The sequence below is a fragment of the Ahaetulla prasina genome, chromosome 3 (genome assembly GCF_028640845.1).
Source record: "Ahaetulla prasina isolate Xishuangbanna chromosome 3, ASM2864084v1, whole genome shotgun sequence".
Taxonomy (NCBI): domain Eukaryota; kingdom Metazoa; phylum Chordata; class Lepidosauria; order Squamata; family Colubridae; genus Ahaetulla; species Ahaetulla prasina.
Genome location: NC_080541.1, coordinates 167,912,421 through 168,056,599, shown reverse-complemented (window position 1 = coordinate 168,056,599; position 144,179 = coordinate 167,912,421). Strand labels below are relative to the sequence as shown.

Below are 144,179 nucleotides of genomic sequence, written 5' to 3'. Positions count from 1 at the left end.
AGAAATTCCCTGGCATTTTTGGACCTGGTCTGGTCTAGGGCTGTCACATTTCCCCAATTGAAACTATAATCTGTCTAGATCAGTGGTTCTCAACCTTTATAGTGCTGTGACCCCTTTAATATAATTCCCCACGATGTGGCGACCCTAACCGTAAAATTATTTTCATTTTGAATTTATCGCGCCCGAAGCTGTATTGGCTAGCGATCTGAACTGCTTGAGATTGCCTTGAGGATGGAGGCATTAAAGTGGAGACTCCTCCCCTATTAAGTTTATCGCGCCTGAAGCCAGATTAGGCTAGCGATTGGGAGTGATTGCAGCTGGCTTGAGAGGGAGACATCAGAGCAAAGATTTCTCTCTTTTTTAATTCATCGCGCCTGAAGCCGAATTCGGCTAGCGATTTGAAGAGCCTGCAGCTGCCTTGTCAACCATTGGAGCGTGATTCTTCGACTCGCAAGTATACTTCCCATATTTCCGATGGTCTTAGGCGACCCCTGGCAAATCGTCATTCGACCCCCAATGGGGTCCAGACCTACAGGTTGAGAACTGCTGGTCTAGATGTTGTGAAATTAAAGAATGTTCTCATAGTTTAAAGAAGTTTCTCATAGTTTTGCTAGGTTGGTTCAAGACTCTGCAGTTCTTCCCAGTCTTTCCTCTAGCATTTGATGGCAAAGGATTTATAAAAGGGAAAGTAACCCAGCACTCCTCAATCTCCCAGTTGTTTATTTGTTAGGTTTATATTCCCTCTTTCCTCCAGGAGCTCAAAACATTACATGGGATACAGTGCACTGATGACATGACCTTGTTTGATAATAAAATGTCTCCAAGAAAACCACCCGGTTCAGAGAGCACCAAGGCCGCACAATTCAACCTTGAGTGACAAATATTCTCCTCTATTGACATTACACGTATACATAATCTCCATTTTATATTTACAATACCAAAATTGTTAAGTTGATATGGCTGGAAGAAAGGGCTGGTGGGAGAATTCCGAGAGTTGAAGTGGATGCACCTTCATGGTGCCAAGGATGAGGAACAATGATCTGCTGACTTCCCGATGATTAAGATAATGACTTCCTTCACCTCAGCTTCCATTCTGGTGATACATAAGCACTCCCATGCAGTTTTATTGGCAAGAGTACAGCAATGGTTTGTCATTGTCTTCTTCCAGGATATTTTTTTTTCAGTTTCCCAATCTTAGAGTACACTTCTGAGAATTCCTAGTCAGACAGTGTTTCTGAGATCAGCCCATATTATTTTCAATAGGCAGGGTAACAATGGAAAGTTGGATGAAGCTTTGTCTGGTACATGAATAGGACTGGGGTTTTCCGTTTACTCTGGGGTTTTTGTTTTGTTTTAAATATTTTTGTTTTTAAAAAAGATTAACCCTATTCTTAAGATTAATATTACAGGTTTTCTTCCTTTCCTTGCCTCAGAATAATAGAAAAGTTTAGGCAATGCTCAGAAGACATTCTGGAGCCACAAAATGAAACCTGGGCAGGACTTTTGAGCTAGGGATCTCAATAGCCCACCTTTGAACTAAATGATAATTCCGGTACAAGGATTATTACAAAGCACGGTCAATATACTGAATGGAAGTGGTGTGTAAAAGATAATATGGAAGCTAAACTACAGCATGCAAGTCACATGGCTTAACATTAATATAGCATACAATTCATTTTCCCTATTTACTCAATCCAGTTGTCTATTCCCAAAGAGCCATGTTTATTTTTAATAAGGTGCCATTCATTCTGCTTTATCCTATTTACCTAGAATCATTGAGCACTTTCAACACAGCACAGACCAGATGTTGTAACCACCTTCCTGTCTCCGGGAGTGGTCCCTCCTTGTTAAAAATGAAACAATTTCCTGGTGTCTTGATAGACATCTCTTTGACTTGTATCCTTAGGACACTAGTTTGCAGGACATAATGCTAGATTCAGAGATAGTGATCATTCAGAGCAGTTCCCCTTTTAACTTTTTTTTTTTAAAGCCTCTGTTCACACAGTAATTGTTACTTTAAGGCAGGGGCGGGCCAGATGGATCTCGTGCTGGCTCTGGCCCCGCCCAGTTTAGCAAAGAGGAAAAAAAATCCCGAGATGTCATGTGACGTTGCTGTGATGCTGCGAGTTTGATACCCTTGCTTTAAGGCAAAGCTGTTCAGTTGCAAATGGAAGACACTGGCAGCCACACTTGGCCTTTCAACACCTCTCCCCCAAGAAGAGGGTTAGGCCAGGGCAAACACTAACGCACTTTATTTTGTTTCATTATGTTTAAATTTAAGTATAATTTAGTCATATTCTTATGATTACCCTTGAATCATGTATTTAACAGTTAACTGCTTCTGTTGTGCTAGATATTACAGCTGGACATTAGTTCTTTGGTGTCTGTACCCACGTTTCTTAGGGTGATTGTCTGAAAACAAACCTGTCTTTGGAAAAATGAATGAAACTTCCTAAGAAGAGCAAATTGATATTGTCAGCATTTACAGTTCATCCATCTTTCCAATGTTGCCATATCAGCTAAGAGATAATTCACTGCAAAGCCACTTGCAGCAAATGAAGGCAGGGGAATTTCCCCACTGCTATCTGAATTAAACTTATGGGGCTTCCATATTCAACCTCAAGCTTCTCTCTTTTTTTTGATCTCCAGTTGACCCAATATGTCTCCAATATATGTGAGACTGTAAAATGACTTCCATCAATATCAATGGAGGCTATTTGAAAGCCTAATGGCCCTATAGAGTGCAATGCATTGTTACTATACATACCGGCGTACGTTTCAATATGTGTGAACAGGATGTGGCCTCAGATGTCACAGGTCTACAGTGAGATAGGTTGCCATTTATGCTCTATATAAGTCTTGTTGCTTGCCTGCCATCAATTTAATACAAAAGAGCTTATTTCCCACACATAATTTACCTAAAAATATATAAAAATAACAATATAAAGTATGACTATTTGCCCTACCACACAGAACATAAAATAATAGGATTGGAAAGGTCCTTGGAAGTCTTCTACTGCAACGTCATCCTTGAGCAGGAGATGCTATACCAGTGATGGCTAAACCCCCCCCCCCGTGCCCTGCACCCCAGTGCCCACCCACCTCCTGCACATGCGCATGCCCCCTCACCCCGTTTTGGGCTTAGCAGGCCTCCCTGAAGCCGGACTTCTGGTAGGCCCGTTTTTCGCCTTCCCAAGGCTCTGGAGGCTTTCCTGGAGCCTCCAAGAGGGCGAAAATGGACTCCCCCAGCCCTCCAGAGGCCGGAAATGGCCTGTTTCTGGACTTCTGGTAGGCCCATTTTTTGCCCTCCAAGAACCTCTGCACAAGCCCTGTACCTACCTGGCATCCAAAATGGGCCGTCCTGGGAGGAGAAGGGTGGCATGGGCATGCATGCGTATCCCCCGCATGCGCAGCAGGACCCAAAAATTAGCTGGCTGGTGGGAGGTGCATGAACATGCGCGGTGGAGCTGACCTAGTGTGGAGCTGACAGAAATGGCTCCGTGTGCCACCTGTGGCACATGTGCCATAGGTTCGCCATCACGGTTCTATACCATTCTGGACAAATGGCTGTCCAATCTCTTCTTGGAAACCCCCAGTGATGGAATATGCACAATTTCTAGAGGCAAGTTGTTCCACTGATTAATTGTTCTCACTGACAGGAAATTTCTCCTTAGTTCTAGATTGTATCCCTTTAATAATCTTCCATCCTGCCATCCATCTTGCCCTGCCCTCATGTACTTTGGAGAATAGGTCCTTCTCTTTGTTAGACTAGATGTATCTAGTTCCTTTAACCATTCGTTGTACAGTTTAGCTACCAGACCCCTTATCTTCATTGCTCTTCGCTGCAGTCTTTCTAGGGTTTCAGTGCTTTTTTTATATCGTGAAGACCAGAAAATGGATGCAGTATTTTAAGTGTGATCTCACTAGTGTAATATAAAACAGCACCATCATTTCACACAATATTGATACTATTCCCTCCATTGATATGGTCTAGAATTGCATTGGCTTTTTTGGCAGCTGCAGCACACTGCTGGCTCATACTTCAGTAGTTGTACTACTGTTGAGCCAGTTACCACCTATTCTATAGCTGTGCATTTGCTTATCTTGCTTAAATATAGCATCTTACTTTACTTGCTACTCAATTGCATTTTCTTGAATAGAGTCCAGTGTTCAAGTTAAAATCCGAATCTTGAGTTTATCTTCCTGAATGTTAGCTATTCCCACTAGCTTGGTTGATTAATGGAATACTATTAATAAAATAAAAAAAGATTATTAAATAGCATTATTAGTAATAGTATTACTACAATAAAAGTTAATAAGAGTATTAATAAAATATAAAAATAATATTAATAGATTAAGCATGCTATATTGCCCTTACTATAGAATAATGTATAAAGTCTCCAAATAGTTTCCAGATTATGTTCCTAATTATATTAAAATTGTTATGGAAAGGAAGAATTGCCAGTGTTTGCCATTATCTTAATACTAGGCTGTATTAAATATCTCTACACTTCTGTAATCAGTTGCCAGCATTTTTCCTCTTATGATAATAACCGTACATGAATCTAGCAACATTGCCCTAATCTCACTGTTGACTATTAGCAGCTGACCATCTACCATACTATCATTACTAAGATCTAATAACAGGGGAGCTAACAGAAGGTGAATTTTTAGCCTTTTGTTTTCAATACCAGAACTAGACACAAGAACAGTTTTTTCCTGAAGGCCATCACTCTGCTAAACAAATAATTCCCTCAACACTGTCAGACTATTTACTGAATCTGCACTACTATTAATCGTCTCATAGTTCCCATCACCAATCTCTTTCCACTTAGGACTGTATGACTATAACTTGTTGCTGGCAATCCTTATGATTTATATTGATATATTGATCATCAGTGTTGTAAATGTTGTACCTTGATGAACGTATCTTTTCTTTTATGTACACTGAGAGCATATGCACCAAGACAAATTCCTTGTGTGTCCAATCACACTTGGCCAATAAAAATTCTATTCTATTCTATTCTATTCTATTCTATTCTATTCTATTCTATTCTATTCTATTCTATTCAACAAGCCCATGCTGATTTAGCACTACACTAACTGTTGCATCTTCTCTCAAAAAACATAGCTGTAGAAATTGTCGTTTGAGGAAGCCACATACAGGGACAAATTCTACGCTAGTTCCTAACCCTCCTGATAGGAGTAATTGCTAAACCAGTTCAAGACCATAGTACGGAAGGTGTCAAACGAAGGGACAGTTAGTTTAAAGGATGAAAAGTTCTGTTCAATTGGAATGGTTTACTCTTTTGCAGGCTCCAGTTTGGTTCTTAGATCAATACAACAAATCTTAGTCATGGCTCTTGGTCTGACCTTTTTGGGAATTTTTTTCTCAACAGAGGCTATATCTATCATCAGGCAAAATGTCTCCCATAAAGGACAGTATGATGGTCTATAAAGTGGTGCCATAGATCACTACTATGGAGTGAGTGCATCACTTTATATAGCAACTATTGAAGAACAGCAGAATAAACAACCACAACAATTTGCAGCAACTGCAGAATGAAACTATGAAGCATGAGACACTGACAGTCCTTGCTTAACAATGGTAATTGGACCAATAATTCTCCACTGACTTTGCTTATCAGAAGCAGGTGGTGAAGGTCGCAAATGGTGATCATGTGACTGCAGGATGCTGTGACCATTGTAATTGTGAGCTAGTTGCCTATGGCGTGATCATGATCATGTGGTAATGGCAAGACTGTGAGAACCAATCATAAGGCCCATTCAGTGCGGTCATAATTTCAAATGGACTTGAATAAGTAGTGGTGAAAGGAGAACTCCCTGTAATTGTTGAAAGGAGAATAGGAATATTATCAAATACATTAGACAAGTAACGTAATTTTTCAGTAATAACTTTTGGTGGGTGTGCCTTTCTTCTTTCCTACAAGCTTAAGACTCCTAAAGGAATTTTAAATCTTATCTATGCATCCGCAGTGAAGGCCATCCTTGCCTTTCTCATACTTAAGTCTAATTGATTTGCTCCTGCAAAGTACAAATTTTAAATGTATTTATGAAGCTGGTATCCTTCTTCCCATTGTTTATATACTGATAGAGCAAACTTCTGATGGTTCAATTCACTTGTACATTATTGAGAAACATTATTTCCAACTAGGTGAAAACTACTACCATGTTTTCCCCAAAATAAGACCCTGTCTTATATTTTTTTGAACCCTAAAATAAGCGCTTGACCTTATTGCCATGTGCTCAAAAGCCCGATTGGGCTTATTATCAGGGGAAACAGGGTAGTATCAAGTTTCCTTCCTCTCTCCTTACCTTTTATGTTTGCAAGCCAAACAGTCAAAGCTGTTACCTTCAATTTAAACAAATAATAATAATACGGTAGTAACAACAACAACAACAATGATTTTAACTGTGTTTATCCAAAGAGGAAAACAAATCAAGATCCATAGTTGGATAATAAGAAGGCAAAACAATTCAAAATAATGTGAAAGCTGTAGTGTTTCCAGAACTCATCACCAGGGAAGATGGGAAGAAAAATCCAAACGTTAGGCTAGATGTTTCAGTCAGGAAGTTGCAATTCAAAGCCATTGTCACAATAGAGATTGTAGACTGTAAGCAACAGCAATAGGAGTTACAAGTGTCAAGTGATATCTGTACAGAGGAACACAGAAACCAGTCCCTTTTCACATCTTTTGACTCTTGGAAGATGGCTCATTAGTTACCACTCTATTTGCTACTGTGAGGCTCCTATTCTGGCCGCTCTTCATAGTGCTATTTTTTGATCCATGAGAATTCAGCAGGCTGCATGTCACAAGGAGCTGCAGCTAGTTCAGAAAGTTCATGTGCAAAAGACGGGGGGAAGTGTCTCAATATTGCATTTTGAACAGAAAGCAATATAAAAACATCCGAATATAAGCAAGCTTGATAGTATTAAAAATGCAGGAGACTGAGAATTAGCAAACCTAAAAGCCTTTAACCGACATCTCAAGGAATGAGTAAAGCAGATTTCAGTGAATACATGGTCTGGTCTGAATCTTGCCACAGAGTAGACTGAGATAATCATGTAAATGAGGAGATTAATTCTTTACGCAGTATGAAAAGGCATTGCATACAACTTGGATGAATAGCCAAAAAAACTATGTTTAAGCCTGCAGTTATTTTAAACCCTAAGGGAAGATTAGGTTTTTTTTTAAGCTGACTAGTGTTGTGTTTCTGGTTAAGCTAGTCTAGGTTCATGGCAATATCTTTTTGAATTTCTCCCCAGCTTTGTCTTAAGATCATAGGAAGAGGCTGCTGGATTTGACAGCTAGTCAAACAAACCTGCCAATAATCCTGGGAAACCTACAAGCAGAAGAGGTTAACAGCTGCCTCCCTCTCCTACTAATAGTATTTAGGGCTACATATTCTATCAATGTGAAGTTTCCATATACCCAGCATTACTTGCGGCTACTGATAAACCTTATCCTCCATGAATTTGGTTAATCCTCTTATGAAGACATCTAAGCAAACAGCCTTCTCCACATCTTCTGGTGGGAGAGTCTATGGATTAGTTATGCACCAACTGTGGGGAATAGGTGTTTTCTTTTGTTTGTGTGTTGTAATCCTTCTGCCAATCAGATTCACTGGATGGTCTAGAGATCTATCAGCATGCCACAACTGGGGGTTTGCCAGATATATTGGATTTCAGCTCAGATAAGTCCTAACTGGAGACATTATGCAAAGACCTAGTTCTCTGGAGAAGGCTCTGATGTAGCAAAAGCTAGAAGAAAAGAGAGGAGGGTGATCAGGAAGATAGATGGACTCAGTTACAGTGGCAATGAGTACACTGATGGAAGATGTCAAGGACTAGGTTAGGGACAGATCATCAAGGAGAAAATATGTTTACGTGGGCACTAAAAGTCAACATCTACTTGGTGGAACCTAGTCAAACCAATCAAATCCAAATTAGTTCAAGCAATGGCACTAGTGCAATGGGCAATCTAATAAAATTGGAGGGTGCTATGATAGGCTATTTCAGGACTTTAGTTTAGGAGGGGGGGTCTTCTGAACTTTCACTGCTTCCAAATGTTTTCTCCTATTTCTTTTAATGCCTTCCCTGAATTTGCCTACAGAAGGCCAAAGGAAGGTTGATGTAATATTATACGGGTAGTCCTCAATTTACGATCACAATTGAGTTCAAAATTTATGTTGCTAAGTGAGATCTTTGTTAAGTGAGTTTGGCCCCATTTTCTTGCCACAGTTGTTAAGTGAATCACTGCAGTGGTTAAGTTAGTGACACGGTTGTTAAGTGAATCTGACTTCCCCATTAACTTTGTCAAAATATTGCAAAAAGTGATCACATGACCCCAGGACACTAACTCTCGTAAGTATGAGTCAGTTGCCAAGTGTCTGAATTTTGATCACCTGTCTATGAGGATGCTGTAATGGTTAAGTCGAGGACTACCTATACAAAAGGGTAAAAATATTTTCCCTGTCAACTCTACACATATTACATATTTGTATAAGTCTTGCTTAAAATCTCCACATGCAAAGCCTTATCTTACTACTTTGGACCAAACCATGATCATTATTATTTACCATTTTCTAGTTCTATGCAATATATTGAAAAGTATCCCCAATCTATCTTTGTTAAGGGCATTATGATATTGGCAAATTGATTTTTCATCCATGAATACAGCATCTTTTCTGCCTGTCTTCTACCATTTCTTTAGCGATTTCTAACACTCGTCCTATTTACCATGTTGTAGCATCTAAATGTTTAAGTAATTAAAGGCAAGCAGCAGTAGCTGAGCATTTTTGTTCCATTCCATTTGTTCTCATTCTTTACCTATCTTTTGTTCATTTGGGTAAGAACCACTCAACAGTGATGCTAGAAATGAAGTTCTTCCCTAGATTTAACAAAATGGACCTCTGTGTAGAATAGATCAAAGCAGAGTGCAATCTATCTTTTAAGTAATAACTTTTAAATGCAAAAAATTAGGGTAGCCTTGTCCAATATGGGATCCCTATGTGATAGGCTTTTATTTCTATAATTAAGAAATAAATAATTATTCTATAATTATTTCTTAATTTCCCATTAAGCCAAACACCATACCATATTGTAGGGGTGTCAAACTCGTGGTCTGTGGGCCAGATGTGCCACATGCTGGCCACGCCAACCCTCATTTTAGCGAAGGGGGGAAAAGTCACAATACGTCACGTGACGGCGCGAGTTTAACACCCATGATATACAGGTAATCTTCGACCTTTGATCCCAAAATTTCTGTTGCTAAAGAAAACAGTTGTTAAATAAGTTTGCCCGATTTTATATCCTTTTTTTATTCACGCAAATAACCTGGGCGTCTCCTAGTCCTTTCTGACCTCGCGGTTCAGTTCTGGGTGGTGTTTTGAGCTGGTCGGAGGCTGTTTTCTCCTCCAGCACTTTCTCTGGGCCAACGGGCTCCGGATTATTGCCGACTCTTTTCTTGGCCATCGGGCCTTGGATTACTTTTTTCAATTTCCCTGCCGCTTCCCTCGGGAACCTGATGGCGTCGCTGGAACTCTGGGATCCCAGCTAAGTCTTGCGCCTCCCCCGGGTCATTTTTGGCTGTGGAATCAAATTGGTATTGATCATGATATGTTTCGTTTGGTTCAGTTTGGTCGGTTATTCGTTTCCTTAACTGGTCTATGTGGCGCCTCCACACTCTGTTGTCGGGTAGCTCTACCACGTATGATTTTGGGCCAGTTACTTTAATTATTTGTCCTGTGAGCCAACTAGGGCCGTCCCCATAGTTTCGAGCCCACACCGGGTCGCCTATGCTCATTTCCCTGGTCTTTTCTAGTTTTCCCTTGTAACCCTCTGGTGTGTAATGGGGATTCAAACGGTCCAGTGGGCACCGGAGTTTCCGTCCCATTAGCAATTCGGCTGGGCTTTTCCCGGTGGCCGTGCTTGGGGTTCTGTGCTGGATGGCTAGGAAAAAGTCTATTTTTGTTTGCCAGTCACCTGGCTTTAGCCTGGACAATGCCTCCTTAAGCGCTCGGACGGAACGCTCTGCAAGGCCATTCGGCGCAGGGTGAAAAGGCGCAGAGAGGCATGTCGGATGCCTTCCTCTGCCAGGTATTCTTCAAACTGGGCTGCCGTGAATTGGGGCCCATTGTCGGACACCAGAGTGTCCGGCAATCCGTGAGTTGCGAATAGGTGGCGCAGGGTTGCGATTACTGCCGGCCGTGGCGGATTTCATGAGTATGACCTCCAACCATTTAGAAAATGCATCACAACTACTAGGAATGTTTGGCGTGAAAGGGCCAGCAAAATCAATGTGGATTCTTGACCAGGGCCCTTGGGGCTTTTCCCATTCTCTGACTGGGGCCGTTGGGGTAGAGGTCTGGATTCTTGGCAAGCCTGACATTTCCCTACCCTCTCAGCAATCTCTGCGTCCATGAGTGGCCACCATACATAGCTTCTGGCTAACCCCTTCATCCTTACGATCCCTGGGTGACCCTCGTGGAGGAGGTCCAATACCTTTCCCCTTAACTTTTCAGGAATTATTACACGATCACCCCATAACAGGCACCCCCCTTGAGCTGAGAGCTCATCTCGTTTTTTGACAAATTCTTTGAACCTTTCGCCCGGCGCAGCGGGCCACCCTCTCTGTACCCAACCGAGTACAGACCTTAACACAATGTCGGTATGATGCCGAGCCACTTCCTTAGATGTGACTGGGCCAGAGTCCAATGAGTCAATAAGTAGGATGGGTGTCCCTGGGTGGGGTCTTGATCGCCCCAGGTAGTGGGCATCCGCCAGCGTCTGCATGCCCACTTCTTTTCCTGGTCGATGTTGCAGCTTGTACGAATAAGCGGCTAAGAATATAGTCCATCGGGTCAATCGGCGAAAGTGCCACAGGCGTTGGGCGATCGCCAGCCAGTATTCCTAGTAGCGGTCTGTGGTCAGTCACGATTTCAAATTCCGCCCAAATACATATCGTGGAATTTCTTGACCCCTGACACAATGGCTAGTGCTTCTTTGTCTAACTGGCTGTAGTTCCTCTCTGGGAGGACATCGCTTCTAGAGTAGAACGCTATAGGGGCTTCTGTGCCGCTTTGGAAGTCTATGGCTGAGTACAGCCCCACCCCATAAGGGGAGGCATCGCAAACCAACACTAGGGGTAATGAGTCGATATTGGATGAGCAGGCTATCACTTGAGAGCAGGTTCTTTACTGCTTCAAAAGCCCTATTTTCTGACTTTCCCAAGACCAAACAGTATTTTTCCTAAGAGCCTATGCAGCGGTTCCAACGGTTGCTTTGTTCTTTAAAAGACCGCTAAAATTAACCAATCCTAGGAATGCCTGCAGCTCTGCTTTGTTTTTGGGCGCTGGAGCCTTCCTAATTGCCTTAACCTTGCTCTCAGTAGGGTGAATTCCTTTCTTGTCTATCCGTAGCCCAAGAAATCGTGATTCGACCCCTATCTGGCATTTGTTTGTCTTGACTTTTAACCCGCTGTCCGAAAATGCTCAAGACCTTTCTTAACCGCCTCCCCAATTCCTCCATGTTTTCCCTGAAATTAGGACATCATCAAGTAGGAACTACCCTGGGAGCCCTGCAGTAGTCGCTCCATCAGGTTTTGGAACAGCCCTGGTGCCACACTGACCCCAAATTGCAATCGGGTGCACTTGAAGGCCCCCTGTGCGTCACAATCGCTTGGGCCGCCAGCTGGGGCGTCTACTGGCAGTTGTTGGTAGGCTTGGGCCAAGTCTAACTTTGCAAAGACTTGCCTTGCCCCAAAGAGTGCAATAAGTGTTGCACCACGGAACCGGGTAAGCGCTTTTCTGTAAGGCTTTGTTAAGCGCCGCTTGTAGTCAGCGCAAATTCTAATTGACCCGTCCGGTTTTATGGGGTGACGATTGCCTCCCACTTGCGTGATCGACTGGCACCAAAATCCCTGATTAATGAGCTTATCCAGCTCCTTATCAATTTTGGTTTTAGGGCAAAAGGGACTCTCGCCTTAAGCCTAATGGGGCTACCTGGGGTCTAAGTTGAAGGAAATAGGGGTCCCTTGTACTTGCCCAGGCAGTCCTTGAAGACATCTTCGAACTCGTTAAAGAGAATGTCTTTCAGGTTACAGTCACTTCTGTAGATGCCAGTCACTCCCATGCCCAGGGCACGAAACCAGTCTAGTCCCAACAGACTGGGCAGAGTTCCTTCGACGATCGTGATGGGCAGGGTCTTTTATGTGGACCATACTCGACTCGGACGGAGGTGGTCCTCGAACAGGGATGCGATTCCCTGGTAGTCGTGCACTCGTAGCCGCTTGTGCTTGCAGGTGGCGCGATGACGGCAGCGACTCGCCAGAGTGTCCCAGGACATGATGGTGATCGCTGATCCCGTGTCTACTTCAAGCCTGCACCGTACTCCTCTATCTTGGGCTTTGTGAAGATCTTCTTCCACTTTGGTTGAGGCGCGCCTATAATGACAGTCGTTTGGTTAGACTTCGCCTTTCTTGTTTGAACCAATCGCGGGCCGCCTTTCCGGTTCCGCCTGATTGGCCGATTTGAATTTTCGGCGGAAGGTTGGGCCGCCTGCAAACCTGAGCTAGGTGCCCTTTCTTCCCACACCGCCGCATGTTGCGTCTTTAAACCTGCAGCGTTGGCGCTGGTGTTGCCCTCCGCAGCTTCCGCACTCGCCACGGTCCTCAATGTCGCGTTTCTCGGTCCGGCAGACCCTTCCTCATCCTCGCCTCACCGCCGGATTCGACTGAATCTCCTCCTGGTGTACTGGCGTTGGCTTTGCGCCGCCTTGGATTGAAGAGGCTTTGCAGGGTCTCTGCTGCTTTAGTAGACATTTCGTGTGCTCTGGCTTCGCCCAGAGCGTTGGCTAGTGTCAGGTTGCTCTTGGCTAGCAGCCGCCGCCAGACGGATGTCTTGACCTCGGATGAGTTGCTCGAGTAGCACCTCGCCCAGGTCTCGGTATCCGCAGTCCTTGGACGCCTTCTTAGCGGCCATGTAGTCACCGATGGACTCGCCCTCCATCTGTCTACGTTCTCCGAATTCAAACCGCTGCACGTATTTGGACGGCGTCGGCGCGAAATGGTTCTTCAGCAAAGTCTGCAGAGTCGGCCACGATACCGATTGTATCGGCGTTGGGTCTGGCAGGGCTTCCGCAATCTCGATGACCTCCGGCCCACAATGGCTTAAGAAGTAAGCCCGTTTGCGGTTATCAGGGATCCCCTGTAGTTCGTTGGCTTCTAGAAAGCTTTCGAAACGGGTCATATACGTTCCCCATTTCTCCTTGACCGGGTTGTACGGTGCGGGTGGCGTGTTTGCCATTTCCGCGTTTCTGCCCTGAGTTTGCTGGGTTCGGAACTATCGCGCTTCAGCTCGGGTCTGGTTCTCCTTAGCCTCGAAATCCCATCCTCGTCGCCAATGTTATGTTCGGGAAGTAATGAGGCTGGAGACCAGGGTAGTGACAACAGCTCTTTAATATAGGGTGAACCCAGCAACAGGCTGGGGGAAAAACCTCTCCTTTTATACAGTTCTGCTGGAGGTTTCGACCAATCAGCAACGTGCTGATTTCCCGCTCAAATATTTAAAGGTACAACACTAATACATAACAAATTTGGTTAATCCTCTTATGAAGACATCTAAGCAAACAGCCTTCTCCACATCTTCTGGTGGGAGAGTCTATGGATTAGTTATGCACCAACTGTGGGGAATAGGTGTTTTCTTTTGTTTGTGTGTTGTAATCCTTCTGCCAATCAGATTCACTGGATGGTCTAGAGATCTATCAGCATGCCACAACTGGGGGTTTGCCAGATATATTGGATTTCAGCTCAGATAAGTCCTAACTGGAGACATTATGCAAAGACCTAGTTCTGGAAGCTGGCTGCTGTGAAACTGAGGTCTTACCACCTTTGTTAAGCTCACATATGCTAATGCTGATCAGAGAGCTGAGCCTAATGCACCTCAGTAGACAATATTTTAAAAAGCTAGCATCTTGTCTTCTCCCCCAAAACATACATCATGTAAAAAATGCGTCAGGCTAAAAATGCACATGCCTGTCTGTCATCTACCGGGGTTTCCATTGTTTTTGCCTAAGGATTTTACTCGGATCGTTTACAATGTCTGCAACTCCTGTTCTCTGGGAGACTTCCACACCTCAGCGGCAGAGGGAAATACTGAGTGCCGATTGCATTTAAATGAAGTCTTGCAAAGGAGTTGTTCCAGACTGTGTCTGGAGAGACTGAAATCTTTACCCGATTTCCTTAATGCCTGCAAATGCTCTACCGCATTACCAGGGGCTGCTCTTTATTTAAGCAACCTGGCTCTTTCTCTGGCAAAGACATGCAGGCAAGCTGGTGGGGGGTGGGTTGGTAGAGATGTGTGATTTATCGTTTGGGGGAACTGCTCCCAAGAGGACTAGACGAATGGTAGAAGCAATTCAGGATAAAATATCCAGAAACTAGGAGTATCCACCCTGTGTACAGTCTGAGTTCTCTCCTATTAAAATATATGGAAGGAAAGCCATTTCTTATTCACCATTAAGAGGTGAGGATCCCTTTGTAAAGCTGATATAGAAAACACTTTTAAAAGCCACTTTCTAAATAAGAATCTTGCACATTTCCTTAATGCCTGCAAATGCTCTACCGCATTACCAGGGGCTGCTCTTTATTTAAGCAACCTGGCTCTTTCTCTGGCAAAGACATGCAGGCAAGCTGGTGGGGGGTGGGTTGGTAGAGATGTGTGATTTATCGTTTGGGGGAACTGCTCCCAAGAGGACTAGACGAATGGTAGAAGCAATTCAGGATAAAATATCCAGAAACTAGGAGTATCCACCCTGTGTACAGTCTGAGTTCTCTCCTATTAAAATATATGGAAGGAAAGCCATTTCTTATTCACCATTAAGAGGTGAGGATCCCTTTGTAAAGCTGATATAGAAAACAGCCTTCTCCACATCTTCTGGTGGGAGAGTCTATGGATTAGTTATGCACCAACTGTGGGGAATAGGTGTTTTCTTTTGTTTGTGTGTTGTAATCCTTCTGCCAATCAGATTCACTGGATGGTCTAGAGATCTATCAGCATGCCACAACTGGGGGTTTGCCAGATATATTGGATTTCAGCTCAGATAAGTCCTAACTGGAGACATTATGCAAAGACCTAGTTCTCTGGAGAAGGCTCTGATGTAGCAAAAGCTAGAAGAAAAGAGAGGAGGTGATCAGGAAGATAGATGGACTCAGTTACAGTGGCAATGAGTACACTGATGGAAGATGTCAAGGACTAGGTTAGGGACAGATCATCAAGGAGAAAATATGTTTACGTGGGCACCAAAGTCAACATCTACTTGGTGGAACCTAGTCAACCAACTTTGATGGAAAAAGGATGAACAAGGTATACAGCACTTAAAATAGTCTGCCGTGTGACTCTTTTCAAAACTAGCTTCTGATCAAGAGTTTTCAGCAAATCATTGCTGGCTGAGAGTTGATACAGACCAGGAATTAAGCAAGCAGAAGCCTGTGAACCATGAAGACTCCTAAACCGTATGGACCACTCCCTGTATATGTCTCATTGAACATACTTGTCTCGTGCATGTGGTTGCTTTTTTAGTTGCTATATTCAGAGATTAGTCAACCGGCTTGTCAAGTTGATGTCCTGAGAACATTATTATAAAAGATCTGTGGCTCATGGGTTGTGTTATAAGCAACTTGTTTAATTAGCACTTCAAGGCAGAGCACGGAACCCTGGAAGAGTACCCATTTTTAAAAAATGATGGAAAAAAATAATCAAGGGCCAACCAACCTGCAGGCCAGACCAAATGCCAAATTATCTGTGACTCTGAAGATATCATTGTGAAATGTCCCTCCCTTTCAAACCCCAATAGCAGTTATTAATGCAGGTGCATAATGAAAATTAGAGCTTCAGTAAATGAGATGAGTGGTTACAGCACCCTGCTAGAAACCAGGAGACTATGAGTTGTAGTCAGTGGTGGGATTCAGCCAGTTCGCACCACTTCGGGAGAACCGGTTGTTAACTTTCTGAGCAGTTTGGGGAACTGGTTGTTGGAAGAAATCATTAAGGCAGAGAACCGGTTGTTAAATTATTTGAATCCCACCACTGGTTGTAGTTCCACGTTAGGCATCAAACCAGCTGGGTAATCTTGGGCCAGTCATTCTGTTTCAGTCCTAGGAAGGAGGCAATGGCAAGCCTTTTCTGAACTCTTGGCATGAAAACTGCAGAAAGAGAATGAGTTCTTTCCTAAGTCACACTTCATTCTAATTCTTGTTGCAATTGAAAGCTGTGCTTTATCTATTTAAAAAGTTTGTGCTGCCATTTTTTTTTCTTATACAATTTGTCAAAAGTCAGAGTTTGTTGTTGTTGTTGTAATACTGTGAGTAGCTATGCAAGTTACAGGCAAACTCACATCTTGCATTAAACATAATATGGCAGCTCCCTGACTTTCATGTTGCATGAACTTAGCCAATTAAATTTTAAATCATGGTTTATGGCTTTGTGTAATGTGAGAGCACACCAGTTGACCAGATAATGCTTTATGGTGGATTTTTATCTGAATTGTATGGTTATTTTCAAACTGTTTATTCTTGATAAGTTTCTGGCAGAAATTCTCTATGAAAGACTTCTCTAAAATACGGTAAATAAGGTTGTCTCACATCTATCTCATCACATAAAAACTGAACACAAATAATGCTAATTTGGAAAATTGAACTGTAAATCCCTCATCTCCTCCCCCATCTCAATCATATGCAGAGTCAGAAATGAATCCTTTGAATGCACTGATGTAGAAGAGCAGGTAGAGCTAGGGAGGTGGAGTTGAGCATGTCATCAGCTTAGAATTGTTACGCTCCCACAAATAGTCTAAGTCCAACCCTTCTTTAATTCTATTGACTCTTATCTGGGGTGCCAATTTAGTACTGAACTTTAGTTGACCAGATTCTTGTGTATAAACTTGAGCAATACATATTTTGATCTGCAACGTAATGTATTTTCTGATCCTTTGTGCCTGACAACTGTAGGTCTGCAAAAATCCAAATGCACACCAGGTGGTACCCTTTTCTTCCATTTAGCGATCATTGGATTTATGAGTTATAGAGCCCAGATCCTGTATCTGGAGTGTGGGCTTCTTGGCTAGTCAATGTGCATTCTTAATTGTGAGAAGAAAGCTGGGAATACAGATCTGCATCCCAGTTGACTCACAATTGCAAACCAAGTGGTAAAACTGGCTTTGTAAGACTTATCTGGAAAAACCCTAGCAATTTTTCAACCTCACAGGGCATAATTACTAATGCAGATATCTGTCGAGGATCTTGACGCCACTTAACATTGTAAGTGCAGGCCCAACAGCTCAGCCTGTTTTAGGTTGAGATTTATTTATTTTTTGGATGCTGGTATCCCTAAAGGGAGTGAGAGTGCAGATATACAGATAATTTAAGATGTGTCTGTATTTGAATGCTTCTCACTTCTTTTGCTCAGGATAAGTAGTAGCAAATGCACTGACATGCAGCTATTTGCCAAATGGAATGCTTTAGGCGTATATTCCAGGGTCGTATTGCAATTGTGGCAGAGTACTTTAGCACCAAACTTAAATAAATAGGGCTTGTACCAGTAAATGGAATTGCATTCTCATTTTCTGGCTGGTAAAGGTAAAGACATGTCTTCTACAGCAGGGGTCACCAATCTTTCGGACCTCAGGGACCACTAAATTCATAATTTTAAATTCCGAGGCCACTAATATGAATTTTTTAAAAAGATAAATAGTATTTAGTGTAATATAAAAAATGCAAATAATTTTTCTGCCGACCACCAAAATGTTCTCGCGGACCACCAGTGGTCCACGGACCATAGGTTGGTGACCACTGTTCTGCAGGATTTTCCTTTCCTTTCCTCAATTTATACTCCACCACTTCTTAATGACATTTTTCCATAACTATTGACCTTCGTTCTTAAGATAGTCATTTTTCTTTCCTTTTCTAAAATGTAGTTGATCCAACTTTGGGATTTCCTCAAATATGTAAAAGTCTTTCTGTTTCTTGGCAAGTGCCTGGGTGCCACCATCTGATTTCTGGATTATATGGATGTGAGATGATTTTATGAGAAGACAGCTGGTTCTTCCAAGCAAGGCAACCTCCATGCCTTATTTATAGATCTGCACTCCTTTCCCTGTTTAAACAAGAAAGATGTCTTTTGATGAGTGAAATCAAAACTCCTCCTTCTTGAAGGAAGCATTTCAAGGGTGGCTCCACATTTATGTCCATAGAGCACCTCTGAAGGAACAAGTTCTGCTTTCCAGCCCACATTCCCCCCTTGATGTGCTTACAGGATGATCATTTGTGTGGATTAAATAGCCTTCTGGTACTTGAGCAGGACATACATTCTGGGAGGACTTTCACGGTCAGAATTTGTTAACCATCACAGACTCATGCTGAAGCACCTGTGGGTGGAAATCCACACACTGGAAGAACTACTAGATTGACAAAAACTGGAGGAGGACAGCTGAAATTTTAACAGTGCTGCTGCCTAGTCCAGACCTTTCCTGATTTACTAGTTTTGGAATCCCTGCTCCCTGCCAATTCCCATTTTTGCTTCCTTTTTGAAGGAATGTGCAAACAATGAGAAACGAAATGGCTCTTACATTTATTTATTTATTTCATTAGCAACTGACTCTGGACTTTACAGCTAACAAAATCTTGATGTGTGTTATGTTCTGCATTATTTGTCTAAGAGATCAGTAAGGAGGAAAACAAGCCTCAGCAAAGCTACCCACTCCAGCTACTGGTAGTTTCCTGTTTACTACAGCAGCTGCAGGGACAATTTTATGAACCTGGGTGGGGGTGGGAACCCAGTTACTTAATGGTAAGCACAAGGCAGCCCCTAATATTTTTTCTCTTTGCTATGCCTCTCTAGCTCTGTTCTAAATTCCCTTTTGCTGCAGCCTGGGTGAAAGATCCTATAAATGTTTTCCTTCTCTTTAGAAAATAAAAGGTCCTTGAAGTTTTTGGCAGTGTGCAGCAAATGCTATGGCCTCTTTTGCCCTTTTTAAAAAATCAAGTAGTTAGCGAGGAGGGAACTAGCAATCTGCTTGCAGCTCCTACATATGCATAATTAATACAGTTTTGTTATTCATAAAGAGGAAAACTGGGAGGTTTCTTTTAAAAATAACAAACTCTTGGCTTACAAGAGAGTGCAGAGCTATTGTGATCTTAGTATCTTGAGAGAGGGGCAATATGTCATGACAACTTAAGTCACCTATTTTATAAAAGCCAAACCAGAGATTATATTCGCAGGAACAAGCATGGTTAGGCTCCACCAGATGTCTTCTAGCTCTTGTTTTTTTTTTCTCCTCATACTTGTATTTTTCAATGAATTGTTGAACCAGTTGCCTTTTTTTCCCCTTGCCACACATAAATTTGCCTCTAAATGCAATGGACCCTGTTACGTTATGTTCAAAATTGTCTAGTCATGTCATCTCTGAAGATCGGCAGAACAGGCAAAAAAACACCCCTCTTTTTTTTAATCACTCATTATTTTTGTTGCCTCGTTTTGGGATCCTTGGCTTTTGAGCCCGATTTATCCAAAGGTATACTTCCTCGGCTAAGCTTTCCCAATAGGAATAGCCATACTTTCTGGCAGAATTAACCCTTCGCTCTAGTCAGGCGGGCAAGTTAGCTCGGAGGGACGCACACAGGTATATGTGCGGGGGGCCCCCGCGTTTTTCCCGCTTCACGGGAGAAAACGGTGGGTGGGTGGGCTGAAGAGACGAAAGTCTGCTTCAAACTTGAATGCGGGCGCTGCGCTTTTCTGGAGAGGGGAGCCGCAAATCTGGCGACTGCGGCTGCTATTCCTGCCGCAGCACACGCAGGGTTACAGAGACGTGTGTAGAGAAACGTCTCAGCAATTCTTGTGTGGAGCAGGGAAAAGGGAGGGGAAGGCGAGGGGGGGGGAAGCAGGGGCATTTTGAAACTGCTGGCTGCCGTCTGCTGATTGGCCGAGGCGAGCGTCTCAGCGTTCCAGCCATGCAGCTCTCCTCCCTCCACTCTGTCCATCCCGGAAGGAATTTCCTTTGCTGCTTGATCTATTGTTGTTGTCAGTGGTCTTTGCTGCGTGTTTTGGTCAGATCAAGTAACCATAGTATCAAAACTATTCCGGCGCCTGCAGAATTTTATACGAAGCGTCTCGAAACCTTGTCCCTCTTCCCCGCACGCTCCTTAATGATGATTTCATACCATGCTTGGGTGGAGAAAAGTGGGGGTGGGGTGGGGTGGAAAGAATACTTCCACCCCCTCCTCCCCAATGCAGAGATGGCTTTAATTAAAGGGCTCCGTGAATATAGTTTGCTTCCTCTTTTGTAAAGTCGTCCCCCCCCCACCGCCATCTCCGCCTCGGTGCTTACAAGCAAAGCCCCTTTCGGCGTAAACCTTTTATTTTTCACTTTCACGGGTGTCAATAATACTAACGAGATTGTGGGGGGTCGTTGGCTATACTTCTCTACACCTCCCTCCCACCCCATATTGCAAGAGGAAACTAGCGCGGAACGCGTCGCCCCCAACCCGCCCGGCCTCTCCGCCTCCCTTGATCTGCTGCAAACGTTGAGTTATACACGGTCGCCTCCGTGGGGGAAGAAACATTCATTCATCTAGAGAGGTTCAGTACGCGCGCGCATCCACACGCACACGCGCTCCCGCTTGAGGAGCCGCTCCGCTACTTGCTATTTGTACCTTCTAGTGGAGCTAAATATTAAGGCTAGGTGAGGTGCTGAGAAACCTTAAGAGAAAAAGACTTCCTGCAGATTTGAGGCCGAGATTCTGATCTTTATATATATATATATATTGGGGGGTGGGGACGGTGCTACTGTGAAGAGGTGTGTGGCTTTGTGCCTGCTCTCTCTCTCTCTCTATATATATATATATCCCCTTACATCTTAACTTGCAGACCAGGCGAGAGCGCGCCACACAAACAGACACGTAGACACACACCATCTCACATCCAAATGAACGGAGCAGGAAGGACCGTCGGCATGCCATGACCCTCTCTGTGGCCACCGATTTTCTTCACCGCAGCGCCTGGGAAGAGGACTGGCTCGACGGTGGAAAAACCCTGGCATTTTCTGCTTTGTAACAGCGGCTCTCTTCTTCTCCCTGGGGGTTTGCGATGGCTAATTCCTCCTGAGGCTGACATTTGGCACTTGGGAGGGAGGGAAGAGGATGCAAAGCTGGGGATGAAAGGCGGGGTGGCAGCGGCGGCGGAGGGTATTTCTGAGAATACAGGAATACAGTATTCTCTCTGAACTGGACTCGCCGTAAAAAAAACAAAAAACCCCAACCAAAAAACCTCGGAGCAACACTGCCCCCTAGAGACCCACCCGCCGCCCTGCACCCATGACCCGCAGGTTCGCCCCCCAAAGAAAATGCCTTTCATTTCATAATTTGCGGGGAGCAGGAAAGGCTCGTTATTGAGCTCCGTGTTGTGGAGGGGGAAGGAGGGAGGTCAAGAGCACAAACTAATCCTTGCCGAGATGTCCCCGGGAGCCCCCTTTTCAAGCCCATGTGGAGCCGCGACTAATTTGACTTTCTGAGCAGTCGTCGTCCTTCCCTCAACTGGTTTACAGAGCCCAGGAGATTTGGGGACGGGAAGGCGAGGTGGGGGGAGGGCTAGACGCCTCCAGTGAAGCAGGTCTGTATTCTCTCTAGGAAGCTTTCTTTGTCTTGCAGAAATGGTGCGGATCCTAACAAGGGATCCTAGCTTACTTCAGTCATTTCATGCAAGATAGGCCAGAGGTTGATGATGATAATGATAGCAGATAACAAAAGACTTTGGGAATAGTAAAGGCAAGGCATCCCCGTTTCTGGGAGACCTTGGGCAATGCCAGGGAGGAAGCACTGCTGTTGCATCAAGGTTGATCACTCCAAAGGTTGTTGGCCAGCTGTGTGCTTGCACCCTGAATATCAAAGGGGCCTAGTAGTGAGGAATTCAGCCTTGTTTCATCAGAGAGCCAGAATTGGCGCACTCCCCTGAAGTCGGCATCTGATTTCCCTGCAAAGGAGCCCTGTTTCATCGGTGTGGGATGTGTGAGGAACTACTTGAGGCCTTTGGTAATAATAATCATTAGCGTTGTTCTGGAGCTGCCAGAGTGGCCCCTGCTGGCCTAAAGAATTGCAGACCATACAATTAACCGCACTGCTCCCTTCAGCGCTTTCCAGAATACGTCAAACTCTTTTAAATTCTGAAACTGTTTTTATTTTGCTTCTTCAACCCTATTGGCTCCGTGAGAAATGTATCATAAGACTTTAGAATAAGAGAGCCCCGGGACTTCATTTAATTTAGGATTAAATTAGGATTTATAGATTAGGATTAAGAGCTGAGGTGGCACAGTGGTTAGAGTGCAGTACCGCAGGCTACTTCTGCTGACTGCTAGCTGCAGTTCAGCAGTTCAAATCTCACCAGGCTCAAGGTTGACTCAGCCTTCCATCTTTCTGAGGTGGGTAAAATGAGGACCCAGATTGTTGGGGGCAATATGCTGACTCTGTAAAACCGCTTAGAGAGGCGCTTAGAAAAGCACTATGAAGTGGTGCTAAGTGCTATGTCTAAGTGCTATTTCATTCTTAGCAGAATCCAGATTGTTTCCCAGTTATGTCCATGATTGTCCTCCCAACTTGCATATGTAGCTAGCTGTGACTCTCCTGATGAATTCTGAGCCCTTCCTGACTCTCCTAGTTGACTTCAGGACCTGATGTCTTCATACATTGTATTAGTGTTATCTAACTGACCCTCTAGATATGTTGGATTATGACTCATCTTGAGCCAGGATTTCCAAACTTCCAGTTGAATGGAGATGAACGATGCCTTGTATTTTCCATTTTTGTCTCTACTGTTGGAGCTGTTGGCTTCGAAACCTCTTCAAAATCTGGAGTGCCCATGAGTGATTGTTCTTGTTTTTTTCCTTTTACGATGCTCAGCAGGTATCCGTGAGGCTGCACTTTCTTTTTATCCCCACAACAATACCCCTGTGAAATACAGGGAGTTCTCCACTTACAATGGTTCACTTAACGACCATTCAAATTTACAACGGCACTGAAAAAGTGACTTATGGCCATTTTTCACATTTATGACCGTTGTAGCATCAGTATGGTCACGTGATTTACATTCAGATGCTTAACAACTGACTCACATTTATGACGGTTGCAGTATCCCAGGATCATGTGGCAAAGTGAATGGAGAAATCAGATTCACTTAACAGACAAGTTACTAATTTAACAACCGTAGTGATTCACTTAACAATTGTGGCAAGTAAAGTCATACAATGGGGCACAACATACTTAACAATTTCTCACTTAACAAAATAAATTTTGGGCTCAACTATAGTTTTAAGTTGAGGACTACCTGTAGACTGGACTGAAAGAGAGTGATGCCTCAAAATGTTCCAGTGAGCTGGCTTCCAATCCCAATGCCCAGATAGCTAAATCTGTAAAACATGCTAGATTATCCAGTTCTTTCTTTTATGGCATGGTTCCATCTTAAGAAAGTATTAAGTATAGCCGGACATTTCCCACCAACAGAATTTGTTTATTCTTCTTCTTTTTGTGCCATCATTGGACGTTGGCGATCATGTTGGCAATCCTATAATCGCCAATGTCGGATGATGGCTATGGAAGAAGAAGAAGGAGGAAGAAGGAGGAGGAGGAAGAGGAAGAGGAAGAAGAAGTAGTGTTTATTGGGGTTTTTTACTTTGGTAAGCTGTCCAGAATCCCTGAGAATGAGTATTTATTTAAATAAATGAACAAACAAACATATGACTTGTGATGAGATTGTAGAATTGTCAGGGATGAACCTATTGCCATTAAATTCCTGTAGGATGCTTTGTATTCCTAGATTGGAATACAAACACTTTTCAAAACCTTTAAATCTTTTAATTTTCTTATTGGAAGAGAAACTCTTCCACAGACCACATTATCTCTTCGAACTGAAACTTCAGGATAGCCAATTTTTTGTGCCTTCCAATAAGTTTTGACTTCTGGCAACCTCTTGGCTGAATCTTGCAGTTCCCTTGGCAATATTTTTAGAAGCAATTTGGTGTTCCTTTTTCATAGGGCTGAGAAAAAGTGATTGGCCCAAAGTCACCAAGCTGGCTTTGTGCCTAAGGCAGGAATAGAATCCAATGTCTCCTAGTTTCTGGCACCTTTAGCCACTACATAAATAAGACGGTGATCTTATAATTAATCCTTGACTTATAACCATTCATTTAGTGACCATTTGAAGTTACAACTGCACTGGAAAAAATGACTTAAGACTTTTTCACACAACCGTTGCAGCATCCCTATAGTCACATGATCAAAATTCAGATGCCAGGCAACTGGCATGTAGTATTTATGGCAATAGCAGTATCCCTGTGTTATCACCTTTTGCAACCTTCTGACAAGCAAAGTCAATGGGGAAGCCAGATTCACTTAACAACCATGTTACTAACTGTGGTGATTTACTTAACAACGGTGGCAAGAAAAATGGGGCAAAACCAGGGGTGAAATGCTTCCAGTTTGGACCAGATCGCGCGATCCGGTAGCAATGGGGGCAGGTAGTTCGGAGAGCCGGTAGCAAAAATCCCTGCCCCCCCTCCACTGCCCAGCCTCGCTGTTCCTCTTCTCTGTCCCTGAAGCTCTCAGTGGTGATATAGCTGCAAACGGCCTTAAATGACTAAATGACTGCCACAGCACTTCAAAGGGCTGCACTACAGCTGATCAGTGCTATAGGCAGCTAGTAGACCAGTGCCTGCCAAAAAAAGGCACTTTGTAGACCAGTAAAAGGCAATTGGTAGACCAGGGCCTCTTTTTAAAGAAGGTAGACCGGGGCCTCTCAAGTTTTGTATACTTTATTATTTTTATTATTTATTATTATTGGCCATACCCATTCAGTCACCTGACCACCAAACCACACCCGCCAATTAAGCCACGCCCACAGAACCAGTAGGGAAAATTTTTAGATTTCACTCCTGGGCAAAACTTAACAACTTCCTTCCTTAGCAACAGAAATTTTGGGTTCAATTGTGGTCATCAGTCGAGGACTACCTGTTCAGAATGAGTACTTGTTATTTTCATTTGTACCTACAGTGCTATAAATATATATATAATCTGTAGTAAAATGAGCCAGTTTTTGAGACAATGTAAAGTGTATTCTTATGTTTGTGTACATTTTCATTGGTTTTCCTGTTCTCTGTAGAAAAAAAAGATCTGATTTGACTCATGACAATTCATAGCCATTTTATAGAAGTTATTTAACAGAAATGAAAAAAGAAAAAAAGAAAGTTATGTTTACACAGCAGGGACAACAGATCCAGAATTTAAAGTTGGATAATTGCTATAAAAGTGCAAAAGATGGTGGAAGTTTTTGAGCTCTTTAGAATCTCCGTATAACTGATATTAAAAAAAGAAGAGTAGAAGAACCAAGAAACTCCAAATGATAAGCCAGATGGGGGTCCTTCCATTTGCAATATGAGGGTTTCTTAACACTGACTTCTGAGTCCCAAGAAGTTCTTGCATAGAGCCCCATAGCTATTTCCTATCTGTTTTGGTAGCCTTATGGCATAGGAAGTAGAAGAATTCATTTATGAAGTACTACAAAGCCAGACTTGCAAAGAAGCGGAGGGGACCTTCTAAGGACCTTCACTGTTATAGATTGTCTTTGATCATTTGGGGGAAGACAAGGGAGCAGAGTCTGTAGGGAATCTTATAATCTGGATTGGGCTATGTGCCTATTATCAACCTTAAATTTTCTCTCCCCTTTTAAATGTTCAGTTATTTCGTTATTCAGTTATAGATATGCATTTCCTAAGGTTTTTTTGTATCTCCTGGACTATTAAGTTTACACATAGATGAGAGTGATGTGGCCCAATGGATGGTGATGATGATATCCATTCAGACACGTCCGACTCTTGGTGGTCCTATGGGCCAGATCTCGCCATATCTTCCGATCTTGCACTTACTACTATCGAAATATACTTTCATCTAATGATAGTTCCAAATTGGAAGAGGGTTGGGTTATTTTTTTTATTATCATAGTCTGTTGTCCTGGCTTGAGAGCTTTGAAGGAATTAAGAAAAAAGTAATTTGAAATAGGACAATTGTAGCTGGGAGTGGAAGGGAGGAAGAAAGATGGTTTGGTAGCAAAGTCACAAAGGTTTAATACTGTGGTTAGGATTTCCATTTCTCTGCCAGAAACTCAAGCTCTCCCACTGGCTATGCTGGCTAATGCAAAAGAATCCACAAGGTTTTGTTGTATTAAGCTAATGGGCCAGCTAGTGCCTCTTTCCCATTTCATAATGAGGCTTTTCCAGTAGAGATGGATGCAAGGCAGCTTTTATTATCCACTTTGCAGATGGAAGTACAGAATTCCAGGTTATAAAATCCTCTCTATAGTAGAGCAGCGCTGGAGTTTGTCTGTCCATCCTTCTGTAAATTAGACTTCTTGCATCCTAGGATCAATTGCGATGCTTCAGTTCCTCTTCATCTGTAAAAGAAAGTTAAAGTTTATGTCCAGCTTCCAAGAACCTTCACAAACCCGGCTTGCAACCTCTCTTATAAATGTACGAAATGATGTTATGCTAATAATGTAGCATGGAATTCAAGATTGTTGGGGGCAATATGCTGACATTGTAAATGGCTCAGAGAGCGCTGCAAAGCACTATGGGTTGGTATGTAATACATCTAAGTGCTGTTGCTATTGCTTCTTCTGTTGAGTGTGTAGGTTTGAAATAATATCCCTAAAATGTGTTCTTGGCAATAAGTACATACATGTTAACAGCCCTCTATAAGATAAATGTATTTGTATCAGTAAAGAATTTGTAGCTCAAGTTATGTGCATGTATATATGTTGATGAGGGGAAGGGATCATGTTTTTTTCAGTTTATTTAAATATGAACTAGCCAGATAAACTTAAGTGCCACAAATAATCAAATGCTCACTAATAAGAACTTGGGGAAAGAGTGCTTATTAGAACAAAAACAACTCCAGAGACAACTTGGTTGTTTTCATTATATTAATACAACATGGGATCTACAACAGAATGTTGCATTTCTACCTTGTTGTTAAGAAAACAACATGGATGTGCCATTTTCATCCTCTGTGTGTGTGTGTCTCTCTCTCTGTAAAGATAGCAGGCAGGCAGGCATTATTTTGCATTATTGCATTAAGCATATGCTTCATCTTTTTTTTAAAAAGTTGGTAAAACTTATAATTAGAAGTCTAAAATGTATAACTCTTCGCCAGTCATGATGCTTGTTAATGTGGACAGAACATGGCAGAATCCCTGTGCACACAAAAGGCTGTGTTCCAAATGCCAAGGAAAAATATTTGCTGTTCTCAGTCTTGTTAATAGCAGGAAAGCAATGATTAAATGGTGTTTGGAACTGCCAATCTATAGTTTGTACATTATTGTACAGAAACAGTCTGCCTTTCGCCAAACTTTAGTCAATCACTTTAGTATGCATGAGATTTACAGTTCCATATATACTGACTTCTAAAGAGCAAAGTGCTAAAATCAATTGTGTCATGATGAGTTCCATGTTGTTAATGGGTTTCTTCCAGTGTTCCTCTAAGTTGCTGAATGAATACACAACAACAAGCTGTATTCTCTTCTAAATCTATTACCATATGCCTGTCTTTTTACAGTTCTTTGGGCCATGATGCTCATAGAGTGGATAATTAGCTAAGTGAATTAATTGACATTCATACGTGCAATTAACAAATGGTTACAAGCAACCTGTTCTCTTTGGGATGACTAAAATTTCTCAGGGACTAGTGTAAAACTACTGTAAAATCATTAAGAGTAAATAATGAGGGTTGATTGCCTTGTATGATTACAGAGGTTGTTTTCTTTCCTCAGCCATAAAAGAATATATACTGTAAACAAGCCCGCAGAAGCTTGTGGGGGGGGGGTGTTGAAGAAAAACAACACTATAAAATTTTCTGGAAAAGGCCGTCTCTGGAGAGATGTGCTGGATATGTATTCAAGATAGAATCTGAGCCAGATGGATGGCGTGCCATAAACACTCTGATGTAGTTGCCTCAAGTGCTTCATCTTCAGTGGCAAAGCCAGTGTTTACTTAACAGGTTTTGGGTTCAGTATTGATTACACAACAATGAAAAGTGTGTAGCTATTCCTCTTTCTTTGGGCCATATAGCCATGCTGAAATTCTAATTGGATAGGTGCTCTGGTTGTTGATGAACTTTTACATTTGATTCTTAAAATGACATGCTACAGTAAAAGAATTGGTAGCTGTAAAAAAACAAAAACCTCCCAAGGAGATAATATTTCTCTTTAGTGTAATACAATCAAATTAAAATAATCTAATAATTATATTAAGGAAAAATGGGAGAATCCAGAGGTAACTAATTTTTCAGGAAATGAACATGTATTTTTAATACTTGAAAGAGATGTTTGGAAATTACAGGTAGTCCTCAACTTACAACAGTTCGCTTAGTGACCATTTGATGTTAGAATGGCACTGGAAAAAGTGACTTATGACCGTTTTTCACATTTATGACCGTTGCAGCATCCCAATGGTCATGTGATTTACATTTGGTGCTTGACAGCTGATTCGCCTTTATGGCGTTTGCAGTGTCCTCAGGTCATGTGATCCACTTTTGTGACCTTCTGTCAGGCAAAGTCAATGGGGGAACCAGATTCACTTAACAATTGTGTTACTAATTTAACAACTGCAGTGATTCACTTAACAAACGTGGCAAGAAAAGTTGCAAAAAGGGGCAAAACTTACTTAAGAGATGTCTCACTTAGCAACAGAAAATTTGGGCTCAGGTGTCGTATGTTGAGGACTGTCTGCATATGGCAGTAAATGAAGCACTTTTCCTCCTTCATATGCTATAGCTGTTCTTGGGTGTCAGCACAACCGCTAATTTGTTTCACTTTACTAGTGTTGTCTGGGGATTCATAGGCATTGCAGACAACCAGCCATCCCCTTCAAAGCAGCTGTGCGAGTCCTCCAAAGAGCATGGCTACTTTAATGCTTCAAAGAGGAGGGAAGATTGACTTATGCTGCCATAACGTGTGAGGAAAGTCTTTTGCACGCTTTTCAGAAATCCTTTTGGATCCCACCACTGACCTCTGAAGGGACCTTTTAAGTTTACTTATTGTATAATCTATTTCTTGTATTTTTATATTACCAGAATCCAAGCACTCCTTGAAATTTAGGACCTTTAAAATATAAGACAACACCAGGGGTTAAATGGTACCGGTTCGGGGCGGTTCTCCCGAACCAGTAGTGAAAATGCTACTGGTTCGCCCGAACCGGTAGTAAAAAAAATGCAATTTCAGAGGATACCTTGAAAGAGCACAGCAATCCAGGGCTGGAAGGGACCTGGAAGTCATCTAGCAGTCCTGCTCCAGCAAGACATTGTTAAAGTGAGTTTCTGTCTTTTGACCCACCCAGTCACATTACTACATAGTCATGCCCACCCAGTCACATGACCCACCAAGCCATGCCCACAGAACCGGTAAGAAATTTTTTTAGATTTCACCACTGGACAACACTGATAAAAACAAATACGAACAAACAGAGCTAATTTCCACTATTTTTCCATCATCAGATAGATCAATCAACAGAGGGACACCTCACTTTAAGGCCATTTGGAATAACTCCATCTTGGCTGACTTTAAAAATAAACCTGGGTAGCCACCAGTTTGATTTCAGGAGGGGAGAGACTATTTTATAAAACATCTTTCTCTGCCTCCTCAACCTATTTCTTATGGAGTGAGAGCAGGTAATATTCAAATCTGGGTTGAATATACTGGATAGTTTTATTAAGAGAACTATAGATTTATTCCTGTACTCTACTTTCTATTCTTTACCCAGTTATTGATTTCATAAGATCATCTGTCCCTTCATTCCTAATCAATGAATGCTGAGGTATCTTTAGTATTGAACATTTCTCTTTAACAAGACTCATTCTTCTTAAGGTCTCATTAACCAGATTCTAGTTTTATACATAGTTATTTAGAAACTGATATTACATTGGTTATTGTCTAATTAAATAATGAAGAGGCAATTTTAGGAATATCTTGCACAATTATTTTGCTAGCAACTTTACATTTAAGTTCCTTTAGAATTCTTTTGGACAAATACCATCTAGTCCTACAACCATTTTAGCCTATCCTTAGATTCAATTTTGGAGGCTAATTTCTTGATTTTATCATTTCAATGTAAGACAATAATAATAATAATAACAACAACAACAACAACAAAACAACAGAGTTGGAAGGGACCTTGGAGGCCTTTTAGTCCAACCCCCTACCCAGGCAGGAAACCCTACACCATCTCAGACAGATGGTTATCCAACATTTTCTTAAAAATTTCCAGTGTTGGAGCATTTACAACTTCTGCAGGCAAGTTGTTCTACTTATTAATTGTTCTAACTGTCAGGAAATTTCTCCTTAGTTCTAAGTTGCTTCTTTCCTTGATTAATTTCTACCCATTGCTTCTTGTTCTACCCTCAGGTGCTTTGGAGAACAGCCTGACTCCCTCTTCTTTGTAGCAACCCCTGAGATATTGGAATACTGCTATCATGTCTCTCCTAGTCCTTCTTTTTATTAAACTAGACATACCCAGTTCCTGCAACCGTTCTTCATATGTTTTAGCCTCCAGTCCCTAATCATCTTTGTTGTTCTTCTCTGCACTCTTTCTAGAATCTCAGCATCTTTTTTACATCGTGGCGACCAAAACTGAATGCAATATTCCAAGTGTGGCCTTACCAAGGCATTATAAAGTGGTATTAACACTTCACGTGATCTTGATTCTATCCCTCTGTTTATGCAGCCCAGAACTGTGTTGGCTTTTTTAGCAGCTGCTGCACACTGCTGGCTCATATCTAAATGGTTGTCCACTAGGACTCCAAGATTCCTCTCACAGTTACTACTATTGAGCAAGGTACCACTTATATGGTGCATTTTGTTTTGGTTTTTTTGCCTAAATGTAGAACCTTACTTTTTTCACTGTTGAATTTCATTTTGTTAGATAGCGCCCAATGTTCAAGTCTGTCAAGATCCTTCTGTAACTTGAGCCTATCTTCTGGAGTGTTGGCTATTCCTGCCAGCTTGGTGTCATCTGCAAATTTGATGAGTTCCCCATCTATCCCCTTGTCCAAGTCATTGATGAAGATGTGGAAGAGTACTGGGCTTAAAACAGAGCCTTGGGGTACTCCACTGCATACTTCCCTCCATGTGGATGTAGTTCCATTGAGGACTACACGTTGAGTGCGGTTGGTCAGCCAGTTACGAATCTATCTGGTGGTGGTGCTGTCTAACCCACATTTTTCTACTTTATCTAGTAATAGGTTATGGTCTACTTTATCAAATGCTGTACTGAAGTCCAAGTAAATTATATCGACAGCATTCCTCTGGTCTACTAATTTTGTCATTTTGTCAAAGAATGCAGTAAGATTAGTCTGGCATGATCTGTTTTTGACAAACACATGTTGGCTTTTGGTTATTACTTTGTTTGCTTCTAGGTGTTTGGTGATTCATTGCTTGATTATCTTTTCCAGAATCTTCCCCGGTATTGAGGTCAGGCTGATAGGTCTGTAATTTCCTGGATCTATTTTTTTTCCTTTTTTGAATATATGTTGTATATATTCTTCAGTGTAGGCACAAGCAAAGAATATGCATGCATGGCCATACCCAATTCCCTAATTTCTTTAGTGCTCATTTAATTCTCTTATTATCTATATTCTGTTTATTTACATAATACTGTATTATTGATGTTAGTAATGTTAATGATTTGCTGTATTTCTCAAAATTCTACCTGTATCCTTATTGTTAATCTGAGGAAATCTTGGGGAAACCAGGAGTGGATTCTTGAATGAAGGGTTATCAGTTCTGTTTAAATTTGTTTCAAAACGAAATCTCTGGATTCAGAATTCATTATTGCTTAGTATGTATCTTTTTTTCCTCAAGGCTCTGAATAATGGATCTCGGGGTTCAGATAAAAAAGCAACATGAATTTTCTGAGCCTAAAAAGTGCTCATCCCTTATTTAGGAATCTAGAGATTTTGTCTCTTTGTCGTGATCAAATCATGCATTTATGCCGTCCATGTAAGCAGAATTGACAGTGACCATTTGTACAATCTGATTTTATGCTCCATTTCCAGATCATGTCAAATGAAGCTCACCCATATATTTATATGTAAATTGTTCCAAAATGTTTCTAGTGGCACTAAATGCCTCCTAGTACGTGGAAGATAAAGAATTTCAGGGAAAACTAGCTTGGATATTTTGGCTTTCAAATCCTTCTTATATTTATAAATTTGTCTTATGACTACTTTGGTGCCACTAGCAGATTCTATCTTGCTATTATCTACTAAGCTAGCTTCATACAAAGATAGCTTGGTAGTAATGGTAGATAATTTATATGAATGCAAATTCATATAAATTTCTTAGAATAAAGAAAACCCACCCGTGGCTTTCTTTATACATGGTTTGTTAATAAGAAATGGATTCATGTACAATGCCAAGCTATAAAGTAAGATTTTATATACCACCATAGCTAGGTTACCATATTAAGCTAATAACAGCAAATCATCTCAGCCAGCTTTTCAAAGGATTGAATATCCATGATTATGAATTCCACTTTTAATTTTCCTTTTTTCTTGGATAGAGGAATTTTCTTGGATTGAGGACCCTTCTTTCCCATGATGTCCTCTCAGCTTGTTTGCTCTCCTGCTATCTTCTCCTGCAAAGAAAAGCCCTGTTCGCTATGTTGCAAGAATTTTTCTAATATGCATACACCTATTCTTGGGAAGCTAACTGCCACTTGTAACCCACCTTGATTACATTACATCTTGTCAAAAGCTCTTTCAAGCTATACTCTGAGATAGCCAATCTAGCAGAAAAGGCAATGTGATGTAATTAGCATTTTTTTTAAATCCTATCTCCTGGCCCAAAAGTCACTGAGTAGATTTGTGTAATGCACCTCATAATCCCAGGAAATAGAAATGGCTCTTTCCTTCCCTATGCTTCTGATTGAGGATTAATGGAGGCACCAGGATGGAGTGTTTCTCCTTAGTCCATTTTCACTTGGGTACCTTTTCATCTGCTATCCTGACCACTGTCCCAATAGCGTTCCAATCCTGTAGGTCAGGGGTCTCCAAATGGGGCAACTTTATTTATTTATCTGTATTTATTTATTTAGTTTGTCAAACATGTACGAGATAACAGGAATAAATATAAACATGGATATTAATACAGAAAATGGGAACAAATAAATGGGGACGGTAGGACACGGACGGAAGGCACGTTGGTATGCTTATGCACACCCCATACAGACCTCTTAGAAATGGAGTGAGGCAATGGTGAAATTCAATTTTTTTTACTACCGGTTCTGTGGGCATGGCAGGGGAAGGATACTGCAAAATCTCCATTCCCTCCCCACTCTGGGGCCAGCCAGAGGTGGTATTTGCCAGTTCTCCAAACTACTCAAAATTTCCGCTACCGATTCTCCAGAACCTGTCAGAACCTGCTGGATTCCACCCCTGGGGTGAGGTCAACAGTAGACAGTTTAAAGTTAAAGTTATGGGGGGTTGAGGATGTAACAACAGAGTCAGGTAGTGCATTCCAGGCATTGACCACTCTGTTGCTGAAGTCGTATTTTCCGCAATCGAGTTTAGAGTGGTTTACCTTGAGTTTATATATCTTGTGTGTTCATGTATTATTGCAGTTGAAGCTGAAGTAATCATTGACAGATAGTACGTTGTAACTTTAAGACTTGTGGACTTCAATTCCCAGAATTCCACAGCCAGCACCTTAAAGTTTTAGCAACTTTAAGGTGCTGGCTGTGGAATTCTGGGAATGTGGAATTCTGGGATGCTGGCTGTGGGATTCTGGGAATTTGGAGACCTCTGCTGTAGTTGATCCTTTTGTGCAAGCAAGATATCTCATACTGAGAAGGGAAGAGAGTTAAATTTTTCCTTTTTATTTCTTCTAACCCAACAGAATGTTGGAAAGCAATTGCACAATGGTAGTCAGGAGTCTGTCCATCCTTCAGTTCTCTGAAAACAGAAGAACATAGGATTAAATCGGATGTGAGGGGAAGAAGTTGGCAAAAGAAAGAGCCAGCTTGAAAATGGGCTTGATTTGGATGGGGCCAGTGGGGAAAAACACTCTAGAAACAAATCTCCCTATGCATTTCTATGGTCCTTACAGCTGCTGCTGGAAATTAAGTTGGAAAGAATAGATAAGAGAGAAAATTAAGCCAGAAAGAAAAAGGTTTTATGGAAGCAAAGCTGGAGATAACTTTGGAAATGACTAGGTAAAAAAATGCAGCAATCAAATTAGGTCATTTATTAATTAGAGGTGATATATTTCTAGAGAATAAAATTCCAGCTTCCAATGATACAAAATCCTCCTTATCCAGAATTGTTAAATCGTGCAATTCACTATCTTCCATATCAATCTGCTCCGGTTTGCTTAAACCTATTGATGTATGGACTTTCAGGTTTCAGAATTGTGGTTCTCAGTCATGGTGGAAAACACTAGAAATTGAACTCCATACCCAGAAGTCATCCAGGTTGAAGAAGAATGCTTTAAATTATAAAAGAGACCAGTTAGCTATCGGTACATGGGGGGAAAAGTTCCTAAATGCATTTTAGGACAATAACCTTATTAGGTCAATTGAGATCAAACAACAGTATATATTTTTTCTGAATTTTTCTTAGCTGCATGAAGAACCCAAGTGCCTTAGATATTGTTATCACAAGTGCAACAAAATGAACTGCAATCAGTTCATATTTGTCATCTTTGTAAATTTGTTTTTTTTTTAACTTAGCTTTTGTTAAGAACAGGAACTAATGTAATTCTTTGCAGATTGTTCTAATCTGGTCAGAATTGTCTTTTGGATCCAGATCCCTGGTTATGTAACCCTCTATTTACTCTCACTCTTGAAATTCGTGCCAAATATGTACAGTCAGGCAACACCCAGCAGGAAGTCTCCAGGGTTGAGAGCAAACATCCAAGTATAGAAAAGAAAGAACAGCTCTAAAGAAATGTAGGTATATGGATAATAAACACAAAGCTTTAGAAGCCGAGGCCTTACTCTCCCATGAATCATGACAAAAAGGTGTGATTGCTTTATTCAATCCCCTTTTAACCTTTTCTGTAACTGAAATACGCTGTAATAAAAATCCTCAAAAGTACCCAGATTTCAAAGGCAAATGAGCCTGTTGGCTTTAGAATGTTATCCAGGAATTATTACCTCCAATATCTACATCTGGCTTGAACTAAAGTGTGACTTGGTACAAAAACATCTCCTCTTCATTTCAAGATTGCTCGGGGAGGGTGAAATGGCCATGTCTGTGCAGAGTCTATTGCCAGGGTTGAACATACTTTAAGAAGCATTTGATGTTGCTTCTAATTTCCAAGAAATAATAATAAAAAGTGTTTGTACTTAACGTAGCGATATTTAATTTTTCATGTGTAACAGTGGCCGAAAGCTCAGATTCTCTTCCACTACGCTATTGTTTTTAAATTGAAGCCTGTAAATCTTACATTAAAAAATCGAGACACTGATGCAACGTAGTGACAATGTATTTAAAATAGAAAGCAGAAGTAAAGCACATATTCGCAGGATGGCTTGTTCGCCGGCAAGACTTACTGTGAAATACTGTCTTATCCATAAGGCTAGAAAAAAAAGTGTGTGTGTTGTACTTTTGTGCAGTGGAAAACATATCTATATTCTTGCTGTGCTATTAAAAGACAAGTTTTGATACACTGAGGATCACTTAGTTTACTTTTCGTTTGCATAGTAATTACATTCACAAATTTGAAAATACTATTGCATCACTCAACAGAAATGAGAAGTAACAGTAATATGCAAGGGAATGTAGTGCTGGCATGAGTAATCAAGGAATCCGGTTTGACTTCGTGGCCAATAGTACTTACTCTATTTTGGCTGTTGTAGCACTAAAATAGTATAGCCACTTGAAATCCTTTATCAGCAATAGCAGTGGAAAACTTACAATCTGCTCAGTAGTGCCAGAATTAACAATACGTTTCTGGCTATCTTCATTGTTTGAATTGACCTTCTGTGCAATGTAGAACTAACTCCAATGTTTAAAAAAGAATCTTAGGGCAATTTCAAAAAAATACTAAATCTGTGTTTCATAAGAGTCTTGCATTAGACCTGACCAGGACTATGGTCTGGCATTTTGTCAGCAGATGGCTCTGAGGAAACCAGATCTCCAGCCTTTTCTGCAATCCAAGCAAAAATGACTGCAGAGGGCAATGCTCAGAGATCTGGGGAATAGCAGGGCCACAACTTCTTAATACAGGAATTGAATGGATTCCCTGAAAATGGCCTCAACCACCATATCATCACCGAAACCAGGATATAACTACAGCCAAAAGTGTTGGGAGAAAAAGGAAATCATTAAAACACGAAGAGCTATGGATACCATTAAGCGGCTTTGGCCTAGACTGGGCATAACATGAAGGCGCGTCGTGAACGGTTGGCAAAAAAACCCCTAGTTACTGGAACATGTTTGTGCCATGGTTAGGAAGACATGGAGAATAGACTTGAGTTTCTTCAAAGGGAATCAGCAGTAAATACTTGCTGAGATGCAGTTCACCTACTGCACTTTAACTTGAGCTCAATTAAAAATAAAAGCTGGTTTAGAATGGTTTGAGGCAAGTCTATTCAGTCATTAAAGGTACAATCGTCTTAAAAGTCACACTAGACTTTTGTTAAAGATCCATCTTGCTCACAACATGGAAGTTTGCTTCCCCAACAATATCCCAATCTCCTACTTCAACCTAAAATCTTGGCATTTTTGGTGATCTTCCATCATGTATTAATCACGTCCAACCTTCCTGAGCTTGTTTGAGATCAGCCAAAGTCAGTTAGATATTGCCAGATTACTTCGTAATTGCTTTGTGTTACCTGGCTTGAAATGTAATTAAGGGCACCTCCTTCTGTATTCACAAGCATCACTAAAGTCCATGAAACCAGTTCTTCATATCATAACCTTTATTACTTTGTAGAAATGTTTGCATGATGAACCCAATTCTCTCCTGCCATCACTGATTCTGCCTTCTTCCCCCCCCCCTTTTTTTGTTTTTTGCAAGGCCAACTATGCACCCCATTGATCAGTTGACAGCTTTTACCCGCCCCCTTCTCCAGCCTGTTGGCTACCCTAGAGAGCCTCTGCCAATCAATGTAGAAAATACACTACACAATGGCTCCAGAAAGTGGAGACAAGTGAATCCTTGTTCATGTAGCTCAGCAGTCATGAACTCACAATCATTCTGCAAATGCAACAGCTGCGGCCTCTACTTCCTCCTTTGTTGCTCATTTATTGCATGTGCTTGGAGCAAGCCCTGGCTATTTGCAGGGCCTTTTATTCTGCATGCCTTAGTTGTCTTACAATTTGGATCAAAAGGACCAAGTACAAACAAATGAACTTCTCTATGTACAATTATAGATACATATTTTTTTCCTGTGATTGCAGGTGCTATACCAGTCTATCAGGAACAAGATGTGGGTTAGGTTTTCCATTCTCCCCAGTCAAAATAAAAATGAATCTTCCCCTTCACTGCATTTTACTCTAAACCACTTCTGTGGATACCTGGTGGGGGAAAAAGGAAGCAGATGGTGTACTTTCTCTGACCATAATCAAATTCCTCTCCCTCTGTACAGGCTTTACAAGATTAATCCCAAGTTTGGGAAATTTACTAAGAGCCAAATCATGGAAACTAACTATGTGGTCATTAAGAGTTGACAATGCCTTGACAGGACATAATTAAGGGCCAAAAAGATAAAAAATGAAACAGCAACTGCAATATGCCCAGGACAGAGGTGGGTTTTCAGCAGGTTCTGACCAGAGAACTGGTAGCGGATATTTTGAGTAGTTCGGAGAACCGGTAGTAAATATTCTGACTGGCTCCACCCCATCTATACTCTGCTTCCCAAGTCCCAGCTGATTGGGAGGAAATGGGGATTTTGCAGTATCCTTCCCCTGGAGTAGGGTAGGAATGGAGATTTTACATTATCTTTCCCCTGCCACGCCCATCAAGCCACACCCACAGAACTGGTAGTAAAAAAATTTGAGGAGTTCCCAAACAAAGGTTTTTCATTTTATTTTCTGCCTATGAGTTTAAAAAGTGCAGTATAAAGACCAGAATTCATGATTTATTTATTTATTAAATTTATCTGCCACCCATCTCATTGTTGAGCGACTTTAGGTGGCTTACAAAACTACAAAAGAACAGTTAGAATACTAAAAACATTACAAATTAAAACATTAACAAAAATTAGATTTAAAAAAGGGACTAATACATAAACAGGCCAGAGGTGGGATCTTCTGGTTACTAGCCACTAATGGTCAACATCTCTGAAAATTGCAAAGAAATGTCTCTTTCCTAAGAAGGAAACAAGTTCTAGTAAAAACAGGTTTTGTCAAATTGCTAGGGAGAAGTTTATAGGAAGTTCCACTTTAAGAGAAAGCTTAATGAACTTTTTTTTTTTTCAAAACGGGAAGTCGTGTGTGTGTGTGTGTGTGTGTGTGTGTGTGTGTGTGTGTGTGTGTGTGTGTGTATCGCTCCCCAGAGATCTGAAAAGCAGGTTTGTTGTAGTTGTACTTGGAAGTTGGAAAGCTCTAGAAAAGCCTGTGCAAGGGGGGAGGGGGGCAGAGAGAATGAATTGGAGGCTGAGTACTTCCAAAGTACTGGAAGCAGATGGCTTGCCATTCTTTCTTGGGCAAAAGCCATTGCTTGGTTTGATCCTTCACTGGAAATGCGTCTCCCTTATGTAAGAAAAGCTCTTTGCAATATACAGTATTCAGCTTGCTCTGCTGAAGGTGAGCCTGGGGGAAGCTGGGAATGGGGGAGCGCAATAGAAAGTGAGGCTATGAAGCCGCAGTTCTGCTAGATTTTGATGAATTTACCGTTGTGATTACTATGCTAGAAGAATGTATTACCTAGTGGAGCTAAACAATTCTTTCCTGATAGAGAGGTCCTTTGGACAGGACATAAAACAGATTTATTTTTGGCTTGCAATGCCGCTTTTCTTTTTTAGAAGTAGCTTCTGTAAACCTAAAATGCCAACCAACTTGAGTTTGAACAGTGTTTTTTTTCTTGTTTCTTGGCACGGCCTCAACTTTGAGGCAATCGGAAAACTTGGCAGAATGGAGTACTGCAACAGTTTCCAATTCTTTTGACTGTCCCACAAGAGAAATACACCCATACGGCCACACACACACACACACACACACACACACACACACACACACACACACATTCAGATTTTTCAGGATCCATCCTCATTTGCCACAGATTGATAGGGTGGATCTGAGACATGATCTGTAGAGCAGATCTTTAAAGCCGTGATTTGCTTCTCATTCCTTGATAATCACCAAAGAATAGTACTTGACATTCAAAGTGCATTGTTTAGGTACTTGTCCTAAGATGGCAGATGTGCAATTGTGAATAATAACAAAAAGTATGATTATCTTCTGTACAAGGAAGATAAATTAATGGATTTCTTGCAAGAATGTGGCTGGGAATAGCATGTCCAGTTTGCAACCCCCCCTTCGGATTTAAAGAAGAATTGGGTGTTTTGTAAGTGCTATGTACGTTCCATTTTCCTTTTCTCCTTTTTTTATATTTGTGTACAGGTGGTCGTCATTTAATGACTGTTCAGCAACCGTTCAGATTTCTGACAGTGCTGAATAAGTGCTACTTATGATTGATCTTTGTACTTCTGACTGTTAAAGCAGATGCGCAGTTATGTGTTGCGATTTGGGCGCTTGGCTCACAATTACAACGTTGCAGTGTCCTGTAGTCATGTGATTGCAATTTGTGACCTTCACTGCTGCCTTCCCACAAGCCAAGTCCGTGGGGAAGTTGGCAGGAGTTCACAAATGCTGAGCATGTGATATTGTGCTCAGTGACAGCTCAGGATTTGCTTAATGATGGTAACCATTCCATTGCTAAGCAGCTCAAGTATGTGATGTTGTGTTTTACAACCGCATTACTTAGCAACAAGATTCTAAGTTCTAATTGCTGTTGTTAACCAAGGACTACTTATACTAATTCCAACTCCAACTTGATATCCTACATTGGGAGGATTTTTTTAAATACAGCGGAGATATGAGACATCCAGTATTTTTTTTAAATACAGCGGAGATATGAGACATCCAGTTTAGACTATTAGTTCTTTGAGTTGTTGAACTTTTTCACAAAATTGAGACCAAATTCAAAGCATTTGCAAAACTTTTTAAATGGCTGAACAAAAATTTCACTCTTGTATACTGCATTAGAAGCCTCCCAGTACATGTAAGACATATTGCGGCATTCTTTTCTGTTCTGGATTTGTGCAGATGGAATGTACCTTAGTTTTAAAATGAGTGCTAATTAATATGCAAGATTCCCCCCTCCCCTAAGGTGCTTAAGGGGAGGCTGTGTTGCCATTTACACACACCAGAGGGGGACAGACATCAAGTCTCAGATCTTTTTTTTTTTTTTTTTTGCTGCCTTCAAAGACTGTGCCACTGTATTTGGTGGAAAAACACCACAACACTTTCCCATTGATTTTATGAATAAAACACAAAGAATTAAAGCATTAAATAGATTCAATGCATCCAAAAAGTTAAACATTCCCCAAATATGCATGCACGCTTCTACAAAACTCCCTCATCTTAATTCTGCACGCTGATTGTGATATTAGTGCTTTGACCTGCTGCAGCCAATGGTAATAGATTTTTTTAAATATGGGATATCTTAATTATCCTTCTGTTGGAAGAAATGCCTATATGGGTTCAGTTCCAAGTGGGGAAAACTGGATTCATGGAAGTTGCTTGGAAAGGTGGTTTATTGATGAACAGGATCACATGGCTTGAGATCCTGGGAAAAAGGGGGAGAGATGCTGAGAGTGCCTAAGTTTTATACCCTCTGTTGGGCTTTGAATTTGAGCTTGTGTTCTGATTGGTTGTCAGACTCCCATGGGCCCATGCAGGGGTAACTCTATAGGTTGTCTTTTGAGTCCCAGGCTTGGTTGACTGTTGCTGGGTGATGATCTAATGAAAGGGCTTTGGGCAATTCCTACTATGGCTCTGCCTGAAGGAGATAAATCTTTGTTATGTAGAATAGATTGGCCCAGGCCTTAATGGCCCATTGACAAAGGGGGGAGCTGAGTTTCTGCCTCCCTTTTAGGGGAAATATTCTGCCCTTTTAATATTTCCTAAAATATCTCATTTTCCTAGGAGGGGTGGGTGATAACTTCCTACACTTCCATAGTACTGTTGGAAAATGAATGACAGCACAAGAAGAGAGCAGCTATTTGGCACAGTTAGTTTCTGAGCAACTAAGACCTTTCAGTACCTCCTCCTGGAGAAATGTAGGAGCTTATCGTAAGTAGAGATGTTCCTCAAACTTCAGCCAGACAATGAACTCTAACCTATATCCTGTCATTGCCCAAACTCTTTAAACATCAGTGCAAGGAAACTCCTGTCCCTGCATCATGCTGCTCCTCATTTACACAATTGGGACTTTGAACCGGTTTTTTAAGCAGAATGACTTTTATGTTTAGTTTCTCAAGAATATTATTGCTGTGTGTTTCCTAGGTTATTAAGGGCACTGTGATCTGTGGAGAAGAGGAAGAAAAAGGATGAAGTCAAATGGAGATACATATTTAAGATATGCTGATGGGTTGGGTAGATTTGTTGGATAAGTTATTGGTAATTACATTTTTAGCAGAGTAGTTAAACCTTTTGAATGTGCAGTGCTCTTACCTATGAAGCAACAAATGCAGAAAACTGCAAACTGTTGGTTTGGGTCTGCAAGTTATTTGTACATCGCATCTTTTCTGATAATCTAAAATGATATATATCTGACAGTCTTTCTTTGTCCATTTGCTTCTATATATCTCTGTGGGATTTCCTTTCACCATAGATCAACATTTTATCTCTGTAAATGCAAGTACAAAACTACCAAAACTATAATTTGCTTTATCAGTGGGTCCTTAAGGCCTTGTGTTTTGTTGCCTCCTAATATTTCCACACTCTGCCCTTCTTATGCAGAATTGGGAAGGCTCAATCAGTTTGTATGTCATTGTCCCAAAAGCTGATGGATTTTTTTTTTAAAGTAGGTCAGGTTAATGTAGATTTACTTGTTACTATGGATATTGCTTAATTATACACCAATAATCCCCCATGAGAATATGAGAATTGTTGCTCATCTTTCTGTTTTTAAATATTCCCAGTAAGTATAAATTGGGAATATATTAGAAGAAGCATAGAAGAATCTAGGTTAAGATACAAGCTAGAAAAGCCAAAGTCTCCCAGGTGGTGGCAAATAGTGTTGCTTGAGCTATTTTAAACCTCCCTATTTTTTTAAATTTTTATTCTGTCAGAAAGGGTGATAGAAATCATAGCTCTGGACTTGTCTGAAGAGGTGATTCAGGTCAATCGGGCTATAATCTGGAGTCATCTGTCCAACAGCCTTCGGCAACCTCTTTCAACTATCTATTTCCTTGTTTGCACCCTTTTCTTATTCTCTCATCTTTTTGCTCACATCTTTTGGTTTCTTTTGCTGTCCTCCTTTTCCTTTTCATTTGCAGTTCTGCTAGGATTCCTCTCCCGGATCTTATTTGTCATTGCTCTTATTTTGTTAAACCCACATTTTTGAAGTCTATTAAGAGAGGTGTTTGACTAATCACAATGTCAGTGTAAAATCCAAAACTTCAGTGTCACAAAGTCACTTTTACTCAGTGTGCTACTTCTACTTCCTCATTTATGTCTTCCCTGTTGAATGTTCCATCCTCTGAAAAATAAATTTGTCGTCAAGACAAGTCTGGAATTTCCTGGTAGGATCATGTTTATCTGAGTTTGGTCCCAATCAATGTGGGGTTAAAGTCTGCCATCACACTGTTTATGTAGGATAGTTTGTTATGTATGTTCACGGACCAAAATTCTTGTCCCAGGACTTGACCTACTTAATTTTCAGGTTCTTTCCATTTATTTATTTTATTTTATTTTGTCGAGTACATATTAGGTAATATATATAAGCATAAGCATGAATTGAATACATAAAGTGAATACAATTAATGGGAACATTAGGACAGGGACAATAGGCATGCTGGTGCTCTTATGCATGTCCCTTACAGACCTCTTAGGAATGGGGTGAGGTCAACAGTAGAGAGTCTTAGATTAAAGTTTTTGGGGTTTTGGGATGAGACTACAGAGTCTAGAGTGCATTCCAGGCATTAACAACTCTGTTACTGAAGTCATATTTTCTGCAATCAAGTTTGGAGCGGTTCACTTTAAGTTTGTATCTATTGTGTGCTCGTGTATTGTGGTTGAATCTGAAGTAGTCATTTAAAGTGCAAATGCTGGTGAACTGAATTTTTCAGCAGTATCCCCCCCTTTTTTTGAGATTGCTGCATTCTTCTTTTCCAAAATCTCAAGCAAAAGAGATTGGAGGTCTAGGACTTTTTCTCCCACCTCCCAGAACAGATCTAGCCTTGTTCCTGTTGCATCCCACAGTGGCTTGATCTTTTATAGCTACTTGGGGAAGCCCTTTATAACCAGAAGTGTTTAGGGAGCCATACGGGAAGGTTGCTTAATATCCTAAAGTAACATCTGAAGGAGATACAACCTTCAAGATGACTTGGTTAAATATACACTGTTAAAATAGGACAAAATGTGTATGGCAATTTGTGAAAGCTTTGGTCTCTTATATCAGCCTTTATAACTTTTCTCATCTATTGATTTTGGGGGTTGTGGTGAGAGGAGGCGGCGGAAGAGGAGGAGACTTTACTCCAATATAGTTGCCATTTTAATGTTTTATATGTAACTCTGACAAGATGTCACTCCAGAAAAAGTGACAATGTGGAAAGACAACGATGATCCCTCGTATCTGTAGAATTAAGATAGCCAAACCAGTCCCATAGTTTTGGGGCTATGGTTTTCACAGTCTGTACCATTTGTGATAGTAGCTATGACTGATGGAATTTGTTCTCCAAAGCAGATTGCCAGACTCCTCCCTGGAGTAAAGGATCCATATATTTTAGAGAGCGGGAAATGAATTCATGTCTGCCATCTGGAATGTTTTAGATTGCCCATGCTGCTAATGAATTTCCTAAAGAGTTTGAAAATGACTGCCACTTGAGATGGAGAACCTGGATGAATAGAGTTATAAGATATTTTTGTTCATTTCTTGTTTGGCCCAGTCTGGCAGCCACCCTTTTCTCCAGAGTAAGGATCAAGGGGAAGACTCCCTCAAATTCAGATCAGTTCCTGGTGATTATAGATAGTCCTCACTTACCAAGTGCAATTTAAACTAGATAATCTATAACATCATATAATTATAAAGTGTTATAAAGTAAAACATCCTGTGACCATGCCCAACTTAGAGGGGAGGTTCTGACTGCGGGTTGTTGGTGAATTGTTTTGCCAAGTGTCAGGGCAGTGATCAGGTGCCCAGATCCAAACAGATCTCTGGATCTTTTGGATCCAGAGACAATAAGTACACCAGTGAATAAAGGCATTTTAAGCTTTATTATTAACATAAAAAACATACATACCAAGCAAGACGATACCCAAATCTCTTACAAGCTGTCAGGAGTTTCTTAAAAATGACATCAAAGATACTTGAAAGCTGGCCGGTTTCCACAGTACTCAATGCTAGGTTTTGTGCAGAAGCTCCCTGCTTAAAGGCCAATACTAGGGTTTTTATTAAAACCTGGCACTAAGACTTCATGGTCCTGCTTCTGTGGTTGTGAGACAAGACTTGGCATTGACTGGATGGTACATATTCTGGGATGGAAGCGAAAGACTCTCCCAGGTTTGAAGCAATGGGAAGTTCACTCCTCTTCTCCTTTATTCAACAAAGAAAAGTAAAAAAAACAAAAACAAAAAAACCCAAGCAGGTTAGTTCTAAACTCATTGATTCTAGGCTTTTCTTACTGTGAAGGAGAAATCAGAGTATGCCACTAACCTCCTCAAAGTACAATGGCGTTCCACATTACCACTACATGAATCACTGGTGGTGATTAAGTGTGACATCACACGACTGCAACTTGTGACTTCCTCTGCCTTCTCCATTGATTTTGCTTATTGAATACCAACTGTAAAAGTAGCAAATGGTGATTATGAAACTGCAGGACACTGTGACCGTCGTAAGTTTGCATCAGTTGCCAAGCACACCAATTGTGATTACATGACCTTGGGGATGCTGCAGCTTCCGGGACCAGTCGTAAATCTCCTTTTCCAGCACCATCAAATGGTTGCATGCATGCATGCATGCATGATGTTTTCTTGGGAGCAGTTGTTGTGCCTCGTCTGCTTTTCCCGCAGCCGGGCCCATCTTATCTGCTTCCGAACGCTGAGGAATGTCCTAGCATGCCTCCCGGCCCCAGCCCTGGCTCCATGCCCAGGCAAACGGAGCAACTAGACCCCTCCCCCTCCCCCACAGCATGTGAGCCTGAGGAAGGACAATTACCAACAGCTGCAGACTGGAGTGACCCTCGCTTCAGGAGAATTGATAGGCGGCGGCAACAGAAGGAAGGGAGGGGCAGGCCTGGATAAGTGCTGAGTCATGGAGCCACACCCCATGGCCTATATAAAGGATCTGCTTTCTGGCATTCTCTGAGTCAGGCAAAGTCTACCTTATCTTGCTGAAGTCCCTTTCTGGTCTCCTGCCCGCCTTGAGACTTTGCTAGGACTTTGGCAGAGCTGCAGAGGCACGCCTGATTCGGATTTCCCTGACCCGGCCGTCAGCGGAGGAGTGGGACACGACAGCAGTATAGAAGTATAGTAGAAGTATAGAAGTAGTTTGCCTCTTCTTCCCATGAAGTTTTTCAACTTCTAGTCTTGCCTGCAATTCTGGGGAAATTTTAATAGTCTTCCATCTCTGCAGTGACCTCAGTTTCAGTCTTACATCATTTAGAGGCCATATTGACTTTCAGGATATTTCATAGCTACCAGTACTGTAGTCAGTGTCTTTATGGCTTTGTTGTTGCTTTGTGGGTGAGGAATTCTTTTGTTAGGCAATATTTGCCACATTATTTTTTCTTCTTCTATTTCTGCAAGTCTGTTCCTCGAAGCATTTAAATACATTCTTTGTTATTCTTGCCGGGTATGATTTATTCCTTTGTTCTCCATCTTCCTCATCTGGGCTTCTAACCAAAAGGAATAACATAAAGCTTAGATATCAAATTAGATAAAGCAGTTATATATGCCTGACCTGCATGTATTCTGGACTCTGAATTCCAGAATACATGCACTCTGATAATTCTAGAAATAGCAGCCCCAACAGATACCAGGTGACACAAATTTGCTAAACACATTCAGAGATGATGCTAAAAAAGAGCCATGCATCACAACAAAGAATACATTATCTGATTCTGACTTAGTGTGTTGTATGAACCCAGCCCCTTGTGGCTTATTCAACAACTACAGTGACATCATCATTAGTTTAGTACAATCTGTAAACTCAGTTACATCTTGTAAAGGATAATTTCTGTTTATTTGAGAGTATCTGGTATAATCAAGTTGGTTTAATTTTACATGACTTAGGAGGAAAGTAGATGATGACAGAATTTTGCTAAGAAATCTGGAGAGCCCCACTAGGAAATTTGTTTTTAAAGAAATTTAAATTGTTGGCTGCTCATCAGACATGTACATAGTAACAAGATAGATAGCAAGCATGATCACAAAATTCTCCTAAAGTTGACCTCACAAACAACTTTTTTTAAAAAAAAAAATTGTTCCTCATTGTAGGAATTTGGGATTAGATTACCTCTCTAATCACAACAAAAAAGTAATATGTCTGCTTGGAGCAGACTTATGTGCAAATTACTATGCAAAATTTTTAATGGGGAGGGCTAGAACTAGGTCACTCAAGGGTTGCTAGAATAAGAGCGCTATTGCCTAGGTGATGGGTCTTGTTGCTATGGTGCCCCTAAAGGCTGCGTCAGCTTTCAACAGTTTGACAGCTGGCTGAGATTGAAGGTTTTAATGAGGACAGACAGTTAGTTAGTTTCAATAATCAATTTCTTGGAAAATATTCTTCAACTTTATATTTCCAGAATATAAATTAATAATGGAGATGTCCTCTCTGCACTTTTGGTACCCGAAGCAGCATTATTTAAGCAATGTAGTTTCAGACTGTTTATTAGTTTCTTCTGGTTATGAAGCCATGGAAGTCATAAGATAGTGTTTTATTAGTCCTTTTAGTTTCTTTCCCAGAATAATGGCTGTTTGTACAGGAAGAGCCCTACCTTTTCATTACTTTTGGAGATAATGTAGATGTATTTTGTTACATTAGCAGCGCAGGTAATGTAATTAGTTCCACATTGGTGTTTTTAATGGCAGGTTTTATTTTGTCTCATTTACTATTCTGGGCCTTCATATTAATTGTTAATGCATTATAGCACCCACCAAGCCGTGTTTTTTCACATTTTAGTACATTGGACCTCATCTGTAAACTTAGATGGCCTACTGTCTCCTCCCAAGAGCAACTGTAGCTATTAAAGTGGATTGTTGACCAATTAAACAAATTCATTTCACTGCCTTATTTTAATTGGCTAAATCAATGCTGTAATATCCCAATACCAGTAATTCTTTTGAGGCTATTTAATTAAGTTAGCAGTACTTTCCATTTTCTAATTAAATCAAAGAAAAGTTTAAACCTATGGCCTGGGCAAATCTGAGAGATGTACCGAAATCAGTTTCAGCAATGAAATTGCCACTGGATGCTTTTTTCATTAGCAGCTGTTTGGATCTAAAGCTCATTTAACATTCATCACAACTAAAATAATTTGTTTTAATGAACTTCTTAGTTTCAGTTTTCATATGTCAGGGATTTTTGTAGGTATTTATCATTGGCCAGGTTCCTACAACATCCTTAACTGCATTTAAAGGGGATTCATATAATGTGAGAATCACAAGAAAGGATCGATTGATCCAGTCAAATAAGCTTGCCTGCTGCTTGCACGACCCAGTTCTGAACAGTCGCGGCCTGATACTGGGCTGTGGCCTGGGTGTTGGGGATTTCTGCTCTATTAAATTGATTTTTCATGGCTTGTTAGTAAGAATCGCTTGGGAGACCAAAGGTAGTAAGCTTGCGTTTATGATATTGCCTAGAGTGTCTAATACTTCTGTCATCTTTAAGATAGGCTTAGATGTTTGCACTAAAGTTTCTTCTCATAGATTTCTACAGGCAATTGGAGGACCTGAAACTATACCAGGCCGGAAAGTTCTCCTGCTTTTTAAATTTCCTATAATGAAAAAATTGACTCAAGAAATTCTACCAGAGAAGAAACTTTCAGTGAAACTTTCACAGGGGAAGTGATATTCTTGCATTTGATATATGTCTATGTATGATTCTCTGGTGCAGGAGTCTCCAAACATGGTGACTTTAAGACTTGTGGTCTGTGCTGGCTGGGGAATTCTGGGAGTTGAAGTCCATAAATCTTAAAGTCACCAAGTTTGGAGCCCCCTAGTCTAGTCTTTCACTGTACAATCTTCTCTTTGGTGATCTGCAGCTTTCCTGGTAAAACCACTAGAAGGGACCTAGTATATCTGTTGGGCTTTTTATTAGTAGGGTTACTGCCACTCTTGAGCAGACTCCTGCTTTTGAGGAACTGCTGAACATTTTCTTTTTCCTGGGAAATTGATAGAACTCATTCACTCAATTTCCACTCTAAATCTGGTTGTGAATTTAGAAAGGCCATTTGAGTTCAGTGCTAATCACTTCTCTTTGCAAACATCTACAACTAATGAATCAAGGAAGATTAGGAAATCTGGTGGTTACAGGGATGAAAGTCCTCCCTGCTCTTTATTTATTGACATCGTGTCTGCAATGCACGAAAAGGAGTCCTACACTGTGTTGTCCTTCCACACTTCCTAAAGTGCCAAGTCCCTTTAAGAAAATCAGGAGAATTTTTAAAAATACATGAACTAGGCAATGCTGAACTAGGGAATGCTGGCACAATTCTAAACATCAGAGAATAATGATTCTTGGATGCATTACTGTACTGCTGAAAGCTGAATATTATTCATATTATTATAACGATAATTACAAGTAGTCCTTGATTTACAACCATTCGTTTAGTGACTGTTCAAAGATACAATGGGACTGAAAAAAGTGACATGATTGTTTTTCACACTTATAACCATTGCAGCATCCCCATGGTCATGTGATCAAAATGTAGATACTTGGCAACGGGCTCATACCGCATTTATGGTGATTGCAATTTCCGGAGTCATGTGATCGCCTTTTGCGACCTTCTGACAAGCAAAGTCAGTGGAGGAAGATAGATTTTCTTAACAACTGCATGATTTTAACCAGTGATTCACTTAACAAATGTGGTAAGAAAGGTCATAAAATGGGACAAAATTCACTTAACAACTGTCCCACTTAGCAACAGAAACTTTGGGCTCAATTATGGTAGTAAATCAAGGATTACCTGTACCGTATGTTATTTCTGCTCTCTTTTTTCATACTCAAAAATGGGAGAATAAGCAAACAAATACTTTTTGGAAGGACTTGTAAAGTTAGAAATGTGATTCCCTTTTCGTCCCAAAAGGAAAATATGGCATAATAAAGCAGAATTGTATACTGTACTTATTCTACACTGAGGGAAAGAATACCTTTAAAAGCTTTAATGAGACATACCAGGCAGAAAGATTGAATGAAACCTGCATTAAGAAAGCTTTCAAAGTAAAATGGATCTAGTTTGTTCTGAGCATCTGTATGTGGTCTGAGCCTGCTCACAGAAACACACACACACAAATACACACACACTCTGAATGCTTAGACTATTCTGTCAGCAAGCTGCTCACATACAGAGCACACTGTTCAACAAGTCCCCGAAATGGAAACGCTAGCTTTTGTGCAATTACTTATGTATGTTCCTTGAAGCACAACTGCTGTTTATTTTGCAATCTGTGCCAAAATTTGCCAGCCGGCAGCTACGAAAGGAGAAAAAGGAATGCCTTCAAAGCAGCTGTGAGCCCTGTTTTCCTTTCCTGCCTGCCTTTTCTCAGCATTGTAAAACCTTCTCTCGGTCTCCTGAAAGAGAGCCAGGAGGTTTCTCCTGTGATAGAGATGTAGGAGTGGGAGGATAAAGCCTATCATTAACTTAGCTAGTTTTTGAAAACAGATGTGCTTTAATTTTTCATGGCCCAGCTTTCTATACTCGATACTGAGTCTGTGCTTATGTGTTCCACCCCTTCCCCAGATGTTCTGTCCCAGGTAACTTGGGTTGTCTTGCAAGATGCTTTAGCTCTTTCAGTCTTATTTATCCTACCAAAAGCAACCACGAGGTCCTTGGTTCTTTCTGAGCATGATTGTTCTCTTGTGGACGTTTCATTACCCAAACTACTAGCACTGACAATGTTACCTAGTTTGGCTAATGAAACGTCTGAAAGAAAACAACCAAGTTCAGGGAGCACCAACAACTGCCCATTTCAACCTGAACTACAAATATTCTCCTTTATTGGGAAGCAACCATTCACTTCACAGCCTAAACACATTTTAAACTCATCTCTTAGCCGAGCTTTGGTGTAAGCTAGTTCAGAGAGAAAGATTCCAGGATTACCTGCAAGGGCCAGGCATTTAGGATGTTCTCCTTCAGAAGGTGTAATCTACCAGCATCACCAGGACTCCTAGAGCCGCTGTACCACATTCCATTTTACTGTATCATTCTTTACATTCCTTAGCCTACCTATTGGTTCATCAGTCTCTTGCAACCAGCATCTGCTTTGAATCAAAAGGATCTTCATTTGCATTCCATGAGCCATGGATCAAAATGGATAAAAATTGAATTTTTTTAAAAAAAATTGATGATTTAAAAAAATAAATAAATAAAAACAACTAGGATTTTTTAAAATTTAAATCGGATTTATTTTTATCAAATTTATTTTAATAAAATGCTTTTGGAGTAAAAAATCGGTCTAAAGATAGTTTTCTATTTAAGATACATTAATAATTTAGTTTATTCAGCATGAAATGGAGCCTGGTTATGTAGCATGAGGCTGTATATTCGGCAATATTGGGACTGTTGGTGAGTCAACAGAGGGTCAGAGGAGGAGCCGTTGCGGGACAGAGATGACAGTTGCCCTTTAAAAAATATGATTTAAATGGACTTGATTTAAATCAAATCCACCCTGCCATGGATTTGATTTGGACTTTTAGGCCTTGCTTCCTTTTTGCAGTACCAATCTGGTAGACTTAATTTTTATTTATTTATAGTCTCCTGGAGGTTGCCTGGACAAATCCCCACAGTTTGCTTGGTAAGATTTTCAGAAATAGTTTTTCACTGATTTCTTCTTCGGGCCGTGGGAGCGACCCAAGGTCACTCATCTGATTTTGTGCCTAACACAGGGCTAGAATTCATGGTCTCCTGGTTTCTAAACTGATGACTTAACCATTACACCAAACTAGTTTTCTAACTTTAACCTTGCCTATAATTCTATGAAGGTAATTTTGCCAAAACAATGGAGATTGTTTCAAGGTCATCCTAAGAAACAAAGATAAACTACATCCATGTTTCCTGGTATAAACTAATCCTAAATACACAAATTGTGTTACAATAGCTACCTAAAGCTCCAATATACTCATGTTTGTTGATATTCACAGGTAACAATTTAATAATGTGCACGTTGGTCTCTTTTCCTATATGGTCATACTCCTTTATCCTTTTCTTCAAGTTGTGTGTCTGGATTGGACCTCTGGCATATTTTTTTAAAATAAGTGTGATTTTCTAATCTAGAGAACCTGGTTTTTTCTAGCATTGCTCTTCGTATTCTCAATTTCATTTTCTTTTCCCCAAATGCCAGCATCTGCATGCTGTCTCTCTCCTAGGCAGGGAAGAATTGAAAGTAGCCATGAGCATAGAAGCCCACCCCTTTTTGACATGTCTTAGAGGACCATATATAAATATCCAGCCTGTGTGGTGACACAGACGTGCTATGACTCCTTATGAACGCTGCACCATGAATATTAAATTGCATTCCTGCACATTGGGCGTCTGTTGTCTTGATCTTGCATGAGATTGAAACCAAGTGATGGAAATGATGTCTGATTCTTAGTACGAGGACAAAGTTCTCCCTTGCAGTGTCTTCTCCAGCTGCCTCTAGGCTGGTTGTTAATGTCTTCTTTGCAGAGATGACTATTTGGGAGAAAAAAATTGGAAAGAAAAAAAACAACCCAATTTGACTCCTGCTTGGCTAGAGCAAATTTCAATAGAATGACTTACCAAAGGCTTATCATGCCTTCTAATCACCCCCAAGCCCCCAATGTTAACACCACAACCATTCTCCAAGCAGGATTTGTTAACTTCAAGAGAAGATAACTGATTAATGGCATAATTAATCCGACATAATCACTGTTAGAACCGAAGAAAAAGAAATTTCTTGTAGGAAGGCGAAGCAATTAGAACCTGTCCCTTAATTCCTTTTTTATGTAGTTGAATACATTGAGACCGGCAATTTAATATGACAACAAAGGTGATGTCAAGTTTGTCTTCATTACAGTAAATGTTCTTCACTTTATAGCCTCATTGTTAGAAGGGAGACATTTTCCTGTAGCTCCAAATTCCTTCTTTGCTGAAAGGGGAAAAAAAAATTAGCCGCCACCACCAGCTTCACCTTAATTATACAGTGTGTCTAGTTAACAGCTTGTCACTTTTCCTCTGCCTCATTGTTCGTGTATTGAATAGTCATTTATTAGTATCATTAGCTTTCGTTTCCTGAAGGGCAAGTAAACAAAAGCCTCTCTTCCAAGCACTGATCAAAACCTCTGTTAGAATTCATTCCTGGGTAGGAAAATTAGCATTGTGTATCTCTTCAGTTTTTTTTTATTGGTAGGTGGTGGGCATTTCTGTTTTGGAACTGGTATCCAGAAGACCCATCAAACAGCCTATCTATTTGTCACTCAAATTCCCCTGCCCGCACAGAGCCCAACATGAATTTTGTCGTGTCCCACTCCTCCGCTGACGGCCGGGTCAGGGAAATCCGAATCAGGTGTGCCTCTGCAGCTCTGCCAAAGTCCTAGCAAAGTCCTCAGGGCAGGCAGGAGACCAGAAAGTGACTTCAGCAAGATATGTTTAGACTTTGCCTGACTCAGAGAATGCCAGAAAGCAGATCCTTTATATAGGCCATGAGGTGTGGCTCCATGACTCAGCACTTATCCAGGCCTGCCCCTCCCTTCCTTCTGTTGACGCTGCCTATCAATTCTCCTGAAGCGAGGGTCACTCCAGTCGGCAGCTGTTGGTAATTGACCTCCCTCAGGCTCACATGCTGTGGAGGAGGGGGAGGGATCTAGTTGCTCCGTTTGCCTGGGCATGGAGCCAGAGCTGGGGGCTGGAGGTATTTCTTCCTCTTCAGCCTGTCTGGGCATGGAGCCAGGGCTGGGGCCGGGAGGCATACTAGAACATTCCTCCGTGTTCGGAAGCAGATAAGAAGACCCCGGCTGAGGTGAGATTGGATGAGACACAACAAATTTTTAGGAGTATTTTCGGTAGTTGCAATATGGGATTAGGTACTTCTTTGGTATTTTGACTCAAAAATAGAAGCACAGGGAACCCTGAGATCCAGATGTAATCATGCCAACTGATAAATTTGACTCTCAAAAATATCTCTTCCTATGACCCTATCCAAGAAATATTAGCTGAACTTTGATAAAATTCTGATCATATCCATTAGCATTTTATCTGTGCTTGTTCTTATTAATGTAGTTGAACATACCAAATATTGTACTCATTATTTTTACATTTTGTTTCAGGATGCTCTGAATAATAGCAATAATAAACATCTTAAGGCAGTAATTTAAAAAAAAAAACACTGACGTTGCCTTTTTCGGTTTGTAGACTTTGGCATCAGTAGGCAAAACTCACAAAGGATTCTTGGTTAAAGGGCTTAGTGGCTTTTTCTGGCAGTAAAATATAAACGAACACATTTTAAAAATTGCTGAGATTCTGCGAGGTTGCTAGATCTCATGAGGCTGTATTGGTTGTACTCCTGAGGTGTTTTGCAGGTGTCTTACAGGTATCCTTCATGAGGTTGCCAAGCTTTGATGTGATCTCAGTTTGAAAGCCCCATACCTTCATCAAAGGTCTGCTGAAATCTACAACTTTTTAAAACATCTATGTTAAATTTTATATGGAGCTTGTTTGTTTTTTGCAGATACATTATATTGATGTTTCTGGGCACTGCACTGCCAAACTTTGACCTAGGAAATTCTTGAAAATGAATCATAGAATAGAAGAGAAGAGAATTTTTTACTGGCCAAGTGTGACTGGACACACAAGGAATTTGTCTTGGTGCACACGCTCTTGGTGTACATAAAGAAAAGATACGTTCATCAAGAATTCCAAAGTACAACACTTAATGATGGTCATAAGCTACAAATAAGCAATCAGGAAACAATATACCGTATATACTCGAGTATAAGCCGAGTTTTTCAGCACGTTTTTTGTGCTGAAAAATGTCCCCTCGGCTTATACTCGAGTATATACGGCTTATACTCGAGTTTTTTTTTTTTCTTCTTTTTTTCACATTATACCGGATGGTGCAAACTTGGCGGGCTTTTGCATTAGCGCGGGGAAGCCCTGCCGGTGCAGTGAGAGGGCGGGGCGGGGGAGCCGCCAGCCTTCTCGGCTGGGGGGGGGAGGCTTTCCCTGACCGGTAGCTGCCTCATTTCCCTCCCTCGGCTTATACTCGGGTCCCCAGGTTACCCCCAGTTTTTGGGGTAAAATTGGGGACCTCGGCTTATACTCGGATCGGCTTATATTCGAGTATATACGGCTTATACTCGAGTTTTTTTTTCTTCTTTTTTTCACATTATACCGGATGGTGCAAACTTGGCGGGCTTTTGCATTAGCGCGGGGAAGCCCTGCCGGTGCAGTGAGAGGGCGGGGCGGGGGAGCCGCCAGCCTTCTCGGCTGAGGGGGGGGGGCTTTCCCTGACCGGTAGCTGCCTCATTTCCCTCCCTCGGCTTATACTCGAGTCCCCAGTTTACCCCAGTTTTTTGGGGTAAAATTGGGGACCTCGGCTTATACTCGGATCGGCTTATATTCGAGTATATACGGTAAATATAAATTGTAAGGATACAAGCAACAAAGTTACAGTCATAGTCATCAGTAGAAGGAGATGGGTGATGGAACGATGAGAAGATTAATAGTAGTGCAGATTAATCTTCTCATCGTTCCCATCACCCATCTCCTCAACACATATACTGTATACTGGTATTGCTGAGATGCAGAAAGAAGATCATCATGAAACAAATCACAACATAATGGTTAGAAGTAAAGTAGGGAACAGGGAGATGGATGTTAAGTAACAAATGGCCTAATAATTAAAGCACCAGCACCTGGAACTCAGGAGACTGTGGGTTGCCAAAACCTTAGAAAAGAACAAATGAAGAATGCATGTGGCACAGTGGTTAGAATGGGGTATTGCAGGTTAACTCTGCCCAAGGTCTGGAGTTTGATGATGACGAGGCTCAAGGTTGATTCAGCCTTCCGTCCTTCCAAGGTCGGTAAAATGACCCAGATTGTTGGGGGCAATAAGCTGACTCTGTAAACCTCTTAGAGAGGGCTGAAAAACCATATGAACTGGTATATAAATCTTAAGTGCTGTTCCTATTGCTACCCTATCATCCACAACTGTTGGGCTGAATCTGTAGCAGAATGAAAGACATGCTACAGGTAGTCCTCGACTTACAACCACACCTGAGCCTAAAATTTCTGTTGGTAAGCGAGACAGTTAAGTTAGTTTTGCCCCCATTTTACGACCATTCTTGCCACAGTTGCTAAGTGAATCACTTTAGTTGTTAAGTTAGTAACAGGGTTGTTAGGTGAATCTAGTTTCCCCATTGTCTTTCCTTGTCAGAAGGTTACAAAAGGCGATCACGTGATCCTGGGAAACTGCAACCGTCATAAATGTGAGTCAGTTGTCAAGCATCCAAATTTTGATCCCATGACCATGGGGATGCTGTAACAGTGGTAAGTGTGAAAATTTATCGTAAGTCACTTTTTCAGGACCAATGTAACTTTGAACGGTCACTAAATGAACTGTTGTAAGTCGAGGACTACTTATATTTGCAGAATGCCATTACAATTGACTTTATGATCACATTTTATTGTTGCCTACAATAGTGTTGGGTAATGGCTGATTACCTAAGTTGGGATAGAACTGCTTTCCAGACATTTTCCCAAGTTGTTCCCCTATCGTTACCTTAGTTATCTTGGCTTTTTTTTCCAATTACATAGGTAATCCTCAATCTACCAACAGTTAGCGACCATTTAAAGTTATGATGGACCTGGCCAGAGCTACTTAAGACCCAATGTTCAAATTCTGACGGTCGATCTCACCCCCCGCCCTCCCCTGGACAAGTACCGTATATACTCGAGTATAAGCCGAGTTTTTCAGCACGTTTTTTGTGCTGAAAAACGTCCCCTCGGCTTATACTCGGGTCTATATGGCTTATACTCGAGTTTTTTTTTTTTAAGCCCCTCGGCTTATACTCGAGTATATACGGCTTATACTCGAGTTTTTTTTTTTTTTTCTTTTTTTCACATTTTACCGGACGGCGCGGGGAAGCCCTGCCGGTGCAGTGAGAGGGCGGGGCGGGGGAGCCGCCAGCCTTCTCAGCTGAGGGAGGGAGGGTTTCCCCAACCGGTAGGTGCCTCATTTCCCACCCTCGGCTTATACTCGAGTCCCCAGTTTACCCCAGTTTTTGGGGTAAAATTGGGGACCTCGGCTTATACTCGGATCGGCTTATATTCGAGTATATACGGTAATCATGTTTGGGATGCTTGGCAACTGGCTCACATTCATGGCTTCTTAGCATTGTTCACGTGGGTTTTGAAAAAAACCCTTTTTGGCAGAAACTGGTATTTACTTCTGATTTCCAGCAAAAACAAATGCCGCTGGGTATAATGGTCTTGCTTAATGACCATCATGTTCGCATAACGCCACTGCAAAAAAAGGTCATAAGATTGGATATGATCACATGGTGATCCATTTAATGACTACCACAACCATAAATCCTGGCTCAATTATGGTCATAAGTTGAGGACTACCTGTAATACCTATTACAGATAATCCTCAAATTACAACAGCTCACTTAGTGACCATTTTAAGTTACAACAAAGTTAAAAAATGAATTATGACCATTTTTCAGACATAACTGTTGCAGCATCCACATTTATGACGATTGCAGTGTTCCGGGGTCAAGTGTTCACCTCTTGCAACCTTCTGAGAAGCAAAGTCAATGGGCAAACCAGATTGACTTAACAACCGGGTTACTAATTTTACAACTGCAGTGATTCACTTAATAAATGTGGCAAGAAAAGTCATAAAATGGGGCAAAACTCACTTAACAAATTTCTCGCTCAGCAAGATAAATGTTGGGCTCAGTTGTGGCTGTACGTTTAGGACTATCTATAATTTTGGAGAATCCTGTTTTTCCAGTGGTAAATTGAATTCAGCAAGAAACCAGGAGACACTTGGGCTCAGGAATAATAGAAAATAAACACGGATTCTCTTGCTTTTAATGTGCTGCTAACATTTTTGCCTCTGGCGTTTGGAGTGCCTTTTCAAAAAGCACAGCCCGAGGATAGCAAGTTGAGGAAACCGTCTGATTCCGAACCATTTGGAAGCAGAACCAAGGAGTTGAGATTCCAGCATTGGTCCTGATCTCTCCTGTATTTTAAAAGGCTCTCCGTGTTTTCCATTGTAGAAACAACAATGCCTTTGATGATCACAATTTGTGATGGCAGGGACGCTTAGCTACTCCTTCCCTTTGAACTGAGCACAGCAGAAATTTGCTCTGATTCACTGCTCTTGTGGGAATCTGTGTGGCAAAACCCCAGGCAGCAGCTTTGCGGTGCTTCACTCCTGATGCTGCAATTGATGGCTGTGGGACCTTTGTGGGTTGTTAAAAGAGAGCAGGAGGACGGGTGTCCTTGTCAAAGAAGACAGGAAATCCTTCACTCTCTCTTGATGCTCTTCTGAAGGCTCCTCCTGGTAGTCTGGGAGTAGAACACTTGTGATTATTTCAGTCGGCCAGAATAGTGTGATTTTTAAGATTGAGCATCTCATGGATGTGATATCGTGGAGTAAGAGGTGAAAATAGGTAAGCTGTTATTTTTCTGTGGGTTAATACCAGTGGTGGGTTACAAATTTTTTTTACTACCGGTTCTGTGGGTGTGGCTTGGTGGCAGTGGTGGGATTCAGCCAGTTCGCACCACTTCGGAAGAACCGGTTGTTAACTTTCTGAGCAGTTTGGTGAACTGGTTGTTGGAAGAAATCATTAGGGCAGAGAACCGGTTGTTAAATTATTTGGATCCCACCACTGCTTGGTGGGCATGGCTTGGTGGGCTTGGTAAGGGAAGGACACTGTAAAATCTCCATTCCCACCCCACTCCAGCAGAAGGATACTGTAAAATCTCCATTCCGTCCCCAATCCAGGGGAAGGTTACTGCAAAATCCCCATTTCCTCTTGATAAACTGGGACTTGGGAGGCAGAGAATAAATGGAGGCAGGGCCAGTCAGAATTTTTACTACCGGTTCTCCGAACTACTCAAAATTTCCACTACCAGTTCTCCAGAAATGGTCAGAACCTGCTGAAACCCACCTCTGGTTAATACCTGGCCTAAGAGGGGGTGAAGTTTTTGTATTGTATGTAGCTCATTAGCATCTTGAGAAACAGACATTTCCAAGGTGTTTGAACCCAAAATAATCTAAAAGACAACTTATACCCTCTGTGGTTAAGTGACTTCATTTTCACAGGGCTGTTTACTAAGAGATTAGAGGCCAAATTCTAAACCATTGTGGCTGCAGTCCTTTTATAGGACTAAATCCTGTTGATTTTATGGAGCCTTATTTCTGACCAGATATATGTAGAGTTTGTCTTAATTTCCGGGAAGAAATTGTCCTTTAAAAAAATATTTTTTTAAATTAGTTGTTCAAAGAGTATGGTGATTTATACAGAAAGAGAAAAGAAGTTAAGATTTTGGAGGAGCAGTCTGATCTGGTAAATGACTCATTCCTACTTCTTTGCTCAAGTTGTCTTTTAAAGGAGTTTTGCATATAGTTTTAATAAATATGTTTAATGTATCACTTCAGATGCCTTAAACTCATTGCATTATTTTTTATCACATGGACCTCTTAAGGCAGTTCAATAGCAACCTAGAAATAAGCATGATTTGAGCTAACCTTCTAGTATGCTATTTATTAAATTTATATGCCGCCATTATGATCATTGATAGGCAGATATCCAGATTATTTATTCAAATATTTAAAATTAGATTTGGAGATGATGAATCTTCTAACTCTTGGTTTTGAATTGACTAAAGATTTAATTGTTAGTATACCCCAGCTCCCAATAATCTGTAATAATTCTTTCGAAAATCATTAGCCGTCTTTACAGGGTCGCCTTCAGGCGATGTCTAGAAAATAAATATTAAAGAGCATTTATTTTCACAAACGGGAGATTCAGCATTGTATTCAGTTGTTAGGCAAAAGCAAAGTGAAAAATAAAGGTACTTCTCAAATACCATAGTGCTGGTCCTAATTTTATGGGGCTCATCCACATTTTGTCAGACTACTTCTAAAAGTCAAGGTCATGTAGAAATGCCATGAGTTGGGCCATGACATGGAATTATTCTAAGCTAGAACAGGCCTGTTTTGTGTGTCTGTGGCTTAGGAGGGTCACTGAATATCAGTAGTTTTTGAGCACCTAAACCCCTCTGCAAATCCCTGCTTTTGTGTTTTCAACTAAGCAAATAATTCCTTGCTTTTCATGTCCTAGCCTACATGAAAAGGGTGTCTGTTTCAACAGGAATGGGATTGTTTTTGTTTAGAAATGGCATGGGGTCCAACTTTGTTTTTAAAAATCCACATATATATATGTATATATGTATATGTATATATGTATATATGTATATATGTATGTGTATATATGTATGTGTGTGTGTATATGTGTATACATATATATATAAAAACAAAATGCACCGGTACCGTATATGTGGTACCTTGCTCAATAGTACTACCTGTGAGAGGGATCTTGGAGTCCTAGTGAATAACCATTTAGATATGAGCCAGCAGTGTGCAGCAGCAGCTGCTAAAAAAGCCAACACAGTTCTGGGCTGCATAAACAGAGGGATAGAATCAAGATCACGTGAAGTGTTAGTGCCACTTTATAATGCCTTGGTAAGGCCACACTTGGAGTATTGCATCCAGTTTTGGTCGCCACGATGTAAAAAAGATGTTGAGACTCTAGAAAGAGTGCAGGGAAGAGCAACAAAGATGATTAGGGGACTGGAGGCTAAAACATATGAAGAACGGTTGCAGGAACTGGGTATGTCTAGTTTAATAAAAAGAAGGACTAGGGGAGACATGATAGCTGTGTTCCAATATCTCAGGGGTTGCCACAAAGAAGAGGGAGTCAGGCTGTTCTCCAAAGCACCTGAGGGTAGAACAAGAAGCAATGGGTGGAAACTGATCAAAGAAAGAAGCAACTTAGAACTAAGAAGAAATTTCCTAACAGTTAGAACAATTAATAAGTGGAACGACTTGCCTTCAGAAGTTGTGAATGCTCCAACACTGGAAATTTTTAAGAAAATGTTGGATAACCATCTGACTGAGATGGTGTAGGGTTTCCTGCCTGGGCAGGGGGTTAGACTAGAAGGCCTCCAAGGTCCCTTCCAACTCTGTTGTTATGTTATGTTATGTTATGTTATGTTATGTTATGTTATGTTATGTTATGTTATGTTATGTTATGTTATGTTATGTTATGTTATGTTATGTTATGTTATATATATATATGTTTTCTGAGGTTTTCGCGGGTGTTTGTATGTAGGTCTTTGGTTATTCGGGTTTTCTCCCGCGGGAGAAAACCCAAATAACCAAAGACCTACACACACACACACACACACACACACACACACACACACACACACACACACACACAGAAAGCCCAGTATTGTTGATTGTATCCCACATCACACAGAATACTGCAACAAATACTTTTTAAATTATTATTCTGTAACATTTAACAGGAGGCAACTGGTTGGATTCATTATGAGTTTGCTGAATTAGCTGGATTCAATTAATGGGTTAATATACAATATGGTATGCCCAAATGAAAAAAGCTGCATTATGGGCTTAATTGTATATGCACACCTAACTTGTTAATATATATTGGAAACAAATGTTTGCGCCAAAAGACACACCTTTTTCCGAACTCTGATAGTGAGCAAAAGTAACTTATTAAACCATCTTAATCATGAAAATACTTCTTTTTTTCTTCCTTTGTTGGTTCTGAATAATAGGAATCTAACAAAGTATAGTGTATGAAGCCTCTTTAGTTTTTTTCCCTTCCCTGCTTTTTAACAAATTAAGTCATTTTCATAACGCTAGTAAAAACACTCTGGCCATATTGCACCTGGTCCACACACTTTCTGAGAAAGAATGGTACTGTTTTAAAGCTATCTCATTTTGAAATAGTTAGAGCAAAGGTGACATCTCCTCCTTATAGAGAGCACTATCCTTGTAGAATGTTATTGCCGCCTTGAATAGGATTACACAACAGATATCCTAGCTGTGTTCTTTGGTCTGATTCCAATCTAGACTAATCTGTTAGCTGCTCAGTTCCAAAGGTGCTTTTTTCAAGAGGCAATTGGGCTTTCTAGTTTTTCTTTGAAGACGTTTCGCTTCTCATCCAAGAAGCTTCTTCAGCTCTGACTGGATTCTCCATCATCCAGTCAGAGCTAAAGAAGCTTCTTGAATCAGAAGCGAAATGTCTTCAAAGAAAAACCAGAAAGTCCACTTGCCCCTTGAAAAAAGCACCTTTGGGACAACCATGACCTGGATGACTGAAAATATCCATAGACATTTAGCTGCTCAGTGTTCTTACAATATTATTCAATCCTGCCCAGTTTGGGAATTGTTGGGCTTGCTGTACCTAGTTGAGTATACAGATAGTCCTTGGCTTATGACAATTGAGCCCAAAATTTCTGCTGCTAAGCGAGATAATTGTTAACTGAATTTTACCCCATTTTACGAATTTTCCTGCCACAATTGTTAAATGAATCCCTGCAGTTGTTAAGTTAGTGACAGGTTTGTTAATTGACTCTGGCTTACCCATTCATTGACTTGGCTTGTCAGAAGGTCACGAAATGACCCTGGGACACTATAACCGCCATAAATACAAGTCAGTTGTTAAGTGTCTGAATTTTGATCATGGGACAATGGGGATGTTGCAATGGTGGTGTGAAAAATGGTCATAAGTCCTTTTTTCAGTGATGGTCACTAAATGAACTGTCGAGGACTAAACCTGTAGTTATTAAAATATTTTAAAAATAATATTAAAAAATTACTAGGCTGTCCTTTCTGAAAAGTAATGGGTTGACCAGTTTAGCATGGTGTTTAGTATTCTGAATATTAGTTATCACTAGCTGAGTAAGAGATATGAGTAGATATTAGAAGTCAGAATAGCTCGATCTGTAATTTCGGAGTTTTTTTGGGGGCGGGGAGTGCCAAGCTATGTGCCCAGCTAATTTGACTGTGTGATTGTGAGCCCTTTATGAAAAAGGAGGTGCCACATTCTCCAACCAAGGGGGAACTTGCCCTCTGAAGGGCAAATTAGGGATTGCACTAAAAGAAAAACTGGATGGAGGCAGGACCAAAACAAAATCTCCTTTTACAGGAAGTCCTCAATTTACAGCTAGTTGCTTAGCGACTGTTTGAAATTAAGACTCACCTGAAAAAGGAAGCTTACAACCAGGTTCAAAGTGCTGATGGTCGGGCCCTCTCCATGGTCACATGACCAAAGTTTGGTCAATTGGGAACATGGCTGGATTTACAGCCGTTTGTAGCATTCCATATTAAGTCACTGCATTTTACCATGGTTTTGATGAAAGCCAACCAGTTTTTGGCAAAGGTGCACCCATAGAAATCCACTAGGGGAGGACAGTTTCTGCAGGTAATCCTCGACTTACAAAAAATGGTTTAATGACTGTTCGAAGTTACAGTGGCACTGAGAAAAGTGACTTATGACCGCTGTTCACACTTATGACCATTGCAGGATCTCCATGATCACATTTGTCAATCTGAAGCGAACCTGACTAGGGCCATTTTGGAGGCTTCAGGGTAGCCACAGTGTGAAGAAGCGATAGGGCGGGGGGACATAGTTAGATGGGGGTTTGTAGCCAAAACATTGCCTTATACATTGTAAGCCGCCCTGAGTCTTCAGAGAAGGGCGGGGTATAAATGTAAAAAAAAAAAAAAAGTTTCCTGTGGGAACCAAGGACATTCCAACAGGTGGCTGGAAAGAGGAGGAGCGCTGTATCCAGGCAACCATCCAGCATCTTGATTGGACAATGTTTGGGGAAAGGGAGAACTTTCACATTTTAATCAGATGAAAACTGCAGGAACTTTCAGAGTCAGTTTTCACCAGCTTGTGCCAATATGATCGCTCCAATAAAATTGTTCTTTGAGGAACTTGTCTGCCTCAGAATTCTGCTTTCTATAGAATTATTTTTTGGCATCCTGAAATGATCAAAATTAAGATGCTTGGCAACTGACTCATATTTATGATGGTTGTAGTGACCCAGGATCATCTGATAACTTTTTGTGACCTTCTGACAAGCAAAGTCAATGGGAAAGCCAGATTCACTGAATAATCATGTTACTAATTTAACTGCAACGATCCACTGAATAACCTGTGGCAAGAAAAGTTGCAAAATGGGGTAAGACTCACTTAACAACTGTCTTATTTAGCAACAGAAATTTTGGGCTCAACTATGTTAGTAAGTTGACGGCTACCTGTACGATGGTTGTATGTTGAGGACTACCTGCATTTAATTTTTGTATAAATTTAAATAATCTTACATGTAGAATTATCCCCAGTGAAAGCTACGTTTAATTCCAACTATGCAATTTACACCAGGGAGGCAACAGTTTTTTTTATCAAATCACACTGTGTTACTTTTAGGCCTTATTTGGCTATTGAAACTTGTCTAGGTTACTGAAAAACCCAGACTCTGTGTGTATTTTAGAGCCACACTTTGTGAAGAGGTTTTGAAGGCCTATTTTGCACATTTTTTATTAGTTTGCATAGCCTTAGCATTTCCCCCTCTGACTCATGCCTGTGTTATCCATTAGGCACAACAAATGCAAGCCCTAGGGCTAATGAAACTTTGGGGACCCATTAAAAAACCCCTGAAAATATGGAATGGAATAGTAAAATCAGTAAATTCTACATCCCCCAAATTAAATGCATTTAAGACATTATTGCTACTTTATTATGTGTATACTTCAATTTATTCCTTGCATTGTGTTGGAGAATGTAAGGCCAGGGAATATCTTTATAACTCTATGTTTTGTAGGCGCTTGCTACTACTACAAAGATAAATGTGCTGAGGGACTGCCAGGTTCTTAATTTGGCCCACTCCTGTTACATTACAACCTGTTAACAACTCTAGAAATTTATTCTCAAGGCTATTGGCCACAGGTTGCACAGTTCTGTGACACAAAATAGAAAATGTGTTGTGCCCTGGAGTGTGAGAAAAGCTCTTAATATTGTTGTGCTATTGCTAAACTTGTCTTCTGGGAGAGAACTGTTCATACTCCCGAAGCTGTATGGTCTGTATCAAACATCATTAACCAATAAAAAGTGAGGAGGAAGACTTTCCCATTCTCATCCATCATGTTTTCCACATCGGTCTTATGACCATGAAGAAACATTAGTTATGTGATGAATCACAAACACCATCAACATGTACTTCATGGTACATGGGAGTATCGTCATTCATTTTTAATAACACAGTATTGCTTAGATGGCATTGACCTCCATTAGGATCTAACAAAACATTGTCAGCGCCCAGCATAAAAATGTAGGCATTTGGAAAAAACCCAATACAGGTAGTCCTCAATTTACGACCACAATTGAGCCCAAAGCTTATGTTGCTAAATGAAACATTTAAGTGAATTTTGCCCCATTTTACGACTTTTCTTGCCATAGTTGTTAAGTAAATCACTGCAGCTGTTAAGTTAGTAACCTGGTTGTTAAGTGAACCTGGCTTTTCCGTCGATTTTGCTTATGAGAAGGTCACAAAAGGTGCTCACGTGACCCCAGGACACAATTGTCATAAATATGAGCTAGTTGCCAAGCATCTGAATTTTGAACACATGACCACATGGGAATGCTGCAACGGTTCATAAGGGTGAAAAATGGTCATGTCACTTTTTTCATGCTGTTATAACTTCGAACAGTCACTAAATGAACTGTTGCAAGTTGAGGACTATGTGAAGAAGAGAACATTTGTGGCTCAGGGTTGAGGGGAGGGGGAGGTCATTGGTGCTCTCTGAGCTTCGCTGTTTTTTTTTTTGTAGACCTTTCATTACCCAACTAGGTAACACCATCAACATACACTGATGATCATACCTGCTACCTAGATCAGGGGTCTCCAACTTTGGCAACTTTAAGCCTGGAGGACTTCAACTCCCAGAATCCCCCAGCCAGCAAAGCTGACCCAGATGGCTAAAAACCGTCTGCAAGAAAACCAAGCTCAGAGAGCACACCAAAGAGCCCAAGTTAGAAAAAAGTTAACATAGTTTCCAAGTAGGGTATAATCGAAATATTGGGTTTCGTCGTGGGAAGGGCATAAGGAGTAGCCTTCCTAAAACTCTCGGGATTAATCCGGGACTCGTTTGACCAGTATTGTCTGTGATTAAGGATCGCACCGGGGCTTCTCTCTTCCGTAGGAGAATTCTTAAGGCAGGAGGAAAACGCTGGATGGCAAGCGTCGGTTGCTCATTTTTTCCACTCTTTCTATATTCTTTGCACGCACACAGCCCAACTTCCGCGAAAGCTCAGGTCGCCCCAGTTGCTTGGTAAATTCACTCTCCGGAAGGGGATCCAGTGCGGGGCGGTTGATTTTTTTTTTTTTTTTTGGTCATTCACGCGAAGGGCTGCAGACTTTTTCCTTCGCCTGAAATTTGTGAACGGACAGACGGGGGTAATTTTTACCTGGCGTCTTTAGTAAACTCGAGAAAGGAGGGAGAGTTGGGTTTCCCATGGCAAGGCAAAGCAAAGCAAAGCAAAGCAAAGCCGGGGTTGGGTGGGGGGGTCCTAATGGACGAAACGGTGGTGGGGATTCTCGCCTTGGATTTGGGATCTAACTTCCAGAATTGCCGGCCTCTCTTGTTTGGCTTGGCCGAATTAATTTAGTCCAGCCAGACTTGGAGAAACCCATTCCAGAAGTCTGAACTTTCGGATGGTGCCGAGCCGAGAATTACGAGAGCAGCTGTCGCCGCGGCTTTGCGAATCGGGGCGTGAGCGGCCGCGCTTCTCATTCGCGGATCGCTTTGGATCCGGAGATCGCGGGGAATCACAAACTAACCGAGCGGGGCTCCAGCGGCTGCGAGGCTCCGCTTGCATTTATTTATTTATTTATTTATTTATTTGTTTGTTTGTCTGTCTGTCTGTCTGTCTGTCTGTCTGTCTGTCTGTCTGTCTGTCTGTCTGTCAAGGGATGACTCGCTTTGTTCTCTTTCTCCCCACCGGCTCTGCCTTCCCTCTCCCACCTCCACCCCTAGCCCTACTTCCTTCAGGGTCGCACGGTGGCGGCGGCGGCGCCGGCAGAGACGGCCCCTCCGCAGCCCGCCATGGACAGCTACCGGAACCCCACCGAGGTGCAGATGAGTCAGATAGTGCAGCCGTGCCACACCAACCACCGCGGGGAGCTCAGCATCGGGCAGCTGCTGAAGTGGATCGACACGTCCGCCTGTCTTTCGGGTAAGCCGCGCTTGCTCTCCCGGCCTCTGGCAGACGGAGGGGCGGGAACGCGTTTCTTGGCAACCCGCCCTGGGCTGGATCAAACGGGCGAGCCCGCGGGTGGGCCGAACGCGGCGGCGCGGCGCTTCTTAAGGTAGACCGGGTAGATTCGGGGCAGAGCCTCTTCGAAGTGGGGGGAGTCGTCGCCCGGTAGGAGTGGGTGCTTCCAGGCGGGGTCTGTGACAATTCACTACAGCCAGCTCGCCGTGAGAAACCTGCCAAGGCCAACACGCTTGCAAGACCAACTCGCACGACAACGCGCCGCGGGACAAGCCTTACACTAATATTTAAAGATACTGTGGAATAGAATCGTTAAAGAAAGGATGCAAAAGGAGGGGGACAGGATAAAAGTTGCATGGCAAAAATTAAAATAATGTTATATTTATTTGAAAGAATTAAATGAGAATTTGTTAAATTGTCCTGCAACGAGTTGTCTTGCCGGTGTTGCAAGTTGGCTGTGGTGAGTTGTCCCATTTCCTTCCAGATGTGCTTTGCAAGGGATGGCGTGCATGATAATCGGGGCCCTGAGTGCAGATTTCAAAAATCGTTAACTCGGGCATTGGGAGAGTTCCAAGTTTGTCTAGTCCAGGGGTGTCTAAACGTGACCCCTTGAAGAGAGGTGGACTTCAACTCCCAGAATTCCCCAGCCAGCATGAGCTATAAATATGAGCAAGTTGCTGGCTGGGGAATTCTGGGAGTTGAACTCCACCACTCTTCAAGGGGCCAAGTTTGGACATCCCTGGTCTAGTCTAACCAAGAGAAGGACAAGGGGTGATATGATAGCAGTCTTCAATACCAGGTCGTCCTCGATTTATGATCACTATTGAGCCCAAAATTTATGTTGCTAAATGAGACATCTGTTAAGTGAATTTTTCCCCATTTTATGACCTCTCTTCCCACACTTGTTAAGTGAATCACAGCAGTTGTTAAGTTAGTAACAAGGTTGTTACTGGCTTCTCCGTTGATTATGCTTGTCAGAAGGTTATAAAAGATGACTGCAACTGTCATAAATATGAGTCAGTTGCCAAGCATCTGAGTTTTAATCACATGACCATAGGGATACTGCAATGGTCGTAAGTGTGAAAAATGGTCATTGTTCTGTCTCCTTCCCCACTTCAGACCCATGAGCTGGCCTTCAGCCAGTGGATTCACAGCTCTTATCAGTCCTGGCAGAGAAATTGCAGCTGCCTGCCAAAGTTCAAACAAATGACTCTTGTAGCAAGACTTTCAGCTCTTTTTGAAATGGTTCAGCTAAACTTTTGCTTCCCGTGGAGTGAGAGCAGTCCCAAAGCTCCTTATATATCCTGTGGGGTGGGGCCTCTCTAATCTTCTGAAGCTAAACTTGATTATTATTATTATCAGCTGGGTCTGAAGGCGTAGCCTGGGGAAGGGAGGAATCAGGGGATGACAGCCTCATTAAGTCCTCTGACTGGTCTGGTTCTGGCTCCTGGAACTGAGCCAAAGGAATCGCTGCTCCCGAGGTAAGTCTTACTGGCCCTTCCCCCTCACTTTCAGAGTCACTTTCGGGCATGGGGCCAGGTTCGGGGGCTGGAGTCACAACAGTCATAAATCACTTTTTTCAGCACCATTGTAACTTTGTACAGTCACTAAACAAACTGTTGGAAGTTGAGGATTACCTGTGTTTGAGGGGCAGGCACAAAGAAGAGAGGGTCAACCTATTCTCCAAAGCAGGGGTCTCCAACCTTTTTCCCTTTAAGACTTGTGGACTTCAACTCCAGGGAGTTGAAGTCCACAAGTCTTAAAGGGACCAAGGTTGGAGACCCCTGCTCCAAAGCATCTGTGCAGATGGAAACTTATCAAAAGAGAGATCCAACCTAGAACTAAGAAACTATTTCCTGACAGTGAGGAAAATTAATCAATGGAATGATTTGCCTCTAGAAGTTCTGGGTGCTCCATCATTGGAGGCTTTTAAGAAGAGATTGGACAACCATTTGCCTGAAATGGTGCAGGGTCTCCTGCTTGAGCAGTGGGTTGGACAAGAAGACCTCCAAGATCCTTCCCAAATCTGTTATTCTGTATTCTGAAAGCAAAGTTAGGGTTAAGCCTACGTGTGGTCAATGAATATAGGGACTATAATAAGATTTGGGGGGAGTGGCTAGAGAAGATGACCCATCTACTACTGTTCTCTATCCTTCTATTAATTTGCTTGTTGACCATCACCAGATTAGAAGCAGAAAACAGCCCAATGGGTGGAGAAATATGAATCTGGTTTCCTCCAAATATTATTGGAATATTATGTATAATCCTTGGATTTTGGTCCAAAATAATTGGAGGGAGCATTTATTCTATTTTATATAGCCACCCATTTTACCATCTTAACTCTGGATGCGGAACAGAAATAAAAACCAACAAAACAAAAATGATGACTAATAACATAAATAATAATAACACAGTGACGTCTCCAGGCAGTCAGCTCAGCCACCTCATCACCTCATGCCAAAGAAAACATCAATGATAGGCTTACTCAACCTACAGACTCCATATCTGGAGGAAAATTTAGTCCTCAATAATTTATGAAATGGTAGCAGGCCTGGAGTTAAATAAATCTCACGGTGCGTATTGTTTAAAAAAGAGTGGGCGCTTCAACAGAGAAGGCCCACTTCTTGGGTCCTGCCAAGTGACACTTCTTAATGGACAGGAACCAGAGTATGCTACCCTGCCAGATCTAGTGGGCCGCACAGAAACAACTGAAGAAAGGTGGCCACCGAGTATTTGCTTTTGTAGATCTTTTACTTTTAAGCTACTCCAACAGTCCTAACCAGCATATCCAGAAATTATGAAAACTTATAATTGGATAAACTCTTCAGGATCAAAGATGTCCTGCAAAGGACCTTAACTCTTGTCAACTCATATAGTTTTATAAAACTTCCCTGCTTCTTCATTGGTAAGGCAATTAATCAAATAGATTGACAACAATGAATTCAAATTCTGCTAATCCAGCTCAATTTTTTAAAATCCACCCTATGGCATGAATATTATCATGCCACAACTTAAGCTGCATAGAAAGGTTGTCTTAACCATAAGATCCCTTTCAGGTTAATATGTAAGAAAATAACAGGATCTACCCTATTTTTTAACAATAGATTGATTCGGAGGCATCCTTGCAGCTAGGATATGAAGGCTTGCAATACTTAGCTTTCCTGGTATCTATTTTTTAAAGGCAAACTGTTTTGACTAGAGAGGTTTCCTTTAGCTGTTCTCTTTCTTGAAGCTGCTTATTACTTTTTTAAAAAAGTACCTTAAAGTAGTGGTCATCACCAGACACTACAGCAGTGACTTCCATAAATTAATTAGGTATTAGTATATTTCTTTGCCTGAATTTATTGTCATATGATTTCCTGAATAGCAATAGCGCTTTGACTTTTTATCAAAATGTATTCATTTCATCCGCATCATCATCATAAATACCTCTGTCATTTTACTCTTTTAATCATCTTCGCTGCTCAACAAAAAAATGTACTGACACTTTAGTGGGACATCTTTTAAATGCAATGCACCACTGATTAAGGAAAAGTATTAAGATATATCCAGTTTGAATGTCAAATATATTCTTCATATAACATACAGGTAGTCCTCAACTTACAAAAGTTCACTTGGTGATCGTTCAAAGTTACAATGGCACTGAAAAAAGTGAATGATGACCATTTTTCAGACTTATGACTGTGGCAGCATCTCCATGATCACATGATTTACATTCGGATACTTGATAACTGACTCATACTTATGATGGTTGCAGTGTCCCGGGGTCAAGTGTTCACCTCTTGCAACCTTCTGAGAAGCAAAGTCAGTGGGGAAACCAGATTGACTTAACAACCGGGTTACTAATTTAATAACTGCAGTGAATCACTTAACAAATGTGGCAAGAAAAGTCGTAAAATGGGGCAAAACCAGTAGTGAAATCCAAATTTTTTTCCTACTGGTTCTGTGGGCGTTGCTTGGGCGTGGCAGGGGAAGGATACTGTAAAATCCCCAGTCTCTCCCCACTCCTGGGGAAAGGATATTGCAAAATCTCCATTCCCACCCCACTCTGGGGCCAGCCAGAGGTCGTATTTGCCAGTTCTCTGAACTACTCAAAATTTCCACTACTGGTTCTCCAGAATTTGTCAGAACCTGCTGGATTTCATCCCTGGACAAAACTCACTTAACAAATTTCTCACATAGCAACATAAATTTTAGGTTCAATTATGGTCGTAAATTGAGGACTACCTGTATTATCTATCTAGTTATTTCCCTCAACATCAGCCCTGGGAGATTTTGCTGAGAGGAGAAAGAATGGCTACTTAAATGTCACCCAACGAGTGTTCAATCCTCGTTTTTTTTCTTTTGCTACCTACTCCAGAGTGAGTGACCATGACAAGATCTCAGTCTTTTGTTTGATTATTATATTACTCTTCAAGATATGGTGTTAGCGTTATATGTAGGAAATCATAATTGCCATTTTTTGCTTGTTCAAACAGCTTAGACAGCTCCATTTGAAACAACTTGTATTTATTTAGCAGTTTCACTTATGTTCAGTGAATAAGATGAATAAAACTGGTTGCAAAGGTTTTTCAGTTAAAAAGCCTTCTGTAAATACTTCATTTCTCATCATTTTCATGCTAGGCAATTTGACATCAGTTTTAGAAATTCCCTGGGCAGGAAGCCATACTAATTTGTTCCTCAGCAAGGGCTTTTTGTTTATATTTAAAAATGCTAACATTATTTTAGGAAAACACTTTCTGTTAAGTGTCTTAGGTAGAAGTTAAGAATAACTAATTTCTTCATTGCTGTCTGAATCTGAACACTTGCAAAGAGACTTGTTTTAAAAAGAGAGAGAGAAATAGAATATTGGTGGTTAATGGATTTCACACAATCTTTAAAGGAATTATTGAACGACCTTATAAATAGTACATCTATCTCAATTTTTGATATGATTACTCAGATGTTCTATCCAGAACAATGGTTCAGATATAAAAATGTAAATGTAAAAAAGATGTTGAGACTCTAGAAAGAGTGCAGAAAAGAGCAACAAAGATGATTAGGGGACTGGAGGCTAAAACATATGAAGAACGGTTGCAGGAACTGGGTATGTCTAGTTTAATGAAAAGAAGGACTAGGGAAGACATGATAGCAGTGTTCCAATATCTCAGGGGTTGCCACAAAGAAGAGGGAGTCAAACTATTCTCCAAAGCACCTGAGGGTAGAACAAGAAGCAATGGGTGGAAACTAATCAAGGAGAGAAGCAACTTAGAACTAAGGAGAAATTTCCTGACAGTTAGAACAATCAATAAGTGGAACAACTTGCCTGCAGAAGTTGTGAATGCACCAACACTGAAAATTTTTAAGAAAATGTTGGATATCCATTTGTCCGAAATGGTGTAGGATTTCCTGCCTCGGCAGGGGGTTGGACTACAAGACCTCCAAGGTCTCTTCCAACTCTGTTATTATGTTATGTTATATAGTTTCTATTAAAATTCACAATACAACAAAATATTGTATTTTATTGTTTCAGGATCAGTACCATTACAGGGACAAAAATCTTTTGAGAAATTGGATTTTTTTTAAAAAAAAAAATCTACCATACAGTAGTTGATGGAAACACATTTAATCTGGCTTTTGAAAGGCTGCTGTGTATTTACTAAAATATAAATTGTTCAAATATTTAGGGAGTTGAAAAGCTGGCTGGGTGACTTTGGGCCTAGTCATTCTCTCTCAGCCCAACCTACCTCACAAGGCTGTTGTAGGAGAAATGGGAGAAGGAAGGTTTATTGGAAATACTCAACACCTTGAGTTATTTATAAAAATAATGGTGGGAGAAAAAAAGAAATAAAAATAAGTATCAAAATCATCTTAAGTTTTATTACGGCATATTAGTGCAGTCAGTGGCCCCAATTGAATTGTTAAGCCTACTAGCTGTCTTTTACGCTCCCCTCTTTTTTCCTTACAGTTATTAGCAGTCTTATATAATATAGTATAAGAAAGTTGTATAGGATAAGGATTCAGAGAAACCCCTGGGAAGAAAGCATGTGAGCAGCGTTGGACTCTTCAGTTTCTTTCATTTTACTATTTAATCATGTTGATTTTGGGGCCCTTTCTAAGCAGTGATTAAACCCACACATACAGTGTAAATAACTGAGACAATAAGCCTCCAAGCTTCCTGATAAAACATTCTCTGCTTTCAATTTCATCTAAAGAAACATTTTCATAGTTGTCGCTATTAATTATTTCCCTTTCAAATTAAATCTGGTCAGAATAGACTTTTTGTAACATTTTCCCATTAATTGCAGTTTTCCATAACCCAAATATTTTTGCGGATTTTCATCTCTAATCAGAGCCTGGACACACCTCCTGTCTCCAAAGGGTCAGAATTGATTGATCTATTCTAGCTGATATGATTAGTTGGTGATGGATTATAACCAAAGATACGAATCTCAGCCATTTACTTGCCATTAAAATCTTTAACAAGAAGAATTCTGAAACTGGCAACTGGCACTTGGATTACAGCAGAGAATAAAAGCAAGCTTGCGTCTTTGGCCTGGCTCCTGAATTTTGTCAGATTAATAATGTTAGGAAGAGGTAGTGAGGCTAGGCTCCTACTTTCTGCCATATTTAACAATCTTCTGAAGAGCAGAAGATATGCTGTATATGTGGAAGCTCCTCTTTACTCCCACCAAGTAAAATAAGCATTGTTAATTAAAATGGTTCCTTACAGTTTCCTCAGTTAAACCTTAACATGGCAGTTAACATAGTTACGGCTTTTGACTGTTCTCACTTTAAATTAATTGTGATCTAACTAACACATCTGTCGATAGAGGCCGTTCTTGTATAGTTTCTTATACAATTCTTAAACAACTGCCTGTGAAATGAAATTGAGGCTTGCAAGTTAGAACTGCCCATAAAACTCTAGAATTAATCCCTATATTAGAAGAGGTGGATAACCTTTTAGTAAAGGGAGTGTTGGAAAGCTAGCAATGCATATTTTGGAGTTGGCATTACAAAAAAAGAAAAAAAAAGCTGAACCTTCTTTTCAGATTCAGTGGCCTTTCATCAATAAGCTTTCTGGGCAACAGAGTATTCACGTGCCTGGAATTTTTCCCAGTCCTGTAAATCCTCTTTTCTGGAGAAGCCTCATGTATTGGACCCCATAATTCTTGCACAATAGAATGTGTACCTTGGGGGTAGATTGTGCTTTAGCAGCTAGGATTTCTTGTTTCCATTCTAAACCTAATTGCAGTGAAGAAGGTGGGGAGGAAAGCTCTCTTTGGTGCAATGATGTACATAACTAATGTGGTTTGTTTGTCTTTTCAGCTGAGAGTCATGCAGGCTGCTCTTGCGTCACAGCTTCAGTGGATGATATCTATTTTGAGCACACAATTAGGTAACTGCCTCACTTCCTTGCCTTTTGCTGTTCAACTGGCTTTTAAATAGATGTTTCCTGGTGCTTTCAGCAAATGAAGAAGTAGACGAAATCTGTATCACATTAATTAGTTTTTTATGGTCTGAATAACTTTGCCAATTCTCAGTCATGGAGCCAATGAACAATATTAAGGGGGGGGGAGAAATGTGCATGTGACCTATTAGTTAAGCAGAAGGGTGGAACAGCATTTCGACTGTGGTGGCGTTTTATGTTCTTAACTGAGAATACTGTGCAAATAATGATAGTCTTTGGCTTTTCTTAATGTCGAAAGGCATTCATTCTCCCAAGAACAGGAGAACCACAGGGTTGTTTCAACTGCAGGAGTCCATTTTGGAAGAGTTTTAAGTTATTTCTCCAGGAAAATGCTTTCAGCCATTGAAAACATGCTGCCTTTGCTGTTGCGCACCAGACATATAGAAAAAGATGATACTGGAACATAGGATACAGCTTTGGTATTTTGCTTATTAAGAAGGAGCCAACACCCAAATATGGAATGCCAGCACATTTTGATGATACCGAGAGTAATTATGCATTTTAATATGAGTCCATCTTCCCTTCAGTTAAGCAATTGCATTTATTCCACCCTAAAGGAGACATAGGGAGCTATTTGTTCTTGGGTCAGTGTTTACTTATCTAGCATGGAATTATTTACTCATGTTATTGGAAAACCCAGGGCTTGGACCAACAACGTTCTGAAAACAGTCATAAGTCACGTTTTTCTGTGCTGTTGTAACTTTGAACGGTCACTAAGTAAACTGTTGTTAGTCAAAGACTACCTGTAAAGTCAGTTCTTTACCAATGAAAAGATGTAGATATTTGAACAGATATGTGGTTGAACCAGAGGTGGGTTTCAGCAGATTCTGACCAGTTCTGGAGAACTGGTAGTGGAAATTTTGAGTAATTCGGAGAACCGGTAGTAAAATTTCTAACTGGCCCTGCCCCCATCTATTCTCTGCCTCCCGAGTCCCAGCTGATTGGGAGAAAATGGGGATTTTGCAGTAATCTTCCCCTGGAATGGGGTGGGAATGGCAATTTTAAGCAGTGGTGGGATTCAGCAAGTTCGCACCACTTCGGGAGAACCGGTTGTTAACTTTCTGAGCAATTTGGTGAACTGGTTGTTGGAAGAAATCATTAGGGCAGAGAACCGGTTGTTAAATTACTTGAATCCCACCAATGATTTTAAGTATCCTTCCCCTGCAATGCCCACCAAGCCACACCCACCAAGCTATGCCATGTCCACCAAGCCACACCCACAGAACCAGTCGTAAAAAAATTTGAAACCCACCACTGGGTTGAACATAAGCACAATTGAAATGGGCATTAGTGCCATTTTGTCTGCTATGTTTAATATCTTCCTCATTTTTCTTTACAGAAATAATTTAATACAGCTTTAAGAGCAGCCTGGCATAATGTTCTTGTAGGAGTGGGCTATTTCTTTTAATTGATACATTCTTTGCCTTTCCTTTTATTTGTTATCCTGTGCCACAGATCTCTTGAGTAACATCCAAAAATAGATAGCCATAAAGCATAATGCACATGAATCCCTGTTTGCATAGTGGAAAATAAATATTAAAAGCATCGAATACTTGAAAATAGTTTTGAATAGTGTAAATTGGTGGGGAAAAACTATTCTGAATTTAAAATATGAAGTTCTCATCAATAAATTCTTATTGACTCATGACCTGGCATTAAAATGAAACAAGTTATGGCACTTGAAAACAGAAAAACACCGAAGAAGTAATTGTTGGGCAGAGTTTTAAAGGAAGAGAGAGACACTGGACAATGGATGATAGGGTGTCATTCAGTAAATTTATCTGATGTTTGGGACCTTCAGAGCATATCCCCAATAACGTTCTTAGAACTGTGGATGTAATTCTGTTATTCCTTGATGAAATATTATATCCCTTGGACCCTACTGAAACTGTTTTACGGAGAGTATCTTTTTATTCTGATATGTGACTTCTTTTTCACACTTTCGGTTTTTTTTCCTCCTCCCATTTCTATGTTAGACAGAAGCTTATAGATTCTCCTTGGTACTCATGTGGAAAGAATGAAGTCTGGTATGAACCTTTGCAGTACACATTTGTACAATAGAATAGGTTACTGGGCTCCTAACCCACTGCTGCCCTGAAATAGCTAAATGTCCCTACTCATTTTCTGCAGCTTCTCGATGTTTCTTGAGTCTAGACTCCAAAAGAAACTGACTATTTGGGGCCCCCTAGGTGACTGTGAAATTATCACCCTCATGATCATCTTAGTTACCATTTGATTTTAGAATGGACCTCCAGGTGGTACTTATGATCCAATTCCGTTGTCCAGGGGCCCCTGGCGATTATGTGTCCACATTTGGGCTCTTGGAACTAGCCCACATTTATGGCTGTTTGCAGCATCTTACAATCATGTAACCATATTTTTTGAATGTTTTCCCAAAAACCAACATTTATTTCAGTTTTTGGCAAAACCAGCTCATAGCGAACCATCACAAAAATGGTCATAAAATTGGGTCAATCATGTGGATAACCACTTTTATGATCATTATGACTCTAATGAACTGGCTCCAATACAGTCTTAAATCAAGTATCTGTATTGAAAAATTAAGGGTTGTTTATTCACCTATTATTTTAGCTCCTAGAAATCACCAAATGAGAAATTGCCAAATGAGGAACTTGTTTTAGAGATGTGTTTGACTTCCTTCTTGATGCTTTAAAATGGAAGTGGTTTCCTTTTTCTAGGGTACAACTAAAACATCAAAAAGATGACTCAGATGGCCCACAATGGTTGTTCATTTTATGCTCTAGAGAAGAGTCTTCTTTGGGATGTTTTTAATGATCAAATCATCCAAAGTACATTGCTCAGCTGAAGTGCAATTATGGAGTATTACATTTTCTACCTGTTTGTCATATCAGTGCATTCCCTAATGTCAATTGATGGAAACATAACTCAGTTATTATGTCCTACAGCTTAGGCCTCTGAAAAGAATCTAGAAATAGTTTCTCTTCTCTCTGAATTTGATGTATTTTATAGCAACATTTAAAAATGTGTGCATGTACCATATTTTTTCTGAGAAATAGGAAGGAGCACAGAAGAAAAGATAATGGCTGATTTTTTTGTGTGCCCTTTCCAAGATGTAAGTTCTGCTTAAGTGAACTATAACTACACTAACATCCCATATTAACCATGCTTTTTTATACAAACTATGGTTGGCTTGGGTTGCACAGCAAATTAAGCCATAAGAAATAACAAATTTTGGGTTTACTCTGGGTAGAATCTGGATAAGTGAGCAGCTGTTTGGCAACCATTTTGGACTAAGTTTCTTAGAAGCCCCAACTGGCACAGAAAGAAGTTACTTACTAGGGGAATTATAATCTAGATCAGTTCAGATTTGTTTAGTCTTTTTAAACCATACGTAACTTCATTGCTGTTTGTGTCCTGTTTTTAAAGTATTTACGATAAAAGTAGAAGGTGTTCTGCAAAACCTGAAACAACTCTTAAACAGTGGGGGCTAATATCTAAATTAAAGTGCATTGTTCTATATCCCATTAATTCAATTTTCATTCTGTCCTTTGGTTTATCTAATATATTAAGTGTTTTGAATTGTCCTTTTGGATTCATCAATAGATCACTCTTCATTTGCTTTTATTATCTAAAACATTTTGTATCTTCCATATATGCTCCATTTATGTTTCATCCTTCTTAAAGCTGTACAGGTAGTCCTCAACTTACAATCATATTTGAGCCCAACATTCCCATTGCTAAGTAAGGCTGGTGTTAAGTGAGTTGTGCCTCATTTTATAACCTTTTTGGCCATAATTGTTAAACAAATTACTTTTGTTGTTAAGTGAATCATGCAGTCATTAAGTGAATCTGGCTTCCCTCATTGACTTTGCTGGTTGGAAGCCATCTGGGAAGGTTACAAATGGTGATCCCATGACCCCATGATGTTGCAATCGTCATAAATACATGTTGGTTGCCAAGGATCCAAATTTTAATTGCATGACCGTGGGGATGCTACAACCGTTGTAAATGTGAAAATTGGTCATAAGTCCCTTTTTCAGTGCTGGTGTAACTTCAAATAGTCACTAAACAAATGGTTGTAAGTCGAGGACTGTCTGTATTTAACCTTCAGTTGAGAACATGCTAAGATGGGTTTCATGTTCTTCGATGATTAGGGAACAAGAAGGATCTTGCAGTCTCCAGTATTAATTGTTGTGGTGACTTTAGTGAATGTTATGAATTTATTCAGGATTTATTTATTTTTACTATTTATTGGCTAGATTTATATCCCATCCTTTAATTTAGCTCAAGGTAGCATGCCCTTCTCCTGTTTCTCTCCATCCCATCACTATATAGGATGGTGGGTTATTCAAGCATGATTGACCCAAAGTCACCTGGTGAATCTTTGTGGCCTCATCGATTCCTGTCTAACACCTGAACTCTTGCAACAAAATGTTTTGGTATGAAATATTAAAGCAGGTCCCAATATCATTTGAAGAATCCTTCTCATGAAGGTGCTTATGTCTTCACCATTTGACTCTACATTAGGCAACTGAAAGTTGACAGAAAGCTAATTCTGGTTAGGAAAGTTGAATGAAACCTGAATATCTATGAGTCTAGGAAGATAATTGAGCGACTGCATGTTCCTTTTCATTTTCTGAGTATCAAACATGACTAAGTGTATATTTAGCCACATGTGAAATCTTATCTCTGTGTCCTAACCAGTGAACCTAAAAGCCTTGAAACTGTTGGCTACCAAATTCTTCTGTTTGGGAGAAAGGCAAAATAAAATAATATTTATCCACAAGTCTCCTGTCTGTCCAGAACAGTTTTAATCCTTCTGTCCAGATAGATATCTGCAAGAATTACTTTTAAGTTCATGGGTTTTAGACAGCCATTGGAAGTGACAATCAACAAAAGAACCAAACAGCTGCTCAGAATTTAAATATAGCTCCAAACGAACAACCAATCACACAATCAATTGACCAAACTGGCACACAAGACATTTATAAGCTAAGGAAAATAGGACAAGAGAATCCAGTTGATGATGTTACCTAGTGTGGTAACAAAACGTTCAGAAACTAAATTGAAACAAGCTTGGAGAGCAAACCACTGCCAAAATCTAAAACCCGAGTTACAAGTATTTTCTATTATTTCAAAGCCATTGGAAATGTTTAAATTCACAGCCTTCCCCCCCACCCACACACACACAAATAAAGTTTACCAGCATGTTTGTAAAATAATATCTCCCACTCAGATCAATTATATATTAGAACTACAAGATGTTTTCTATCAATGGCATTTTGGAAAATGTTATCTTACCTTTCATTTTTCCCCCTTTATTCCTAGTGTGGGGCAAGTTGTCAACATCAAAGCTAAAGTGAACCGAGCATTTATTTCTAGCATGGAGGTATGTATGCTTCAACACTGTCTTGTGTGACTGTTCGCCTTGACATTTGGAAGCTATGTTTCAGATACAGTTTGCATCTTTTGCCCAATAAGTGTCCAAACTCTTTTCTACATGCGTCTGAATTGTCCACTTAGAGTTGATTATACACAGGTTGTATCTTCAAGCCAGACGTAGACAACTTATGGAAGTATATTTGTATTTCACTTGTTCCGAGGACACTCTTCTATCAGATGATCGACCCCAGGGGTGAAATCTAAAATTTTTCCCTACCGGTTCTGTGGGCATGGCTTAATTGGTGGGTGTGGCTTGGTGGTCAGGTGACTGAATGGGCATGGTCAATAATAATCAATAATAAAAATAATAAAGTATACAAAACTTGGGAGGCACCGGTCTACCTTCTTCAAACACAGACCTCGGTCTACCAATTGCCTTTTACTGACAGGCCCCAGTCTACCTTCTTTAAAAATAGAGGCACCGGTATACTAGCTGCCTACAGTGCTGATCAGCTGTAGTGCGGCCCTTTGAAGTGCTGCGGCAGTCATTTAAGGCCGTTTTCAGCTATATCACCACCGAGCGCTTCAGGGACAGAGAAGAGGAACAGCGAAGCTTGGGCAGTGGGGGGGAGGGCAGGGATTTTTGCTACCGGTTCTCCGAACTACATGCCCCCATCACTACCGGATCGCGTGATCCGGTCCGAACGGGGAGCATTTCACCCCTGATAGACCCATATATTGGTTCAGGGTGAAACTCATTGCAGTCCAAAGGATGAGCTTAGTTTGCTTGCATGTCATTGACTGTATTTTATTTTATTAATTACTCTTCTCCCCCCATCCCAATGTAAGACAAAAAGATTGAGGCACTTGTTAGACTACAAAAACACTTGTAAAATCAATTTCATATGAAACGAAAAGCTAGCATTAACAACTTAGGACTACTAGCAAACAGGAGAATGAAATTTGTACTCCAGATTTGTACACCTCAGCACAGTTGCAAAAAAAGAAAAAAGTCACAAATTGGGGCGGAATAACTAAAATCATCATGCTTCAACCAATTGCCAAAAACTTGAATTTAAAGGATTAGGGAAATGTTTCTTGGGAAGGAAATACAACATTGGGACAGAAGCTGTAGAAAAAGATAAGACTGCACTGTTATACAAATGTTTATATTCCATATCAAGGATCCTGTCAGTGGAAAAAGAGTTTTGCCAGAAAGCAGATCAGATTTATCAATTTCTGCTTGGGGTGTAGCTTCAGTGTGGTTGAAATACAGTTTGTGTATTGCACATCCCACAGCCGTTGTTGAGAGTCACACAACAGCATAGTATCTAAGAAAAATTGTATCTAACTCATCTAATTGGGCTTTTGGATTTGCTTCTGTAAGTCCTGCGATTTAACAGCAACATTGCTAGGTTCGTATTTCGTGGAATACTCAAGAAACGGTAGCATAAGAAATACCAACTTCCTGTTTGCTCAGGTGGGCTGGGGGAAGAAGTGAGGGTCTTAAGAACAGTGTCTGCACTTTGGCAGGAAGTTTTTTCTATTTGTTTATTTCAAGTTGAATAGGACATCTAAACACACAAAGAGAGACACATGGGCTCAACCTCCAGTGCCTTTTCTTACTCTCATTCAACGGAGAGACTTGATGGAGACTTAGGTAATCCTTGACTTATAACCACAAATAAGTAAGGTGGTTGTTAAGTGTGTCACACCCAATTCTAGGACTTTTTTTCCCCTATGGTTATTAAGTGAACCACTGCAGTCGTTAAGTAAATCATTGAGTGAATCCAGATTCCCCCCTTTGATTTTGCTTGTTGGAAGCCAGCTGCTAAGGTTGTAAATGGCATTCACTTGACCCCCAGAATGCTGCAGCTGTCGTAAATTCAAGCCAGTTGTCAAACACCCAAATTTTGATCACATGGCTGTGAGGAATGCCATGAGCGATGTAAATGCGAGTAGCAGTTGTAAGTCACTTTTTCCAGTGCCCTTGTAACTTCAAACAGTCACTAAAGAATGGTTGTAAGTCGAGAACTGACTGTATTTGCCTGAGGGCAAATAGAGATTGCTGTGCAAACAAACTGTGTTTGGATAGTACAAGTAGAAGCCCCTCTGCAGAATTTTTCTGTGATAAGACTTGGAGATCATCTTATGCAATTCCCTGCCAGTGCAGATATTCATTACTTAATAGTGGAAAATCCACTACTTAATGGTGAAAAAAATCAGGAACCCTGGAACTGCCAGCATGTTTCTTCTTACTTGTGCTCTGTAAAAGTTCAGTGTCCTCCATGGAATACATCCTTTAATTCGTGATGTTATCCTCTGTATGGACTAGAACCTTGCGAAGGTTCATTGAAAGTGTGTAAAACAGGGAGACGACTTCCGGTGTCCAGCGGCAACGGTCGTCTGGAAGGCTTCTCCTGCCTCCAGCGCCCGAATCCGGCCGCCGCCGAGGCCCTCAGGGGCCAGGTGTTCCGAAAAGGACACCTGCCGCACGGACGGCTCGCCAGGGGTCTCCCAGCCGACATACAGGACTGTGGGGACCGATGCTGGCGCGTCCTAGGCTCGGCGGGGTTTGGAGGCCACGGGCCACGGCCATTACTTTGGTCGTCGCCTGGGCCGCTGTGCCCGGTGACACCGGGGCATTGGATCTATAACTGCAGCAGCCTGGTGGTGAACAGGGAACGGAGAAGAATTGAGGAATGGAGAAGGGAAGGGGATATCGGTAAACGCGAGTGGAGTGCTCCGGAGTGCGGGGGGGTTTTTCTCCCCTGCGGTTGGAAGGAGCACGAGTCATTCTGGAGAGAGGAGAACTTAAAATAAGAAGATTACCGGTTTTGTGGAGCTCTGGAGAAGAGGTGATGGAGAAATTTAGGAGGGAGGGTTTGAGGCCCCCTCCTCTGGGGAACAGTGGTGGCGTCCAGCTTCCGCCTTCACTATGAGAATTTTGATGACATCACTTCCCTTCGGCTTCCTGGTTGACTAACTGTACTCTGGACTCGTTGCTCCTGTGAGTGCCCCCTGGTGGATCCGGAGGAAATTACAAGGATACTGTGCTTGCCTGAGGATTTTGTATTTTTTTTTTCAATGGCAAAAGGTCAGAGACCAACTGCTGGAGAGATGGAGAGAATTTTGGAAAAGTTATCTAATATGGACAAGAAATTGGATGATTTGCAAAGAGGCCAAACGGAAATAAGAGTAGAAATTGTGACTATCCAAAAGGATTTAAAGGATACTCAACAAGTCTCAGCAGAAAACAAGCAGAAAGTGGAAGGTCTGGAGGGTGAGATGCGGGCAGTGCAGAAAAGAGAGGAGACGACAGGCAATGCTGTGCTTGGACTACAGATGGATAAAATGTCTTATTTCCTTAGGTTTCAAAATTTGGAAGAAGTGGACCAAGAAGATTTGAGAGATGTTGTGACTAAATTGTTGGGAGAATTTCTTGGGAGAGGTGTTGATTTCATGAATTGGGATGTGGATCGAGTTTATAGAGTTAATTCACAATATGCACGCACGCATGCAGTTCCCAGAGAGGTTCATGTCAAATTTGTGAGAAGAGAGACGAGAGATGAAATTCTTAGAAAACATAGGAGTGGGGCACTGATTTACAGGGGCAGGGAGATAGCCATTCTGAGGCAGATTCCCAGACAGGTACGTAAAATGAGAAAGAAATATTATTTTTTGTCAAGCAAATTGTACCAGAAGGGAGTGGGCTTCAGATGGCTGATGCCAGAGGGATTGATGATTTTCCGGGAGGGCATTACGAAAAAAATTAGTACAATTGCGGAGGCTACGGCCTACGTGGAGGAACACAAAGCCCTCCTGGAATCAGATGACCCAGGAATTGAAGAAGGGGAGGTTATAGACCATGGGGCGGAGGCGGCTGCCGCTGTTGCGGCCCTGGAGTTGGGTCAGGCTGAACCCAGAGTTCTGAGATCCAAAACTAGGAAGTGATAAAGATATTTGGGATTGTGTTGGTTTTCCTTATTCTCTTTTGTACGATATTCTGTTTATTCTTGACCCTTCTTTATTACGTATTTAAGATTTGTAAACTTAGCTACTTCGTGTCACCTGCTTGCCATATGGCTGTTGTATGTGTTAAAAAAATTGAGTAAAATTCTTATTTTGGATAAGAAAAATGAAAATTTACCATACCTGATATGTATTTGTATAAACCCTTTTTGACCAATAAAAACTTTTTGAATAAAAAAAAAAAAAAAAGTGTGTAAAACAGAAAAGCAACACTTTCCTGAATGGCAGGCATTGTGCTATGCCATGTACAGAACTTGCATAACCCTCTCTTAATGTTAATTTTTCCTTTTAATTTTGATTGCTTTTTTTGTAATAGTACAAAAGTTTCTATGCAGGCTCAAAGGGGCCATTTCCATTCCTTTTATTTGCAATTTGGCTTCCTTTGTAAGTGAAAGGAACAGTTTGATCTAAGGGATGTCAGGTTTTGTTTTGTGTTATTTTGCTGCCCCAGGGAACAAACTTTTGTACAGTAATTCATTTGCTTAGAAAACGGTAGCAGATAGAACACAATTATTGCACTGCTTACTCTCTTCTAAATATCCAAAGTATGAATTGGAATACTTTACCTGACTCTGTGGTCTCTTCCCATAATCCTAAAAGCTTCAACCAAAAACTTTCTACTATTGACCTCACCCCATTCCTAAGAGGACCATAAGGGGCGTGCATAAGCGCACAAACGTGCCTACCGTTCCTGTCCTATTGTTTTTCTTTTCTTCTTCCTATATATATATTTTGATGCTTATACCTCCTAATATTTACTCATATATATGTTTATATACTATATAATCCTTTTTATATGATGTTGTGACAAAAATAAATAAATAAATAAATAAAAATAAATAAACAAAGATAGTGAGCATTGCAGTTCCTTCAGGTGGTACAAAGTATTCCTTTGAGGTGTAGGAATTTAGCACCCACCCCCCTCCTAGAAGAATGAAATATTCTAGGAAATATTTTAAAAAGCAGAATATTATACCTTCCTGGATGAGAAATGGAGAAACATATTTTAAAGACAAAGGAGCTCCCTGCAACTTCCTGACTCCCCCCCACCTTTGTCAATGGGCCATTAAAAGCCTCAGCTAAGCTCACTCATTCTCCCCACCTTTGTCAATGGGCAATTAAGGCTTCAACCAAGCTCACTCAATCCCCCCATGATTTGCAACACAATACAACTGAAACTCACCACATGGCAAGGCTCAAGCAAGCTTGAGAGACAGCCAGCAAGGCTAGCTAAGACCCCCACCCCCTGGGAGTCTGACAACCAATCAGGATACTCTTCCTGTGCCCCAGAAAGGTCAAAGCTCAGAAAAAGCATAAAACCAGGGAGCACACAGGATCTCAGCCCCTTTTTCTGTTCAGGATCTCAAGCCATGTGATCCTGACCACCATTAAACCATCTTTCCAAGCAGCCTCCATGTTTCCAGTGTCTTTGTCCCCACTTGGAACTGAACCCAGATGGATATTTCTTCCAACAGAGGAAGAGAACTATAATATTTTTTTAATTGATTGATTGGTGAAAGGTAATATATACTGGGCTTCTTTTTTTTAAGAATCGGCCTCTCTCATAGATGGTTCTCATCCTTTCTCCTGCTGATGGTTTTCAGGTTGGGGTGCAGGTCAGCTGTGAGGATCTCTGCAGTGGTCAGCAATGGAATGTGTGCAAGGCATATGCAACATTTGTTGCTCAAGGCAAATCAAATACTAAGGTACGTGTAGAAACAAAGAAGTACTTAATTTCTCTCACCGCTCTCACTCTCTCTTCTCTCTCCCTCCCTCCCTCCCTCTCTCATATTCTCCCTCCCTCCCTTCTTTGGAAGACAGTACAGAGAAGTTGATTGCATTGTAATCCTTAACATCTATTTACAAGAAATAACCTTCATGTTTATTCTTTTGGATGAGATGCTAAATATAGAATAGAATAGAATAGAATAGAATTTTATTGGCCAAGTGTGATTGGGCACACAAGGAATTTGTCTTAGTACATATTTGTTTTCATGTTATTTTTTTACTCCATTCATACAACTGCCCACTTCTCACCTTGACCTTCTGTCAAGGTTTAAAACAATTAACAACATTGACAAAGGAAAATGGTAAAGTGATAAAATCTAATAACACAAAACATTGCACCAGAGACCACAACTCAATCAGACAGCAAAATCATCAGACTTCCTGGCTCTGTTTCTGAGTGAAGAACCAGGTCTTCAGGGCCTTCTTAAAACTTAAATCATTTGCAACATCACTGCTGGGTAATGCAGGGAGGAATCATGATATTTTAACACCTATGTGATTTATAAGCTCATCAAGTGAAAAAAAAATTAAACACACCCTGGAATCAAGTTATGATTTGGTTATAGTGACTCCATGGGCCCAAATCTTGGCTGTAAACCAGAATGCTTTGCCATTGACTTGACCCAAGATGCCTTTTGATTTTTGGCCTAATACATCTCTCTGTGGTCTCTCATCCATTTATTAATTAATACTAATCCTGCTGACTTTTTTGAGATCAACTGAAGTGAGCTTGGTGCTTTGTTTGTTTATACATTTCTGAAAAGAGTTCTGCAATACTGAAATAGGATGCTATTGCTCATTTATTTTCAGAATGTGTAGGTTGGTGCAGAGTGACAAACATATTGGCAATGTGGTTTGATTGATGGGGCGATACCAAATGAAAGTTGATTGCACAGTATTTGTAAATTATGCCAAGATTGCAACTCCTTGCATCTTTATGAAGCAGGAATTCTGGCTATGATGAAAATTGTTTGAAAATAAGTATGTATAACGTTACAAAGAAACTATTACAGCTACATAGAAATAACTTCTTGAAATTATCTCCTGTTTAGTGTATAGCTAACTGAGGACTTGTGTGTTGGTGTAAGTGAAATGTATGTGCAGGCATGCGTATGCATATATTGCTGTTGCTGCATTGCTTCTTTTTTTTCTTTTGATTTTTCCCATTTTTTTAAGAAGTAAAAACAAAGCAAAATTCCTCTCGGAACTAAACTAAACAGCATGAATTATTCTGCAGCCTGCATTGACTTGGAGAGTAACGACAAGTAGAATTCCTGTCTTGGAGCCAGTATTGTTCAACATTTTAAAAAAATTATCTGAATGATAGGATTGATAGGCAACTTATGAAATTTGGTGGGGTGCTGGGCAGTCCTTGAGTTTGATTGTTTCTTTAAGACATTTCATTACCCATACTAGGTAATCTCATCAGTACTAGCATCAGCAATTTAGCATTGATGACGTTACCTAGTTTGGATAATGAAACGTCTGTAAGAAAACAACCAAGCTCAGAGAGCACCAACAACTGTTCATTTCAACCCTGAACTACAAATATTCTCCTTTATCGGTACTTATAACATTTACATTAAGTATTGCAAAAATTTTCTTCTTAGCACCTTTCAGTAATAATACCCTGTTAACATCAAATATCATTATTCTCTTCATACATATACTAACAATTTTCATCTTATTTTATAATTCATTCTTAATACGTTGTCTATTTATTTTTGGTCTCCTTTATTTCCAAACTCCATTTTTATTCTCCAACCATTGATAAAGTATTTCCCATATCATATATTGCTCTTTCTCTTCAATTGCTAATGTTAATCTATTCATTTCTGCACGTTCTAATTTTTCCTTATCACCTTCTCTTCAATTGGAATCTCTCTACTTTTCCAATGTTGTGTAAATACAATTCTAACTGCAGTTTATACATGAATAATTAAATATACATTCTCTTTATTATAGATTTCCGGTAAAAGTCCTAACAGAAATATTTCTGGTTTCAACTCCAATACGTTGTTGTATCATCTCTTCCAACCATGTCTTAATTTTTTTCCAATACTTCTTTGCTTCTTCACATGTCCACCGCATATGATAGTAAGATCCAGGTAGTTGGTGAGACTTCCAACATTTAGCTGATTTATCTTTAAACATCTTTGCCAACCTCGCCGGAGGTAAATGCCATCTTATACAAATTCTCTTTATATGTGGTTGACATCATTAATTTGTAGTTCCTATCCCACAGTTTCTACCATTTATCTAATTCTATTGCATAACCAAAGTTTTTCACCCATGCTATCATTGTCTCATTTACTTGTTCCTCCTCCAATTTCCTATCCAATAGCTAATTGTACAATTTCTTTATTGCCCTCTCTTCAGAGACGTGTGATCATTGAAAGTGAACAAGCACTGTGAAACAGCTACAAGAAGGGCTAGTACTGGGTGAAGTAAAAAATCAAATGCATTAGAGCAGGGGTGTCAAACTCATGGAGTCATCACGTGATGTATCGTGACTTTTCCCCCTTCGCTAAACTGGATGTGGGCATGGCCAGTGCGTGATGCATCTGGCCCACAGGCTGCGAGTTTGACACCCCTGCATTAGAGTATCAAAGAAATGTGAAGTCGTTAAATTCCTTTCTACTTGGGCACTGGTGAGACTACACCTGGAGTACAGCATAAGATTCTGGGCACCATGTTTCCAGAAAGATATTTACAGGATAAAGCAGGTTCTTGGATCTTGAAAAAAACCCTAAGCTGAGATAAACCTATTTACTATTTCAGGGGAGGCTGTCAGCAAACCCTAGACTTATTTATTTTATTTATTTATTTATTTTGTCACAACAATATATGTAGGAATCATACAAAAGATTATATAGTATATAAACATATATGGGTAAATATAAGGAGGTATAAGCATATATATAGAAAGAAGAAAAGAAAAACAATAGGACAGGAACGGTAGGCACGTTTGTGCGCTTATACACGCCCCTTATGGTCCTCTTAGGAATGGGGTGAGGTCAATAGTAGAAAGTTTTTGGATAAAGCTTTTAGGATTATGGGAAGAGACCACAGAGTCAGGTAAAGTATTCCAAGCACTGATGATTCTGTTATAGAAGTCATATTTTCTGCAATCTAGATTAAAGCGGTTGACATTAAATTTAAATCTATTAGTTGCTCTAGTATTATTGCAATTAAAGCTGAAGTAGTCTTTAACCGGAAGGACATTACAATAGATGATTCTGTGAGTTAAGCTTAGGTCTTGTTGAAGGCGACGGAGTTCTAAGTTTTCTAAGCCTAGGATTTCAAGTCTGGTGGGATAGGGTATTCTATTGTTTTCAGAGGAATGGAGAACTCTTCTTGTAAAATATTTCTGGACACGTTCAATTGTATTGATGTCAGAGATGTGGTGAGGGTTCCAAACAGGCGAGCTGTATTCTAGAATTGGTCTAGTAAATGTTTTATATGCTCTGGTTAGTAGTGTGGTGTTTTTGGAAAAGAAACTACGCAAGATTAGGTTTACAACTCTTAGAGCTTTTTTTGCTATGTAGTTGCAGTGGGCTTTGGCACTTAGATCATTTGACATGAAAACTCCAAGGTCTTTAACGGGATGGGGGTCATCTGTAAGGTAATGTCCATCTAGTATGTACTTAGTTTTGGGTTCTTTTTTCCTATATGTAAGACTGAGCATTTGCTGGTTGAAATTTGGAGCTGCCAATTTTTAGACCAAGCGGTTAGATGATCAAGGTCGTTTTGAATGATAGAAGTATTGTCTGTGATGTTAAATAGTTTGACATCATCAGCAAAGAGAACACAATTACTTGAGATATGGTCACAAAGATCATTAATGTATAGTATAAAGAGTGTTGGTCCAAGAACGCTGCCTTGAGGAACGCCACTCTTGACAGGAACAGGATTTGATAGAGCATTGCCAATTTTGACCACTTGTTGTCTGTTAGACAGAAAAGCAGATATCCATTTGTGGAGGGGTCCTGAGATGCCATAGGATATTAGTTTTAGGAGAAGTTTATCGTGTACTACTGAGTCAAAAGCTTTGCAGAAGTCTATGTAGATTGCATCTATTGATTTGCCTTGATCAAGATTTGAAGTCCATATGTTTTTGCAGTGCAGAAGTTGTAAGTTACATGATAATTTTTTTCTGAAACCAAATTGTTTGTTGGAGAGTAGGTTGTTTGTTTCTAAGTATGAGGTAATGGATTGGTTGATGATAGATTCCATGACTTTGCAGGTGACACAGCAAAGGGAGATCGGTCTGTAGTTTTCGACTAAGCTGGGGTCTCCTTTTTTGAAGATAGGGATGACTGTGGCTAGTGACCAAAGTTTGGGAAGAGAACTGGTAGTGAAAGCTTTTTCAAAGATAATACTTAGGGGTTCTGCTATATTAATGGAAAGTTTTTTTAAGAAGTATGCACACAGTCCATCGGGTCCAATAGATAGCGATGGTTTTAAGTTGTGAAGAGCTTTTCCAACGTTGTCTTCTGTGGAATCTATATGAGTTAAATCATCATAATCATTGCTGGTACGTTTGTGGAATGTCGGATATGTGTTATCGGAGTTAACAAAAACTGAGCCAAAGAAACTGTTGAAGAGGTTTGCTTTAACTGTTTCGTCATTGCATTCTTTGTTAGAATCTTTTAGTGGTGGGATGGATCTAGAGTCTTTAAGTTTATTGTTAACAAAATTATAAAAGGCACGATTGGAATTTGTGCGCAGAAGATTCTCTTCTTGCTTGGTGTGGTAATTTGTGCATTCAGTTTTTATTTGGTTGCATATGTTTCTGTAGCAGTTTTTGAAATTTGTAACATAGCCTTTTTTGTTTCTTTTCCAGAGGGATTTTTTTTTTGATTGAAGCTTTTTTATTGATATGGGTAGTTTGTTTTTCTTGATCATGGTAGTCATTTGTGGTACATATAGTTTAATGACTCTATTGATTTTAAGTAGGAAGACTCTATAGTGGTCTTCAGCGGTTATGCAGGTTGCAAACAAATTTTGCCAGTCCAGAAATGAAAGATCAAATAATCAAATAATCAATAATATAATAATAATAATATAATAATAATAATAATAATCAAATAATCAAATAATAATATAATAATAATTGATAATAATCAAATAATCAAATAATCAATAGATTAAACCAGGAAGTTATAGGATCTTTTTATAATTCAAGCATCATCACTGTTATAAAGTTGATTTGTGAATTTAAAACACACTGGCAGACCATGGGGAGACTTACAAAGTAGACCTCTCAGGATTTAAGTAAGCCATATCTCTTCTACAGGGGCAGATTTTTCTGTCCACAAATTGCTTGGAAGTGTTTCTGTCATCCCATCATTATTAATGTGTACTTTCATATGCAGCCAAATCAATAATTCTTTTTGAAGTTGCATTAAGTAATATATCTGGGCATACCAAAGCCAAACTACATATTTATGTTAGCAGCAAGTTTTAATATTGTGCTCAAGACAAAAAGGCATATCCTTTTTGTAACAAGAAGCAATTGTACAGGAAGAGGATTTAATTTTTCCAGGTACTTACCCACTAAGAAACCCCTTCATCTCACAAAAGTGATTCTTGAACATCGTTTCCAATCTTCTACTCCATTCAAGAGAATAGAATATTTATTAGGATGTGCATGGATCCGTATTCAAAGATAGAAAGGTGGCTTATAGAATATAGAATTACAGAGTTGGAAGGGACCTTGAAGGTCTTCTAGTGAAACCCCCTGCCCAAGCAGAAGTCCTTATAGCATCCCAGACAAAATGGCTATCCAGTCTCTTCTTAAAAAGCTTCAGGGTTGGAGCACCTACAACTTCTGAAGGCAAACCATTCTGTTGATTAATTATTCTCACAGTCAAGAAATTTCTTCTTATTTCTAGGATGAATATCTCCATTTGGAACAATTGTGAATGCTCAGATAATACCTGTCAGCTGTAGGCTCATACACGAGGAGCTGTCTACATTTCTGGGCTCATAGGAGCTGTCTGATCCCAGAAAATGATATAGTTGATTTAACTGGGTACTGCTGACCAGTGTTAGGTACATATCCATGCATGCTACAAGTCACGTATTCCAGTTTAAATCCTGATCACTGATCACTGACCAGTTCTAGAATTCCCTGAATCTTAACAGAAAAACAGGAATAACAGAACAACAGAGTTGGAAGGGACCTTGGATTCTTCTAGTCTTATTCAGCTTTTGCAGATGGGGAGAAATCAAACTACAGAACCCGTCCAAGTGAACAACCAAAGCAGTGGTGGGTTTTTACTGGTTCGCCCCGGTTCGGGCAAACCAGTAATGATGGTGGCGGGAGGCTCTGCCACCCACCTGGACGTCATGACAGATGCTTTTCACATGTCCAGAAAGTTCTGTGTATGCGCAGAAGTGCTCTGCACGAGCAAAGCGAGCGCTCCCGGCTCTGAACTGGTAGCAAAGGTAAGAGGAACTTACTACTGAACCAAAGAATGCGGGAAGTACATTGAGAGGCTATCTGTGTAAGCTCTAGAGTTCTAAACTCAGCTAAGCTGCAAGGCAGTTATTAGACTACCTGGGTGTAAGGGCAGATTTGAGCTGCGATACTTTAGGCAAACAAATGGTCTAGAGTGAGAGACATGTTAAGTATTCTCTTCTCTTTCTCTTAGATAAAGTTAAAGCCCATGGAACCTCAAACAGAAGATGAGCAAACTGAATTCAGTATTGCTGCTGAACGTCGCCGTATGAGACTGGCGCACTCGGATACAATAAAAGACCTGGTTTCTAAGAGCCCTGTGCAGGCTGGTAAGAGTATCTTCTTGCGTTCCTTCTAGGGCCTCAGCTGCGTGGCATGGCTTGCTTTCATTTCATTTCACTTCACTTTACATTATCTCTTATCGTTTTAAAACACTTCATTGCTATGAATAAATCCCCATGCGGTCAATATTTAAATTGGCAAGGTATGCTCCGGTTCAGGAAATAGAACTCAACCATTCAAAATGCAGAAAGATGAGCTTACCATTGTTGGCCATGGCATTCCCTGATGATTGGAAATCACCCATAGATGCATGGGGAATTCAGTGTTTACATAAGTTCATTTCAGTATATTAAACTAGTCTTCCTAGTTTGTGGTGGTGGTAATTATATTCAGCCAGTTTGATGTAGTGGTCAAGGCATCGGCTAGAAACTGGAAGACTGGGAGTTCTAATCCTGCATTGGACACAAAGCTAGCTGGGTGACTTTGGACCAGTTGATCTCTCTCTTTCTTTCTCTCTCTCTCTCTCAGCCCTAGGAAGCAGGCAATGGCAAGCCACTTCTGAAAGCCTTGCCAAAAAAACTGCAGGAATTAATCCAGGTGTTTGTCCGGAGCCAAAACTGACTCAAAGGCACTCATCCTTTAAAAACAGCATTACTGTTAGATGCCCTTGAAAAGTATCCAGAAGCTTTAATTGGTTCAAACTGTGGTGGTCTACATGGTTTTGTGGAAGCCTAAATTTGCACGTGTCACCTCTCCTGCAAGAGCTGAGTTGACTCATTTGCTTCCGAGTCCAGTTCAAAGTGGTAGTTGTCACCTTCAAAGCTATGTGCTTGGAACCAGGTTATTTGAAGGATCATCTTTTCCCAATCAGTTCTACTTGCTTCACCAGAGCAGGAAGGCAGGGAATGCTACAAGTCCCTTTCCTAAAGCAGTCCATATGATAGGACCAAGAAGAAGGACCTTCTCTATAGTGGCTACTTTCCTTTGGAGCATCGCCCCTGCAGAGATGAGATTGGCCCTCATTTTGACACTCTTTTGAAGGCCCTGGAGGCATAGTTCTGCCAACGGACCTAGGAACCCCAGCATGATATGAAGGGAGTTTTTCTTAAATAAATAAACATCATTTGATGTTTGAAACTTTGGGTTTATAAGAAAGGGCATTTGAAAACATGTATCTTTTTTACAAAATGCATGCTTGTAAGGCCAAGGGATCTTCCTACCAGCTGTTTTTTAAATGATGATATGTACATGATATACACTCAGTTTTCCTATAGTAGTAAATTAGAATAGAATAGAATAGAATAGAATAGAATAGAATAGAATAGAATAGAATAGAATAGAATAGAATTTCTATTGGCCAAGTGTGGTTGGACACACAAGGAATTTGTCTTTGGTGCATATACTCTCAGTGTACATAAAAGAAAAGATACCTTCATCAAGGTACAACACTTACAACACTTAATGATATTCATAGGGTATAAATTTAACACTTAATGATATAACACTTAATGATAGTCATAGGGTACAAATAAGCAATCAGGAACAATCAATATCAATATAAATTGTAAGGATACAAGCAATGAAGTTACAGTCATACAGTCATAAGTGGAAGGAGATGGGTGATGGGAACAATGAGAAGATTAATAGTAGTGCAGATTTAGTAAATAGTCTGACAGTGTTGAGGGAATTACTCGTTTAGCAGAGTGATGGCATTCGGAAAAAAATTACATGAAACTGTGGTTGTATGTTTGTTGCTAGAAAGAAGAGAATGGTTGAGTTGCATTGTAGAGATAATACAATATTTTGACCTTATTGTATCTTGTTTATATCAAAAAGCAGTATTTCTGGTGGCATCTCCTAGTAAACATGGTAGTTAAGAATTCCATACAGCTCATCCATGTGGTTGTAATAGTGGAAAGTGCTACTAAAAAGTTACCTCTGGCCTATAGTTATTGAATCCACAAAGGGTCACAGTTATAATAGACAGGATATTCATCTCTGGCCTGGAATCCATTCACTGATGTTGACAAGTTATTTCAGGAAAGTGAGCAATGATGTCCACCAACTCTGCTAGATGCCTTGGATCAGCTGAGCTGCAGAGCTGATCTTCATTGCCAGTAACATTAATTTCAGGAAGCCCCCCCCCAGTACAAGAAGTTGTTGGTTCCATTAATTCCACCTGTTGTGCTGCAAGGGGTGGAATTAATGGAACAAGTATAATCATAAAGCACTAAACAGCAATAAGAAGCAGAGATGATTTTAGCCCATCGACTGCCCAAAAGAGAAATAGATCAAACTGTTGACATGCAAGAGAGAGACTGGTTGGAAAGCAAACTATAGAAGAAGAAATAGTCATAGCTCCCTTTTATATTTTGGGGACTTTCTTGCTTCTTGCTTGCTTCATTTTGTTCGGAGATGTGCAGCTTGAAGCAACAAGAAGCCTCAAAATTGGGCAAGTTGAATCCAGATTGTAATTTAAACCTAAGAGTAGAAAGATACACTTACATATAGTCACATGCAAAAATGTGGGTACCATTAGTCCAATTGTATGCTTCAATGAATCCTTAAGTGAATAGAAAGTACACAACCTCTAAGTTTGATGCTACAGATGCTCATGAATGAAGGCAAATGTACTTTTCTCAGAATAATGCTGCAGGATTATCACTGGGACCAGAGGTTTTTGTCTTCCGAGTTTTTGGAAGCTCAACTGCTGGAGCTCATCTTCAAGGAACTTCTCTCTAGCCTAGCCTTCTCTCTAGGCTAGAGAGAAGTCCCCTGAAGATGGGCTCCAACAAGAGTCCAAAACCTTGGAAGACAATACCTCTGGTCCCGGTGACCAATCCAGATTGGATCCTGCAGCATTAGATGCTACTGACCCCTCGCTATACATGACAACAGGTTGACAGCAGTTTCTGTCTTCCTCTCCACCAGGTAAAGCTTACACAAGATGGAGATGGAAGATGAAGGAAGAGACCTGGGCATTCCTTCAAGTGCCTACCTGGTAGTTTAACTCTGAATTGGTTGCTCTTGTGCAGATACACCTCTGAATTAATGTATCTTTTCCCCCTAATAGATCCCGAGAATAGAGACTGCAACTTGACGATACCTGCTGAAAAGACCAGAGTGGAAAGCGTGGAACTCATTTTACCTCCACATGCCAACCATCAGGGAAACACATTTGGTGGTCAGATCATGGCATGGATGGAAAACGTGGCCACAATAGCGGCAAGGTGGGTGCTTGCATCTTGTTGAAGGGAAAATGGAAGGATGGTGGTTGCTTAAAATCTTAATTCTGGCTTTCTATGTAATTAGGACTCAGTTATAGTTAAATGGATGAATTTGCTGCTTGCTTTTCTTCACTGGGGGATTCCCATTCCATCATATGCTAATAATAAAGGTATTTTTCATACGGCACACTTTCAAAATTACTATACAGGAAGTATGTGACACATGGCCTTCTGGAACTTGTTATTTTTAACATTAGAAACCCAAATACATATATATAGGTAGTCTTCAACCTGAGACCATAATTGAGTCTGAATTTACAGTTGTAAGACATACCAGTTGTTAAGCGGGTCATTACGTGACCAGTCCCAATTCTATGACTTTTTTTTTTTTTTTGCTACAGTCATTAAGGGAACGCAGCGGTTGTAAAGTGAACACCACAGTTGCTAAGTGAATTCCCTGGTCGTTGAGCAAACCCATTGTTCACAATGGGCGTTTCTTGCTAGAAACTGGAAGTAGACCCCAGTTTTCAGTAAGAAAAGGCATAAATCACAGTCACATGATTATAGGACTTTGCAAACAGCTGTAAATACAGGCTGGTTGTTGAGCCCCCAAAATGTGATCACATGACTGCAATGTCAGAACTTTGAATCTGAGTGGTAAGTACCTTTTTTTGATCCATGGTAACCTGGGACAGTCATTAAACAACTGGTTGTTAAGTGAAGATTATCTGCAAAACTCAGCAGTGAACTAGGGATTGTCGTGGTCATTGTTTTCAGATCAATAAACCTTTTCATAGGAAAGTTGTAGAATAAGCCTGTCTACGTGCACTGTAGGTTTTTCTAATACAAGACAAAGAAGGGCAACTGGAGTCATTAATATTGTCAGTAGAAAGAATATTGGGTTGTGGTTTTTTTTGGAGTAGAAGAATATTGAGGTTATCCAACTACTGGTTTCCTTCGCGCTTTATGAAAATTGGGAGCAACCTATAGAAATTAAGCATTCCAACCTTAAATATTTATATTTTTCCTTTTACCCTAGATCAGAGGTCTTCAAACTTGGCAGCTTTAAGACTTGTGGATGTCAACTTCCAGAAGTCTGAGAGTTGACGTCCACAAGTCTTAAAGCTGCCAAGTTTGAAGATCTCTGATCTAGATACAAGCACTGCATATTGAAGTCCACTGAAGGTTGATAGCACTTATCCCAATGATAGCAATGTGGAAACATTTGATAAATGGTGTGTATCAGTTTGCTAGGCTTGATGTTTCACTGACTGCCAGGCTGAGTGAATGTGTAAGCAGAAATGAGAGAATTGGAGCAAGGTTTAAGAAGGCAGATGGACTGTAATCTGGATGAGATTAGGCTGTTGTGATCACAGGTCCATACGCCATCAGAGAAATCTGGGACAGATTTCAGGATTATGACACATAACTTTTATTTATTTATTCTGTGTCCACCACAGTCTGATTGTTGAGATAATAAATGGTATCATTGGATGTTTGGACCGTGACTTAATATTGTAAAGATTTCCTAAAATCAATAGGTAGTATTAGAATAATTTTTCTCAATTTCTAGATTTGTCAGGAGGCATGAAAATGGAGGGGAAAGTATTGGACCTAAATCAATTCTTGATTGGCCTATTTATTATCATTATTTCATACATTCTTTATCTTGGTTTCCTGATCCTGTACATCTTCCATTCTTGCTTCAGTGGTAATAGTTCCCCCCCCCCCCAAAATTGGATAAAAACAAGAATTGGGAGGAAGTATATACTCCGTAAAATTTGTAAAAAAAAACTAAAAACCAATAGTCTTGAAGGAAATTTATTGTCCAATCATTGGAAAAAGGATAGGAGGCAAGGCAAAAGCAGCCTCTATGCATGTTTGAAAAATGGATGCTATGATCCTTTGTAAGGTTTGGAAATATAATTCCTTATTCCATTCAAATAAATCCACATTTAAGGTTACATTTGCAAGTATGTGTTACCTTAGGTTTACCTGCAGTTGATCTGGTGTAATTGTTCAGCATTTCCAACTGTACTTGATTTACTTTCAACTATTGTGGTAACAGTATTAATATGCTCTAATCCTGGTGTAACTTGAATTTACTTGAGTGGTTTTCACATCCCCTCTGTTTGTTTGGCCTTTAACTATGCAGCTGGAATTGCAGTTGTGCTCTCCTCTCTTTCTCCAATTTCTGTAAAGCTGATGAAGGCAAGAGGTTAATTTCCAAGGATAATGGTGATACACCTTTATGATTTGGCTAATAAATTTTCCTTAGTTATTATCAGATCAAGGCAGAGATATTTTTAAGTGTGATCCTGCTAGAGACACATTGGAATTTCATTGGGACAGCAGGAATCATCCCTTCTCAAGAGATGCTGATATATCTACTTCCAAAGCTAAATTCTGTCCTTCAAGAAGCTACCTTAGCCCAGCTGCTGTAGAAATTCACCCACTTCCATACTGACTCGTCTCTTAGCATGCATTCTTCTTCACTCCCCTTTTTCCTGAAGCTTTGAAACGGCTAGATTGTCTTTCATTTTTTATTAGTGACGAACTAGCTGTTTTCCTTTAGGTGGCGATGTGTCACCATTAATTCTGGGAATTTGGATGATCGTTATGTGGAAAAGAAGGAAAAGGGGAATGCAATCCGTCCATTGCTGCTTTCCCACATTATCTCTCTCTCATTGCTGAGGCATCCGGAGGCCCTTTTCAACCAGCAGATAGCCTTTCTATCAACAGCCCAGTTGATAAATCCAGCTTGGGCATGTTTTGACACTTGTAGTGTAACAGTAAACTTGGGTTATTGATGCTGATTGGCAAACGGTATTTAGATAGTTTGTTTGGCGGTGCATGCATTACAGATAAATGGATGGTGCTTTTAATGTGATCAAAGCCAATTCTATTTTTCTATGTTCTTCCAGCCGATTGTGCAATGCCTATGCCACCCTGAAGACCATTGAAATGTTCCAGTTCAGGGAACCATCCCAGATTGGGGATCGCCTTCAGTTCAAGGCCATTGTTAACAATACATTTAAGAACAGGTATGTCTTCCTGCCATCGTTCTAGAGCTAAGTGGACTTGGTCCAGAAGTCAGGAGTAATTTTATGGAGTTGTATAAATTAAACCGTTTCAAGATCTACTCTAATAAATGAAAATGCATTGAAGAGGAAGGTTGAAAGAGGATAGTAAGAAATGGGTCATTTATTCCCCTCACTTATTCTTATATTAGCTACAAGTCCAAACAATCCCAATATAGAACATTGTATTTTGCCAATGTCTGGAAAGCTGCAAGCCATTATTTCATGAATAGATAACTTCTAAAATTTGCCGACATCATTTAAATAAATTAAAAAGGTAGAGCTAAGCATATTAAAGATACAATAACACATTGTGTCTCTTTTAGAAAACATTTTGAAATTAATTCAAAGAAATAGTTAATCAAAATGGGCTAGAATTCATTCCAACAGGTCATAATATCATACACAGTGTGTTCTCAGCAGATTTTGTGCATTCATGTACTTGTTTGCTCATTTGAAAATGTTGTTCTTAATTACAGCATGGAGGTTGGTGTGTGTGTCGAGGCCTATTTACATGAAATGGAAGTCAGCCGAAGACATATAAACAGTGCTTTCATGATTTTTGTGGTCTTGAATAAAGATAATCAGCCACGTATACTTCCAGTGCTGAAGCCAGAACCAGGGGTAAGAAAATGAAAACAGTGTCGCACGGCTTTGAAATTACACTGGTAGCCCAGAATGGTGTTTGACTGAAGAATATTTGCAGTGCAAATCCAATTTCCAGTTTGGGAACTGCCTTAAAAAACATGATTCACCTGGAGAAAAATGAATGAGAATTGTGACTTAAAGTAGGAATGCACATTTGAAACCTTACACTCACTACTCCACAAGTGTCAAACTCAAGGCCCACAGGCCGGATCCAGCCCACAGGGTGTTTAGATCTGGCCCGTGGGCCCGTCCTGGAAACAACGAAGGATTGGCCCACAGTGCCTCACCAGCGAAAACACAGCTCGGGAGGGCCATCTCCCGGGCTCTGTTTTCGGGCACAACAGCTTCCTGCAGCTCTTTGCCAGTGAAAACAGAGCTCGGGAGGGCCATGTGGATCACAGTGAGTGACATTGAGCTGGCCATGCCCCCATGCCCCCCTCCCAAGGTCAAACAAAACCCTGATGTGGCCCTCAATGAAATCGAGTTTGATACCCCTGGTCTACCCCAAGTTTGGATGGAGCCACAGAATTCTCTTAAAATAAAAGTTGCTATTGAACTGTGACTTTTAACATGATAGCAAGGGAAACTATTCAATACAGGTAGTCCTCAACTTAACAACAGTTCATTTTCTGATTATTCAAACTTACAGTGGCATTGAAAAAAAGTGACTTATGACCATTTTTCACACTTATGATGCTTTAGCATTCCCATGGTGAATTTGGATGCGTGGCAGCTGTCTCATATTTATGATGGTTGCGGTATCCCGGGGTCATGTGATCACCTTTTGCAACCTTCTGACAAGACAAGTCAATGGGGACTAACTTAACAATTGTGGCAAGAAAGGTTGTAAATGGGGCAAAACTCAACAAATGTCTCACTTAGCAATAGAAATGTTGAGCTCAATCGTGGTCATAAGTCTAGAACTGCCTGTATATATGAAGTAGTTAACTATATTTAATTATTTTTGTCCCACTTATTCCGGTTCTGCTTGGTGAAATGTAGTGCTTGCCATGGCACCTGAAGACTAAGAGTAGCTTGTGCCCTAAGAAGATTCAAGTACTACTAAGCTAAATTTTGCATTGTAGACTTAGAATCCTAGGTCATCTTATATTTCTAGTTTTATATTTAAAACATGCTGTTGTTTCAGTATGTTAGTCCTAAATGTGGTTGGCTGGTACTTTTGCTCACTTGATGTGCAAATCCAGGCAGCTGAGTTAATTCAGGAACCCATAGCTAAATTAAGCTGAATTGATATACTACACAAGCATAGCCTATATGTCACTGGATTTCCTTTGTTTTTCTTTTGTTATTATTTTGCTTTGAATAACAATCAATATACGTATAGAGTTGGTGGGACACAGTGAGATGAATCTAACCAAACCAATGAGGAAAATATAGCAATTCTGTTCGTACCTCATTGCAATAAGTGGCCCATATAGAAGCAGCCTTGATTAGTTAGTAGGATTTTTTTTTAATGTATGGCTGTGTTTTTTTCCCTTGGAGTCTTCTTCTGTTGATTGTACTTGTCATCCTTCAAGAGTTGTCTTTTCCCAAGGCAAAGATGCTTCTAGTCTGCCTCCAGTAGGATGGCTGTATTTGCTGGGTTCACTTGGGAGCAGTGTTGCAAGGTATTTGCAAAATTGGGAAGACCAATTGGGAAGAATTTACTCATAAAATACATAAACAGACTGAAAAATAGAAGAGAATAATTGTAGCCTAGGGTTGAACTGTGGGGTCCTTGGTGCTCTCTGAGCTTGGTGGTTTTCAGTGCTCTGATGATGTTACCTAGTTTGGTAATGGAACGTCTGCAAAAAAAAGCCACCAAGCTCAGAGAGCACCAAGGACCCCACAGATTGAAAAGGAAATAGAATGAAGTATTTTGAAAGAGGGAACCACAGACCCTGAATACCAACCTTCTCCCTTTAACGTTTGATTGCAGATCCCACCAATATTTACTGAATTGGGTTCTTAGTAAAACAGTGCCAATCAGAGTGAGTGACTGATAAGAGCCATCCACAAAGCCTCTCTAGAGTCTCTCACCTGACTACTGCTATGGTTTTGAATAGACAAGAACACCATGAGGCTTTAATTAAGCAAAAGGGTCAAGCGAAGAGGGCATACTGTACATAGATCCAGCTTCCTTGCGAAATGCATAATGCTGGGAAAGGTGAAAGAGAAGAAAAGGAAGCAGAGACAACCAGCAGCAAGCTGGACGGACTTGATTACAGAGGCAAAAGGTTCACCATCGGGAGACCTGAAGTGGGAAGCGTGCATAATGTAATCCGTTCATTTTATTTCCCTCTAACAGGATGGAGAAAGACGGTTTAAAGAAGCTAGCGCAAGGCAAAAAATTCGACTAGACAGGTTGGTAAAACGTTTTCTTACTCTTTCAGCACTCTTTTCCTTCCCTACAGCTCCGTGCCTGTTAAGTGAAAGGGAGAGTGTAGAATTTTAATTACTGCACGTATGTTTTTTTTTTCCCCTGTTGCACATTCGTAGGATAGAATTATGGTATGTGCATATTTAGGAGGATGAAATGGTTTGTGTGTAACTAAATCTTCCAATCATACTCAGATTTGCCAGTGAGCTAAACCCCCACCCCCATCCACCAGCCCCCCAGGGAAGTGGAAGCTGAATGTTAAAGCTGTGCACACTTCGCAAATGATTTGGAAGAAGTGCTTGAGACCTAGTTCAAACACAGGGCTTGGCTGCTCTTCATTAAAGGAAACAGGAAGTCTGGTTTTTTTCCCCCCAGACTTTGGTTGAGCCTGACAAAAAGAAGGTTGCTGCTTTAAGGGTCAACTGAATGGGATCTTTAAAACAAGGGCAAATTTTGTTTCTTTGCTTTTTTTATAGGCTCACCCATCCTTCTGAAAAGAATTGGGGGCTGCTTTAATGAGTAGCATCCTGGCTTTGTGAGCATTCCACAGGAGACAGGGATTTTTGTGTTTTTGCTTTTCTGCTTAGACTTCAACTTAGTGGACTTTGGATGCTTTAGCTGAAATTTCATTTGGATGCTGCCTGCAATTACTGTTTGTTTGTTACTTCCAAAATAGTCCAGTTCGTTTTTGCTCTGTTGTATGTATTAGTACAGGGGTCTCCAACCTTGGTCCCTTTAAGACTTGTGGACTTCAACTCCCAGAGTCCCTCAGCCGCTGGCTGAGGGACTCTGGGAGTTGAAGTCCACAAGTCTTAAAGGGACCAAGGTTGGAGACCCCTGTATTAGTATTATTTCTTCTGTGCATGCAGCGGAGCTCTGTCTACTGAACTTACATTGGTATTCTTAGCATAGTGCTGTTTCCACTTGTTAGTGAGTTGACTTCCGTGCTGCTACTGTGGCTTCAGAGGTTTGAATGGTGAGCACAAAAAGCGACTGCCAGATTTAGCATATCACTTCTGACCCAATAATATGTTAAATTGAGGATTTGCTATGGTTTTTCTCTCCTACTTCCTTGGAAGGGGCCAGTCTGTTGCCCATCTCAAAGCATGCTTCAGATTTTGTGCTGTTGCAGGTTTTTTGTCAACATAGCTTGCATGCTTGCCAATATGCTTTTATAAGGAATGTTTTCTTTAAATAGTCATGTAAACATATTTATATGTAAAACACCTGAGAAGCTATATTGAACACTGTGCCATGGTGATGCAATGGTTACAATGCACTACTGCAGGTTACTTCTGCTGACTACCAGCTGCCAGCAATTTGGCAATTCAAATCTCACCAGCTCAAGGTTGACTCAGCCTTCCATCCTTCCGAAGTGGGTAAAATGGGGATCCAGATTGTTGGGGGGCAATAGGCTGACTCTGTAAACCACTTAGAGAGGGCTGTAAAGCACTATGAAGCAGTATATCAGTCTAAGTCAGTGGTTCTCAACCTTTATAGTGCTGCGACCCCTTTAATAAATTCCCCACGATGTGATGACCCCAACAGTAAAATTATTTTCGTTCGTAGGTCTAAGTATTTCCTAAGATTTCATCGCGGTGATAGGCAGCGATCTCAGCGCGCCTCAGCAGCCACAGAAGGGGGAAAAAGCGGCAAACTGTTTTTTTTAATTTATCACGCCTGGAGCCGTATTGGCTAACGATCTGAACTGCTTGCGATTGCCTTGAGGATGGAGGCATTAAAGCAGAGACTCCTCCCCTATTAAGTTTATCACGCCTGAAGCCAGATTAGGCTAGCGATTGGGAGTGATTGCAGCTGACTTGTGGAGTCAATCAGTGGAGCGCAATTCTTCGACTCGCAAGTATACTTCCCATATTTCCGATGGTCTTAGTCGACCCTTGGCAAATTGTCATTTGACCCCCAACGGGGTCGCGACCCACAGGTTGAGAACTGCTGGTCTAAGTGCTATTGCTAATTACAGTACTATATTTCAGTACAAAAAAATTCCACTGAACCAGAATGGTCAGAAAAGCAGTAAGAGAATTGCAGGCAAAGATTTCAGTATATATGTGTGTTGGATTTTCTCTAACCTATATTATTCTGATAGCAAAAGGCAGGAACAAAAGAAGCCTGAAGAACACACATGATCAGCGTATTCCTCTCTCTGTGTTTTACATTTTTATTCTGCTGTAACATAACTTATAAAACGGATTCCTCTTCCTAGGCTCTTTATTTCTGCTCGCTTCCAGTTGTGCTTTATGGTTACTTCACAGCCCTCTCCCATTTGCCTCTTGTTATGTCACAGAGCTCTCATTGTGTATTTATAGCCTTACTGTTTGTTATCTCTCATATATAATTTATCCTGGAACATGGATGGAGACAGCCTGCATTATCCTAGAGGCCGCTGTTCTTGAGGCATTAATACCTGATTAGCGCATCTTCATGGGATCAGGCTAGAGAAAAGGCAGGCTGGTGAACATATACAGTATACAGGGAGAACATAAGAGGCACTGCTATATTAAATAGGATGCTCTAACTTAAGGGTTCACAGCATTCTTCAGCTTGAGAATTCTCTCTCTTTTGACTTCTCTTTGGCTTAATCATTTGTCTCTGTCACTCGCCGGCTTGTGAATTCCAGGTATATTCAGTCTATCGGGAAACTGCTACAGCTGAACCGTAAAACTAATCTAAAGAAGCCTTTATCTTAATTGTTTGCCTGAATATCCGGAGTGTCTAGATAAGGAAGGAGGCTGTTAATATTTCATTTAGACTGAAATATATATTTGTTAGGAGGAGTCAGAGGTCAAGATAGGCAACATTTAAATGAAGGAAATCAGAGAATCAGAGAGTCTTTGGGAGTTGCTAAGGATCTACCGATGGAATCATGAGATTATATCATGGGCATTCTCATGAGATTTATTTATTGTTTATGAATGTAAATTCTGATTTCCTTCAGGAATATAAATGCTCATACATAGCCTTTCCTCCTCAGCTTTTCTTCCACAAGAAAAAAATCCATGTAATATGTTGCACTGCGAAAGAGTGACTGGCCGAAAGTCACTCAGTGGGCTTCCATGATGGAAGATTACCTAGAACTTGGGGTCTCCTAAGTTTAATGTCTTCACTGTCACATCACAGTCTTGGGGGCATTGGCCAACTCAATGGCTAGTCCCCAAAACCCATTTCACAGAGGCAAACCACCATACTCTAAAACAGGGTTTCTCAACAATAGCAACTTTCATGTGTGTAAGCTTCAATTCAGGGGTGAAATGCTCTGAAATCTGCTACTGGTTTGCTTCGCGCACACGTGAGTGCCAAATGTGCACACATGCAGGCAGGTGCAAAGAAGCCTTTTCTGAGCCTGCAAAGGTAAGTAGAATAGCAAGAGGGGGAACAGTTGTGCTGCACGATTTAGATTCGCTAGAAAGCATTATTTCCTGCTTTCTAGTGACTATAAATTGCACAACACAGCTGATTGTCGCACAGCTGATTGACAGAACTTTTGTTTTTTCTTTTTTTAGTTTACTTTTCTGGTGAACCAGTAGCAAAAAAATGCTTTAAAAAAAAAAGTTCCAACGATTAGCTGTGCTATGCGATCGTCAGAACTTTTAAAAAACTTTTTTAAGCATTTCTTTTACTACCAGTTCTGGTGAACCAGCCCAAACCAGTAGCATTTCACCCCTGCTTATTATTTTATTATTATTTTATTATTATTTATTCGATTTTTATACCGCCCTTCTCCTGAAGGACTCAGGGCGGTGTACAGCCAAGGTAAAACAAACAGTGCAATATACAATTAAAATACGAAATTAAAAAAACTTATTACATAATTGGCCTAAAAACTTTGAAACATATAAAACTAAAAACCCATTAAAAAATTAATAATAAAAATTTAAAACCAATAAAATTTAAGCCAGCCCCGCACGAATAAATAAGTGTGTTTTCAATTCGCGGCGGAAGGTCTGAAGGTCAGGTATTTGGCGTAAACCCGGGGGAAGTTCGTTCCAGAGGATAGGAGCCCCCACAGAGAAGGATCTTTCCCTGGGGGCCGCCAGCCGACATTGCTTGGCGGACGGCACCCTGAGAAGTCCCTCTCTGTGTGAGCGTACGGGTCGGTGGGAGGCATGAGGTAACAGCAGGCGGTCCCGTAAGTACCCAGGCCCTAAGCCATGGAGCGCTTTAAAGGTAGTAACCAAAACCTTAAAGTGCACCTGAAAGACCACAGGTAGCCAGTGCAGTCTGTGCAGGAGTAGTGTTACACGGAAGCTACGTGAAGCTCCCTTTATCACCCGCGCAGCTGCATTCTGGACTAACTGAAGCCTCCGGGTGCACCTCAAGGGGAGCCCCATGTAGAGAGCATTACAATAATCCAAGCGGGAGGTAACGAGTGCATGAGTGACTGTGCACAAGGCATCCCGATCAAGGAAGGGGCGCAACTGCCGAACCAGGCGAACCTGGTGGAAGGCCCTCCTGGAATTCCCAAAAGGGATTCCCCTGATAAATCACCATAAGAAGTCTTAAGAAGTATTCAGTAAATGGACTTAGATATATGATCTTTATGAAGGCTCTCCTAGTCTTTGTCCTGTAGCCCAGGGATCCCCAACCCCCGGTCCATGAACTGGCACTGGCATGCCAGAAACTGGGCTAAGCAACCAAGCAAAGCCCCATCTGCAGGATCCAGGAAGCATGCCAAACCATGCCCAATCCAGTCTGCAAAAAAGCCTCTCTCCACGAAACTAGTCCCTAGTGCCCAAAAGATTGGGGGCTGCTGCCAAAGCTACTATGTGGGGGTGAGGACAATAGTGCTCTTATCTTTAATTAATGCTTTCTCTATTGGAACAGAAAGTAATACATAATTATTTCTTAAGAACCAGTATCCCTGGAGAGAATTGCATGCAACTTACACGCATACCTCAATCTCTTTCTTTGTTCAGGTTGCCTGTGAGCTTTGTCCTGTCTCTTCCCCTCTTCTTAAGATCTTTAGTTTAAAAAGTGTCTAGTTGTTGTGCTTGGCAAAGTTGAACTTGGTTATTTACCATTGCTCTTTTTGAAGGTGATAGATACCTGTTATCTGCCAGATCTCTCCTTATCCACATTTCTTTATCTAAATCCCTGAGAATGAGAGATTGTAAAGGCTCGATAGTTGAGCAGTTCATAGGACCGTGCAACTTTGTGTTTCTGGAGTCCAAGGTTTTTGCTGGGTTCTTGGACTGAGTCATACAGCAGGCAGCCTGATTCCTTTTACTTCTGATTCCCAAAATGGACTCTCATTAATATTTGCATAGAGTAAATGTTTTCTGGAAGTAACCCCAAATGAAGGCTTTGTGTAAGAGAAACTGTTTTTTAATACATTTTGTCATGCTCATGTTAGATTAATATGTTACATTTGCTTTCTGCAGAAGATACGTTGTTTCCTGCAAATATACTGAAGTACCTTTATCTGTGCCTTGGGACCAGAGTAACAAGGTAACCTTCCATCTGCCTCTCTGACCTGCCAGTTGATTTTGTTTACTTTGTTTTTAAAAGTTTTAGACTCAGGGATTCCCTTCCATTCCTTTCAAACACCACAGCGATCCAAACACCTCTTCTGCTCCCTTTGTAGCCTCAACTTCAAATTCTTATGGGTATTTTGCTGCCTAGCCTCTTTTGTATGCAGAAGCTGATGGGACTTGGAGCTGATGGGATGACACACTTCAAAACACTCTTTAGATAGCATGTTTTTGTAGGGGGTCTCAAGATAAGTCTTGCAATATGGTGCCTGTTCTCGACAAAATGTTTCAAGTCCAGCAGTATCAGCTCCGTACAACAGTTATCTGGCATAAAGGCCCTAAAATTATTATTTATCAACCAAGATAGTGTGTCTTATCTGCTATCTCAGAAATGGTACTGCACAGTATCCAGAATGCAAACTGACCAGAGCATCTCTTCAGCCACAACTTTGTTCATATGTCTGAAAAACCAAACATTCAGAAGTAAACAGTTTACTTGTTTCCCGCTGGTTTATCACTGCAGAGGTAATTTTAGTTTTACACCCCTGGTTTTAGAAACTTAGAACACTGGCAAATATCACTGATGTTTTCTGGGATTTTTAGAACAACCCTCCCTGCCACACACCACACACATCACTCCTGGCTGCAACTATTCCAAAAAATGCAGTCCTATTTTATTTCTAGAGCACTTGACAGGTATTTAGTGCTTTCATTAAGCTGCACAGTTAAGTCCATGGTCCACTGATTTCATACAGGTTAAAGCACTGATGAGGGGGAGATATCGGAGACGATGATAGCATTGCTCAATATTTTTTTTAAAAAAAAGCCAGAAGAAGGCTTGACGTTCATTGTATTATACCCAATGCAGGTTTACCTGAGTTACAACAACGTTTCTGCACTGAAGACATTGGTAATGAAAGCCCACTGGGCACTTGCATCTGAAAAAGACAAGGTAACTAAGCCATCTTCAGGCAGTTCTGTTCAGCCCCGGTGACACAGTTTATGATGAAGTCTCCAGGTTCTCAGAGTCTCTCCAAGTAGCAATTCCCCTGCACAGAATATCGTCATGGATCACTTTTCCCCAACTGGGTGTCTTCCAGGTGCCTTAAAATTACAACCTACTGAATTCTCCATTTTGATTGTATGGTTAATCTTTGACTTACAACAATTCATTTAGTGACTGTTCAAAGTTACAATGGCACTGGGGATTGGCGATAACAACTGTCCATCTTTGACAAAAGGCAGTCTGATCCCTCTAGATTGGGGTCCCCAACCTCTGGGCTGCGGACCACTACCAGACCTGTTTGGAATTCAGCTGTGCATGCGGCTGGTTGGTGTGCATGCACAGAAGCATGCAGCTCAATTTGCGCAAGCAGCAGGCCAGCTTGTGCAAATTGAGCTGCATGCATGTGGGCTGGCTACCCACCCATGCAGCGCAATTCTGAATAGGTCACGGATTGTACACTTCAGTTCCCTTCTCCCCCTCCAGCTGGGACGCCAAGCCACAAAGGTTGGGGACCGACCGCTGCTCTAGATTGTTCGAACCACCATTTCCATCCATTCCTGCTGTGGATTGTATTGGCTAGAACTGATGGGAATTAAACTCAAAACATCTATGCAGTAATGGGTTCCTTGTCTCCTTCCCACCCTAGTTGATAATTGCCCTGATGACAACACCACTGTGGGAGATAATGACTTCTAAAAAAATTTGATTGCTAAATTGAGTTAACTGGTATACTATGATCTTTATTTAGTTGAAAGTAGTAGAGTGTTAACATTATTGATTGTCCTGGATAACCTTATGAAACATTCTAGTATTGTAGTTTTTCTGTGGATTGTTTTGGTATTTCGGGCTGATTTTTCATTCTCATCTCCCACTATATAGACTGGCAATTGGCTTTGCTTTAATAACTCCCGATAATTAATCAGAACATAGGATTATTTTCATCAGTAAAATCATCGTCTTTCCCTTTTATTGTTAGGGTTACCACTTCGTGTAGCTAATGCATAGGGATTGTTGAATGGCAGAAGAGGAGATAGAAAATTGTTATATTTTTTTTAGTTAAAGTGCTTTGGCCACTCCTTTGAGATTGTTCCTCATCTTAGTTGTATAACACTGCTCTGCCAAGTGGCAGATGGGTGGATCACACTTCAGCACAGCTATAAGGAAAGGCCCCAAATGAACTTTCTTTTCTAAAGAGACATCTTTGTCTCTAAAAGGTCCGGAATGATGATTGCATGTGTAAGATGCATCGGTATTTATAGCCAGTCCTCTTTCCATTAATAAAAATCAAATTCATGTTGAGTAGAAGTGATGTTCTTAACAATAGAAATCGTTTATTTTTAATAAGGTGGAGAAAAATTGGCTACACATTTCTAGCAGTAGCTGCTAACATTTCTGACTGCATTCCACTTCAGGACTGGGCTCAGGCAATGATGCAAGTCCCTGTGTCTGTATATTCTGTTTTAAATAGGGATAGAGGAAAAAGGACAAATGATGGCAGATGTGGGTGATACTATGGAAGTGCCCTGATAGTAACTGGTTGGACAATAGTGCTTTAAGGTTGACTGTTTAAAGTAGTTCTTTAAGGCTGCGCTGTAGTGGTTAGAATGCAGTATTGCAGGCTAATTCTACCCGTAGCCAGGAATTCGATCCTGACCAGCTCAATAGAATAGAATAGAATAGAATAGAATGGAATAGAATAGAATAGAATAGAATAGAATAGAATAGAATAGAATAGAATAGAATTTTTTATTGGCCAAGTGTGATTGGACACACAAGAAATTTGTCTTAGTGCATATGCTCTCAGTGTACATAAAAGAAAAGATACATTTGTCAAGAATCATACGGTACAACACTTAATGATAGTCATAGGGTACAAATAAGCAATCAGGAAACAATCAATATTAATATAAATCATAAGGATACAAACAACAAAGTTACAGTCATACAGTCATAAGTGGAAGGAGATGGGTGATGGGAAAGATGAGAAGGTTACACTTGGCCAATAAAAAAAAAAATCTATTCTATTCTATTCTATTAATAGTAGTGCAGATTTAGTAAATAATTTGACAGTGTTGAGGGGATTATTTGTTTAGCAGAGTGATGGAGTTCGGGAAAAAGGTTTGACTCAGCTGTCCATCCTTCTGAGATTGGTAAAATGGGGATCCAGATTGTTGGGGACAATATGCTGACAGTGTAAACCGCTTAGGGAGGGCTGTAAAGCACCATGAAGCAGTGTATAAGTCTCTTAAGTGCTATTGCTATTGCTATTAAATAATCATCATGGCAATATATAGCTGTTGAGGATATTCTAATGTTTCTCAAATGGTCTTCCTCTAATGAATCTCATACTGATGAGATGAATTCCTTAGAGGGGACATTATTTGAGAAGTAATGCTGGTCCTCACTGAATTCAGATGATGCTTTTGTTTTGTCACTTATTTTATCCGTTTCAGGGATAAAAAAAACAATTTTGCATGTTTTCACACTCGCAATAAACTCTGTGGTAAAATTTTGAATTTGATCTTTTTAAGTTCAAGATGTACATTCTGGAGGAGGACAGGTTTCTCTCTGTCCGAATTGAGATGACCATCTGCTTTAATGTACTGCAAGCTTTCTTGTTGCTTTCTGATCTACGGAACAGGCCCCAGTGGGATAGACATTGTGCGTAAGTATTTTGGAAAAACTTTCTTTCTTTCTTTTTTTTTTATTGGAGATTGTGACTTCATTTTTTTTTAATTTTGGAAATTTCAGCACAGATGCATAGAAATAAAAATTAGCAGCAAAAAAGTTTCTCATAATCCCAGATTTTACTTATTATGCTTCTGATCTGTTATTTCTTTAGCCTTTTATGACGATAGCTTTCTTGTTTGTATCTCCTGATTTATGTTGATTGCTTATTTAATATCCTATGACTGTCACTGAATGCTGTATCTTATGATTTATGATGATTATATTTTATGATTATGATCATAATTTATCCCTTGTTGCTTTTATGTACACTGAGAGCTTATGCACCGGAGACTCCTTGTGTCTGTCCAATCACACTTGGCCAAAAAAGAATTCCACAGTAGTTCTATTCGTTTTTTGCATTTGGCAGAATCCTAGAACAGGTCACATCTGATTTGACTATTTTCATACAACACAGTACATTACGCCAATTACAAAACTACTGGTTGCATTTATACAACTTGTCAAGTTTGTTTAGCTGAAACATTGGTTTATTGTGAGTCGGCATGTTGTGTGAACACATTTAATTAATTTCTGATTTAATGTTTTGTGCCAGCCCCAAAATGGGATAATTCAGGGTGCAGATCTAAGTTGATGATTATTGTACCAGTAATTCTAAAACAGAGCTGGGCAACTTTTCCCCGCTTTGGGGTGAGACTTTTTAGTCATTAGAAGGCAATAATAAAAATTGTAGCTTTCTCCCTGGTGATGGTTACAGCTTAATTAACCTCTATATTTTTCAACCTTCAAAGGAATAAAAAGTAGAAATCTTGTCCCTGGAGTTAATATGTACATTTACATTTCATGTCTGCATTCTTTTTGCAGGAGCTGTAAACTTGTCCAGCAAGTTGACAAAGAAGACATGATTTATCATGTAATTAGTCATACTATAAGTGAGGAAAACAAGCCTCTGGACTTTGTTGTCCTGGTATCACAAAGAAAACCTTGCAGCCCCGGGTATGTCAGCTAGGCATTCCTCAAAAGTCCTGTTTTTATGACATTCTTTTAAATGAATTTGGACTAAAGCTTTCAGAATTTGCAATTGGGTGTTGTTCCAAATTCATCTGGGGGCACCAGATTGAGAAGGTTGGGGTTACCTTTGGCTTCAATATTGTATGCATCAAAGTCTATTGATCAGCTCTATTGATTTAAATTTTTAAAAAATCAATGGAGAATCAGTTTAATTCATGGGCACTGCAGTTTGAACGGTTCCTTTCATTTTTAGGCGTAGGAAAACAAAGAAAGCCGCTCATGTGCAAAATTCCATCCAAATTTGATTCTGCTCAAATACTGTCAAAATATTTTTGGGAAAAGTTGATTCAATTCTGATATTCAGTTGAATTGTTATGAATTCTCCAAATCAAAGTTTTGTGCCTGCATATCTATAGAAATTATGCTAGTTCTAAGCTGAAATTTTAACATCTGTTGGAAACCCTCCCTTTTTTTTAAAGTGAAAAGGTTCCAGAGTACTTGATAAGTGGAATAAGGATACATTGATTGTCCTTGCTTGCTCCGGTCACATTTTCTTTTCTTTTTTTTTCTTTTCCTTCCAGAGATCCCTATGTTTTAGCATTCAGATCAGTCACATTGCCAACATACCCTGTAATGCCAGCATATACCCGAGGGGAGACTTTATGTTCTGGCTTCTGTTTTTGGCAGGAAACAGCTGAACTTACCAAGGTAAGCATTTGCCTTAGAAGCAGACAACAGTAGCATCCTGAAACTGTTCATACTTGCAAAAGAGTTCCCTTTCACATTCCCAGTTGGTCTAATTCTGGCTTTCTACAGAATCAAATTCACACCAACTATAGTTTCTGCTAGCCTCTACATTGCTGTTTGGAAATCATAACTTTTTATTATTTATAGCATGTTTCTAACATATATGGATCCTGAAATATTGGTCAGGAGTGGATGGAGGCTTTGACCCAACAAATCTCTAAACTTGTGTCTCGGCTCTGGATTGCAACTTGTGTAAGGATTTCAGTTCAATTCCCTAGCATATTCTTCACAGAGTGAACTCCCTTAAATAATGAACTACTTTGGGAATTCCTTTCTATTCATGAATTTTACCTCTTTTTATTTTCATTCTTCTGCTACACAGTATAAGATTGGCTGGATATTATCCTTCTGTGTTTGTTTTAATAAGGAAAATATCTCTTCGATGAAGAAGAATCTTTGGGGATTTGTAAATAGGTTTTTTAAAAAGGGTCTTTTAAAGGGGGGGAGGGAAGAGACGGGTGGGGGGAAAAACTCGTCGGGGAGGGTATGTCCAGTCCCGGGATCCGTTCACGGCGTTTTTACATCTGGTCCGAGGGAGGGGAGGGAGGGGTACGTTCCAGGTGTTGAGGGCGGTTCCATCTGTACGGTAAGTGAGAGGGGCAGATATGGCGGAAGCAGGGAGCCATATCATTTTCTGGGAGCACGTGCTCGCTGTTTAAAAGCGATCACGTGCTCCGGCCCCTTAGTCCTTACCCGTTCCCCGGAAGGTCAGGATCCTCAGAGCTTGGGCCTCCGGATGATGTTGTGCAATGCCCGGTCCGTGGTTAATAAGGCCCCCCTGATTTGTGATCTTATTCAGGGGGAGTCCGCAGACTTTATGAGCATTACGGAGACCTGGTTGGGCACAGAAGGGGGTGCGCCCCTGGTTGAACTGTGCCCTCCGGGTTTCCGAGAATTCCATCAACCGAGGGCCCAGGGTAGGGGTGGAGGGGTGGCGGTTGTGATGAGGGAAGGTCTGGAGCCGAGAGAGTCCACTGTGCCTCAGATAGCCGTCTGTGAATCCCTCCTTGTGAAGTGGGGCCATAAGAATCAGATGGGTCTGTTGATCACGTACCTGGCTCCTTGCTGCGTGACTACAGCCCTGCCTGAGCTACTGGAGATGCTTGCCGGGGTGGCGGTTGAGATTTCCAGACTTTTGGTCATGGGTGATTTCAACCTGCCATCGGCCGGCTTGTCATCGACGGTGGTCCAGGAGTTCCAGGCTTCCATGACGGCCTTGGACCTGATTCAAGTAACTGATGGCCCTACACACATGGGAGGGTCCACACTGGACTTGATTTATATCTCTGGACAGTGGTTTAATGATCTGGTATTAGGGGATTTAGTGACGGTACCTGTGTCATGGTCAGATCATTTTCTCCTCAGCCTAGACTTTTAGACCGCCGCTCACCACCGCAGGGAGACAGAACCAATGCGTTGGTTCCGTCCCAGGTGCCTGATGGACCCCGAGAGGTTCCTGACGGAGCTTGGGCCGTTTCCTGAGGATCTGGCCCACGGCACGACTGAAGAACTAGTTGCGGCCTGGGAACAGGCCGCGGCTGGGGCTTTGGACCGTGTCGTGCCTTTGCTGCCTCTGACCCGGCACAGATCTCAATTGGCTCCTCGGTTCTCTGAGAGAGATGAAACGCCAGAGAAGACGCCTAGAGAGTACCTGGAGGTCCAGCCCGAGGCTGATCGGACACTAGTTAGGTCTTTCTCGAAAACCTACCTAGTGGCACTGAGGGTGGCGAAGCATTCCTACGTTTCCACCCTCATTGCGTCGGCAGATAACCGCCCGGCCGCCCTGTTTCGGGTGACCTGCTCCCTCCTACATCGGGGGGGCGGGATGACCCCTTGCAGGGACGTGCCGAGGAGTTTAGTAGTTATCTATACGATAAAATCGCTCAGCTCCGGGATAGTCTGGACCAAAATTGCGATGATCCGGGTGAGATGACTGAGACGCGTCTTGTTGATGTTGTTTGGGATGAGTTTGATTCTGTGGCTCCTGAGGACGTGGATAGGTTACTGGGGAGGTTGCATGCCACTACATGTTTACTGGACCCGTGCCCCTCCTGGCTGGTGCTGGCCACTCAGGAGGTGACACGAGGCTGGCTCCGGGGAATTATAAATTTGTTGGAGGGGGTCTTTCCCGCCGCCTTGAAAGAGGCAGTAGTGAGACCCCTCCTCAAGAAGCCTTCCCTGGACCCAGCTATTTTGGGTAATTATCGTCCAGTCTCCAACCTTCGCTTTGTGGCGAAGGTTGTAGAGAGTGTGGTGGCATGGCAGCTTCCCCGGTACCTGGATGAAGCTGTCTATCTAGACCCATTCCAGTCCGGTTTCCGGTCTGGATACAGTACGGAGACAGCTTTGGTCGCGTTGGTGGATGACCTCTGGAGGGCCAGGGATAGGGGTTGTTCCTCTGCCCTGGTCCTTTTAGATCTGTCAGCGGCTTTTGATACCATCAACCATGGTATCTTGCTGCACCGGTTGGAGAGTTTGGGAGTGGGAGGCACCGTTTATCGGTGGTTCTCCTATCTCTATGACCGGTCGCAGACGGTGTTGACAGGGGGGCAGAGATCAACCGCGAGGCGCCTTACTTGTGGGGTGCCTCAGGGGTCGATTCTCTCGCCTCTCCTGTTCAACATCTATATGAAGCTGTTGTGCGAGGTCATCAGTGGCTTTGGGGTGAGTTACCAACTGTATGCTGACGACACCAGCTGTACTTTTCCACCCCAGGCCACCCCAACGAAGCTGTCGAAGTGCTGTCCCGGTGCCTGGAAGCCGTACGGGTCTGGATGGGGAGAAACAGACTCAGACTCAATCCATCCAAGACGGAGTGGCTGTGGATGCCGGCACCCCGGTACAGTCAGCTGCAACCGCGGCTGACTGTTGGGGGCGAGTCATCGGCCCCAACAGAAAGGGTGCGCAACTTGGGCGTTCTGCTGGATGGACGGCTGTCGTTTGAAGATCAGTTGGTGGCCGTCTCCAGGAGAGCCTTTTACCAGGTTCGCCTGGTGCGCCAGTTGCGCCCCTTTCTTGACCGGGATGCCTTATGCACAGTCACTCATGCTCTCGTCACTTCTCGTCTGGATTATTGCAATGCTCTCTACATGGGGCTACCCCTGAAGTGCACTCGGAGGCTCCAGTTAGTCCAGAATGCAGCTGCGCGGGTGATTGAGGGAGCCACATGTTGCTCCCGGGTAACACCGCTCCTGCGCAGTCTGCACTGGCTACCTGTGGTCTTTCGGGTGCGCTTCAAGGTGTTGGTTACCACCTTTAAAGCGCTCCATGGCTTAGGGCCCGGGTACTTACGGGACCGCCTGCTGTTACCGTATGCCTCCCACCGACCCATACGCTCACACAGAGAGGGTCTTCTCAGGGTGCCGTCCGCCAAACAATGTCGGCTGGCGGCCCCCAGGGGAAGGGCCTTCTCTGTTGGAGCACCCACCCTCTGGAACGAACTTCCCTCCGGTTTACGCCAATTACCTGACCTTCGGACCTTTCGCCGTGAATTGAAAACATACCTGTTCATCCAAGCGGGACTGGCTTGATTTTTAAATTTTCAAATTTCTGGTTTTTTAATAATTTTAGATTGGGGTATTTTAGTATAGGTCAATTTGACGGTTTTAATTTTCGCCCATTTTTGAATATGCATTTTAATTGTTATTTTAATTTTGTATATTATTGTTTTACTCTGGCTGTACACCGCCCTGAGTCCTTCGGGAGAAGGGCGGTATAAAAATCTAAATAAACTAAACTAAACTAAACTAACTTCAGATACCATGACACTTTCTGAGCACTCTTAATGGGATGAATTCTTAATGTGGGCACTGTTAGGATCTATTGTTCTTAAAAGTAATTTGTATGCTACTAGTTAATGTTTTTCTCTGTAAGCTATGTAGAAAGCCATATGTATATAATGCCGATCAGTGGTGGGAATCAAATAATTTAATAACTGGTTCTCTGCCCTAATGAACAACTGGGTAGCCATGGCTGAGTGGTCAAGTGACTGGGTGGGTGTGGACAACTCAACGTCACTCACATCGAGAGGCGCTTCACGTCGCCTGGCCTCTTGAGACCATGGGGATGCTACAATGGTCGTAAGTGTGAAAAACAGTCATGTCACTTTTTTCAGTGCCATTGTAACTTTGAATGGTCACTAAATGAACTGTTGTAAGTCAAGGATTACCTGTACAAAAATACAAAATGCTTCTTTGCTTGCAAAAAGCTGCCCTAAATGCCAGTCATTAGATTAAAAATACCTGCAAGGTGGAGTTACAAATTAGGCAGGGTGCCAGAGCACCTTGAGGAATTAAAAATAGTTAAAATGCAATTATAACTATCAGTGGCCAACTCTTGCTCATAAAGTGAAACCCTTAACAGAGAGGTCATTTAAGCTCTCCAAAAAGAGCACACCCAGGAGAAGTAATCCTTAGATCCATTTGCACCACCTAACTAGTCTCACTCATCTCATAAGATATCCTAAGGAAATCAGATTTAAGGAAAGATCACATGCCCCCCCCCCAGAAAGGCAGTAAAAAAATCAGTGCCACACTTGCATCCTGCCTCTTGGAAGTACACCCCAAAAGGACAATGCCAGAACCACTAAAGCAGGGAAGGAAGACCCCCCCCCCAGATAGAAAAAGAAACCATGAGGCAGGAAAAAATTCAAACACAATGCAAATAATTAAATCACAACTGTTTAAATCCTTTTAAAACTAAAACACAAGGTCATTGCCGGAGCTCACACCCCAGGAAAACTCAAGTGTAAATACTTGAGATAAGCCTAACAACAAAGAAAGCAATTAGCTCTAGAATATAGCAAAGGAGCAAACACCATAGCTATTGCTTGTTAAACATATTACCAGAACAAATAGACACAGGAACTAGCCAGATTTCTGAATCCTGCTTCTTTTCAGGAACAGAGATTAACCTTTTTCCTTCCAAACAAAGCTGAATAGGGAAGCTTGTTGATCGAAATGTCAGCAGTTCAGCGGTTCGAATCCCTAGTGCCACATAACGGGGTGAGCTCCCATTACTTGTCCCGGCTTCTGCTAACCTAGCAGTTCGAAAGCATATAAAAAAATGCGAGTAGAAAAATAGGGACCACCTTTGGTGGGAAAGTAACAGTGTTCCGTGTGCCTTTGGCATTTAGTCATGCTGGCCACATGACCATGGAGACGTCTTCGGACATCGCTGGCTCTTTGGCTTTGAAACAGAGATGAGCACCGCCCCCTAGAGTCGGGAACGACTAGCACATAATAAGGGTTAACTGAGAAGCAGTTTCTGTAAGCAGGGCAATAAAGGTTAGACTAGAAACAACACCAGAATGCCTTCCCTACAGGATTAACTCTGTAAATTGGGGGGGGGGGGAAACAAAAGAAGATTTCTTCCAACAACCAGTTCTCCGAACTGCTTAGAAAGTTAACAACAGGTTCTAATGAATAGATGCAAACCGATAGAATCCCACCCCTGTTGTCGATAAATCAGCCTTCGTTTGTATAGGTGTGTGTGATTGCAAGTTATGGACGAACAACATGTGGCTTTATAAAATATTGTTAACCAACAATAATGACTATTGGTAAGGTGTAGTGACACTATTAAGGGTTGGAGAAGCCAACAACAAATTATGATTTTTTAAAATTGATTTAAATTTATGATTTATTCATTGGTCTCATATTGCTATTGCATCCAGTCAAAAACATTTCAGCCTCATTATAACATAGCATCCACTATGAAATCCTTAACTGCAAGAGTACATTTAGGATATATAATGAAAGTCGATTAAAAGCTTTGTTTCACAAGGATGCTTACATGACTTGTTTTCTTGATCACTACCACATTGTGAATATAATGGCTCTCCCTTGGGCTAAGCTATACATTTGCAATTTCCAGAGACAGCTAAGCATGTTCTTGTGTTTAAGCCTGAAAATGAATCTTCTGGCATTCCATTTGATGCTTATGTTGAAAGAGGAAATTAATAAAATTTATTTGGTCCCAGGGTTTCCAAAGAATCGGCTGATAAACTTTGTTTGTTTCTAGGTGTCATACTATCATCAGGCCACATTGGGTCTGCTCTCCTATATCACAACAAATGTAGCTGGCCTGTCTTCAAATTTCTATCGCACATTTCAAGACTGTGAGCAATTCCTCCAGAAGAACAAAGACAAAGTCTTCCCTCAGAATCTTTAGCTGCACAATCCTTCCTCTGTCTTTTTTTTAAAAAATGTCCCATGATGAACTTTGTTGTAAATACTATCAGAAATTACTCCATTGGGCATGTGAAGAACAGAAGAATTGAAAACAGACCTGTTCAGATGCATCAATTTATATAGCCAGTCTTAGGAGAAAACCCATTTATGGTGGCTTCTGAGGTGAATTAGAATTTTCTATCCAGGTCAAGCAAGCTTTAGTAATCAGGGTATAAATGAGCAAAATAGGAAAATTCTTCCAGGATTTTGGAAGTCTTTACTTGCCTCCGCATTGGCTTCTGTTAAAGTCCTATATTTATGATGGTCAGAAAAATCTGATGAAGAATAGAACTTTAAACTTGATACTTTTTGGCGAGAGTCTTCTGTCACCAGTTTTGCCTTGTTCAGGACACTAGGAATTAAAGCACAGATTGCAATTTTGTATTAAATTCATCGTGAGCAAGCTGTAAACGTGAAATGTATTTTAAAGTGCCTTTTAATCAAGGAATCAGATTCAAAAGAGTGAAAAGTCATAGGAAGAATTTTTTAACAGGAGAATCTACAACGTAACATTGGGGATGGTGATGGGTTATCATATGATGAAATATGTATGAAACTTCAAAGCACATTGTACAAACACAGCACATTACTAAAATGTCACATGTAAATGAAAATTTTAAACATTCTTTGTGCATAGTTTCTCCTGAATATTAGAAAATTCTGGTATGTTTTATCAATGTTCGATTATTTTGTCACCAAGGAGTTATTCCTGTATGAAAATGTCTCTCAGATTTATCTTTGGTATTTTGGAAGAAATTTTCTTTAATTAGAGAATGCCTGATTATCTGTTTCAATAGATGGTTCTTTTCCCCTAAGGTTTTGCACAAATTTTGTGTAAAATTTTAATGGCTTCTACAGCTGTGGAAGGTTGTTGAAATCAATGACAATAAAAGTTATGTGAAAGGAAGAAGAATCTTATATCTCCTATTTTTGTTCTGGAAAATGTAGCAAGTATTCCTATGTTCCCTTTCTTAGTATAAATCCGTGTTTTTCAATCTTGGGAACTTTAAGATGTGTGGACTTTAACTCTCAGAATTTCCCAGCCAATTTTAAGATGCATGGATTTCAAATCCCAGAATTCTCCAGCCAGCACTTAAAGTTCCCAGATTAAGAAACACCAGGATAAATACAGATTAATCAGAAAGGGACAATGGACCTTGACTTTCTAGCCTGTCAAAAGTCCAACAACCTCTCAAGAATGTAAGTTCCTCATCCCTGGCTTATATTCATGCACATGTTCTTGGATTCTGGGCCCATTAACAGTGGTATATCAATAAAGATAGCTAATAATTTTGATAAGGACATATCTATTACTACAGTGGAAGATCTGTTGGGCTGGATCTATGATGTTCACATAACCTATTGACTTAGCTCTAGTATTAAAACTAAGGTTACCATGTAGGTTGTTTTTACTTAGTATTAAGGCTCAAAATCATGTGCAAATCCCACCACTATAGTTTGCTAAATTACAGTTTGGTGTTATCTGTGAACAAGAGCCAGAATGGATGAGTATTAAGAGTGAATTCTGGCTCCTTTGCCAGCATTTTTTTTTTTTTTTGCTATGTTATGAAGTTTTTATCTTCAGAGTTTCAAAGAAACAGACTGACATTTTAAAGACTCATTCTGAAAGCATAAATTGGTGGAGAAAAACTACTGAAGACTAGATTCAGGTTAAGTTGTAATAAGTATCAATCGAGATAAAAACCAAAGATTAGTGTCCGTATAAGTCAGGAAATTAAATGGCTAAACCTACTCCTAATTTTCTTTCTTTATATAATTAATTCTAAGTCAGCCAACAACAGAGAAAAGGATCTAAGGAAGGGCTGTCAAACTTCTGGCTTGCGGGCCGGATGCATCGCACTCTGGCCAAACCCACACCCAGTTTAGAACAGGGAGAAAAAAGTCCCGATATGTCACATGATGCCACTGTGATGACATGAGTTTGACACCCCTGATCTAAGGTGATTTTAAATTAAAGTGATTCAAAACATACTTTAACAAATAAATGCATCCCATGTCCATGTTTGTAAACTGCATTCACTGGCTAATTAGTGGGATATGGACAATAGTATGTTGTCTTGCAAGTAATTGTATAAGCTAGAGATTCTATCTTGCATAGTATAATACGAGCATGGTGGGAAAAAGAAGTGGGTTGCTTCGTGCTTTGTGCTTTACTGGATTGAACAAAGCCACAATGGCCATGGCATATGGAAGACTGCAATTTCAAATATAAGATGAATAATGGCATGAGAAAAAGAAAGAGGGAAAGTGGGCTTTGTGTCTGAAAGTAAGCGAAAGGAAAATGAGTATAGATCAATGGTGAAATCCATTTTTTTTTACTACCAGTTCTGTGGGCGTGGCTTGGTGGGCGTGGTGTGGCTTGGTGGGCGTGGCTTGGGCATGGCAGGGGAAGGATACTGCAAAATCTCCATTCCCACCCCACCCCAAGGGAAGGATACTGCAAACTCCCCAATCCCTGCCAATTCCTGCGGGAAGAATATTGCAAACTCTCCATTCCCACCCCACTCTGGAGCCAGGCAGAGGTGGTATTTGCCAGTTCTCCAAACTACACAAAATTTCTGCTACTGGTTCTCCGAACTGCTCAAAATTTCCACTACTGGTTCTCCAGAACCTGTCAGAACCTCTTGGATTTCACCCCTGGTATAGATGTGAATGAAGCTAGCCTAATCTTACAAAGTGAATACATGTAAAGAAATGAAGGTTTAATTTTAAAAAAAAGGGCTTAAATGTATCTAAGAAGTGTGAAATTGTATCATCTAGGTCAGTAGTTCTCAACCTTTATAGTGCTGCGACCCCTTTAATACAATTCCCCACGATGTGGCGACCCCAACCGTAAAATTATTTTCGTTTTGAATTTATTGCGCCTGAAGCCGTATTGGCTAGCTTGTGATTGCCTTGAGGACAGAGGCATTAAAGCGGAGACTCCTCCCCTATTAAGTTTATGGCGCCTGAGGCCAGATTAGGCTAGCAATTGGGAGTGATTGCAGCTGGCTTGAGAGGGAGACATCAGAGCAAAGATTTCTCTCTTTTTTAATTCATCGCGCCTGAATCGAATTTGGCTAGCGATTTGAAGAGCCTGCAGCTGGCTTGTGGAGTCAACCATTGGAGCACGATTCTTCGACTCGCAAGTATACTTCCCATATTTCCAATGGTCTTAGGCGACCCCTGGCAAATCGCCATTCGACCCCCAAAGGGGTCGCGACCCACAGGTTGAGAACAGCTGATCTAGGTGGCTGGGAGCATGTATGAAAGTAGGAATCCACAAATTGGTGAAAGTTGTGTTTTGCTGCACAGAGAACATAATGGAAGAATTAAGGATGAATGTTGGGAAAATGCAACATTCTGAATTAACAGGATCCAGGGAACATCATTCTGTTAGGTGGAATGAAGAGGGACTTGTTGGGAAGAAATAATTTGGCTATTTGAAGATAGAAGAATGTGAATGGTGACTATTTGAATTTCCATTTCTAAAACATGGCTTAAGCCTAGGTACATTCTTTTTATATATACACCTGAAGAAGGAATTAATCAAAAGGCATAATTGATTCCTTATCTATAATGAAATAGTAAAAGAATCAGTGAACACTTAAGAGTACAGTAAGTTCTGAATGTGGGAGAAATTATAACTGGATAGTTCCAGGTCTGTGGGAAAAAGTGAGTATGAAAGAAAAAAAATGTGAAAGAAACTAAAATGGAAATAGAAGCAATGTATGAAAAAGTGCTGCAAGATAAATTAATCCTCCAAGATATGGAAGCATTTTGAAATACAGTGAGAAGAATCATTGCAGACAGCCACAGGGAAGTGTGGAGTTGCTCTAATGGAAAGTATGAAAAAAAAACAACACTTGATGTGATGAAGGTGTTACAAAGAGGTGTTACATTCAAGCTTCTGTGTGCTTCAAAGCACCTCTTAGAGATAGTGTGTTACAACCCTACTCTGTGGGGCTGGGTTTGTGGGTGTGTAGCAAGGAAGGGGGAAAATTGTCTACTCTAAAACAATGGAATTTTGCAACAGTTTATTTTACATTTAATTTATGGAGTTATTTGATTAATGAACTGGGTAATTAATAAAATGGCTAATTAATCTGGAGCATCCATGGAATCATTGAAAGTTGAATGATAGGCAAGAAAAATTGTTACTGTTAGAGCTGCGTACAAGGACAGACACTATTTTCTCTGCTTTTTTCACATCTTTGGAGCTGTAAAGTAATATAATAATTATTATAGATAAATTGGGCAGATAATTGGCTGGCTTTTATTACACTTAACTAAAATCTAGTATTTATTTATTTAGTTATTTATATCACTTAACAAGCTCTGTCTCTCACATTATACTACTGTCTAAAAAACATAAACCAATAAACTCGTAGTTTAAAAACTAGCCTTAAAATAACTTTATGCTCCAGATAGTTCAAGCCTGAAAAGCGGGTCAATGCATCACCACATTCTGAAATGCTAACAAATCAGGGGACATCTTGTGAATACAATTACTCCAAAGGACTAGGACCATCCTTTAAGGTGACAAAGTGGCTAGAATGCAGCATTGCAGGCAAACTCTGCCCATAGTCAGGAGTTTGATCCTGTGTTGTGGCCTGCCAGCAGTGAGCAGAGCTGGTAGCAGATTCAGACAGTGAGGAGGTTGGGAGGAACAGGGGCCAGTCCTGGAGTCTGGGGAAGGCTCGGATGATGGCTCTGAGTCAGAGGCAGAGAGGGGGCCAAGGCCATCTGGTAGTTCTTTGCTGCTTCCAGAGTCTCCGAAATCTGACATCAGCGAGGCAGAAGAACAATGTGAGCCTGTTTCCGGTGTGCACATGCGCAGAGCTGCCAAGATACAGGAACAATTAAGGAAACAGGGTCGACTTGGGAGTAAGGCTTGGAGATGATTGGCCCCTCCCATAAAAGAGAAGCAAACGGAACTTGAGCTTTTGCAGGAAGCAATTAGTTCATCTGGCCAATGCAAGATTTGAAACTTCTGTTTGTGACTGTGCCAAGTTTGGCCTTGCCCTGCGTCTGGAAATTAGCTCTTTGGCAGCATTCCACATGAGATAGGTGAGTGTTAGGTAAGATAACCTTCCTCTGAAAGACTTTTTATCAAGCCTTGCAGTCTGTAAATGAAAATAATTTATAGCCATATGAATTAAAGAGGTTTTCCAGAACTAAGTTTGTGCTGTTTAATTTCTAAAGAAGCCTAGATCAGAACATCCTGAATGGTTCAGGGTTGACTCAGCCTTTCATCCTTCCAAGGTCAGTAAAATGGGAGCCCACTTTATTGGGGGCGATATACTGATATTGTAAACTGCTCAGAGAGTGCTTTAAAGCAGGGGTCTCCAACCTTGGCAACTTTAAGCCTGGTGGACTTCAACTCCCAGAAAGCCCCAGACAGCAAAGCTGGCTGGGGCATTCTGGGAGGTTTTTGGGTTTTTTTTGAATTTATATCCCGCCCTTCTCCGAAGACTCAGGGCGGCTTACATTGTGTAAGGCAATAGTCTCATCCTATTTGTATATTTATATACAAAGTCAACTTATTGCCCCCCCCAACAATCTGGGTCCTTATTTTACCTACCTTATAAAGTTGAAGAATTGAAGTCCGCCAGGCTTAAAGTTGCCAAGGTTGGAGACCACTGCTTTAACGCACTGTGGAGTGATATATACAAGCACTATTGCTATTGCTATTCTGCTTCTGGTCTTAAACTTCAAAGGAAGACCTATGACATCCCCTTCAAAGCAGCACAAACAAGATGGTGTTTGTCTGTTTAGAGGAAGTGTATTATTTATTTTTATTTGTTTGTTTGTTTATATTTCACATTTCTGGATTCCCCATCTCTCTCAAAGAGGCTCATGCCACATATGGCTGTAAAGATTAATAGCAGCACTTATTCCTGTACTGAGAAACCTACCAACAACCAATACAATTGGGTGAATCCACTCAAATTGGGGTGAACTGCTGCTTTCTGTATCAACTCATTTTTACATATATATAAATACATAACAAAAGGGATGCGGTGGCTTAGTGGGTAAGATGCTGAGCGTGTCGATCGAAAGGTTGACAGTTCAGTGGTTCGAATCCCTAGTGCCGCGTAACAGAGTGAGCTCCCGTTACTTGTCCCAGCTTCTTCCAAAAGCACGTAAAAAATCCAAGTAGAAAAATAGGGACCACCTTTGGTGGGAAGGTAACAGTGTTCCATGCACCTTTGGCATTGAGTCATGCCGGCCACATAACCACGGAGACGTCTTTGGACAGCGCTGGTTCTTCGGCTCTGAAACGGAGATGAACGTAGAGTTGGGAACGACTAGCACATATGTCCATGGGGTTTTCATGGCAAAGATACTGGAGTGGGTTGCCATTTCCTTCTCCAGAGGATGGTAGAGGATAGGAAGGCCTGGAGGAATGTTGTCCATGGGGTCGCGATGGGTCGGACATGACTTTGTAACTAACAACGAAAGCATGTATGTGCAAGGAGAACCTTTACCTTTACCTAAATACACAACCCAACTGCTTGCTGGATGGGTTTCTTGTGAATCTCCAAAGTTACCTTAAATAAAAGGCAAATTGGATAGGAGTGGGCTCTGAAAATGCAGTTCGTGTTTGAGAATGCCCAAGCTTTCGAAATGCTCCCAAATCCCTTTGCTGGCCATTAGCTCACTTGCTCCGATATTATGAGAGCTTGAAAACAAGAAATGGTCTCTGAGGCTTTAGAATCTGAACTTTATCTTCACCTCGCTAGTCAATTGGATGACTCAGCCTTCGTACAGTTTGGTTCAATAATCTGGGAACCTCTGAATCGGCATGCACAAAATTATCTGCCCGTTTCCAAGATGTACTGTTAGTACTTTTTATAAAACCCATTACAGTGTTCGCATAGGTGACATTAGGGGAGATTCAGAAATAGTGCTGGTGTTTTCCCCATCTTATAAGTGAGTACTGATCTTATGACTCCTTGGCTTATGGCTGTATAATAAACTCATAGTTAAGTGATGTCTGGAAGTGGAGTTTTTAGGCTTTTCTCTTAACTATCAGATTACATCAGCCTGTGTAATTTTAAACAAATCTGGCTATTTCAAGAGTCAGTAGGGAAATGGATGAGTTTCTAAACAAAAGACAGATGGGCTTTCCATTCTGGGGTGAACAAATGAACTCTACTAAAATTCCTCATGGTCGTAAGAACTCTTAATGGGAAGTTTAAACATTCACTAGCACTGCTGAGGTACATTATGTCCTTTTTACATGTAGTGTTATCCTAGTTACAAATGGAAACTAGCAGGATGCTCATGTAAAACTCATAGTTAGAAAATAAATTGCAGTCTATTGATAGACTTTGCACTATATTACCCAGATGGCAAAGCTGCTGTATTACCTTTCATCGGGTCTTCTGTGTAATTCTGCCAACCAGGTTTAAAGCAGTGGTATTGTCTTCTAATCTTTGGTAACTAAAATAAAAATCTATACAACTTCCCATTCCTTGTGTTTTTTCCTTTTTAAAAATATAGCTTTATTGAAAGAATATCTTACAAAGATTTTTAAAATTGCAAAAACATAGAAGACAAAGTAGAAAAAGAAAAGAAAAGAAAGGGTAATGGAAAAAGTGAAAGAAAACAAAAAAGAAAGAAAAAGGCGACTTTGATCTTCTTTGCAGCATTTAGAAACACAAATCTTTTAAATACTTTTTAATCAGTAAATCCCCAAATCACCACTAGATTTTTATTCATTTTCAGCCAAACATCCATAAAAGGTTTCCAATTTTTTTTAAAAAAGTGGTTTTAATTCCCTACTTAATCACAACAAATCAATTTAGCAATTTCTGCAAACTCAGGTATCTTCACTACCCATTCCTCCTTTACTGATGTTTCCATAGTTTTCCATCTTTGTGCCTATAATAGCCTCACCACAGTTATATATAAAACTAATTGTTCATGAGATTTTTTTCAGTGGACTGTCCATAAATCCTAATCAGAAAAGTTCTGCTTTTATCTGAAATTTAATTTTTAGAACTTCCTGAATTACCATATGTATATCAAACATTTTCTTGCTTTTTCACAAGTCCATCATATATCATAAAATATCCTTTCATGTTTTTCATATTTCCAATGATGATTAGATGTACTTTTACACATCTTAGACAATTTCTCTGATGTCATACACCAATAGTATACCATTTTTAAAAAGACTTATCCAAATTGTAAGACGATGTGATTTTCAGGCTTTGCCGGCGCAGTGGTTAGAGTGCAGTACTGCAGGCTACTTCTGCTGACTGTCGGGTGCCTAAAATTTGGTGGTTCAGATCTCACCAGGCTCAAGGTTGACTCAGCCTTCCATCCTTCCAAGGTGGGTAAAAGGAGGACTCAGATTGTTGCGGGCAAGAAGCTGACTCTGTAAACCGCTTCGAGACGCTGTAAAGCACTATAACGCAGTATATACAGTAAGTCTAAACGCTATTGTTATTGCTTTTAACCACATTCTATTCCATTGATCCATCTGAATATTATCACCAAAATTCTTGAGCCATTTTTAACATACATTCTTTTAATTTGCTCTTCCTCTTTTTTTCAAATCTCAACAAAAGGTCACACATTTTAGCAATCATGTAATTCATTTTCAAATTTCATTGTATCATATTCTATTCCTGGTAGGTTTTTTAAATCTATATTACATCTTGTCCTTCATTTGCATATTAAGAAAACTAAACTCCTCTGCAGTCAATTGTTCTCTTGGTTTCAACTTAAGCTCCCCTTTCTCCTGTGCTAGGAAGTCTTTACATGTTAACCATTTATCTTTGCCTGGTGTTTCCTATCTATAAAACACTTCTTGAGTTGAGGTCTTCAAAGGTTTGTATCTATTCCATGTTCCTAGTATTATATTCCTAATATAATGATTTTTAAAATCTAGATTTACTTTATCATACCCTAAGATGATTATCTAAATCTTCTAAATCTAAAAGTCTCTTATTTCTTAACACCAGTCATTCCTTCATCCAAACCAAACTGCAGACAGGAAAGTACCATTTAAAATCAGGTAATTCAATCCTCTTGTCTCCTTTGCATGTTGGAGAAACTTACATTTAATCTTTGAGGGTTTTTTCTCCTGCCTTCTAAACCTGGATATGTCTTTTGCGCTGTTCAAATGGTATATCAGTTATCAAAATAGGTATTGTCTGAAATAAGAATAACATTCTAGCTAACAAAGAAGTTCTTCCCAAAAGTGATATCTGTCATTTTTCTCACATTAATAAATCCTATTTAATTTCATTCCATATTTTATTTTGAAATAACTTACAAGTCATGGTAGTAATAGTAATACCCAAATAGTTCCCTTTTTTCCTCAATCTGAAATCTAGCTTTTATAATTAATTCTTTTTGCTCTTCCATCTTTATGTTCTTTGTCAACATCTTCATTTTTTCATCAATTTTAAATCCAGCCAATGCACCAAATTCCAAGATTTTTACATTAATACATCTGTCCCTTTTATACGGTTCCCCAAAATTAAAATCAAATCAGCAGCAAATGCCCTTAATTTATAAACTCCTTTTTTAAAACTTTCACTCCAATAATTTTGTCATCTTGTCTTTTAGCTCTATTTGAAACATCAAGACCCAGAATGAATAACTATGCAAAAAATGAGCTTTTCTGTCTCAATCCTTTTTTGTATTTGACAAGGCTTGATCAATCCCCCTTCATATTTATTTGTACCATTTGTGAAGTATATATTAATTGAATCCATGTAATAAAGTTGCCTCCAATGTCTGTATCTTCCAAAATCCAAAAAGTCCATTTTAAATTGTCAAACATTCCCTGTGTTGTAAATTAGCAGTACATTAATTGGCTCCATTCTTTTTTCCAAAATTTTTCATTTAATTTCTCCATCCTTTTTTTGGACTTGACTCTGGTTGAGAGACTTTGAAGTTATAGAAAAAAAGAAAAAGAAAAGAAAGAAAGAAAAATAAATCAACCACATCAAAATAAATCAAAATAAATTAACCATACCTGTTAAAGTTTGATTTCTCTGATGTACAGTTTTGTGACTGAATCATTAGCCCACTGAAGTCATCCCAAATATTCTGATTATATCACTTATTACTTAAAGTTAAAAAATAATATTTTTAAACACTTCTCTTATTAGATTCCTGGAATATATATATATATATATTAGTGCAAAACTTCTTTTATCAACTGCCTGGAAAAGGGAAAATGAGTAATACTTTTCGATTATCTGAAATGCAGATAACTTCGTGCTGTCTAATCAGATGCTCTTATCTTGTTGGAAACATTGAAGCTTGCTATTAAAGAAGCACAATTGTACTCACGTGCCAATTTTTTGAATTGAGACAAAATAGGTTCATAAAGGTCATAATAGATTTGTTCAGGTTTGCTGTTGTTTCGAATAAACAGGAGATCTTCCACAGTAACTGGATCATTCTTCCCTTGCCACAAAGTCAGACTGTATCTAGAAACAGAAAATATTTGGGCCTTGACAGAGATTTTCAGACTGTGATACCAAAGGCAGAACTTAGATACTTGCTGCCCTCTCTCTCTCTCTCTCTCTCTCTCTCTCTCTCTCTCTCTCTCTCTCCCTCCCTCCCTTCTTCCCACTCTCTTTCTCTCATACACACACAGACACACACTTTGATTTAAACATGATTTGTTGAACAAACTATAGTCACTCTTGCAGATGAGAAAGCAATAATGGTTTGTTCTGCCAATTCTGATTTATTCTTTATTCTTCTCCAAATATCCAGAGAAATCAATTCTGAATGAGCCCTTTCAAACTAGATGTGATGGGATCACCAATTCCAAAACTCGCACCCAGTTTGGTCACTTGGCTGAGAATTCCTGGAACCATTCTTTCATTACTCATAAAGCACAGACATGAGGGAGGGAGGCTGGTTTGAATACATCAAGATACAACCGTGCTATCCAACTCTCACCTTTTGGATTGACTCAGAAGCCAACTCAGATGAGTCCAGGCTGGTTTTACCATGACAGCTCTTACAGGGAAGGTAATTTGCTGAGGCAGGTTTCCCACAAGGGAATGCATTTCCTCCACCATACTCCGCGTATAGGTTTTGTTTGGAAAGAGAGATAAATAGAGGGTTGTCCATCCTGGAGAAAGAGTGCAGTTTGGAAACTTCTCCTGAATGAGAGTCAGGAATCTAAGAAGCAATCAGTAACAACCATGTAGTCACAGTTCCATACGCATTAAAAGAAGAAATCCATTCTAAGTCTTTTCCATACTGGACTAGGTATGATTTAATTTTTTTTTAAATTAAAATTTTTATTTTTATTTCTCATAAACATGTCTTAAATGTACAGTCTCTTATCCATTTTTAATCATACATATTCTCTTTTAACTTTCATATTAGTTCATTCTTCATCCTAAAAAATTTGAGTATATTCGGAGTTGCTCTTCTACCATTCCATCTCCCTTATTTTACAACAATCCTTCTTCTACCTCTCCTCTCTTTCCCTTCCCTCCCTTCTTCTATCCTCTTCTACTTTCTTCTTTCCTCCTCTCCTTCCCATCCTCTCCACTCCTTCCCTTTCCTTTCCCCCACTCCTCCCCTTTTCCTCCCTTTCTAACCTCCTCTCCTACTCTTATTTCCCCTCCCTTTCTTCCTCTCCTTTTCCCTTTCTTCTGTTTCTCTCTCCTTTTTCTCTTCTTCCATCCTATCTATCCCTCTACTCCTCCTTCCATTCTCTCTCCATTGTTGTATTCATTTTCAATTCAATATTTTCCAAAGTAGTATCCGAGCAACCCCGATTTTCTATTTATATACACTTTCTTTTCAATTTCTTTTCAGTTTTACTGATTTCACACATATCATCATAAATGTACATTTATATAGTAACATTTTTTCCTTTTTCCTCCTCCTTCCGCCTTTTCCATTTACACAGGTGTCATCTAGGTTTCTATTCCTTTTTGGTCTTCTCTCTCATTTACTTTTACCCTAATTTATTAATCTCTAATCTTTTATTCATATTTCTTTTATGACTAGGTATGATTTTATGTATGTCCATTGGACAATTTGATTTAGAAATAACGTTTGATATCAGAAACTCAGTCTGGTTCCAAGTGAGTTTCTATTGGCAAGGTGTGGACTTGAATTGACATCTTCCTAGCCAAAATCTAGAAAGCACTATAGAAAGTTTATCAGTATGCAGGGACATGTTACTCACATGATAAATCCACAATTTCATTTGGGGAAGACAGACTTGGCATGTGGTTTGTGGGAATCTCACGTGACTTTCTGACCGTGGCAGCCAAAGTGTCTGGTACATGCTGGCACATGTAAACTTCTAATCAAAACTGCTAATCTGCTATCTCAGATCTTTAGTAAAACTTCATTATAGATTAAGTTTGTTATCTTGTTACTCATCAGATATAAACACAGTAATCTGCTTCTTATCTTAACTAAGGGCTACAACAATAAAAGTTAACGCCTCTTATAAAAGAATATTTTCCTTAATATATAGCATCAGGAAAGGAGGTGTCATAGGTCAGGGATGAAAAATCATAGATTCAGTTCTGGTTTATCATCATAGATTACTGCCATTCAAACCTACATTAGCCAACTATTTTTAAACATGCTATCAAATATTTGGGTTATGCCTCAACTCCAGCTAAAGATCCAAAAGGCAACAATTAAAAAAAGGCTACTATAGACAGAATTGAGGTCACTGAACCAATAGTTTGTCTTGGCTTAAAGTGGCTTTCTATGGTCCTTGGAAATAAGTAGTGTAATACATACTTTTATATAAATATAAGAGAAGTTTGTTTTACTCACTGGCTTGCATTAACTGCAATATTAATAGGGACATTTGGGCCTTTCAGAATATCTGCATTTAGCCAAACCGGTCGGTTGACATTCAACTCAGAAGATGCTTTTAGTAAGATATCCAGTGATGGGCCCACTGTCTTGATGTTTTTGAAATCCAGCTTGATCACTATTGGCAAGAACAAGAAATTCTTGAGAAAGCTTTATTTCGCTTCCCCATTCATTCCAATGGATGTCTCCTTTTTATTGCAGTGTTATACCTTTATCAGATAACCTGAGCACTGTCGTCAGCCAATCCTGAAGCGTATTGTCACTGTAGATGATAGGCGGGTGGGCCATAATCGGTGTCTCTGTCTCATTGGGTGTATTGTATCCTTCAAGGGTGACATCAGATTCTAGCGCCATGACATCAGCTGTCCTCAGAGAGAACGAGAGAAAGAGAGAACATTGAAAAATGAAGGGAGGCCTTTCATGGAAATTCCATAGGCACAGTGGAGCAACTTACATTCATAAAAATTATCAAGGACGTATTTCAAATTTGAGGACCTGGGAAAGGATGGGAACAAGAATTAAAGTAGTGCTATGCAGAAAATCATCTGTAATTTTTGTTAACATGCAGCTCAGAACGTTTATAGGATTCCCTGAAAGAGTATTTGCTTTGAAAAAAATTTTTCAAGGGAGGAGAACAAACTCAAATTCTCACAAATGATATCTGCTAATTTTATACTTACTTAAGTTACAATTTTGTCCAATAAGTCATCACATTCTACCATCGGCCCTCCAATAATCTGTAGCGTTCCTGGCTTCCATACTTCAATTGAAATCCAAGGGATATCACAATAACAGCACTTTTCCAATAGTCTTTTTCATATTGGAAATGTGGGCTAATTCTCAGCCACTTCCAACAATAAATAAGCTCAGAAACATTACCAAGAGAAATTCAAAGGATATTCTCAAACATTGAGCAAGTGAGAGAGACAGAGACAGTAAACTTTTTTTTTGTGAGGGGCTTTTGAGAAATCGCAAGCTGATTTTGGCATATCAAATCTCATGTTCGGTTATTAGCATCACCACATAGAGCTGGAAAAACTATTGAGAACATCTATCCATTAATGAGTTAGATAAGTCAATGACGAATTCAGTGTAAGGTAACTTCTGATGTGTCCATAGATACTGTATAAAGTCTATGCTTCTCTTTCAACTTTTATTTTTGGCTATTTTTAAAATTAAAAAATTAAGCACACGAGGCAATAAGATGGCACAATTTTCTAAAATAAAGTGACTGGCAGATGCATAGAATAAACAAGATGTGAAGATAGCCCATGCTACTTGGCTACTTTTGCTACACAACCCACCATTCTGAGACCTGATCACTATGTTTAAACGAATTATCATGATCTCTTTCCAATAATATGATCATTTATTACCTCTCCTTATTCCCCAGAGTGAATAACTTCCTATTTTTTAAAACCAATATTTAATTTTTCAGTGTTCCTAGGTGAACTAATAATAACTATCATCTTCAACCAAAATAGTCAATGATTAGAAATATTTGGAATTATAGTCCTTCTGGGAAACATGTTTGGCTTGTTTTATATAACTTTTTGTTGGAATTCATTGTTGGAATGTATTTCTATGCAACAATTACAGTAGTATTCAGCCAATAGATGGCAGTATATACAAGTTTGGATCTAAGATATATACTCTATGTTCTTTAGTTCTAAGTAGAGTTTCCTGTTTTCCTGTTACAGTAATATACATAAAGCACATAGTGACTGGACTTTTTGTGCAGTCTCTATGTGGTTCTCTATGTGGTGCTTTATATAAAACAGAATTTCTAACACTTTTCCATCTGCTGTCCAAAGGATTTGGGAGGGGGGGGGTAGCCAAATTATGGAAGTATGACTGTTTAAAAATTATATACCAGACACATGCTTTGACAAGTGTTTTCATTCTAAATCCATTCTAAAAAGTACATAGTACAGTTTTAAACTCCAGTAATTTCCTAAGTAGGTAAAATTATATTAATTTTCTGCTTGCATTTTTGATTCCTCTAATTGGGCATCTCTGTAATCTTGTTAAGTAATCATCATCTGAAGAACACTTTGTACCATGTCTATTATACGAATAGGAAATTTCAATTGTTCCTGTCCCCCATAAATTCGTCCATGCTTCATAAAATATGTGATTTTCCTCCTACCCAAATAAGTGTTTGATGTGCTTCAAAAGGCTTCTACATAAATTTGATAAACAAGGCATAGGATTCTACCCTCCTGTCCATTCTCCTCATATAACTATGACAAGGTGGTAAGTCATTTCAGGCAATTCCATACAAAATGCAGTGTTTTGCATGCTAGAGGTTTGTAGAGTACAACTAAAATCACTTATCATTATCATTCCAGTTTAAGTCATCTTTTTCCTCATCAGGGCAAGATTTCAAGGTCTTTACTAACCGCAAAGAATGATGTGGTTCATGGAAAGTTTAGCAGAATTTATAATTTATAATCCACTTCTTGGTGATTTAAAGAAATGTTCAGTTTTTATCTATAAAACTAAAATTAGACCAGGATGTTTTTTTAAAATGGTTTGTTTCTCATTGAAATAAATTTACAAAATATTGCAAGCATTTTGCCTATTAAATAAACTTTATTTGTGTTACCAAGGTCTAAAAATTCAAAGTGTTGGATTCTTTTTTCAAATAGACAAAAGAAATGGCATTTGTTTTTCAGGAAGCAAGTAGAACCAGTTACAACAGCTTGCTTACTTAGTGCTACTAACCTGTTCACACAGGCATGTTATTTGATGGTGAGTGAGGCACTCCCAGTTCTTTTATAATCTATTTCCACTACAATCAGAAGCAATTATAGCTAATATGTTATTACTCTTTCATACTAAGAGTAATAGAGGCTTCGGGATAATGTCTCTACACTTTCTGTGGCCTTCTTCATTTTGATTCATTAATATAAATTGAAAAGCAAGGCTTCAGTATAGAAGTGATAGTTTGAGCTACATTCAACAGCTCTGTAAATCAGGAAGGACAAAGACAAATATCTAACCACAGAGCAATGGGACAAGTTTAGCAACATGTTGTAAGTCTACCCTTCTTTCATATAAAAAGTACTGCAACTTTTGGAAATGTTTTACACGTACGTGACATCACTTGCTAGCCTTCTCCTCATCCCTGGAGCAATTTTGCAAAAAAAAAAAATTATGCAGAAATAATTGACCATGTACCACTTCACTTTTAGAGGGGAAACAAAATTGGACAGCCTGCTTAAAGGAAGAGTAGGACAAGGAAGACTGCCAACTCAGTCTACCGTTTGATGTACAATAAATTGTTGCTGCTATTATTTTTCTTAGCATTTAATCCAATGCTTGAGCTCTACAGCAGGGGTCACCAACCTTTCCGACCTCAGGGACCACTAAATTCATAATTTTAAATCCCATGGACCACTAATATGGTCTGCCTAATGACCGGCTGGGTGGGCACGGCTAGGTGGTCATGTGACTGGGTGGGTGGGACCAACTCGATGTCACGTCGAGGGGCGCCCCACCAGCCTCTACTCACCCCTCCCTGCAAGCCACCCTTCAACTACCCACCTGGGCTCCTTAGGCCCCCAACAGGAAGCAGTTGTTGGAGTTAAGCAGCCACCACGAGAAAGAGTTGGCAAAACAGCTCAGTTCAAATTGGATCTGATCGAGAAGGAGGCTCAGCAGAAGCACCTCACTGAGGACTACAAGCATAGGCTTTCCAAGCAGAAGGAAGACCTGTGGGAGTGCAAGACCAGGTACCGGCGCCTGGAGGCTCACCAAGCTGAGATGGTCAGCCAGTTCCAGGCCATGATGTAGTCCCACTGGAATGAGGCCCTCCAGCTCTTCGCCACCAGTAGTGTTTCCCTCCAGCCTTTGTCCAAAGCCCCAAACCAGGAGGCTGAAGCAGACCCCAAGTCAGAATTTCTGCCCCCCTCTGACCCACACAAAAAGACCACAAAGGGGAAGACTCTCTGCAGCAACACAAATGTTCATTGCACGTATCCATCCCAGGGGCCATAGTTTGAGGACCCCCGATTTGGTGCAATATAAAAAACTGCAAATAATTTTTCTGTGGACCACCAAAAAATTTTCATGGACCACCAGTGGTTCACGGACCACCAGTTGGTGACCGCTGCTCTACAGTACTTATTTTTGCACCACCCTCATAATTCTTGCAATGAAACTTATCAATGAATGATGCACTAAAAAGGTTTGTTTATCTGTTGGGTTGGCGTTTGACACAGAACCCGACACTGATTAGGGCTAAAAAAAATTAAATTCACCCAAGGTTGCCTATCTGTTTTATGTATCAGGATTTCCGGCTCCTAGCACCTTAAATGCGATGCCACAATTTGGAATGTATTCCAGTTGCTGTATACATAATTGCCTCCTCACCACTTCTATTAGAACCCAACCAATAACAGATTAAAGAGGAGACACTAAATGGCAGGTTGGTTGTTAGGCAGAAGGAAATGCTACATTAGGAGTGGCTGGGGAAAAGGTAGTTAAGGATAAAGGGAACAAAAATAAGAACTGGAGTAGCTATGGGAAAAGATGGAATTGCTAAGAAAAGGTTAGGTGTGTAGAACTAATGGAAGGTTGGAAAGATCATTGTGTTTGGGGAGAGATGTGCAGTGGAGTGACTGGGAAATAGACAGACAAGACATCAGAGAAAGAAATTTGAGGAGCATCAGGGAGTTTCTAATTGTGGCATCTTGTCTGCTCACCTCTGTGGCAGCACTGTTGGCATAGCAGTCGCTTTAAATGCAGTGAAAACAGCCATGAACAAAATCTGGCCAATTATAATATAAAATGGGGAAAAAAATGAGCAAAATTTACAGGATTTATTCTGGTCACAAGATATATTTTTCTGCAGCGAGACCTTTTTGTGTGATGCTGCTTGTTTTGAAAACAAATTTAGAATTCAGGATGTTTTTAGTCCCAAAATAGAAAGACTGATGCTCTCTCTTTACTCTGGTACATCTAGGCTGCAAATTTATATTCATATACTTTAGTATGTATTTAGGAAGAGACAGTGGTGGATTTCAATTTTTTTTACTACCGGTTCTGTGGGTGTGGCTTGGTGGGTGTGGCATGGCTTGGTGGCCATGGCATGGTGGCCATGGCATGGTGGCCATGGCATAGCTTGGTGGGCTTGGCAGGGAAAGGATACTGTAAAATCTCCATTCCCATCCCACTCCAGGTGAAGGATACTGTAAACTCTCCATTCCCTCCCCAATCCAGGGGAAGGTTACTGCAAAATCTCCATTTCCTCCCGATCAGCTGGGACTCGGGAGGCAGAAAATAGATAGGGGCGGGGCCAGTCAGAATTTTTATTACCGGTTCCTCGAACTACTCAAAATTTCCGCTACCAGTTCTCCAGAACTGGTTAGAACCTGCTGAAACCCACCTCTGGGAAGGTATCTCACTGGGATTTACTTTTGATCATCATGTTGTTTGCTACAAATTAGAAAGAAAACACAGATCTTACCTTTTAAGGCCTCTTCCATGTCACTCTTACTATTTGCAGCATGATACCAGGTGACCAACAATCCATCTTTTCTGTCAATTCTCTTCAGATTAAGCAAATAATCTAACACGTTTCCGCCTGAATAAAAGGAGGGCCTTGGTTCCATGTCTGAAAGATTCAATCAGGACATTGTACAAAAAATAAATATGCTCAATTCACACTTAATATCTAGATGAAGATAAAGAACATTTAAGGAACATTACCACCTTTGGGGTATCGTCAATATTTGGGATCTATAGGTAGTCCTTGACTTACAACTTTTTGTTTAGTGACCATTCAAAGTTACAACGGCACTGAAGACGGTGACTTATGACTGTTTTTCACACTTATGACCCTTGCAGCATCCCCATGATCAAAATTTGGACTCTTAGCAACTGGCTCATATTTATGATGGTTGCAGTTTCCTGAGGTCATGTGATCGCTTTTTGTACCCTTCTGACAAGCAAAATCAATGGGGAAGCCAGATGTACTTAACAACCGTGATACTACTTTAACAACTGCCGTGATTCGCTTAATAACTATGGCGAAAAAGGTCGTAAAATGGGGCAAAACTCACTTAACAACTGTCCCACTTAGCAACAGAAGTTTTGGGCTCAGTTGTAAGTTGAGGGCTACCTGTTGTTTCTTATCTTTATTATAGGAACGCATTTAATTCTCTTCAGTCAGGAAAAAATACACTTTTTCTTCCTATGTAAGGTAATAATAATAATAATAATAATAACAACAACAACAACAGCAACCACAGAGTTGGAAGGGACCTTGGAGGCCTTCTAGTCCAACCTCCTGCCCAGGCAGGAAACCCTACACTATCTCAGACAGATGGTTATCCAACATTTTCTTAAAAAATTCCAGTGTTGGAGCATTCACAACTTCTGAAGGCAAGTCGTTCCACTTATTAATTGTTCTAACTGTCAGGAAATTTCTCCTTAGTTCTAAGTTGCTTCTTTCCTTGATCAGTTTCCACCCATTGCTTCTTGTTCTACCCTCAGGTGCTTTGGAGAACAGCCCGACTCCCTCTTCTTTGTGGCAACCCCTGAGATATTGGAACACTGCTATCATGTCTCTCCTAGTCCTTCTTTTTATTAAACTAGACATACCCAGTTCATGCAACTGTTCTTCATATGTTTTAGCCTCCAGTCCCCTAATCATCTTTGTTGCTCTTCTCTGCACTCTTTCTAGAGTCTCAACATCTTTTTTACATCGCGGCGACCAAAACTGAATGCAGTATTCCAAGTGTGGCCTTACCAAGGCATTATAAAGTGGCACTAACACTTCACGTGATCTTGATTCTATCAAGATCTATATCAGGTATATTTCTGGAGCCTACATTTAGTCGTGTGTATTTCAAATACATGAAGAAATTACAAAGCTGGGATAATAATGAGAATATTACCTGGCTTAAGGGGACTCTATGTTTGAATTCTAATGTTGGCTTCATAAGACTTGGATGTACCATAGTTTCTTCTGTACTCAGATTGCAAAGATTCAGAGCCCGAAGTGCTATGTAGCCCAAAGAGCTATGCAAACTGGACTGACTGAGAAAGAACAGTAGGAACTCAGATAGAAGGTTATAGCTTAGTAAGATGTCTGCGTGCAATCACTTTGCTTTACTTGCAAGATGTTATTGGATACAGATGGTTATGTCCTTCTTTGAAATCCTCTAATGTTTTCCTACAGCTTTTTCTCCTTATTTTTGTTTCCAGATAAAAATATTTAAAGGAGGAAATGATGGAATTGTTCAGGTATCCTCTGAAGGGACCCTTTCATCTGGAATCACTTTAATATTGTGTATCTTTCTCCATTGTTGGTAGCTGAGTTTGTCTGTATATTCTACCAATAGGCACTTTCTATAGTTTCAGGTCATTTTCTTCATGAATTCAACTCTAGGAAAGATTCTATGAGGCCATACCAGTAAACTGAAATAAGCCTTTTTTGTCTCATTGGGGCATACTTTTAAACCATCACCTTGTAGGAATATTTTACTGCAGAGCTAAAGTTAAATGGTATCTTTCATTATACCAAAAGCTCAGTCCAATACACAATGGGCAAGCATTTGTATCCTACAGAATTCTTTTTTATAATCATCTGCTAGCCAAAATATTCTGTAAAATAGGAAACTCACACAGGCTCTGAACAAGATGCAAATTAAAATAACTCAATAGTTAATAAAAATGGTGGAATTAAAAATAAAAGCATAAATCTGTAATACCAGCATTAGAAAAAAAAATAAATGAAACATGTAAGAGATTAAATGGCGGGGGGGGGGGATCCCCAACCGAGTTCTTGAAAACAAATGATATACCATGCCAAAGTTACAATTATTTTATCTTTATCCATATCTAAATATAATTTGCAACAGAATTAAGAATGTAAAAGTATTACACATATGTATTTCATTGGTCTTTAGTAGCACAACTGATTCTTATGTGCCAAGATTTTGTCAGGAAAAGATTTGGAATGGCTCCCTCACATTGTTTTTGGAGGGCTGACATGTTATAAAAATGTAATTTTTAAAATGCCCTTTGTAACCTGCTGAATCAACCATTGACTCTGGCAGTTTGCAATAATAAAAAAACACTGGGCGTACAGTAATAAAGAACATAAAGAATTAAAGTAAAAGTCAGGTTATGTTTAAAATAAACCAAACTAGCTCTAGCACAGCTGTCAATTATCAAAATAATCCAAATATGAATAATCATATGAAATCCTAAACTTGCAATCACACGCTCACGGAAAACACTGGCTCCCAGCTCAAAAGCGCTTGACTTGGCTTGGCGTTCATACCTTCTAGAAATTGTTTTCTGACTGTGAGCCACACTAAGAGAGCGATGCAGCCAGAAATCACTACCACAGTACTGATCAAAGCAACAACTTTTCCTTTTCTTCCAGAGGAAGAGCCCATCTTGGAAACCATCATATTTTTGATCTGCAAAAGTTTCTTGGCATCTGTGTTTCAACAATGACACCTTCTTTTCCAATGTAAGGCAAGAAAATCAATGGAAGTTGAAAAGAATTCTGAAGAATTTTGTTCCGGCAAGAAACTCTGGTCGATGAAACCAGGATCCAAAACCAATGAAACAGGGTACAGTCCAAGTGAGTATTTTCTTGATCGAAAACTCTTCTTTAAAATCTACAATTTTCTTCTTAATTATTTGAACAATGCTAATGGTGGAACCTTCTCTTGAACAAATTTCTTGTGTTGTCATACTATTCCCATGCTACTTCACTATGCGGTCAGTTTGTCAGGTCTTTCTCGAAGAATTATAACGTGGCTGAAAAACTTCTGATCATCTGGGACGGTCACCCAAAAAATAATAATAATCTTTTTAACAGACACTCAGTTCCTTGCAGAATGTGCTTCTTAATAATTATAAGCTATTATGCTGGAATTAAAAATGAAGGTGTGAACACAGAACAGGTTCTCATAAGGAAACTCCAAACAACAATGACTTCTCTGCTCTGCGGCTCATGAAGAACTCTGCAAAAAGTCTCTCAGGTTATGCCTATTATAGATGGAATTTGTGTCCCTCCTTCGTTCCGTGTCGATCAACACAAGTGCTTTGAGTGTAAAGTCCATCTTTCCAACAACTGCAAATGGAAAAAAGGTTTTCCTGTCAACTATTTGTGGCATTGGAGCCATGGATGTGAAAGTTAGGGTTGAGAGCTTTCTTCAGAAAGCTTTTCAAAACTCCCTGGGCAAATATCAGGTCCCACCAAATCTTGCAGAAAGAAAGCCTTGCCATGTTTAAATTAGCAGGTTAGAAATCACGCTGATATGATCACATCTTCATTTTTTCCTCTCCTTGCCGGATTTTTTTTTAAAAAAAACATATTAATCTACAGCTATATGTATATGTATCCTGGGAGATGCAGAGATTGCAGATCTTATAACGATTGAATTTATCCCACTGTACATACAGGAGACTGGAGGCAAACCCTAGCAAATCTCCGTAAAGCCTTTAAGAATCTGTCTGGCTTTGCATATCCCAAGGTGAAGATGGGCTTTCAATTGATATACTGGGCCAACTCCTGAGCCTGCTCTCATTGTTGTCAAGTTAGAACCATGGCAACCAGCTCAAGCTGATCCAGTTTGCAAAATTACAAGAGCATTACGGAGGAGGATGTGTTTTAGGCCACGGCCAGGTGACAATATTAAATTGCTATCCTCCAGTCGATGAGCTGGCAGAAAAGTATGCCAACGTAAACTGTGCTGCCCTTATTGCTGTTAATCCCTATTCTGACACAGAAATGAGGCCAGTGACTGGTGCCTGTCTTTGTAAATTTAATATGGGACAAGTTAAGCAGCTGATGTTTCTCTTTGGCATTATTCATCCCACAAAGCATCACATGCCAGCACCCCTTTTCTTAATATTTAGTGTGGGGTCAGGTGCTTATATAAATGGGTTAAGTTATATTGCTGGCACGGAAGTTCTCCATGCCTATGATCTATTATGCCGGTTTTGAAATCAGGTCTAGCATTCTGCGCCATGGTGGCGCCATGGTTAGAATGCAGCACAGAAGTCGAATTCACTGCTCACTCCAGGTGTTCAATCCTGACAGAGCTCAGGGTTGACTCAGCCTTCCATCCTTCCGAGATCGGTAAAATGAGGACCCAGATTGTTGGCGGCAATATGCTGACTCTGTAAACCGCTTAGAGAGGGTAAAGAACTGTGAAGCGGTATCTAAGTCTAAGTGCCATTGCTATAAAAGGACTAAATTTGTAGCCCAGCTATCAGGCTGCAAGCACAGAAGGGGGTTGCAGGAAAAAGGAGCATCTTGAAAGATCCCACAAATTTCATCCGTTTCATTGACTATAGGCCATCAAGTTAGTATCAACTCCTAAGGAGCACAAAGTTTCCTCAGTTTCCCCTTTCATAAGTTCCTGGCTGCTTCCCCTTCAGTCAGACAGAGCTGAATTCTATGACACTTATTTTGAACTGGTCTGAAAGCAGACATGATCCATTTTTAAACCCACAGTTATATCCGAAAAGATCAGAACAGGTTTTGCTTTGCTATGCATACATGCTATGCATGTTCTGTGAAGTCGACTCTGTAATTATTTTATTCTCCCCTCCCAAAATGTGTTCGCCGCTCCATAGGAATTGTTGTCAGGGTGTTATGCTGCGAAAGTAAATAATACAAAACATAACAAAATTATGAATAAAAGAGCAGCTAAAGCCAGAAAACTGACTTAAAACAGCACATGCAGCACAATGTAAAGTCGGGAGAATGAATGTGCATTGCACAGCAATTGGGTCAGAACTGAAAAGGCCACTCCTGGCCTTCTTCAACATTTAAGTTGGGTTTCTATTGATGACCACAAGACTCGGGTAGAAATATAAAAGAGGCATCAGATACCAGTTTCTGCACTTGAACTGGATTCCAAAATGGACTGAAAGCCATGGAACATGATTCGGTTCATGCTTGGTGTGGATCATCTTGTCCAGCAATGATTTCTCATTAAGTATCTTATTTTGTACTTTCCGAACATTTCTGCACTGTTTTCCAGATCATTACTGATCTGACTACACTTCTATTGAATGGCCAGATTTGTTTTCAATTTACAGTCCAATATTTTTCCCCGACACAATTTTATCCGAAGATAAAAGATTTTCCGTGTGGTTATCATCATCATCATATCATCATCATCATCCTTTCTTTACTCAGAGGATTCCAGAGCTAGTGTATAGCATAGCAAACCTTTCTCTTAATCCTGTAACAAGAAAAATATGACTCACAATGAGAAAAAAAAAACCAGGGAAAAATACTATTAAATGCAAATCCTGGCTCCCTTCTTAAAACTCAAAAGGTCTTGTTAGGAGAAAAAATTCAGAAGGAGCCAGTTTGGTTAAGATGACAGGAGACTTGAGTTCTAATGCTGCCTTAAGCATGAAACCCTGCTGGGTGATTTTGGACCAGTCCCTTTCTCTCAGCCCAACCCACCTCACAGGGTTGTTGTTGTGGGGAAAATAGGAGGAGGAAGGAATGTTAGGTATGTTCACCACCTTGAGTTATTTATTAAAAAAAAACAATAAATGTGGGTAAATGTCTGAAAAACACAGCTTTTACTTGAAAACACTTCAGGAAGCTATGGGATTTTCCAGCAGGGACGATGAAATAGCTTTCATTGCTTCCATTTCCTCCCTCTACTCTATCAGAGGTAAATTGTAGATGTAGCGCTTTGGAACAAAGAACAAGTTATTTCCATGCCAATAGAATTAAGGCCTAATACAAACAGCAGCTCATTGTTAGAGACACATTAATATCCATTACCAATCCAATAATTAGTCCTGTGCCTGACTGACCCAGTCTTCTTTGCTCTTTTAATATTTCTGTTATTCTAATGATCCAGTAATCGTGAGTTTTGCTAATGCACCCAAGCGAAAGGAGGGAGGTGCAAACTGCAACACATATTTTTTTCCCCTGTGCTGTCACCTAGTCCCTTAATTTATACCAGAAGTGCATCTGCATCTGGTGAGGAATGACATCATTTCACCCAATCAAACGGAATGGAAAAGAAGCTTGATCCATGATTGATGGGCTGCAAGGGGTGGCTCCTGAGCAGGTTGGTTTTAATTTATTTTCTTAGACCTCCATGCATCAGCACTGCCAGGCATTCAAAAGCTCCCTTATGCTGCCATCTTCTGGCTAACCTATTGGGATGGGATAAGCTCTACTGTATTTTGTTCTTTCTAAAAACCCTTTAAAAACCATTTCTTCTCAAGCCCCAAGCAAAGAGTTCTGCCAAAGGATTAACCTTTGCTGTGTTTCTTCCTAATTGCCAGAAAGGAATGGCTGCAAATGATCACAGATCTGTAATAAAATTTTCCAGGCACAGGATTCCAGATTCCGTTTTTGGAAGCTCTCCAAAGAACCCTGCCCTTGAACCAGTTGCAGTGATTTAAATCAGGGGTCTTCAACCCTGGGAACTTTAAGACTTGTGGACTTCAACTCCCAGAGTTCCTCAGCCAGCTTTGCTGTTTTAAAGCATCTGAGGAAAAAAAAAGTTGGGCTTCCTTGACAAATAGAAGAAAGATGT

The 144,179-nt window shown here is 40.4% G+C and overlaps 2 protein-coding genes across 8 annotated transcripts; one reads left to right on the top strand and one right to left on the bottom strand.

Moving 5' to 3' along the window:
* The first annotated feature begins 38,583 nt into the window (after positions 1–38,583).
* ACOT11 (acyl-CoA thioesterase 11) lies at positions 38,584–119,701 on the top strand. Of its 7 annotated transcripts, none has more exons than XM_058176970.1 (16): positions 38,584–38,614; positions 66,603–66,801; positions 74,149–74,218; positions 79,601–79,661; positions 85,291–85,392; positions 92,134–92,269; positions 95,296–95,452; positions 98,374–98,493; positions 99,009–99,153; positions 101,486–101,541; positions 106,957–107,023; positions 107,915–107,998; positions 110,584–110,717; positions 111,605–111,736; positions 112,333–112,459; positions 118,580–119,701. In XM_058176970.1, the coding sequence occupies exons 2-16, from the start codon at positions 66,672–66,674 to the stop codon at positions 118,727–118,729; spliced, it is 1,671 nt and encodes a 556-aa protein (XP_058032953.1). In that variant the 5' UTR covers positions 38,584–38,614; positions 66,603–66,671; the 3' UTR covers positions 118,730–119,701. The 7 variants fall into 7 exon arrangements, with proteins under 7 accessions (XP_058032953.1, XP_058032952.1, XP_058032949.1 ...); XM_058176969.1 differs by lacking the exon at positions 38,584–38,614 and adding an exon at positions 38,728–38,849; XM_058176966.1 differs by lacking the exon at positions 38,584–38,614 and adding an exon at positions 38,771–38,800.
* A 7,302-nt stretch (positions 119,702–127,003) lies between these two features.
* Positions 127,004–140,409, bottom strand: FAM151A (family with sequence similarity 151 member A). The gene is made up of 7 exons (XM_058178582.1): positions 139,925–140,409; positions 137,102–137,248; positions 131,838–131,990; positions 131,587–131,746; positions 129,730–129,954; positions 129,109–129,248; positions 127,004–128,699 (listed from the first exon to the last, which is right to left on the bottom strand). Exons 1-7 carry the CDS (start codon positions 140,055–140,057, stop codon positions 128,656–128,658), a joined length of 1,002 nt encoding a protein of 333 aa, XP_058034565.1. The 5' UTR covers positions 140,058–140,409; the 3' UTR covers positions 127,004–128,655.
* Between the last annotated feature and the right edge of the window lie 3,770 nt (positions 140,410–144,179).

Excerpts from the sequence above, each read along its gene's own strand:
- ACOT11 (XM_058176966.1), top strand. Across the intron at positions 66,802-74,148 it reads CACGTCCGCCTGTCTTTCGG|CTGAGAGTCATGCAGGCTGC; the intron begins GTAAGCCGCGCT and ends TTGTCTTTTCAG. Across the intron at positions 85,393-92,133 it reads AAGGCAAATCAAATACTAAG|ATAAAGTTAAAGCCCATGGA; the intron begins GTACGTGTAGAA and ends TCTTTCTCTTAG.
- FAM151A (XM_058178582.1), bottom strand. The coding sequence starts at position 140,057 with ATGATGGTTTCCAAGATGGGCTCTTCCTCTGGAAGAAAAGGAAAAGTT. Across the intron at positions 137,249-139,924 it reads CAGAAAACAATTTCTAGAAG|ACATGGAACCAAGGCCCTCC; the intron begins GTATGAACGCCA and ends TGAATCTTTCAG. Across the intron at positions 129,249-129,729 it reads CTTCTGAGTCAATCCAAAAG|ATACAGTCTGACTTTGTGGC; the intron begins GTGAGAGTTGGA and ends TTCTGTTTCTAG.